At 40.1% G+C, this 144,179-nt stretch overlaps 4 protein-coding genes and 1 pseudogene across 7 annotated transcripts in view; 2 read left to right on the forward strand and 3 right to left on the reverse strand.

Moving 5' to 3' along the window:
- Positions 1–7,296: 7,296 nt before the first annotated feature.
- Positions 7,297–77,227, reverse strand: NPEPPS (aminopeptidase puromycin sensitive). 2 transcript variants are annotated; one of them, XM_019740636.3, is made up of 23 exons: positions 76,689–77,227; positions 68,150–68,234; positions 44,521–44,598; positions 36,183–36,304; positions 34,547–34,654; positions 33,088–33,288; positions 32,534–32,630; positions 32,389–32,422; positions 31,438–31,552; positions 28,931–29,095; positions 27,998–28,102; positions 27,507–27,567; positions 25,081–25,190; positions 23,257–23,320; positions 21,328–21,467; positions 19,728–19,862; positions 18,202–18,421; positions 16,121–16,263; positions 15,619–15,675; positions 12,602–12,709; positions 11,809–11,964; positions 11,487–11,534; positions 7,297–8,885 (listed from the first exon to the last, which is right to left on the reverse strand). In XM_019740636.3, exons 1-23 carry the CDS (start codon positions 76,938–76,940, stop codon positions 8,733–8,735), a joined length of 2,757 nt encoding a protein of 918 aa, XP_019596195.1. In that variant the 5' UTR covers positions 76,941–77,227; the 3' UTR covers positions 7,297–8,732. The 2 variants fall into 2 exon arrangements, with proteins under 2 accessions (XP_019596195.1, XP_088658351.1); XM_088802225.1 differs by having other exon boundaries at positions 8,460–8,885; positions 32,389–32,630; positions 76,689–77,100.
- LOC109451986 (large ribosomal subunit protein eL34 pseudogene) lies at positions 49,422–49,767 on the reverse strand (annotated as a pseudogene).
- A 23,682-nt stretch (positions 77,228–100,909) lies between the features above and the next one.
- MRPL45 (mitochondrial ribosomal protein L45) lies at positions 100,910–115,660 on the forward strand. The gene is made up of 8 exons (XM_019740691.3): positions 100,910–101,099; positions 102,032–102,209; positions 102,625–102,742; positions 105,231–105,329; positions 113,346–113,394; positions 114,237–114,386; positions 114,794–114,967; positions 115,174–115,660. The coding sequence occupies exons 1-8, from the start codon at positions 100,965–100,967 to the stop codon at positions 115,258–115,260; spliced, it is 990 nt and encodes a 329-aa protein (XP_019596250.3). The 5' UTR covers positions 100,910–100,964; the 3' UTR covers positions 115,261–115,660.
- Positions 115,661–115,763: 103 nt separating this feature from the next.
- On the reverse strand, positions 115,764–138,445 carry GPR179 (G protein-coupled receptor 179). Its single transcript, XM_074319373.2, has 12 exons — positions 138,251–138,445; positions 132,719–133,692; positions 131,322–131,430; positions 129,679–129,766; positions 129,059–129,294; positions 128,188–128,256; positions 127,704–127,813; positions 127,177–127,415; positions 126,841–126,979; positions 126,156–126,261; positions 125,464–125,610; positions 115,764–124,079 (listed from the first exon to the last, which is right to left on the reverse strand). Exons 1-12 carry the CDS (start codon positions 138,443–138,445, stop codon positions 119,022–119,024), a joined length of 7,470 nt encoding a protein of 2,489 aa, XP_074175474.2. The 3' UTR covers positions 115,764–119,021.
- Positions 138,420–144,179, forward strand: part of SOCS7 (suppressor of cytokine signaling 7) — a 27,672-nt gene continuing 21,912 nt past the window's right edge. Inside the window, exon 1 of one of the 3 annotated variants that reach the window (XM_074320530.2) lies at positions 138,420–139,624. In XM_074320530.2, the coding sequence (XP_074176631.1) occupies positions 138,654–139,624 (971 nt within the window). In that variant the 5' untranslated portion in view covers positions 138,420–138,653. The remainder of the gene's footprint in view (positions 139,625–144,179) is intronic. The other 2 variants (XM_074320529.2, XM_074320528.2) reach the window with 2 other exon arrangements.

The raw sequence follows: 144,179 nt of genomic DNA on the forward strand, positions 1-144,179 counted from the left end.
ACAAAGGGGCCAGAATGGAATGGAGGAGACAATAGAAAGGAGTGACCTAACAGACGTCTTTGATGGAGTAAGCTTTTCACCTTTACCCTCGAGAAGTAGCTGCAAAGAAACTTAAGATACATCAGAGATAGACGAGTGGCCAACCCTTGTTTTCTTATCTACACACAGATCTCTAAAACATTCCCAAAGTTTCATTCAAACAGTGTATAAGCCCTCTACATATGAAAGGGTCACAAAGGAGGGATACAGTATTCCTATGATTTGGTCTATACATGGGGGCAGGGGTACAAGTTCAGATATTCTGGGCCTGTCACAGGACCTCCATAAAGGATCTAGGAAGAGTGGGGACTGTGGCATAATATGCTGATCATAAGACAATACTCACCTCCAGACATTTATGCCAGATCTGATTTTCCAAGAAAAGTTGGATATCTGGATTTTTTTATGTGAAATGTCTTGATTTTTAAAAGTTGGCATTTCAATTTTCAAAAAGATTAACAAAGCATTATGTAGGTCAAAGAGAAAATGCAAGTTTGTATCCTTGGGTGTGTACCGTTGATGGTATAGTCAGTGACCTCTGGAGAATTTTGTCTGGTTTCCTTCACCAGAGCTGGAAAGATGGCTGTGGCGATGGGGCTGTGAGCCAATGCCTACACTTGCCAAAGCTCTGCCCTTCTGTATTTAGGTAATGTCTCATGCGTTGCAGGCAGAGAGGAAATGGCCCCAAATGAACCATCAGATTCTCCATGGTCAGACTGGGGGAGGTAGACCCCAGGTTTCTCATCCATTCTGTGCGATTGGGTTGTGCCTCCGTCACAGAATCATTGCAAGATCAAAATGTCACAGATTTGGAAAGCTGATGAATTTTTCCTAAAATGTAATGCAGGTGCTAACTGCGGTAATTATTTTGCCATGAACAATTCAGATTGTTTTTGGAATGATGACAGTTTCTACAAAAGCTGACGTAGGAGAGATGCTGGGCCCAAGCTCTGGCTGGAAGAAATCAGGAGGAAAGAATAACTTCGTGGTTCTGCTCTGGTGGGTTTGAGGAGGCAGAACACTGATTTCTTTGGAAGTGGCGTTGGGAGTCGGTGTGGCATTGCCCACACTTGGTGTGATGCTTCTCCAAACATCTGAGTTTACCTCTCGGCTTCATGAACCTCACATGGGAAGTTTCGACTAAAATAAACTTCTGACCATTCCATCTGCTACCTTGAGTAAGTCAGGGTTTAATATACTATTTCATATTCCCACTTACAAGATTTGAACTATTATTCCTATTACTTAAGAAGGCAACATAGCTTCCTATATTCCTATAATGTTTTATGACTCGCAAAGACCTTTCACTTGTAGTCTCATTTTTTTCTGGTAACTTTAAGAGATAGCCATTATTCTTCTTACTTTACAGATGAGGAAACTGATGGTTTCCCATTGTCCTTTAGCTAAAGTTTAGACTCTTAACGTGGCCCAAGTCCCTCCCTAGTCCGGCCCTTGCCTATCTCTCTGGATCCCTCTTTCACCACTTTCCCAAGCCCTCTCTATGTTCCAGCTGTCCTGGATTTCTTCTGGTTCCTTAAACAGGTCAGGTTCCTTCCAGCCACAGGCCCATTGCACACGCTGTTTCTTCTGCCTAGACCACTTTTCCATCTCTTCTGTGTCTGGCTAGCAACTACTCATCTTGCAGGTCTGTTTAATATCATTTCTTCATGGGAGCCTTTCCTGCACATTCAGCCTTTCCTGGACTCATTTGTAAGATCCTCTTCTACCACTGTGCTCTCCCCATTCTAAAGTCAACATAGCGAAAATTATTCAGTATTTCTTGTTCCTGCTAGACTGTACTCGTAAGGCCAAAATCTGCCTAATTTGACACTGTAGCCTCAGTTCCTAGTACAATAGCCTTTTGCCCTGAAAGCTTTCATAACCACTACCTGCTGTCCGGATTCCACAGCCATGGAACTAACGTGTCAGAACCTTGCCCTCAAGTCCAGTGCTGAGGGGCTTTACCGACAAGCTTCTTCCGATAATTCAATAACCAAGTCCTTTGACTAGTGACCAAAATACAAGCCTCCCACATCATGTAGCAGGTTGTGAGGTTAGAGCACAGTGCCACTGTATTATTTGATAACCGACTAGAAAAGCCTGGTGTTCTCACCCTGCCTGTGGTCTCTGCGAGGCTCACATACCAGTGAGAACCTTTGCCCACCATCCAATTTGGTTGAGCGTAGATCACAGATGAGGAGCATTTAAAGCTGTTCAGACTATTCCTGTCTCAGGTCTTTCCTTGGTTTGGTGCACACTTGGGTCATTTACAGATGGATGGCACATAGATTTGTTGGAAGCGGTGACGTCTAGTCACCAAATTATTGGTGCATGTATAGGAGTGAAAGTAACACAGTTGCTCACTCAGGCTCACGCAGCAGGTGTTCAGCAGGTAAGCAGGGCCCAGGGGAAGGCACTCGTGGCCTCATTTCAACCACTGCAGCAAACTGAAGTGCCTACAGTTTGCAATCTGTGAAAAGGGTACTTTTTTTGTTTTTCCCAAGCCAGCTACATCTCTCCTCACCAAAGTCTTCGTGAAATCCATAACCATATGAACTTCCTAAATCCAATTAATGGTGATAATAACCAAAATTTGTAGCTAAACACCCAGGCAGCACTGGATAGGCTTGCAAATGTTCCTAATACAGGGCAGTTCACATCTCCAGTGAGGAAAGAACATTGAGCGAATTAATTAATTACACAAACCACTTCAACTGAGCCAGGAGCTTAAAGCCACATTCCTCAAATGTGTGCACTCCACAAAACGGGTATTTAACATCAAACAGTCAGGCTGGAAAACATTCACGAACCAATGAATCTAAACAAGGAAGAAATGCTCCTCCAGGTATGCAATTGCCAACTGTTACTTTGTTCTCCAGTCCTCTTTGGTGATTTAGTTTCATGACAGAGCATGACTTCAGGGTCATAGGTCTGAGCCTGGCACACTTAGCTTCATAAGGCAATGACTGAAAATGTGTGGTGCTGGTTACAAAGAGGAACAAGCCAAGAGGGCACAGCCTGTCTTCGTTACTAGAAATAACTGAATGCATAGAGTATAAAAACCTAACTGGAAGAATATGCCCCAAACTTATCCGTTAATTGTGATTATCTCTGGGAGGTGGGTTTATAAGGAATAATCATTGTCTATGTTTTTGTTTTCCTTCAAAATTTGGAAAATGAGTGTATATTACATTTCTGAACAGAAAGAAATTTTAAAGTGGATTGGGGGGCCGGCCCAGTGGCTCAGGTGGTTAGAGCTCCATGCTCCTAACTCCGAAGGCTGCCGGTTCGATTCCCACATGGGCCAGTGGACTCTCAACCACAAGGTTGCCTGTTCAATTCCTCGAGTCCCGCAAGGGATGGTGGGCTGCGCCCCCTGCAACTAGCAACAGCAACTGGACCTGGGCCTGAGCTGCGCCCTCCACAACTAAGACTGAAAAGACAACAAATTGAAGCTGAACGGCACCCTCCACAACTAAGATTGAAAGGACAACTTAACTTGGAAAAAAGTCCTGGAAATACACACTGTTCCCCAATAAAGTCCTGTTCCCCTTCCCCAATAAAAAAAAAAGTGGATTGGGGTTAGTGATACAATGTTCTTAGATGAAGAGCAAATTGTTACAATGAGGTTGGTAAAGAAAACATGATGTAACAATTTTCTACAACACACAGAAAAATACACTTGCATATACTAGATGTAGAACAGGGTGGTCCAATAGAACTTTCTTCAGGGATGGATATGATCTGTTTCTGTGCTACCCAACACAGTAGCCACTAGCCATATAGAGCTACTGAGCCCTTGAAATGTGGCTAGTGAACCGAGAAACTTCATTTTTATTTAAACTTAAATAGCTGCACATGGCTGTTATATAATACAGACACACTGTATTTGGATACACAGGTCTAAAACCTTCCATTTGCTGGGAATAAGAAAAAAGTGGCAGCAAGGCCAGGGAGAGAAGACCAGATTTTGAAGCCAACAGATTTACGTAAGTCAGTAACTGTTTTGTTGTCTTTCCAGTAGAGACAGTCTCTGTACTCTATTGCTGTTTTAAGAATGAAGTGAGAGGAGGCACTCCTTTATGCTTGAAAAGGCGACATTAACTTAATCTTACAACACCCCTTTACAGTTTCCTGACTTTCAAGTGCTCTACTGATAGAAGAGGGAACTGACCTATTAGAAAAGCAATAATGTCATCCATCCTCATTCATCTAAAATACTTTAAATGTTTTGTACTCCTTATAAATTGTTTCTCTCCATCTCCCCTCCATTATCTTGTGTTCTACGTTCTCGGCTTGAGACTTCTCCCATTAAACCATCAGCCATTCAGTATACTGTTTTCTTCTACACCCTTAACTTCTTTAAGGGGAGTAGAAGTCCAAGTTTAACAAGCATTAAGAGAATAGCTGTAAAATTAGATTATATAATACAAGGTAGATAATCAGTCCCCCAATAAATTAAGAGTGGATTGAAATTGTAGTGTAATATACCTGCACAATTTGTCAAATGGATGATAAAGGTTAAGGGGGTTGTGGAGTTGGGGGGAAGGTAGATGTCTCAAGAGGACCACACTGGTACGGTCAGCTAAACCATAGCAAGATTTAATTATATTTTTCTTCCCAGTTGTCATCTTAATTAGTGTATAGCATGTCTGATGTCAGCTGCTTGGCAACTTTCCCCGAGAAAGCACAGATTATGATAGTAAGCTATGTTCCTTCTCTGTGGCTAATTCTACCCCAATGTTGAAACCAGAAGTTCAATAGTGAAAGCTACAGCTGCCAGATGCCAGCAATAGCATCACAGGAGCAAGCATAGATCTTTACAAACGGCAGTTAACAACCTAATCAACTTTCCATCCTCTGACACTGCCATCTATCACGTTTGCCATCAAATGTACTGGTACAACCACCAATTCTCTGATTTGATTTCCCAGGGAAAGCAGTTGTTTGGCCCACTGTTTTATTAATAGTATCAGGTTCTCCAGTCTCTCACACTTGCATTTGAAATCAAACACCTTGACCACTTTGCATACATACACCAGGGTTGGTACAAGAAGGCATGGCCCATCTTGGGTGGGTATTTTGCATTGCCTAAGACAAAAGATAGTCCTATAAAAAAACCCAACTCTAAGATCCTAAAACTAGTATCTAAGTAACAGGAGATTCAATTCTCATCATGGAAGTTATTATTCAGTCAAAAATGATGCTGACTGTGAGTACAGATTTAGCATGTTATCATCAAAAGCATCTTTTTGTTTTCTGACTTGCTGAGAAAAAATAATCACTAACCCTACAGATGTGGTTCCAAGTCTTTCTGATAAAATTCTAGGACCTGTTGGGTAATAGACAGAACTCCTCTCATACCTTCAAACTGCACACTACAGAGAAATACTTGTACATCCTTTACAAATGATTTCAAAGGGTTCCTTGCTCCCTGAAACCCACCCTTAGAAATTTCAAGTTAAGAATTCATCCAATACCACCCACTGTTCTCAAAAGGGTTTACTGCTCCACATTAATAAAAAATAATACAAAATTCTTTATAGGAAGTATCAACACATTCACCTTTCTTCCCAACCTTCTGATATCCACTACAAATTTAAACCAAGAAATATTAGGGAAAAGGAAAATCACTGAATCTCTTTAAAGCTATTGCCTGGGTCCAGTCTGATTGTATGATCTAATTGTGGAGACATGACATTTACCTGGAAGAACACAGGTTTCGGAGATTGTCAAGCTCGGGTCAACCACTGGTTCTGACTGTCATTTGTATATGGCTACCTAATTTTTCTGAGCCTGCTTTCTCATCTATAAAATGAGTATATTACCTACAATAGGAAGCTATTTGGAAGACAGTAAGTTAAAATGTCTGATACAAAAAAACCTTGATTAAGAGCTTTAGGGGCCAGCCCGGTGGCTCAGGTGGTTGGAGCTCCGTGCTCCTAACTCTGAAGGCTGCCGGTTCGAGTCCCACATGGGCCAGTGGGCTCTCAACCACAAGGTTGCCTGTTCGATTCCTCGAGTCCCGCAAGGGATGGTGGGCTGCGCCCCCTGCAACTAACAACGGCAACTAACAACGGCAACTGGACCTGGAGCTGAGCTGCGCCCTCCACAACTAAGACTGAAAGGACAACAACTTGAAGCTGAATGACACCCTCCACAACTAAGATTGAAAGGACAACAACTTGATTGGAAAAAAGGTCCTGGAAGTACACACTGTTCCCCAATAAAGTCCTGTTCCCCTTCCCCAATAAAATTTAAAAAAAAAAAAAAAAAAGATCTTTAAAGATCAGGACAATGGTACTCAAATCAGTCAAGATATTAGTAGAAAACAGAGAACACACTCAAACTGGGTAACTCGAGAAAGGTTTAATAAAGGGACTATTTACAAAGACATGGGCAGAGTTCAGGGAAACCAACAAGGAATGATGAAGTAATCCAGAGCTAGTAAAGGAGTCATGCTTTCTATTCCTCGATTTGAAGGGGCAAAGAGAAGGACCCAGAAGCCAGAGAACGCTGCTCAACAGGAGTCACAGTTTTTGGTAGAGGGACATAGACAACCCACGTGACCTGGCAATGAGGAAGCCAGGAGAAAAAAATTCCCTGACTATCCCTTCCTTTTGCCTTTCGATCTTCTGAGGGTGTTACTAATTGGAACAACACAACCTGAAGTGAGAGGGCAAAGGAGACTATTAATTTCAGCCATGTGGGTCAATACCTCCTGGGGCATAGAACAGGATGGAGTAGTTATGAAGGGAAAATGGAAGATATTCAGCACAACCTCTGCCCCAACATAATTTAAACTACTCAACTGTTATACACAAAACTTGCATATATGCTGAAACTAAAATAATGTCTTTCCAGAGATTCTGATTGTAAAGTTCTGTGAGCGCTTTAATTAAAGCAGAATTCTGCTCGGTCTTTTTGCGGCCCTGCTTTTCGCTGGTGCCTTTAGCACATGCCTAGACAGCCTACAGGACAGCCCATGGCACCTGTACAAGGAAGCCTCAATAAATGGGAACTGGTCTCAACGCCTGAATGCTGATTCTAAGGAGCGCTAAGAGATTTTTGAGAATCCAGACTAATTTAGAAGGCATCTTAGGATTTTTCTGTTTAGGTACTATTCATTAGGAATTCAGGAACGGGATTTTCTTAGACTCAAAAAATCCTATGTTAGTAAAACTTCTTATAATCCCACTGAACGATAGGAAAATTTTCAGTTTCTTATCAAAGAGATAAAAGAAATCAGGACATCAATTTCACATTGACATTTTTATTAACGCCAACTGTTTTTTAATTATTATTTTTTAAAACAATAGCACAAAAATGTTTCAAGGAAGCAGTCTCACAATCTGATGACCTTCTGAAATACAGTTAAGCCACACCAAATATGAATTCCTGTTAATAACACAAAAAATATTTTTAAAAGAAAAATGAAAAGGAAAAAGAAAGAAAAGAAAAACCATAGGGACAGAGAAAGGAATGATACTTAGAGTTAAAACTCACTGGATTAGATAGGTGAGGCTTGTTAGTAGGATACACTGTTGAAGCAAAGAGTGGCACGCCACAGGCTTATAGTCTTTGTTGTTGTTGTTGTTTTTTAACCAGTTACCACTAATATATAGGCCCTGTGGCGGTTACCACTGACTTCTTACATGCCCAAAACGAACCAGGAGAAGCCAGTGTTGATACTGTCATAAAGAGGTTCGATAGTTAGCCTATCAGACAACTGAGACCGTTTTCAGTAGAATAACGCCTTTAGGAAGGCCGGGCTGAAAACCTTTTCATTTCTATTGTCTCACCTATATGCATTTCAGGGTTCTTAAAAGTCATCTTAAAAAAGAAAGAAAAAGTAATGCATATCAGTTTCTCTTATTTAATGTGGCTACAAAAGATGTTTCCTTATTATTTCTTTATCTCTAAGAAGGACACCGGGGGGTGGGTGCCGGGGGTGGAACTAGGGGGAGGAAAAAACCCAGACCAGGATAGGTTGTTTTTTTTTCATCTTTTTTTTTCTTTTTTTTTTTTTTTTTGGCCAAGGGGTCACACAGAAGGGAAGGCAAGGAGGGAAACTACAATCCTTGTTTCAGATTGAGTTATGCAGGAAAATATGTCTTCCTAATCAGTCCCCATGCCAAAAAAAAAAAAAAAAAAAAAAAAAAAGCCCAAAACAAAACCAAAAGAAAAACCTCACTTGGAATTATGCACAGACTCTATGTTATACCAGCTATCAGCCTTTCATGTTTAACCATCCCAGCAATGGACACTACCCTTGGCTTGTAGGCTGCTTGCAGAATCCACTTCACAAAAATCCTCTTCACCCAGAAGCCTCTAGTTTCCTTTTGGTAGGTTATAAAAACAGAACATCTGTCATTAACAGGAGAGTGTTAAATACTTTTAACCACTGACAAGGCTTCAGGAAGTTTCACAGTTTCGTTATGCTCTATTTTATTACTATCATATTTACATTTTTATTTTTTATTTTTATTTTTTTTTGCTGAATTGCTGATTTTCTTTCTTCAATACAATTTAATTCTGGAGTGTGAGCAGGAACCAGTTAACTACATTCATTGTCCAACCCCCACTGGTTTGAAAGAAGACTCCAAATTCTTGGCATACGAATCAGCTGTTCGGTCGCTCCACCTTGTCCCCGCAGCCAAGCAGCAGAACCGCAGTGGCGGCACGCTCAGGGTTCACGCTGTGGGTGGTGACGACTTTCGCTGAAGGAGGTACTGGTGGATGCTCTCAGCATCTCGCTTTAGCCAAGCAGCATTCAGCAGGATATTTTCACAGCACTGCTGGATGGTTCGCTCAGCTGAAGGAGCTGGGTGACTCTCGAAGAAAGCCTGGTATAAAACAACCCAGAATGTAGGCTCATTACTAGCAAATAGGAAGTAGTATCACAGGCCATGAAAAACACCCACTGGTCTGTAAACGATTCATAAGCTTCACTCATGAAAATTTACCACTGCCACTCCCAGGCTAAAAGAAAACAAGCAGCTCCTTGGACCGGCTTATAGGAATTCTCCCCTAAGCATTATATGCTTTAAAAAAATCTAATCAAAAATTAATAGTAAGTACAGAGACAGAACCTACGGCCTTTCTTTTAGACTCATTCTCTAGTGGTTAATCTAGGCTTTGGGATCAGGCTTCAGACTTGAATCTAGGCTGGGTCATGTACTAACTTGTGACTGAGTAAATTAACTGCTTTAAATCTGTTTTCTTGTCTATTCGTATGAAAAAGAACAGAGGGTGCCAAAAAAAATGTATACACGTTTTAAGAAAGGAAAAAACTGTATTAAAATTATGCTCATGGTAACCACTTTGAGCACCTCTTGTAATTGCAGAAGTCCAATGTGACTTGTTAAGAGTATACCTTTTGTTATCAGTATATATTGAGTATTACAATTTTAATACAGTTTTCCTTGCTTAAAATGTGTATACATTTTTTTGGCACCCTCTGTATTTACTCCAGAAGATTAAAGAGACAAGCCATATAAACAGTCAGCATAATACTTAGCACAGGGTATTTAAGGACTCAACACGTTTTTTTTTAAATATAATTTTATTAGTTTCAGGTGCACAAGACAAAGCAAACAACACGTTTTGGTTGCTTCAAATAAAGATTAATTTGTAAGGGATGATAAAACCAAGAAGCTTAAATTGCTGCTGTACCCTAATAATTAACACTCCATCAACCCACATTTTTCATACAAAACTATTTCTGATTTTATTATAATTTATGATAATGCTTATTGATTCAAGATTGAATTCATTTTCTAATGAAGTACACCAGGTTTCAAAGAAAACAAAGCAACTCTTAAATACCAACCAACAAAAGGATGGGGTCTTTCCTTTGAACTAGTCAAATAACTAACTCGAATAACTAACTAGAATAACTAACTTGTCAGATTAAGTATAGACCTTTTAAAAATCAATTAGCCTTATTTACATAGATGACAATGTTGCCTGCTCCAAGGTTCCTCACCAAGGTTGGATTCTTAGGGCCTGAGTAAGATACAAGACTTCCTTTCCTTCCATCTCAACAAACAGTACCAACATTTACAGACAAAAAAACTTGGGAATTATCCTTGACTCTTCCTTCTCCCCCACCCCCACATGTTCATAACACAGAGAAACCACTCAGCAAATATTTGTTGAATTAAAGATTAACAAAATCAAGGCCCTGAATATCTTTCACTAGTCCATCTCCTCCAAGCTACTACCGTGTTTTCCCGAAAATAAGACCTAGCCGGACAATCAGCTCTAATGCGTCTTTTGGAGCAAAAATTAATATAAGACCCCGTCTTACATAATATTCTGTAAGACCCAGTATTCTATTCTATTCTATTCTATTATACCCTTCTTATAGTAAAATAAGACAGGGTCTTATAGTAAAATAAGACAGGGTCTTATATTAATTTTTGCTCCAAAAGACGCATTAGAGCTGATTGTCTGGCTAGGTCTTATTTTCGGGGAAACACGGTATATCATTCTTGCTTGGAGGATTAGCTTCCCAAAATCTTTTCTTCCCCATTTCAATCTATTCTCCATACTACAGCCAGGCTGAAATTTTTATAACACCAATTAGATCAAGTCATTCCTTTGTTTATAAGCCATCCGAGGGCTTTCCATTCTTAGGAAAATTTTCATAGAGCCTACAAGGCCCCCCAGCCTGGACAGCCTTAGCTTGGCCACTGCCCTCCCCTCCAAACCCATTATGTGTAGATTTCTCCTTCAGAGTGTTTATTACCTTCACAATAAGTTTACACAATATACAATGTAAACTAAATGAAGGCAGAGATCAAATCTTTCATTGTTTTCTCAAGATCTGAAATCTTAAAATCTTATTCCTAACAACAGCTCATATTGTAAATCAACATTACAGCTCAAATGCAATGAAGGTTTAAAGTTAAGATTTTCCTAATCAGTGTAGATTTGTCCCCAAATGCTGAACTTTACCACTAAACTGATTGTTAACTTTTTAAGGGCTAAGAGGAAAGTTCCTACATAGCCATCTTGTCTCACCCTACATACAACAGACCTATGAAAGTTATTCGACAGGAAAAAAAATTAACATCAAGGACCTACTCTGCTCCAGCTCCACTATGTTAGTCTAAATAACAATCCTATCACCCCATTTTACAGATCAGGAGACAGGCTCACAGGGGTTAAAAAACTTGTTTGAAGTCTAACAGCTAACACGGGGTGGGGCACAGCTTTACACCCAGGTCGCCTGATTCCAAGTTCCACATTCTTTCAACCTTATTTCAACACTCTCAAAGATGATTCCAACTCTCAATTCTTCAGGCATTAAAGATACAACCTAAGCTGTCTTTCTCCAAGCAAAAACAAGAGACACTAAAGTACATTACAGCAACACTATGATTATAGTTTGGTTAGTGTTTTTACTTACTAGATTGAAAAGTAAAAAGGACATTCCTTACCTTAACCTCTCCAGCCATTTTATCAACTGCAAATCCCTCAACTGATAGCTGAAAAAACAATGGTTTAAATAGTAAGTGCAACCAACAGAGGCTAGGAACAAACTTCATTTAACCTAAAAATAAATCATTCTATCCGCTCCCAACTTCAGTTTATTCTAGTACAGGGTGCAGGGCAGGTGACAAAGATGCCCTTTAATAAAGCTAATACCTGTTTAAGAAAACTCTTAAAGAACAAAGACTATAATGTATGGGTCTAGTGAATCATGGATGTTTCTCAATATCCATGAAAAGCAAGCTACTCAAAATAAAAATCTTCACATACCTTTATTAGTCTGGATATTAAGAACCCTCCTTGGTATCGATTGTAAAGTTCTTCCCAGTTGTCCTTTATAAACTTCCATGCAGCCTTCCTTCCTTGCTTGCTGCCTCCAGCCACTCCACCAATTACTGAAACAGTGTCCTGCGGACGTACCTCTTCCTAAAAATAGAAAGAGAATTAAAAGTCTACTGTATACAAAACATCTTCTGGTGCCAGAAAGGGCAAATGTTGTTGAGGTATCCAAGTTATTGCATTCAAGATACTCATTCTGTTTTAGGAATAACTGGCATCAGAAGCTTCCAGCAAAGAGAGGATGTTTAACCTAAAGATCAGCCAACTTGAGAATGAGGCACTGAGACAAGCACAAACAAGGTGCTGTGCAAATACTTGCTCGGGCTCCTATAGGGTAAAGAAAGGAAGAGACAGAAAGTAGGCACAGGGATAAGTTGGCTTTCCAGTTTATTTCCTCTCCCAATTTCGGGGGTGCCAAAAAAATGTACACACGTGACTTGTATTCATCTTTTGTTATCGGTATATATCGAGTATTACAACTTTAATAGTTTTTTCCTTTCTTAAAATGTGTATCTTTTTTTTTTTTTTTGGCACCCTCTGTGTTTTGATTCTCACCACTAGAGGGAGATATAGAGGTCAGAAACAAGAGCTCGGTCCAGCTTTCCTAGCCTAAGCAGAAGCCTTACTCTACCGTTAAGGCAGATCAAGAGGATACTGAATCAGACCCTTGCCATAGATCAGTGGGTAACAATTCCTTTTAAGAGCAGTTTTCATTGAAACTTACTGAAAGTGCAAACGTGAGGACTTTTTGAATCAATTCAGGTGAAAGAGTAGCCCCAAGGACTCTTTCAATTCGGTTTTTCTCTTCCTGCATATCTGCTTGTTTGTGAAGCTATAGTGAAAAAATAAAGATAGAGATAGTTAAGTCTTTCCTGGAAGTTACGCATATGCTTATATGACCTTCTCCCCAATAAGGTGAAACTTTGTTCTGTGTGTGTTCTCATTGGCTAAGACTGGAGGGTATGAAATTAACAAAAGAGAGTACTTTTCAAGATGTTCGAGCACTGAACTTCTCGTATGCCATTTTAGTAAGTTACTAGATGTAAGTGCTCACTATATGAATGGTTTGTCATCAGTTCTGAGCAGTTTGAGATCTAAGGGGTAAACCTGTCATGCCCAAATTCTTTGTATCATTGATGTCTGACTAATGTTCTATGTTAAATGAACAAACAAAATTATTACTAATACCACTGAAGGTTATCAATTTGATTTATAATAGTGAAAAATATACAAGATGTATTATTGAAAGTAACATTTTTAAGAGTGTTTGATGACTTAAACATGCTCTTGGGTGGCCAGTTAGCTCAGTTTGTTAAAGTGTGGTGCTGGTAGCACCAAGGTTGGCGGTTCGATCCCCACATGGGCCACTGTGAGCTATGCCCTCCTTAAAAAAACCAACAACGAAAAAAACCTGCTCTTGATATATTAAGTGAAAAAAATTAGAGACAAAGCAAAATTATTCTAGATTTTTAAAAATTTAATATGGAGGAAAAAACCTGAAAATACATCAAGATGCTAATATCAATTAATAATGGTCTCTGATCAGTAGGATTATGCACCATTACATTCTTAAACTGCAAAAAGCTGCACATGCTGAATGCAGAATATTAGAAAAACAGAGATGCACAGAGAAAAAATCAATTATTACTATATGTACATCACCAACTGAAGAATAAATCATATTATATGTACTTTTTGAATTACAGGTAAGTTTTATTTTCTTCTTTATATTTTTCTAGTCTCTAAATCTTCTATATTGGATATACGAAATCCTCCTTTTTCATAATTAAAAATAAAATATATATTTTTAAAAATTAGAACTACAAATGTATACAAGATACCTCTCCAAGACAATTTAATTTAGACTCTTATTGATCTTTTTTCTCCCTGAAGATTTTAACACTGACCCCTGTCTGGAGTCCCCATCACAGCTCCCAGTTTCCTATTCCTTTCCTTTGGACTCTTTCGAGCAGCAGTGTGGTAAAATCGCTAGGAAGTCAGGAGAACTGGGTTCTAGTCCCCGTTTTGCCTCTAACTAGCTGTGTGATCTTAACTAAGTCCTTAACCTCTCTGGCTCTCAGTTTCCCCATCTGTAAAATGAGCAGCGTGAACAGATGATTTCTAAGGTCCTTTTCAGCTTGATTTTCACCTTTATTTCTCAAGATCTGAACTCTGGCTTTCAGGAAGCATTTTTTTTCCCAAGGAGAACCTGTTAAACTAGTCCACTAGATGGCACCATAACACCGCATTTCAAATACACTTTGAATTAAAGTTATATATTTTTATCCTGCCTCATTATTCCTAACTTACCAACAGAAAACAATCCTTCTCATCTCTCATCAATTGTTTTTTTTGAAGAACTCTGATTCTGTCTTCATAAGCACTCTTTCCATAGTAAGGCTGAATTACTGTGCGCTCCCTTGTGTTAAATAGATGCAAATTCTTAATATACATACTAGTATAAATTCTTAAAAATACTCCATGACATGATAATGTCAAGGTATCTGTCATGAGATTTTCAGAATCCCTATTTTGTTCCATATCCTTTATGGCCTAGACAAAACCAACAAAATGTCTCATTTCATATGCAAAGAAATACGTGCATGATTTATAGTACACAGGTTCACAGAATATTAAGGATGAGAAGGAACCTTATATCATTTAGTTGAAAGGTAAACTCAAAGTATAATTTTATATTATTAGAAAGGAAATACCTTAATTACCCTTGTACAAGATGGGTAGTTAAAGGAGTACATTTTGAGATGCAGTTTCTTAAACAAATCAAGTTTATATTTTTCAGAACATTCTAATACTTTAAATAGGATTTCTTCAAAACTGAAATATAGAAATTAGATTTGCAATTCTGATCCACCTAGGATCAGAAAGTGTTCATAATCCATTATAGGTGGTCCCATCCCTATCCTGTTCATGCCCCTATGTGTGGATCTTTCAGTGGACGGGCTTTATAGGTCTCACAGATGATTTGAGTATTTAGGCACATTTTGCACATTTTGTATGATGGTAAGAAGTAGACCTAGCTCCTTCCACTGCCAATGCAACCAATATAGTCAAGTTATCTCCTAGCCTGATAGATGCATGGACTGGAGACAGCACTTGTTCCATAGTCTCAGGACTTGCAAACAGATCACTGCCATTACAAGGACATGGAAAGTTTTGCCTATATTTTTTCTAAGCCAGAGTTTAATTATATGCCAACCACCCTGGGAAAACTACAAAGGTTATGCAGGCAGGTGAATTAATGTCCTGTCCATTCGTAAGAGGCACTGGCATAGCTCAAACCCTTGAGACACCTCATCATCTATCCCTTTTCTAAGCACAGAAACAAACCTTTTATTTAAAATGGGCAGAACCCCAAGTAAGCTTACATCGAAGGGAAAAATTTTAAGAACTTGACTTGTTAATCAAAATGAACATTTCACAGTTCATTCAGATTTAAGATGCATAAACTTGTGAGTAAAAAGAGAAGTGAAAAATATTAGATGACTTTTTACATCATATTGACAGTATACATGAACAGACATTATATAATTCTCCCATAATGTCTTTTTTTTTTTTTAATTTTCAGGTGTAACTCCCATAATGTCTTAATGGTTGATGCCTCAATATGTATATCTGCGTATATTTCTTTTCTTAGGACTTTTTTTAACCACTTAAAGCTCACACTATGTGTCAATCCAAGTTCAAAAGCAGAAAATGAGAGCCCTTTCCAAATTTACTTACCTTTAGCATAATGTCTAAGGTAGTGCCATCACCATGCTTCAAAACAGTCAGATAGACCTACCAGAGAATATAGAAACAAAAAAGGCATCTGATTAAATGCATCTTGTTCCAAATATTCTAATGCTAAGAAAAGACAGAAAACAAGTCAAAAAATTTGTAAATAGCTACATGTGGATGTTACATACAAGTTGTGGCAAGGAGCTAAGAGCCCGTACGAACAACCAGAAAGGTAGATGGCATGTAGTAAGGAGCAGCAGAGCGCACCAGCTTTCTCAGGGGAATGTGTGCTGATAATCACTTTTCAGCACCACGGTATAGGCTGAGAAACTTTAAACAAATGAGAAGCCGGCTACAAACCACCTAAATGGCATATATTAAAATAGGGTCAGATGTGATTTGTGGGTGGGTACTTAGGTCTTTTTGGTTACTATTAAATACGTTCCACACTACACAGAATGATGAAGTCACCTAGAAATCAAGGTAATTCATTATGAAAACCTACAGGACTCCTCAGATCAGCGGAGAGAGTCTGTTTTCCTTCCACATGGTCCTTAAACCGACGACGGGCTTCTTCTAACGTTGCCTTATGTCCTGCTTTTCCTAGTTTGCCCAGAACCAAGCCTCTCAGGAGTGCATCTAGATGACCTGATTGAGAAGTAAGAGAGACACAGAACTACTTAAAAAGCCTATTTTTACACATATGCCACCTGGATATCTTGTGTTATACCACGTCTATAATCTTGAACAAAAAGAATCAATTACCTTAGTACTTGAAAGCACACTTGATTTAAATTTATCATATCACAAGAGTGAAATGAAGTGCTAAACAGACTAGAAAAGCAAATCAATTTGCTGACTTTGTCTATACTCACAAATGCCAACTATCTGAATTTACTAAATGGTCACTCCATCTAGGTAATTATACTGCTAAGGATTATGTGTGAAAGGAACAGGCTTAGATCATGCAATTTTCACCCATGATTCAGAGAAAGGCCACGTACAGAACTAATATACTGTGTATAAGAAATTGAAATCTTAGATTTTTAAAATCAAAATCTGATGGATCTATTACTCCAAATATATGCAAATAGCTAATAAGCACATTAAAAAATGTTCACCATCATTGGTCATTAGGGAAACGCAAATCAAAACCTCAGTGAGGTACATCACACCCATTAGGATGGCTAGAATAAAAAAGATAGACAATAACAAGTGTTGACAAGGACCTGGAGAAATGAGAACCCTCAATACATCGCTGGTGGGAATGCAAAATGGTGCAGCCACTTTGAAAAATAGTCTGGCAACTCTTCAAAAGGTTAGAGTTACCACATGACCCAGCAATTCCACTCTTAGGTCTACACCTAAGAGAAATGAAAGCGTATGTCCAAACAAAAACTTGTATACAAGTTCATAGCAGGATTGTAAGTCAAAAAGTAGAAATAATCTAATCATCCATCAACTGATAAACAAAATGTATTGTATATCCATACAATGGAATATTATTTGGCTATAAAAAGGAGTAAGTACTGATACATGATGAAGCATGGATGAACCTTGAAAACATGCTAAGTGAAAGGAGCAAGACACAAAATGCCATATAAGGCATGATTCCATTTATATGAAATGTCCAGAATAGGCAAATGCATGAGACAGAAAACATATCAGTGGTTGCCCGGGACTGGGATTGCTGGGCAATGGGGAGTGACAGCCAATGAGTATGGAGTTTCTTGTGAGGGTAAACAAATTGTTCTGGAATTAAATGGTGGTTAAAAAGAAAAAGAAAAATAAAAGGAAAAGAAAAATTAACACCCACACACAGATCTGATGGATTGCAATAGTACAGTAGCCAAATAAGTTGTGGAATAGTCATACAATGAAATACTACTCAGCAATAAAAATGAATGAACAAACTGGATGTATCTCAAGAATATCATACTGAAAAAAATCTGACAGAAGCCAGATATAGGAACAGAATATATCATGTTCTAAAAGAGACAATATTAATCTAGAATTAAAGAAGTCAGAATAGTGTTTGCCTCCCAGAACAAGACTGGTCAGGAGGAAATACCACCTTTAGTTATTAGCAGATGGTAGAAAATTACATTTAAAGTCCTGAAATCACCATTCTCAACATTCTCACAGAGGAAAGAACCCATGTAGAAGGCCAAATAACTTCCTTAGTTCAGAAAACTGGCCCCTGTGTCTCTTAGCACCTTTACAAGTTGTACATAAGGTAGGTACCCGGTAATTATGGTAATAATAAATAAAATAATCTAAGATTCTCTGTAGCTTTTCTTGACTATAAATGGGCCTTTGGAACATATAAATGACTTATTTCCACCATCTTCTTTGTGCACAAACCATATTTAGCAATGAATACACATAACCATCACTCTTTTTAAGTTGGTGACCCATGTAACTTCAGCAGTAGGCTTAAAAGACCTAAATCTTAGTTTCTGGCTAGCTGAATACATAGTAACATCTAGAATATACAAAGATGATGCTACTGACGTTGTTAACCATAGATGAGTGAAAAAGGACCAATTTCTGATCAATTCTTTCCCCATTCAGTACATCCATTACCTTCTCCAGGTTTGGGGTCCCAGCCCAGTCTCTCCCCTATAGGTGAAAAGACATCTTTCACAAACTCCTGGATTTCCTCATAGAAGTCTGTGTGGGACAAGAGAGTTGAAAGAATCCCCAGGTTACAGCTCAGGTCGCTCCATACAGTATAATTGGGCTCATTCACAAAAGCCTCCATGACTTTTAGAACCTCTACAGTGCTAATGATTCCAGCTCGAGCCTGGGATAGGAAAAAACATAAATTAACCTAGTCTTCAAACAAAAACAAAACAAAAAAATACAAGCATGAATTTTTGGCATTATCTACTGATAGTTAGTCATCTCTTTGCTTTTTTAAAGGAAATAAGACTATGTAAGCTTAGACACCACAGACTTTTATAGAATAAAAATCCTATCATGATAACATTCCTTTTTTATTTTTTTGCTATTTATAAAAGAGCCACTTAAAAAACATGCTACAATTCCACAAATTTGGGGGGCGAAAAATAAAGAAAATAGTTAACTTTCTATTTCTGCCCAGTTCCAGGGGCCTTGGCTTTGTTTTTCTTTTCAAAATTTTCATACTTTCAGAAAAGTTGCAAAAGTAGCTAGGGCTTTGGTTTTTGACAGAGGCTCTTTCAAAACTGGACCTACAAACTGTGTCAACTTTAGCCTGTCCCTTACTCATTTCTAAAAGAACGCGTACTGGAAGGCACTACAAACTCAGAGTCCTTTCAGAATTAGCTAAAAGAGTTAGGAAAAAGAACTTCTGTTACAGCAGCCAACTGCACAAACACACCACTCTCCTGGGACAGGTCTCTCTCAGCAATGAGATCAGCAGATGTGAGGTTTTGTGCATCAATGCTAATCTGTGTTTATACAAAGCAGGAATCCAAAACCAGTTACTGCAGAGGGGAGGGAAAACTTCAAGCGCAATATAAAGGAACACTAGGAGGAGTCTGACAATTTTATCACAGTCAAGGACATCTAGAAATTATCTAACCTATGTTGGAGTCATAAAGATAATTCTATTAATTGCTGCTTTAAATCTTTTCTGGAACAAAGCCAAATATAAACATAATTCTAAAGCTAATGGGCTATTATAATTGAGTAGGAATGAAATGTTAAAAAATTCTAGACTTTCCCAGCAAAGTACAACCACTATTTTAGAAAAATATAAATCACTCTGAATCAAGTAAATATTTTTTAAAAAAATACACATTAGTAGGGAAATTTCTTCAAGGATCATATCTATTTCTATTGAAAAGAATTTTTGCCTTACAAAGGATAGTTTAAGTACACTTGTAAAAAGCTAGTTTAGGATTAGAGAAATGGGATTTGTTTCTGGTAAATTATATAGGTTCAATCTTGTCATGTTTATTAATAATTAGTCATTTGCTCTAATCCCAAAGGCAATTCAACCTTCAGGAAGAACTATATTCTTCTAATTATGTTTCAGTTAGATAAGATACTCGGGGTGGGGGGGGGGGACGACGACAAAATCCTTTAATCAACAAAATCCATCATACTACTTTAGAGAGGCTCACCAAGGAGAAGAGGTCATTCTGTAATCCAAGTCGATCCACAGGGGGCAGAGAAAGGTCACGAATGCCTGGTAATAAACTTTCCAGCATGGCGGAGCTGTACTGGGTCCGATAAAACCCAACTGTTCCTAGGTTTAACTGAAAAGATATCCAATAGGTATTTTTAAACAGTTGTATTTATTACAATTGTATGTATTACAATTTTTGTAGGTGTGAAAGGGGTTTTGGTTTTAGTATATCTGGATGGAAAACAACAAAGATCATATATGCCAACAGACAGGGATTAAAATGAAACAACACATAAAGATAGAAATCAGTTGTCAAAGCAAATACAGAGGCAAAAGAAAACAAAAACTTGGTGGGGGCCAACGTGAAATAGTAGGAAGAACATGGCAGGAAGGGAAGAAATAATGTGGATAAGTTTCTATTTCTAATCTCAGTGGAGGTTTTTAAATACAGAAAACATTGACTATATATAAAAACATTTGGACAGGGGAATCTCTGGGGAAGATTTAGCCTTTACAAACATTGATCTATTGAGTCCAGAGCCTCAAGAGAATAACAACTGTCAAGTCCTGGATTTTCAAGAATTACATGGACTTAAATTTAAAAAAAGTTCATATGATTTTTGGAGTGAGGTAATCAATTCTCTATAGTCAAAAATATTTTTGATAATATTTACATACAAAAATATTTTCATGGTAAAACAATAATCTAAGATACAAATAGTTTACTATTCACATATAAATAGTAAAAAATTACCTCACAATTCTAATAGAACTATTATTTTATTGATTCCCTTTATCTTTTACTGTGGGAATAATACCTTTATTTTCCTAATTACAATGATAGTATACATAACTTTCTTCTCATTTATAAAAAAAAGTTCATATTGCTATTTAATCTTCCAGATTATATTTTCAAATATAGTATTTGAATATGGTATTCCACTGAGTATATTTAAAAAATTAAAAAAGAGAAATGGTTGTTTTCAGAAAAACACAGAAGTCCAGCCAATGTATAATTTCTATTAGGAAGCTACTATAATTGGTAGAAAAGTTTGTAGTAGGTACTTTCATTATGAAAGATGCAGAGAATAGTGTAATGAAAAATAATATTTACCAACTGTTATTTTTGTGAAATGGTTTTAAAACACCAGGTAAAGGAATTTCACATTTCAGTGACACAAAATGATTGCTATATGTCTGATCTCTCTTCATTATACTTGTACGCATTTGATGACAACACATCGTTGAAGTTAATATGTCATTACAACAGGACACTTTAAAGTTGCAAGACTACACAAATATTTTAGTTAATGTGACTTTACAGAGTCTACTATTTTTTTTCTCTTTAATCCTATCCCTTTGTATGTGCTTATCTACCAGTTGCTTACCTGATATAAGGGCAAATACCTAGACAATACTATTGAAAATTGGCCTTAAATTTCACACAGGAAAGTTTAGAAATTTTTTTTTTTTTGCAAGTCCTATTCTAAACTGAAGCAGTAGAATTTCTAACCAGCCATAAAGTGCATAAAGGAAGTGAGAGAAATAAATCAATTTAGGTAAGATAAAAATGGCCATGCCATTTCGGGACTCACCTTTACCCATTGGTCTGGTTTAACGTTTTTCAAAACCACATTCATCTCTGGTTTATCCATTAGAATTTTCAGTTTGGCATGGTTAGGATCTTCGCCAGTCGAGATTGTGATAGGAACCATCCACTGGGGACACTCTTCTCCTTAAGCAAGAGAAGAACAAGTAGAAAACTTTAAAAATAATTTCTCACTGGAAAAAATGGAAGGTAAGGTGGAGACAGAGGGCTGGTATCCTATGTACCGGCTCAAGTCTAACTGTTAAGCCAATAGCTCATTTTTAATGGTACATAAACTCTCTCAGGTAACCTGAATAGTATTAGTTAAAAGGAAGAGAGAATTTATTAACAAAATCACAAGTCTGAAAAAAAAAAGAACAGTTTACTCACTTATAGAATCACAAATAAAGTGATTTTAATTCAACTGTTGTTTTCCCTTTACAGAGCAATAGACACAGCAATGATTTTATTGTTTTAAAAAAAATTCAAATAGGTAAAAGCCCTCACATAGCATTTAAAAACAAATTCTAAGGTGTAGTTCTTAACAGGTATATATACTGCTGGAACACTGAAGGGTTGGTTTTAATTTTTCTGATAGACAGCACACACCCTGGGAGCTGCTGGATTCCATCAGTGAGGAGTCATATCTAAAAGCCAAAGCTTTTGTAAGGCAGATATAATACACTCTCCTAGGTATCAGACAGCAAAACTGACTTTTCATTAAGATGCCAAACAAAAGAGAGTTATTGCTTAGTACATTAATGGAACTATTTCAACAAATTATATAACTTTATGCTATCAGGCTAAACCACAAGTTAAAAGTTCCTCCTGATACGGGATATTTCAGGTTTTAACACTACCTGTATTGGTCAGAGTATTAGAGACACCTGTAAAACCTGTCAGTCCTACAATTCAGATTGCAGTTATGAGGCAGAAGATAGCACCTCTGACACTTAGGGATTTATCTGGATAATAAAAACCTGTCATCTGACTTGTAAGACATATTTATTAAAAGAGCAATTCTAAATGCTAAGGAAGGTTAAGGGTGGAAGGCTGTATCTCTTAACTCTAGTAGAGTGCATCATATTTTGGTGGGTAGAACATGAAAATCAACCCATTTACTAAGATAAAAATCACCAACATTGATGATTCTGATACACGCCTCCTCTGTTGAGACCTGCTATTTTAATGGAAGTCAAAAAGGTGCAGAAAAACACTTAAAAAAAATTTATTTTTTCAATTAATCTTTAATTTCCTGGGTAAGAGAGTCTAATGACATGTAGAAATATTTGAAAAAGCAGTTGAGTGGTGGTTAAGGGTATGAACTCACGGAATCCACTTATTTTGTTTGAATTCCTACTCTAACTCATTAGAGAGTTAACTCAAGGTGACCTTGGACAATTTAACTAACCTAGTTGTACTTTTGCTCCCTCATTTGCAAAATGGAAATAATATTACCTACCTAATAGGGTTGTTGAGAGTGTAAAATAAGGGCCAGTTATAGTGCTTAGCATAGTGACTGGTACATAACACATCTAAGTAATCATTAGGCTTTATTTATTTGTTTACTTATTTTATTACACCCAAGAATTAAAAAGAAAAAAATTAGTCACCCACACAAACGTGTTTCAGTCTTCTTTTAGGGATTAAGGCTAGAGACATCATTTCTTGGGTGATCCTACCCTTCATTTGTTATAGCCTCCAATACAAACACGGAATTTCAAAAATTTAAGAATATGACAATACTACAAATACCTCGTAAGTCTCCCCTTTTTCTGATTTTCTGGATTTCATTTTTATTTTATTACTATTTCCTTGTTTTTATTTAATTCTATTAAAATATTTTAAAATGAATAATTATTTTCTGTTAATTGGAACAGTACTGGTCTGGTATCCAAACTCATTGATCAGCTCCCACTTATAGCCATGTGCTTACCAACATATGGTCCACTGGCACAGAACTTCCTTTGGGACAACTTTAACAATCTGTCGTCTTCTACCTAGAGAAGCAAAACAAAAGCTTTGGTAGTATCAACACTTTTTTCCTTTTTTCAAGGGGGCAACATTTCTGTGACAAAGTAGGTGAAACCAATACAATCCAATGAGTACACAAAATGCAACTGTGATGAAGATAAAGATACTACAGATTGGGAGAAAAGTCACTATTTCTCATTTAGGCTTCAAAATAACAATACTCTAAATAAAAGACCAGGTTCTGTGCAATATGGGCACTCAGAAAAAATACGTACCCAGATGAGAACTTTAAAGGAATAAAGTTTTCAAAGGGATACATAACTATTTATAGTACTACAGCAAATTATTTTAATCTTTATAGAGGAAGGTTATGTCTTTAGTGTTTTTCACTTCCAAAAAGTGGCAACGTTAGATTAGCATGTGGACTCAATATTCACAATTCAAATTTTTAGAATGATTGATAAACATGAAAGAAGCATACACTTTGCTTTCAAAGGATGAGCTTTGCAATGAAACACAAAAAAAGTGTGTGTGTGTGGGGGCGGGGGGGGAACTGAAAAGCCAGAAGCAACAAAGGCAAGTACTTAGTTTTTAAAATACTCCAACAAAATGCAGTCATTTGTTTCATTTATCATTTGTTACTACACCTCAGAACATTTGAAATAACGTAAGATATTACAAATTTAAGATCACCTAAATCAAAATTAAAATTGGGCCAATGACTTTTATGGATAAACTGACTACGAGAGACAGAATTGAAAAACCAAAAAATTTGAGTGAGAAAGCAATGGCCACGTTGATGCCATAGAGAAGCTACTAATGAACACTACATCACTAATCGGTTATGTAGCACACAGATTTCCTTGAAAAAGCTGAAAGGTGACTTTTAAATTGATTCATAAATAAAACAAAAATATTTAAATTTAGGACTACACAGTGAGAAATAGATCATAATCAAGATATTCGGTGTTATAGACTCTCTTATTTTTAAAAGAATTGAGTCACAGACAGGCTTTTCATTGTAACAAAAATGGAGGATGAGTTTCCTGTGCTTATAGATTAAAAAAAAAACAAAGCAAAGAAAATAAAACCTTGAAAGTAGTTTGATGGAAAAGTTAACTGAATTTCAACAACATTGGGAAGAAGTGGACTATTAGTGTCCTCTATTCTAACTTAAAAGTGTGCTGTGCTTGAAGAAAAAATTATGGCCTAATAGCTTTTTGTGTAATCATTAAATAGTTTAATAGTTTTGAGGTGTTGATAGTTTTTGAGGGAATGAAATCCCCAGAGGGGAGAGGAACAATCATCTTTGTATATTATTATCCTTAAAACAGTCAGATAAAATGAAAACTACTTGACAGTCTATACAGTGTCAATGTAAAATTTGATCAGACATCTCCTATAACAGCCTAGTCCAAAATGGAGACAGAAGACTAGAAAGAAACAGAATGGTCACAAACTTACAGATAACCTTTTCCATCAAATATGATTGATTGCATTCCATAAATTGCCTTTTTAAATGCTTGTAGTCAATCTAATTGAGAGGTCCTCCAATGTGTGTACTTTATTATAAAATATGGTCATATTTAAGGTTAAGATGTGGCTGTGGAAGGTTAACTTGCAAGCACTGTAATGTACCATGTAAATTTGGGTGCATTTTGAGAGTACAAAGGCTAGTTTAAAGATTACCTAGAATTCTTAAAGTACAGAAAGGCAAATTTGAAACACTGACTGAATTTCATTTAATATAGTATCAGACAAATGGAGGGACTTTTTATAAGTTTACCTGTTCTGCTTCCACATAAACGAGGGGGAATCCCATTTGTTTGGTCCAGGTATTCATCATGGCTGCTATAGGCTTACCACTAGCACTCTCCAAACTTTCCCAGAGATCCTCTAGGAGATAAACACAAACAATGAAAATCTAAATGTTTACATTTTTATTTTCCTAAAAAACCCAGAAATTTCATGTAACTCTTGACACTGCATTGCTGACCAACTCTGGTCCTTTCAGGTTCAGGTAACAAACAGTGGGCCAAATTACTATCCCCCTTGCATGCCCAATAACCTACCTCTATTACAAAAACTCGTCTTATATACTAAGATATTCTTAATTGTTTCAATTATAACAAACAAAAGACAAACAAGTGAGTTTGAACATGAAGAAATAGAAACAAACAAATGGAAACGTATTCAAGATCACTACTAGTCATTCACAAACATAAAACCATTATACGCATTCAATTAACAGAAGTTAAAAAATACTCAATGCTGATGAGGTTGAAGTAAAACTCATTGGTTCAAATAGCAGTAGTGGTAGAGTGAGCAAAACAGTGCTACAATGTGATGCAGACTATAATGCAGGCAGGGACACAGGAAAAGCACTTAGAAGAAAAATCCAAAGAAAATAAAGCCTTCACAAGAGTTGACTTTTGGTCTGCATCTTGAAGAGGAGTTGTTCATTAGGGGAACAAAGCTCATTCCAGGTAGACAGAATAAATGGTCTATGTACAAAGGGGAAAGTATAAGAAAAGACAGAAAATATTTAAAAAAGCAGTATGTTCAATAAGCTGAAGAGAGAGGGCACATGTATGGGGGTAACGGGCAATGAGTGAGCAGGGCTGAATTGGTGAAAGCTGTATGGCTTACAAAGAAGTACAGACTTTATTGGGAAGGGAATGTGGCATCCCAAGTATTTCTAACCAGTAGGGTGATGCAATCAGATATTCACTTCAGAAAGATACCCCTAGCTAGCCTCAGTGTGAGAAACGAACAGATGAAGCAAGGCAAGTAGTGAGTTGATGGGCAACTGCAGAATTCAGTGGAGAGATCACCAAGGCAGGAATTAAGAGAAATGCAGTGAAGATAGAAAGAGGGCACTAGACCCGTGCTGCAAGAGGATAAAAACCATGGATGGTAACTGAAATGTATTTGAACTGCCAACCGTTTTTCATAAATCACAAAAACAAACCAAAAAAGGTACATGGTAGGCTGTGCTATTCAAAGTGTGGCCTATGAACAAGTAGCACTGGCTTCATCTGAGAGCTTGTTAGAAATGCAGACTCTCAGGCCTCACCCCCGCCTACTCAATTAGAAACATTTTAACAAACCTCAGGTGATTTAAGAAGCACAATATGAGGGTCTTTCCTCATATATTATATACAGGCATACCTCAGAGATATTGCGGGTTTGTTCCAGAATACCGCAATAAAGCGAGTATCGCAATAAAGAGAGTCACGTGAATTTTTTGGTTTCCCAGTGCATATAGAGGTTATGTTTATACTATAATCTAAGTGTAAAATAGCATTATGCCTAAAAAAATGTACATACCTTAGTTTAAAAATACTTTATTGCTAAAAAATACTAACCATCATCTGAGCCTGTTTGAAAAATGGCGGTGATAGGCTTGCTCGATGCAGGGTTGCCATAAACCTTCAATTTGTAAAAAAAAAAAATGCAATATCTGCAAAGCGCAATAGAACAAGGTATGCCTGTATATGCATGCCAAATATTCATTAAACTTGCAAGAGTACACTTTTTTGTAGCCATTCTTTAAGGAACAGAATGCCTCTCTATTTTATAGACTAAAATGGAAATTTACAGGGGTGGGGGGTGGTGTGTGTCAAGGTTACATCATGTCTTGAACAGAGAAGATACTGTATTTTTAAATCACAGGTCATAAACCTTAGGAACAGCCCATGGCCAGGACTCTCTGAACTTGTCATTCTATTAGACACTAATGACAGTACATAAATCTTCTTGTTTTTTAAACTATTTTTATTCATTAAAGAACTCGAAACTATGACTCTGGCTTTTTTTCATGTCCAATCAATTCTTTAAGGATGGCTTTATTCATCCTTTTGACTCTGATATCCAGTAAATTATAGACCATCATACACTAAAAATCTTAAGACTTTACTTCATTGAAATTCACATCTAAAAATGGTTATTTTGCAGCTATTTTAATGGCCAATGATTAATTTAGGGCAATAAAACCATCACCAAATAAACAACCTCTGGTAAGGTAAACAGATCTCTTTAGACTCTTTTAAGTGGCAAAACACTGAGCTATGGAAAGCAGACTACTGGAGGATGACCAAAAGGATAATGGACCCCGACTTAACAATGGCATTAAATAAGTCAACTTTCTTTCCTACCCATCACATGGAGTGCCAACATTGTCCATTTCTATCTCAGGCTATTAAAGATTACCTGTGGCAGCATTCTTTTGCTGGAACTTGGTTAAATACATGTTCATTCCTTTCTTAAAGTCCTGAGAAAACACAATTTTTAAAATCCAGGAGAGTCAGACCTCGGAATTTACAGTATATTTGCATATTAATACTTAAAAGCTAATTTACTCAAACCACTTGAGTGTCAGATGTACTGAAAAACATGTATCCCCCTAATGTCTACTGCTTTTTATTTAAGAAAGCATACTCTTTGCCTTTTACTTTTGCTTTTAAGTTTTATAACAGCGTCCCATCCACTCCCCAAACATCTGTACATCATTCATCAAGGGATCACAACAGTCAATATAAAAAGAAATAAAGGTAAGCCAGAGCAGGGTAATATCCTTTCTAGATTCTAGAAAAAAATTACTTAGGAACTTAATCTAAATAAAATCTGACATTTTTCCACGGAAAGCTATACGATTTCACTATAAAACAAGACTTAAAACTGTTTTTTGTTTTTTTTTTTACCTTATCCCCAATGTAGTCATGTAGCATTCGGATGACAGATGCACCTTTGCTATACGAAATAGCGTCAAATATCTCGTCAACTTCAGAAGGATGGCCCACACTGACCTGGCAGACAGTGTGATTCAGGGTTATGACAGGAAGCAGACAGCCTGTAATACTGAATTACATAAAAAGCTTTCTAGGAAAACCCTTCTAACTAAAAAGATACTTTTCTGCCTTTAGCTCACTCATAATGTATAATGATGATCCTTCAAGAGTGTAGGAACTAACACTGATACAGTGGAATATATAACCTGATCTCCATCATCTCTTAGGGTCCAATCTTGGCTCTGTTTTGCGGGGGGGACAAGTCATTATAGATCTTTTTTTGGTGGTGATGGTGAGTGGGGGCAGGAAAGGGAGAAATGAAAAACATTTGCTTTCTTGTACTAGTTAGTATGGCTTACAATTATAAAGGACTCTGGTTAAATACATCAAAGTAGATTATAAATCTAGTTCTTTGGGGACGAACTTTATACCTTTAAATGAACTAGAACAAGAATAAGCTAAGTCAAGAGAATTAAAATGTATATAAAAACAGACAACAATAAAAAATATGTTCAGAATTTTCTTTGAAACAAACAATGGAATCATAATGCTCCCCTATGCATATTACCCAACAATTATGACTCTCCCATATATTCAGTAAAAATGAATTTAGTGAATGCTTATGGGTACACAGCACTTGCCTCTCCAAAGATCAAATTTTTATACTGCCTACCTTAAGAAGAAACATAATTAGAACAGCCTTGTTATATTTTCAAGACTGGAAATAAAAACTATAAAAACAAATGAAATTACCCAAGCAATTTTCTTTTCAGTGTCCCAAGTATCTCTATAACAAATTACTTATTTCATTAAAAATGAGAGCAAATGGTTGAAATTATGGCTCACTTCAATAGGATGGCTGTTATCTAAGGCGTCAAGCTCCTGGGCACGGGTGTAATCAGCAGAAACAAACTGAGTCCAGATATCATACTCTGGGAAGCAGTGGTCTACACACAGATATTCAATCCAGGACGCAAAGCCTTCATTTAACCAAAGATGAGTCCACCATTCCTAAAAACAAAAGACAGAATACATAAAGAAAACAAAATGCTTGGCATTCCACTAATTTGAAAAACTCACATGTCCCTTCCACTATACTCTAAAACTTACAACTTAATGAACTAAAATTCAGTTAAAAACAATTAGTAAATAAGTCACATCTCTGAATAAAAGAGATTCCAAGGAAGACCAACTGGTGATATTAGCATGATGCCTGAGGGACATTTCAAAATATTGCTAAGTAACTTTTACTACCAAAGGTATAAAAGGAGGCAGGACAGTCTGGGGCAAAAAGGGGAGAGAGTGGATAAATATAGACTTTTTTCCCTATATTTCCTATATTGTCATTTAGTTTAATAAAGATTTCTCTTTAAAAAAACCAGAAAGCTACCAGGACCAAACAAGAACTGGGAACTATTTCCATAATGACTGAGAAAAATCATTTATAGATGAGTTTATAGATGAGTTCAACTTTCTAGATAAATAGAAAAGCAGTACTGCTTATATAAGGATTAGGTGAAATTAACAGAAATGTCATGGTAATAAGTAATTCAGTAATGAATGGTGATAAAGCATTTATGGAATATAAAATTCTCACCTGTCTAATAAGAATTAATAGTGGAGTGGACAAAGTATAATGGGTCACAGAGAAAAACCAACATTTTTTAAAAAACAACTTTTTAGAAAGAGATTTCAATTTAATTTTCACTGAAGTTGATTAAATCTCATATAAAAAGGCAACACATGAATACAAGATAGATGCTAAAGGACAAATGCAATGGTAAAAAACATGACGGCATTTTAAAATCCTGAAAAGATCAAATATTTCCAATTAAGTGATAAATGGCTATTTGTCGAAGTGTTTTGTGCATTTCTTTAACTAGTAGCCTCCACTACGATAAGCTGGTACAAAGCTAGTTATTCTCTAACCTATCTCTAAGCCCTTAAACTTCAGTTAATGAAACAATTGGCATCTAATAACTAGGATAGCTACTGAAATCCAATAAAAAGTTGTTTAAAAGCTACATAGTAATGCATACATTTCCCCTCTAAAGTTTATTACTGGTAGTTTCAAAATAAAATCATTAAAAAATAAAGTCTGCTGAAAGCTGAGCAAAAAAATTGTTTAGCAGCAACAAACTTGCTGCATTAAGTAGAAAAGAACATTACTATACAGATTTGAATATAGGTAATAGCATACTTAATTTCACATTAAATTATGTTTAAAAAAATATTTTTTTCACCCCTAAGTAAAGTTTTAAACATCCAAAGCAAAAGGAAAGGGTTTACTTTCAAGGGCTGACTTTCTTCAGAAATTCTCTCAGACATGTTATAGTTGCTAAATATCTTACTTTCTTATTTCTGTGACATATAGACTCAACTAACATCCAAGTCAGGTTCTGCTCTGTGACAGCCTAAAATGCCATCTGGGAATTTGGCTGGCTCCAGAATCTCTAGTTCTTTCTTTGCAGCAGTACTTCTAGTTCACCTATGAAACCCTGTGCTCCCAAGCTCTAACATAATTGGCTGCCATGGATATAGTGTTTATTTAGAGCAGGGGTGTCCAAACTGTGGCCCGCGTTGTTAATTGGCCCATAGCAAATTCCAAAAATATATTTAGTTTACTTAAATAAACCAGGTGAGGCAATATGTACTTCACCTCGAGTGAGTGGCCCGGCTGTTTGGGTATTTTACTGCATATGGCCCTTGGTAAAAAACATTGAAAAATGTTTGGACACCCCTGATTTAGAGTAAGAGGGAAAGGTCAAGACTAGAGGACAATGATCATTCACTGCAAACATTGTGATAAAAAAGGATGTCAATGGGGCAGTTGGAAATTTTAATATACTTTAGTTATTCTGCAGTTCCTTTGCTTTCACTTCTATCAGATTTAAACTTAACATTTTAGAAAATGGAACAACTGGCCCCTAAAAATACTTCAACCTAATCGAAGATCAGTGTATTACTTAGCAGGTTACTTTCAAGCTAATGAACTACATAATAAATATGACTCAGGAAACTAGTTAGCCTGGAATCTCACTGCATGGAATCTCTCTACCTAAGAGGAATCTTCTTCCCTCTCCCAAATTAGTATCGTGACTTCCCCTATTAGCAGGCAAATTCTAGAACAATTAGGAAGTATTTTCTGTTGAATAAAGATTGTCCACATGCTCTTGATCAACACAGAGATTCTGATAAACACTTTTCAATGTGGATCTTTTAAAATAAAGTTTTCTTATCATTCAATTATTTTTTGGCATAATGCTCTAGGCAAACCTGAAATACTATGTAGCCAAAATAATGTGCAGCAGGATGAAGATAAATATATTTGAGCACTTAAAAATATTAAATACCATAGTAACAAGATTTCCAAACCATTGATGGGCGAGTTCATGTCCCACAACCAGAGCAACCCACTGGCGTGATGAAGAACAGGAGTTTTTTGGATCAATAAGCAATGCAGTCTCCCTGTGTTAAAAAAAGAAATAAAATTAAACAATAAAAGTATTGCAATAAAAGCATGCATGCACAAGTAGGGGAGGTAGATTCAAACAGTAAATAAGATGGTCAAGTTAGGGATGTCAAGAAAACATTTCCTTAGAGTATACAGGATAGAAAAAGTTCCAGGAAGATTAAAGACTATGTCAACAGAATTCATACAACAGAAGATAAAGCTGTGACACAAGTTTAATTATCAGTTTGTTGATAGGACAGCTGCCTGAAAATTTAGAAACACTTTGTCTAAGGTATTAGGGATTATTGTGCTAGAGATAGAGAGAAGACAGTTCTTCCACTAAAAGAAGGAGAGTGGCAAGTGCATTCCAGTCTCAAAAAGAACACTGAGCAGGTTGTCCAAAACTTAGCTCATCGAAGAAGGCAATTGAAAGTAGAAGGCAAAAACTTGTTTACAGACCCTGCTTCAAAAATTATACAACCCAGATGTTTATACTGTGGTGACAGATATGTAAAAATTTGGCTGGAAAATATTAAATCGGGACAGTTCTTCAAGCTGGATAAATAATTATGAAACTACTGGGAGGAAGAGAAGGCACCGAAATGAGAAACTGAGCCAAAATGTATCTAAAAATGTTACTAGTGCCAGATGCTCACTTTAAAATCCTACACTCTCAGATAGTAGCACCAGAGGGTGTTCATCTGCTCCTGAAATGTGTACGGAAGTGAGGGGAGGTTGGAAAATTCATGGCAGATCATAAAGCAGAAGATACTCAACTGTGATTAGGAGTAAAGCTTTTACGAAACCAGTGATTGAAAAGATAAGGCAGGGTAATGCATCATTAACATACCTATAAGTAACAAGGCCCCAGTTCTCCATGGCACCTTCATAAAATAAATATAAACATTTATTGATATATATACATACTTCTTCCTCAAAATCACAAAATTCAAAAAAGTTATTACAATTCAGCAATAAAATGAAATTTACTTTACCAGCTGCAAAGTCTGCAATAGCAATGAGATCAATTTTAGGTAGAGGATAAGGAACATTGAAGTAGTCCTTATAAAAAGGCAGGGTTTTAGCAGCAACCTATAAAAGTATAAACAAAAGAACCATCTGATAAATATTTTATTGTAACTCATATAGAAATTCACAAAGGAATCCGGTTGCAAGCCAAAGTATCAAATTACTAGAAACCAACCCAGGGGAGCCCTACCTCCAAAGACTGCCTTAGCCCCAAGTTTTGTATATGCTGGACAAATGTTAATCCAGTTATAACTTGGTATGAAAAAATATAATTACATATTTTCCCACCCACTCTCTGGATGAATAAATTCCACTCTAATATTCTCTTAATCATTATCTTGTAAAATGTTAATGCAACACCAAGGTTGGTAGTTCCAAAATTCTATTAAAAGTAAAATCAAAGGAGCACAACAAATTTCAGATTAAATTACAAATAATTGTACTAATAATTGATCAGAAATGTAAATTCCCCAACCTGGAGTTATGGACTGTTGGAACAATCCTCTTCAAGTACATTTACCTCTAACGCAAATTTTCCTTGCTCTGCTTTGCCAACAGGGGTGTAAACACGGACACACACACCATCTTTTGACCTTGTTTCTACAAAGTCATATTCACCCACAACAAATGCCACCAGATATGTAGACATGACAGGTGTGCGGGCAAACTTCACTTCCACTACATTTTCATCATCAGGGTATGGTTTCCGATCAATTACATTCTTTTAAAAAAAAAAAAAGGAAAAATTTAAATAGATTTACATTAAATACCTTACAGCAAACACTAGCCAAAACCTATAGGCATTGTTGCCTCTCCCTCCCCCTTTCCGGCACTGCTTACTTCTCTATCCCAGTTCATTCAGTGCTTTTATTCTGTCAAGATCTTTCCTATCAAGAAGGAAAGTGATCTGATAAAACACGTTCACACTAAGAAGTTCAGGGCTACCATGTTAAAACTACCAAGGATTTGTGAGCGAAAAGAAAACTTTTCCTGAGTACCTATTATATGCCAGGTATTGGGATGTTTTAAGACAGATCTCAATACTTTCCAAGTGAAATAAGGATAGGAGACAACAATAAAAATAAAATGCAACTGTGGAATCTACATTTCAAAGGGCACAGATTTCTAGATTTAGAGTATTTTCTGTACCAAGGCTGGCTCTAAGCATATTTGTGAAGAAAACTCCACTTTGCCTTTGGAGTCCGTAAATTTCCCTTTGGTGTTTTCCCTCTTTTTCTTATTCAGGCTCTCAGTTTCCTCAAGATCTCTGTTCTTTCTTCCAAGGAAGACTTATTCAAGAACAGATCTGATAAATTCATACTAAATTGTAAATGCATATTTCAGTTTAACATATTAGTCTCCTCTCTAAGAATATTTGAGAAGAGAATGGCATTCTATCAATGGAATTCTCTCCACCAATAAAGGAGGCAAAAGCCAGTTATTTTCAGGTGCAGTAGGCTCTTCCAAGTTCCCCAGATTCATATTCTAGGCTTTAGGTTACTCTATGTCTTAAAGTAGTCCTAGACAATACACTTCAAGTAGTGAATGCTTACTCTATTTATGAATGAGATCAATGACATCTGCGAAGAGAGCGTATTACCAAAATACAATCAGCCAAAAACCTAAATATACGTCATTATGTGGTTATATCTTTTGGCATTTAATAAGAAAGTCAGATTTTTTTTCTTTCAGGTAGTATTTATTAAACTCATAACTTATTTAGGTTTCCGTATTAAAAGAAGTCGATAATCTTGCTAATACAGTTTACAAGGACTACCTTCCATGAACTGAGAAACTCTACAAATAAGGCAATTAAGATATAATAGAGGGCTTACTGGAAATAAAGAAAATTAACATTTGTGTTCCTATTATGTATCAAGCACAGTGTTAGGTGGTTTCATGCTATCCCATTTAATCAGCAGACTAAATATGCCAAATGCTTATTCAAAATGTAAATATACTTACAAACACATACATACCATGTTTGATAAAGCTACTCTGTCTTTAGGAACAACCAATGAGATATCAAAAGTTGCTTTGATGGCAGGCTCATCCCAGCAAGGAAAAGCCCTCCGAGCATCAGTAGCCTTAAAAAAAGAATATGAAATATAAATATCACTGAATTAACCTAACAGACTATTTCATGAAGTAACTGCCCTTCGTTTTTTTGGTTTATTTATTTATATAATTCATTCACTTGTTCAATTATTTACTTTCTACAGTGCCAGGCAACAAGTGAGGCACTGACTAAAGAAAACACAAGGTTTACTTACTATCATTGCCACATCAACAATTATCCAGGAACTAGGTCTGCTACAGTTCTTAACAATTTATAGTATAATTTATAATTGTATTTTTGTTTTTAATAAATCTCAAAAGTTTAATGGCTCTATCAATGTTAACACAACACAGTACACTGTAAAGACTCAGAGCTGAAATTGTATGATAGGTTGCCTCTCTGGCTTTCATTTCAAAAGTAAAAATAAAAATATTTTCAGAATCTATGATGTATTTTGTTCTTTATCTGGAATGGCAGCAAAGGGAATAAAGACAGATGCTCTAACACATCTAAGCAGGTCATTCATTTAATGGCATTTCCATATACTACACATAAAATTGTCACAACTTGACCTACTTAAAGAGACCTCATTCTTTCTTTAAAAAAAATAAAAGATCAGCAAACTTGTTAAAGCAAAATAAAATTTTGTGGTTCAGTGGAATATTAGTTACAAAAGAAAGAAATGAAGTAAAACAGAACAAAATTTAAAAAATAGAACCAATGACAAGATTCTGTTATGAAAAGAAGTAACAAAATAGCAGAAGTAGAGGAAGCACACATTTCTGAAAAAGAATTTCTCCGAGAAAAAATGTTAGATGGCTGATTGCACTCTCAAAAAATTAAATTATAAATTCTATCAAAGAATAAATAAGACCTTTGAAAAGTAATTAGAATGTAAGAACAGAAATAGTAGCATAGAAAAACTTAAATTAGGAGCAGTAGCAGTAAGAAATGAATTTATACCAGAGGAAATTAAATGAATGACCTGAATAACAAGATTTAAAAGTTTCTAAAATATACAAAGAACAAAGTGATGAAAGCAAAGATATATTTGAGGGCTAGACACTAGAGCTAAACCTGCTATTAACTGATGTTTCTGAGTAGAGACCAGAACACACACACACACACACACACACACACACACACACACACAGACCCATAATAAAATTTCAATATCTGAATTACTTTTATACTATGTACGTTTCTTAATTAAAATTATCCTCTTAGTATTTGACACCTGTGGCTTTTCCTACTAAATTAATAGTAATGCTGTTTTATACACACACACAGACATATATACATATATAGAGATCTATATCTAATATATCTATATATCTATCTAGATATATGGAAATATGCTCTTTCCTAACCCACACTCCTAATTCACTCCCTTCTATAATGAAGGTAATTGGGTGAATATAAAATAAAAATCTAAAATCATGAATATAATTATGGCCAAAGGCACCTAGCCTCAAATAATCACACAAATGAGAGAATACACCTTTGTCAGAATATCTAATTTAAGATCATTAATACTTCAGAGAAGAATACCATACCTCAAACTGTGTGACAGCAGCATAGCGTACCTCTCCAGAAGGGGTAGTATATTTACTTCTGTAGAAACCTTTCATTTTGTCATTCAGCTCTCCAACAAAATCTATCTTTAAGGTTCCTGTACCTATGATCGAAGATAAATGAAAACCACTTTTATGGAAATGTTAAGTACAAGTTATCAAAAATATGTCATTAAGATACTAATTCAGTTGGCTATTTACAATGTTTAAATCATTCTTTCCTTTCTCAAATACTCCTCCTGGCAATGAAGATAATATAATATTTACTAAAGTACATGGCAGACTAATCCTGAAGTAAAACTTAAAGTAATGTTTAGGGTGGGTAACTGATTAGAAAGTTCTTTAACTTTATTAACTTTATCTCAAATTACCAATACATGAAGATAAAAACAGGAAAGGAAAGGAACATTTATTATTAAATGTATAACATGCTATTGTGCATGGTGCTTTAAGAATATTTATAAACTTGGAAATAGATATTGTCTCCATTTTTCAGATGAGAAAACTGAGGCTGAAAAATTCAATAACTTGCCCAAGGTCACACAGTTAGTTAACTAAAATGCAATAAAAACTTAGGCCTGTTTAATCTAAAGTTCATGCTCTCTGCCAATTATACCATGTAAATTGGTCCTTTTAGATGACTTCATGCCAATAACTCTATCATTCAGACAAGACACTATCTGTTCAATCCAAATGAAACACTAATTCCCTGTTGTAGTAAGGAACTATAGGGAATACAGATAATTTGATCAGCAAAAGGGCAAAAACAAACTCCCACAGCCATTTCAGTCATTGAAATCTGATTATTAAAAAATACATTTAATCAATAATGATTCAATACAAATAAAAATGAGTATTTATTCAACCTGAATGTATATTCTGTTGTTGTACAAGAGCAAAACCTGAACAAAATGGGAGTTTTTGTGAGTATATACACTTTCTTTCATAACAGAAAAAAAAGATAATTATTATCTAATAGTCATCTAAATTCAGATGCATGACAAAGCAATAATCCTATCCTACATTTTATAAATCAAGACAAAAAAAAACACCCAGAAAATTGTTGACTTTGCAATTGATCCTTTTAAAGTGCCTATTTATAACAGGATCTAGAGAATGGGAATCTAATGCATTAAAGATATAGTATGACTATAATTAGCCAATCATACCAAAACTTTTATATCCTAATTTTTTTTTGTTGGTGGTGGTTTTTTTGGGGGGAGGAAGTGGCCAATTCCCTTGTGGGGAATGTGTCCGGGTCTCGGGGCTCAGGGGGGTGGGGGTTTTTCTCTAAGAACCATCACTGATTATTCATTCACCAAGTGCCAAGCTCAGGCATGGAGACAGCTTCTGGTCCCTGTCCATAGGAGAAGCTGGTACTGGATTTTTGCCCCCCCCCCATCCTAATGTTTTAAACCATCATTGTGGAATGCTGTAGAGCAGTGATACTGCCATTGTTCAAAATGTTCTTGACTCTTTCTCTGACATATCCTCTTGGATGGTCACAAAGTCAAATCTTCACCTTCCAAAATTAAATTTGCTTCTTGGAAAGGTCCAAAAGTAATAAAGAGTCAGTCTACAAAATAAGTGAATAACAAGCTGCAAACTCTATTTCTAGACAAAACACTAAGTGTGTCTATGAAGTAATTACACTGATTTGCTTATGTGCCTCAAACTGGTTTTGAAAGTAATTTCAAGTAAAAATTTCAGACCTTTGCAACAAAATCATCATTACAGAAAGTGGCACATTCTTAAAGTAATCATGCTGGGTAAACAAAACAAAACAAAACAAAATAACTGAAGCTCAATTGAATAGACATTTGTGATTATTTTTTAAAAATCAGACATTCTGTCTGAAGGGGACAATAAACATTTTGTTCTTTTAAAGAGAATGATAGATTACTGGGACAGTAAATATGAATACAGTAAAAGAATCTGAAAGAATTCTAAATGATTGATATTTAACAATTTAACTATATAAACAATACAAAATTTCTCTCTCCTTTCTTTAGGAATTTACTGATTTTTTTAAAAAAGTAGATATATTCACATTAATAAAGTTTACAAGGAATATCTAATAGATTATAAAAATCTACTACCTTTAAAGAGAACTGCTTGATGGAATTTTATGTCACAATTCCATAAATGGAATTGGCAAGTCTGTTTTTACTTGGTTAACTATTAAGGTGTCTTTTATATAACTCATTCCATGGTAAATCTACTTTCCACTTTTCCTATTTGGAATAAAACTCATAACTAAGTAAGAAAGGCTGCTTACACTTTTACTTGGTTTTAAATCTCCAAGGCCATCAAACCATAACAAGATATTGACAGTGACCACTTCCAAAAGTGGTATACTAAACAAAATACAAAGTATTGGAAAGGGTTATTACCTGAAATTCAAACAAAACACAAGTTAAAGTTTTAAAAAGAAATCATTAATAAATTTAGTTAGTGTCACATTGTACAATACTAATTACAAAATATTTACTATTAATATAGAATTTTAGGGCAAGAACAGGAAGAAAAAAGGACTTCTTGATTAATTTCACTTACCAAATTTATGCTATATTAAGAACTGATTGCCAGATTGTCTAATTTTATACTTATTTGCACACATAACTTAAAATACAATGCTTCCTCAAATTCCATACAATATTTCAATATCCAATGTATGCAACATTTACCTGCTTGGGGTGGTGACCCTTTTAATACATACATACAAGAAGCTCATTTATAAATTAAACAATTGAAAAATTGGGGCTTCCGTCAAAAACCTATTTATTTAACATTTAGAAGAGTATAATAATTGTTGTAAAAGCTGAAGTAGATCTTTAATTAAATACTTTAATAAAATTTAATGAGCCTACTAAATGCTATAAAAATGAAAGGCAGATTACACAAAAAGGGAGTAAAAAGGTCTTTGCTTTTGTGTCACCATTTCTTATGATACTGTTTTTCACTCTTCAAAATATTAGTTTCTTCTAGTGTTTCTCCAAATAAATGCCACTCTACAGGATCCTTAACCAAAGATTCTGAGGTTATGTTAGGTCTTAAAATGATTATGGTAACCTAACCACTCACTAAACTGGAGATAATAGAATGGTGCCAATTTCAGAAAAGATGTTTTACTTAGCTACGTAATAGTTGACATGACTGTTAAGTTTCACGAGACTAAACACAAAGGTTACTAATGTCCTCTTAATATATGTTCAATATTTACTCCATTACCAGAAGATAGCCCACATGTACAACTTATTAAAATTTTTTGAAAATAAGGACTTCATTCTTAAAGCAAAGAATGAATGAATGGGTAACTCTGACCCAGAGAATCTTGGGAAAATGTGGAAGCCAATGATTTTCAAACAGTTATTTATAGTTATCCAATAATTCAATGTAGTCACATCTATAAATAAGATTTTTAAATTCTAATTTACTCATTACTTATTTATATTGTTATATTAGCTAAAAAATCTCCAAAACTCTGTCAAATTATAGTATATTAAAGGTCATAACTTTCCCTGACTTGTTCCTGCTTTTATTAGAAATTACTTCAATTTACCATGTCTGCTGTTAATGGTCCTTGCCAGGAATGATGCAGCTCTTACATATTGATGATAAATGACATCTTATATACATATAAATAAGGGGAAAAGAAGAAGGGTGCAGAATATTATGTGTGGCATGTTAACTTCTGTTTTTAAACAGCATATAAACAAATGCTTATAAAAGCATGGTACAGTTTTGAAAGGATATGTAAGAAACAGGTTGCTTCTGAGGACTGGATCTGAGAGATGAAGACAGGAATATAATGACAAACAAACTTTCACTATATATCATTTGAATTTCAAACTATGTCCATATATTATATACTGCTTGCGTTCAAATCCAGGCTCTGACGTTTACTAGCTGCTGACCACGGGCAAGTTATTTAAGTTAATTAAACCATCTTTGTGCCTTAGTTTCTTTATCTATAAAGTGGAGATAATAGAATCTATCTCAAAAAGGATTGAAATAAGTTAGTATTTGTGATACACATATGACAGTACATGGCACAGATTAAACATTCAATAGATACATGTGTATATTATACATAATACACGTATATATCACACACACACACACACACACACACCCCTAGGAGTTTCTTTCTACTCTTACCTGGTGAATTCTAACAAATACATTAAGGTTTCTTTTGATAATTACAGTATCTTTAATTTTTTTCATTTAAAATGGTGGTGTCATATTTCCTAATGCTGAACAAAAACTGAGTCTATGCTATCTTTTATTTCTATACATGTTAGGTTTTGGTATCAGACTATTTTTTTATATAAAGTTTTTAAAATTTTTTGCTCCTCTCTTCTCCATTTTTATTTCACTAATTTCTGCTCTTAAATCTTTTTTTTTTTTTTTTAAGATTTTATTGGGGCAGGGGAACAGGACTTTATTGGGGAACAGTGTGTGCTTCCAGGACTTTTTTTCCCAAGTCAAGTTGTTGTCCTTTCAGTCTTAGTTGTGGAGGACGCAGCTCAGCTCCAGGTCCAGTTGCCATTGCTAGTTGCCAGGGTGGCAGCTCACCATCCCTTGCGGGAGTCGAACCGGCAACTTTGTGGTTGAGAGGACGCGCTCCAACCAACTGAGCCATCCGGGAGCTCAGCGGCAGCTCAGCTCAAGGTACCATGTTCAATCTTAGTTGCAGGGGGCGCTGCCCACCAACCCTTACGGGACTCAAGGAATTCAACTGGCAACCTTGTGGTTGAGAGACTACTGGCCCATGTGAGAATCGAACCAGCAGCCTTTGGAGTTAGGATCCTGGAGCTCTAACTGCCTGAGCCACCCGGCCGGCCCTGCCCTTAAATCTTTATTTCGGTCTTCCACTTTCTTCAAGTTACCTGTTCCTTTTGTCTAACTTTGATCTTGATGCTTAACTAATTAATTTTCAGTCTTTCTTCTTAGCTAACTATCCTCTCTGAGTAATGTTTTACTTGTAACCCACATGTGTTGATATGTAGTAATTTCATTATTCAGTTCTAAGAATTTTCTAATTTCCATAACAAGTCATTTTTGGCTCATTAATTTTCAGAGATATAATTTTCCCAAATATACGAAAAGGGATTTTTTTTTTGTTTCTCTTTTGTTATTGACATTAATCTTTTCACAGCGTGAACACAGAATGTAGTCTGTAATGATACAGATTTAAAAAATTTTAAAGATTTTATTTCATCAAAGTAGTAGTTCATAGCTTGAAACTCATATAATACTATACAGGTCTACATATATAAGTTGCAGGTCCCTGCCCAATGTTACTCTACTCCCCACACTGCCCCGAGTAGCAACTCTGATTTCTAAATACCTTGCTTATATAGCAATTTCTTCAGTCTTCAATTTTACACATTATTTTCTACTTACTATTGAATGTGAAGTTTTAGCTAAATTACATCTCCCACTATTATATCTTTATTAAATTCTCTCTGCACTTGCAAATCTGAAAATATCTTTATTTTACCCTCTTTAAATGACTAAGCATGGAATTCTAGGTTGAAACTCAGATTCACTCATAATTTTGAAGGAATGGCTTCATTAGAGTATAGTTTCTGTGGTTCCTGATGGTAAGTCTACTGCAATTCTGATCCCTGAACTTTGGAGATAATCTGTCAGCCTTCCCTCCTTCCTCCCAACCCTCTCACCTTGGGGAGACTGTTTGAGAGCCTCACTTCATTCCTAAAATTTGCTTTGGTGTGGGACTTTTTACATTTATTGAGTTAGTCCCTCTCAATGTTGTACCTTTTCAAACTCAAGGCTCCTGACCCATCAGTTCAAGGAAATTTTCTTGTTTTGTGTCTTTAATAATTTCCTCTTCCTATTTTCTCTGTCCTCTCCTTTACTAGATGGATGTTGGGTCTGCCAGATTGGTCCTCAAATCATCCTACTGTTTGGAAAATTCCTCTATTTCATATTCTAAAGCTTCCACTGGGTTTTTTTTATCCCTATTGTATTATAATTTCCAAAAGTTTTCTTGCTCTGATTCTTTCTTTTTGATGATATTCTGCCCTGTCCTTGTTTAATGAAGAGCTATTAACTATATCTCTAAGGATATTAATTGATTTGGGGTTTTTTTGAGACCCACCTTTCCTCCTTCCTTCCTCTATTTTTCCCTCCCTCCCTCCCTCCCTCCCTCCCTCCCTCCCTCCCTCCCTTCCTTCCTTCATAAACACAGACATTTATTCCTCATAGTTCTGGATACTGGAAGTCCAAGATCAAAGTGCCATCATGGTTGGGTGAGGACCCTCTTTCAGGTCACAGACTTCTTGCCGTGTCCTCACATGGTGGAAGGGTTCTTTTCATTTGTTCTTGCTTCTTCCAAGTTCCTATACTTTTATTATACTTATTGCTTTGCTTTTTGCTCTATCTTTCATATTAGAAGTTTTATCAAATGTCTGGTAACTGTTGCCCCAGTAACTTCGGGTTTGGCCATGCTATTTGCTTTGGCAAATGAAATGTGAAAGGACATCAAGTACACCACCATCCATACAGTGTCTTTGTGGTTTGGCTCTGTCCCTGTCCCTGAGCTTCTGCTCTCTGCCATGTGAGAACAGCATGCTGTAGACAGTGGCACTCACTGCAGGTCCTAGAAGGAGAGGACGTGTGAGCTAAGTGGGGCTCAGTCAAGTTGGTGACATGGCTGCAGATGATCACCAGTCCTCACAGGGCCATGTTTCAGCACAACTATTTGTTGTAAGCCACTGAGATTTGTGACCCCATTTTTGAGTTTAAATGTACACATAGTCTTATGTATGTGTGTGTATGTATATGTATATATACATATACATACACACACACACACACACACACACACACACACTCACACACACACACACACACAGAGAATATTTCTGAAAGGATTCACCAGACAGTGGAAGTGGAAGGAGTCAGAGAGAGAGAATCTCAGTTTTTTTGTGTTATATTCTTAGGTATCTTTTAATACATGTTTATGGCAAAACATTTATTTTTATAATAGTTTCACACACAAAAATCCTAGTTAGCAAAAGACAAAATGAAAGGTCATTACAAGCCCTGAAATAAAAGACAAAATTTCTCCAACTTAAAATTTTTCTAAAAATACTTTTATATTAAGGCAAAATATTCTCAGTATAAAAATTATGGAAACCAGAAACAGGTATAAATAAGATTAAAAATCATCAATTATGTCAACAACCAGACATATCATTTTATTTGCACCATGTAAGAGGTATGATTCATCACCCTGTATATGTAATTTTGTATCCTGCTTTTTAATTTTATTTTATAATAAGCACTTTACAGTGTTAAGAATTCACAAACCTCACTTTTAATTGCTATATATATATATTCCACCATACAGATATGACATAATTAACTTAATTATTTCCTTAGTGTTGGACAAACATACTAATTCCAATTTTTTACTACCTTAAGTAATGTCTCAATAAAGATTTCTAGACATAAAGCACTTCCTGTATTTATGATTTTTCTTTAGAATATACTCCTATTACCAGAATTGCTGGGTCAAAAGACATGAACATGTTGCGTCTCTTGAACATACTGCCCGACTACTTCTAAATAAATTACACGAATTTACACTCCCACCAATAATATCAAGGCAGTCACATCAGCAAGAATCATGTAAATTTTTTTTTAATTTCAACTTACATGAAAGGCAAAAACTGGTATTAACAGTAACTGGTGTTTTGATATTACTCATCACTAGGAAGCTGAATATCTTTTCACATGTTTATTAATTATTTGCATTTTCTTTCATATGAATTATCTGTTGCTTTTCATTTGCTCATTAATCAAAGTCATAGTGCTTTACCAATTGATTCATATATAATTTCTTCCACTATCTTAAGCTTGGAAAGTCTTCTATTTTCTTTGTGCTTTTATACCTAATGATAGTTAACATATCAACAAACCTTTCCTTCCATGCCCTCACTAGCACAATATCTATCTAGTCTCCAGATGTACATCAAAATCATCTGAGGGACATTCACCTCAGAGATCTGGATTCAACTAGTAAAAGACTGAGCTAGGTAAATGTATTTTTAAAAACTTGAAACCGAAAAGGTGAAAAACAATGCATTACATTCTAGGGTAGAATGAGCATTAGTTTTTGGTCTGTTCTTTTTTCATTTTTTTTTTCCTGGTGTCCCAAAAGTTGCAATGAACCTGACTTTAATCTACTGAAAAAAATGAGGGTGAAAAATGACAAACAACAAATTTCTCTGGAAGAAGAAAGATGTCACTATTAATCACGGGATTTTAGAAAAGTCACATCTCTTACCCGGCTGGAGAGTACTAGGAAAAGACAAGGTGACTTTTTCGTCTTCATTCTGATAGTTAAATCCTGTAGCATGTATTTCTGGAATGGAAAAAAAAAAACACATTGAAATAAATCTGACTTTACTGATAAGACTAAATCCAGACTGCAGCAATTAACATTTTCATGAGCAAAACATCTACTAAATATTCCTTTTTTTTTTTTTTTAATAACTACTCCACCATCTTAACCGGAACCAGAAACTAAATATTCTTAATTTAATAAATTAAGTTCCTACTAACAAGAGTGTCATTACAAACTAACCTACTTAAGGCCACATTACCTAAGTCCAATATGCTCTCTAAAAACAATCCTTAAACATCCTACATTAATTCACAATACTTTATGATATAAGGGAAATAGGACTACTATAAATGTGAAAAGGTTTTCTACCAGATTCTCAGACATGCTTCATTCTCACCTTTGTGTGACTATATTGCTTTCTATGTTTCAGTCTCATTCATGAAAATTTGAAGACTGAGCAAACAGCTGAGATTTCAGTGTTAAAAATAGTATCAGTGAAGTTCTCTCTGCCACCCAAAGATAGGTAACAATTCCAACTAAGACATAAATCATATTCACTCTCAGTAAAATTCTTTGCTGTCACATTTTACAGAAATGAAGGTGAAAACAGATGTGTGGATTAAATTAAGGATTCAAGTTACTCTCCACCAGGAGTGAGAAGAGACTGCTTTCTTGACTGGTACTTCAGAAAACTTAATTGCCACTTCAGAAAGAGCTAAGCAGATCAATTTCTAACCACATCACATCCCCATCCCAAATGAAAAGTCAGTCGGCCAAAGAGGTAGCCTTAATAAGCACATGAAAAGATGCTCAACATCATTGCCCATCAGGAAATGCAAACCTCAATGAGATACCACTTCACGCCCACTAGGATGACTATAATCAAAAAGACAGATAATAGTAAGTGTAAAGGAGGATGTAGAGAAATTGGTTGATAACATTGCTTGATAGTAAGAAATGTAAAATGGTGCAGCTGCTTTAGAAAACAGCCTGGCAGTTCCTCAAAAGATTAAATACAAGAGTTATCAATATGACCACTCCTACGTATACATCTAAGAGAAATGAAAAACTATGTCCACAAAAACTTATACACAAATGTTCACAGTAGCATTATTCATAATAGCCAAAAAGTGGAAACAACCCAAATGTTCATCAATTGATGAACAGATCAAATGTGATATACAACAAAACATTTCACAACAAAAGAAATGAAGTGCTGACATATGCAACAATATGGATACACTTTGAAAACATTATGTTAAGTGAAAGAAAATAGAAACAAAAAAGGCCACATATTGATGAGAAATGTCTAAAATAGGCAAATCTAAAGAGACGAAAAGTAGATTAGCGGTTGCTGGACCGGTGAGGGAAAGCGGGAAGCGACTAGTCACAGGCACTTGCATTTTGGGGTGACGAAGATGTTCTAAAATTGATTCTGGTGATGGCTGTACAACTCTGAATATACTACAAACCAATGACTGAACTGTGTATTTTAAATAAATGAATTGCAGGGTATGTGACTTATACCTCAATAAAAGTGTTATGAAAAGAGGTAGCGTTACCAGTCACAGGCTTACGTTAGATATGGGTAACAGTGATTCAGATTAAACAACATTCTATAAGTCAGGTAACAAGATGCCCCCAATTTATTCTTTTTTTAATGGATCACCCAAAGATTGAATTTCCAATGTTTCTAATATCATTATGGCTCAAATATATCTTTATAAAGTCAAAATCTTTACAAAACCAGTAAGAAACTATAATTTCAGATTTTAAAAGAACTTGAACCAATTTTACAGACGAAGAAAATGAGGTATATAAAGTTAATGATTTGCCTAAGGTCACACACGTAGTAGCCAGATTAGAGCCAGTTCCCCTCCTACTCCTCTTGCCAAAATTATTTCTACTATTATAAGCTAGCTCCTAAATTTGAACAGAAACTCAAGACTTAGCATATACACAATACTGATGAACTCTCTACTGAAACAATGACTTTTGCTGGCAAAAAACTAGATTTTTGCTCTGATTCCCAATAATAAAATGATACTTAGGCTATAGGAAAGCCAAGAATCACCTCAATGCTTAAGAATGTACCTTTCTGACAAAAATATTAAACAGCATTATGGTAACTCTGAGGTACTGTGATCAAAGACCATCTCTATAAAGGTTTACTAAAGCTAACTTTTTTTTAATAAATGCACAAAAAAGCTTTGAACTGGTAAGAAATGAAAATATATTTTTAAAAAAAGAATAACAGTTTTAAAATTGAAACAATCAAGTACTGTATTAATAGATTCCATTCTACGGCATATGCTTCTAAATGTATATTAACTATATTACATGTGTACAAAAAGAGCAAAATTTCCTCCAAAAGTCTCTTACAAAAGAGGGAGTAGTCATATATTTGAATTCTTAAAGTCTCTTGTATTATGGGATACTCTTCCAAGTACTTTACATCAGACAACATACTACTTTGCAAACATACGTTAGAGTTTGAAATAACCTTGGTCAATCACAGTCTTGGATATTCTGTAAATGGCACCACCATTTATCCAGTGGCTCAAGCCAAAAATATGGAATCATCCTGCCTTCCTCTATGTCTGTCTGTCTCTCATACCACAATCCAGTAAGTAAATTCAATAGCCTATATCTTTAATCCCAGACTTTTCAATGCCGCCAGCACTGCAACCCCAGTCCAATGTACCATTATTTGTTTCCTAGACCACTATACGAGCCTCTTAACTGTTTTCACTCTTGCTGCCATATAGTCTGTTCTTCTTCACACAGCAGCCGGAGTAATGAAAGATCAAAGCTGCTAATGAAGTCCCAAAATAGTATTCAGAATTGAAAGCTAAGTCCGCTTGAGATTGGCAAATATTTGTTAGAAAAAAACAAAAAAGCACTAACCATAAAAGAAAAAATCTGATAGATCAGATTTCATTAATATTTAAAACTTGTGATTATCAAAAGATATTGTTAAGAAAATGAATAGGCAAACCACAGACCAGGAGTAAATATTTTACACACACACACACACACACAACCAAAGAACTTGTATCCAGAATATACATAAAAACTTCTACAACTCAATGATAAAGACAGACAACTCAATTAAAACATGGGCAAAAACTTGAGCAATTTCATAAAGGAAAATATGTGAATTTTACCAAATTTCATTTGCCAAAAAGCAAATGAAAAAGTACTCAACATCAATAGTAGGGGTATGCAAATTAAAACCACAATAACATACCCTCTGGAATGGCTGAGTCTAAAAAGACTCAGAACAAAATTGTTGTCAAGGAGTAGAACAATAACTAGAACTCCTATTTTGCTGCTGGTGCCTCTTCGTTATTCTTCAAAGACTGCAAGCATTCTTTCTCCAACCTCAGGGTTTCTGCAACTGCTCGGAAAGTTCTTTCTCCAGATATCTACATATTTTATGTCATTCAGGTCTCTGCTCAAATTACTTCTTTAGAGATCTGTCCTATCACCTTAAAGAATATCCCTCATCGTACATCCTCTTTCTGAGCATTTATCACTACTTTACATTACATATTTATTATTGTCTATCTTTCCTAAATGAATAGATGTATCTGGAATGCTGATTCTTGGTTTTGTCCAGGGCTCTATCTCCAATGCTAGAACAGTTTCTGGTATATAGTATGTTCAATAAATATTAACAAAATGAATAAATCACTTCAAAAAGCAATAGACTAAGTGATTATGCTGTGGAGATCAATACTACTCATACAAGATACATTAATGAGAAACCACCTTTACTACTGTGTTTCCCCGAAAATAAGACCTAGCTGGACAATCAGCTCTAATGCATCTTTAGGAGCAAAACTTAATATAAGACCCGGTCTTATTTTACTATTAAGACAGGGTATAACATAACATAACATAACATAACATAACATAACATAACATAACATAACAAATACCGGGTCTTATATTAATTTCTGCTCCAAAAGACGCATTAGAGCTGATTGTCCAGCTAGGTCTTATTTTTGGGGAAACATGGTACCACTACATATCACCCAGATTAACTGTGTATTTAAATAGCAGAACACCAAAGACAAAAAGCAGCTGGGATAGGGAGGTTGGGAGAAAGACTATTTTTAAAGAAACAACAGCTTAACAGCTGACTTCTTAAGAGTAACAGTGGAAGGAAGATGACAATGGAATAAAACAATCAATGTACTTAAAATTAACTGCCAATCTAGGATTTTATAGCTAACAAAAATAATCTTCAAAAATGAAGATGGCATACACATCTGTCAAAACTCACTGAATTGCAAAATAGACATAAAATCAATACATCTTATTGTATGCAAATTATACTTCAACAAAGTGGGAATTTAAAATGAAGGTTAAAAAAAAAATAAAGTAAAACAAAAATATGCTCAAAGACACAAAACCAGAGCACCATCAACAGACCCATACTAAACACTACAAAGGGTATTCTTCAAAGAAAAAGAGAATGATTTTAGAAGAATTGCTAGAATGAAGACCAACAAAAATGGTAAATATTTGGGTAAAGCTAAATGGACATTATACCATATAACACAATAACAATGCCTTATGATTTTAAAATAAATAAAACTACATATGTAAAAAATTAAACTATCACAACAATAGCACATAAGTCGGAGGGAGATAGAGAATAAGTGCTCTAAGATCCTTGTATTATCCAGGAGAAGAGTAAAATGATCGATGAACCCTGGTTTTGAAAGTCAGGGATGGCTACTGTAATTCCTGGGGTACTGATACATATTCAAATAACAAGATTTTTTTTTTTAGCCTTTTGTTTTTATTACTTAAATAAAGCTTCATTTTTTTTATTTAGCTTTCTGACTCTGTGATTGTGCCTTTACACTTTCACAACGATTTTCTGCTCCTCGATAAGGAAAGCACGCTTGATCCTGCCATGAACACATTTAACACACATGGATCTACCATATAGACATGCTTTTCCGTTTTAGACAACCTCATCAGAACTTTAGGTCTCACTGCACGAACTCCATGAAGTCGGTCTGGGCACACACCACATGCAGATTTTGGTGCTTTCCCAACCTTCTTGGTACAAAGGTAAACAATTATATTACCAGGGGTTCGGGACAGCCTAGTTTTGTTAGAAGCTGTATTGTAGGACAGCCTCCGATGGTATGTCAAACACTGGCCCATCCTGAATGCCTGTAGACACCATCTCCCCAACAACAAAACAATTTTTAAAAACCTTTCTAATTAAGAGAATACGAGAAAGTACATAAGAAAAAAATTGTAGATTTATAGTCAAATCACAGTAATTACATTAAATACAAGTGGATTAAATGCTTTACTTAGAAGGCAAAGATTTTCAGGTTGGTACTGAAAAGAAAGAAAAAAGTACTATGAGCTATTTACATGAGTTAAACCTAAAACATAACGATTTAGAAAGGGTAAAGGGAAAGAATTAGAAAAAATATGGTATGTAAACATTAGCCAATAATTTACAAAACAAGCAGGGGGGAAAATCAGTAAAAATGAAGATTTAAACAAAATTAACAAATTTGACTTAGTAATACATACACAAAACATTATATCCAACAAATACAGAATCACCCTCTTTTAAAGCATTCACAAACCAATTTAGAAACTGACCATATCTTGGGCCATAAAGCAAGTCTTGAGGTCCAAAGAAATGAAATCATATAGTATGTTCGCTGAGGCCACATAGGGCCTGAGCAATGAGAGATCTCTGACACCCTCCTCGTGTGAGCCTCTTCTTTCCAGTATACCAGAAAACATTATCATTTCCTATTAATTCTTGGAGGGGGGGGCATTAAGAAGCACTGATTTGAAGAACAACTAATTCTTCCAGCTCAGAATTTAAGAACATCACATGTATTGTCATAAAGATAAAAGATAAATAAGTGATAGTGAGGACGTGTGGAAAAGGAAACCCTTGTATACTGTTGGTGGGAATGTAAATTGGTACAGCCATTATGGAAAACATTACGAAGGTTCTTCAAAAAATTAAAAATAGAACTACCTTGTGATCTAGCTATCCCACTTCTGGGTACATAGATAAAGGAAATGAAATCATTATCGCCCATGCTCACTGCAGCATTATTCTAAATAGCCAAGATATGGAAACAATCTAAATGTCTATTGACGAATGAATGAAGAAAATGTGGGGTATGTGTGTATACACAAGATGAATTATTATACAGTCTTAAACAAGAAGATCCTACATTTGTGACAACATGGATGAAACCGGAGGACATTATGCTAAGTGACATAGACCAGACAGAGAAAAATAAATACTGCATGATATCACTTATATGTGATCTAAAATAATCAAACTCATAGAAGCAGAGACTAGAATGGTAGTTGCCAGGAGCTAGGGGGAGGGGGAAATGGGGAGATATCGACCAAAGCGTACAAAGTTTCAGTTATGCCAGATGAATAAACTCTGGAGATCTAATGAAGAGCAATGTGACTACAGTTAACAATGCTGTATTATATACTTGAGATTTGCTAAGAGGGTAGATCTTGAAACAAAGAGAGACAGAAGAGAGGGGGAGAGAGGGAGAGAGGGTAAGAGGGAGGGAGGGAGGGAGGGAGAGAGAGAGAGAGAGAGAGAGAGAGAGAGAGAGAGAAAATGGTTAACTGTGAGATGACAGATATGTTAGCTTATGATGATTATTTCATAACATATATGTATACAAATATATCAAGTTGAATACCTTAAATATATATGTTTTTTATTTGTTAATCATACCTCAGTAAAACTGGAAAAAACAATAACATGTAATACAGTATCATATATTACAGAATCAGTTTTTCTTCTCTATTTAATCTAAAAATTACATAATTTGCAATTTTTATACTCTCCATTTCCTTATTATTTAAAACACTGTCTGACTGTGTAGGATACAGCTGCCAGGCCCATGCTGGTATGAGCCTTGCGCTCCCCCCAGCTGAGGCTGTTGGTCGCCAGTTGGCTGCTCACAGCAGCTCATGGCAGCCCAGCTCCAGGGAGAGCCGGTGTTCACAACCTTAGCTGTAGAGGGCGCAGCTCACTGGCCAACCGGTGACCTCGGCGTTAGGAGCACGACACTCCAACCACCTGAGCCACTGGGAGGGCCCCCAATTAGTTAGTATCTTGATTGTATTCCTCAAAGGGAAGTAAATACAAATTAAAGCTGATAAAATAATCCCACATACAATATTTACTGAATACCTACTATATATCAGATACCATGGAAGACCATATGTGAAAAAGAATGAATCATGGCTGGTGTTCCTTAAGGAACTCAGATTCTAATAAGGAGTAGTATAGACACAAACAGATCTTTATAATACGGTGTGATTAAATTAATGACAGGCAATAGACTGTAGTGATTAAGGCCATGGACCCTAGAAGCCAAACTGCCTGAGTTTGAACGAGTTACCAGTTTTATGACCTACAGTAAGTTACATAACCTCTCTATACCTAGGGTTGTTGTCTATATGAATATGCAATACACTTAGTGCCTGGCATACAGTATGCAATGAGTTCCTCATTATTTTTATTAGTAGGACTATTAAACACTATCATTATTATGAAAAATAATACACTTGGTGGGGCACCTAACCTGGTCTGGAGATTAGAGAACTTAATTTAGGAAGACAAATGTACTTTCTATAATCAAATGATAAGTCATCTAAATTCTTAAAACAACAGTCACTAAAGCAATCCAAATCACCTTAAAGGTTTTTAAATAATGATTTGAAAACTTAACAAATACAAATAAGATAAATTTAAAAACTATTATTTACTCATATAATCTTTATATTTGAATATAACATATGGAAACTTGACTACTCCTTATCAGAGTCTTTTGCTATCATTCAAAACCACTTAAAGTGAAAGTGAAAGAATCCAAGTATGTACAATTGCAAACTTCATGTGCTTTATCTTTGACTTATACCAAAAAGGAATAAATGGGTTGGCTACAGTATCATTTGTTCCTTCTAATTCAGGGATTTATTCCATCTGACTCTAGTTTGAGCTAACAGTACTTATACATTACTTTTTAAAAATGGATCCATCCTGCATAGAAAGAAGAACACAGTTCATGGATAAACTTAGAAATCCCAACAAGCTTGGAAATTAGAAATTTAAAGTTTTCTTTTAATGTTAACGTTATATAAACTCTTCCTTGTTGAAAAATGTGTCTTCTGTTTGTCTCCATTATCTTTGCAATTGGTTTTAAGTTTCTTGTAGATAAATAATATTTCAGACATGTTTTTACACTTACCAATCTATCCCTTAAACATAAGTATTTAATAAAATTCCTTGAATGACTACACAAATGACCACTTAGGAAAAAAAAAAAAAAAAAGGTTGGAGGGGTAGGTTTACATAAATAATAAACTTCCATTAATATATATAAGGTGAGCTAATTTATCTGAAAAGTGAGTTGAGAGGCAGAATCTGGGAGACAGAGGTGACTTTTTCCACAATCGTACTTGAAGGTCCATAACAAAGATACTTGCTTCTAGTATAATTATGATGTTTACATAAATAATTACTTACGTATACATCAACAAGACTTAAATAAACCAAAATGTTAAATGTTTATAAAGCAGCCACATAGTGTTGGTCTGCAACCAGTACTTAGATGGAAGAGTATATATACCTTCAAAGTAAAGTTCCATTAAATTGGGAAATAGGAAAGTATGGAGAGAAAAAAAAAAAACACCTCTTCTCCAAAAAACTGTCGCTGAATTGTTAACTGTTGTCAAAGCATCTCAAGACAGGATTTATAACAAAAGGTACAATTCTAACAAGAAACTGATAATGACTTCTACAATAAAGTAAAACAGTCTCTTCATGTGTAGTTGACACTATTCCAGAAATCTAAACTACTGGCAAGTTTGCTTATAACTAGTATAGATCAACTATTAATATATCTGAACTAAAAAGATGAGAAAATTTTAGTTTCTGTTTGAAATGGTCTCACTTTCATCATTCCCAGGGAGAGAAGGCAGAGAAGTAGATGGCTCATACTCAATATTAAGTTAGTATAAATCCTATTAAGGATTATTTTAAGGCAAGTTCTAATATTTCTGGAATAAGTCCCAAGATTATTCAGTGACCAAATGGTCACAGAATGTTAATTAGGAATTCTAATCTGTAGACCTGTAATACCACATACTAAATCAAGTGCAGAAATACTAAATAGAATATAAAATCTAGCCAGACACCACAAAAGAGAATTCAAACTCAAAATGCAAAATCAAAATATCTTTTCAGTAAGCTGAGGTAGAAAGCTAACTTTTAAAATTCACTCAATTGACAGATTTGACTAATATGGCAAAAGATATCATAACAAAGTTAAAAAACAAAAGACAGACCTGATAAAACATTTGCAATATATAAAACAAAGGGTTTATCTACAATATATAAAAGGTATGTTCAAAGCAATTCAAAAATGGGCAAAAAAATTACAGATGTATAATTGTTATAAAAATTAACAGGGGGGCCAGCCCGGTGGCTCAGGCGGTTGGAGCTCCATGCTCCTAACTCCGAAGGCTGCCGGTTCGATTCCCACATGGGCCAGTGGGCTCTCAACCACAAGGTTGCCAGTTTGATTCCTCGAGTCCTGCAAGGGATGGTGGGCAGCGCCCCCTGCAACTACAGATTGAACGTGACATCTTGAGCTGAGCTGCCACTGAGCTCCCAGATGGCTCAGTTGGTTGGAGCGCGTCCTCTCAACCACAAGGTTGCCAGTTCAACTCCTAGAGTCCCGCAAGGGATGGTGGGCTGTGGCCCCTGCAACTAGCAACGGCAACTGGACCTGGAGCTGAGCTGTGCCCTCCACAACTAATACTGAAAGGACAACAACTTGACTTGGAAAAAAGTCCTGGAAGTACACACTGTTCCCCAATAAAGTCCTGTTCCCCTTCCACGCACCCCCCAAAAAAATAATTAAAAGGCCACTAAGTATATGAAAAGTACATTCATCCCTCTTAATAAAAGGCTCAAATAAAAACAATGTTTTTCACTTCTCAGATTAGAAAATAGAAACATTGATAATATCTAATGTAATGGCAGTATAGATTAATAACAACACCCAGTGTAATGGCAGGATAAAGAAATGAACATTCTCACACTCTTGATGGGAATGTAAAATGATGTAACTTTTTAGGAGGGATATTTGATAATCTATATCTATAACAGATAATTTGACATCTGTTTAAAATATAACATACTCTTACTTTTGATGCAATTTATAGGTATACCAATCTCACTGGTGCACAAAGGATGTCCTTTGTACTGCTGTTTATAATAGCCAAAAAAGGGAGGGATAACCAAAATGTGCAACATTAAGAAATGGATTTGTAAAATGATACATCTACACAAACACTAGGCCTTTACGAGACAGATTTACATAGATTGCCTTAAAAGATGTACACCACATTAAGTTAACAAAGCAAGTTATAAAATTATGTATATTATAATCTCACTTCTGTAATTAAAGAGAAAATAGCATGTATAAAGGAATTCATATATCAGAGTATTAACATGGTTACTTCTGGGAATGGAGGGATAAGTAATACGATGAAGGGAAGAGAAAGGAGGACTTTCACATCTTATATTTTATAGTTTTATTTTATTACAACCAGCATATATTTCTTCTATAATTTTAAAATATGAGCAAAACAATATATTAAATACCATGTGATGAAAATAACCATAGTTGTTTTATAGTTGTTTATATTTTAAAAATTATTCTTGTGCAATGTTTACAAAAGTGTTTTAAACTTTAATAACAATCTTCAGATCATTACACTATTATCTTAATACTTGCTAATGATAATCTGTATCTGGATTAAGGCCAGTAATCTTTGTCCTACAAATAGTTGGATGAAATATCTTCTGCTACAGATCTCACAATGAATTACATTTCACATGTTAAAATGACGCCTCTAGCCTTCTGCTTCTGGCTATGACAGCTTAGCTGGTATCAGAACAACTATAAAAACTGGATTAAAAAAATGTTAAGTGTTTGGGAATCACACAAAGATCAGCTCTATATTCAGAGGTTCTTTATTCTCTTGTTGCATTTACTGACTTCTAAGCAGAACATAGAGGTTAATGAAGAAAGCAGACTCATAAAGTTTGCAGCAGTCTCACTGGGCTAGGGAGACAAAACAATGGAATTCAGGACTACCAAAGTAGCCAGGATTTAAAGGCCAAGATCCCAGAAAAACGAAATAACAGATAAAGTCTGACATTTTTCATTCAATTTTCCCTCAAGACATTTGCTGACTCCTAGATTTAAGCAGTTTTATAATGGTAGAGAACTAAAAACTGGATTTCAGGGCCCAAAAGGAAGGAAAAACCTTAGTAAAGATCCCTGACAGGACTACAAACCAGTAAAAAGAGCAAACTGAAGGGGGGAAAAAAACACAGATTCAACTGGATCAAGATGGTCTCACTTTGTGAAACACTGAAAGTTTTTACCTTAAAACCTAGAACAAGACAGGATGCTTGCTTTTGCCACTTCTATTCAACAGAGTACTAGAGGTTCTAGCCAGAGTAATTATGCAAGAAAAAGAAATAAAAGGCAACCAAACTGGAAATGAAGAAGTAATTATCTTTGTTCACAGACAAAATGATCTTATATGTAGAAAATCCTAACGTTTACACACACACACACACACAAACACACACACAAAAAAACACACACACCCAAAACCCTGTTAGAACTAATAAACAAATTCAGCAGAGTTGTAGGATACAAAATCAACACACAAAAATCAGTTGCATTACTAAGACTGAACACAGCACCTTGAGCTGAGCTGCTGTTGAGCTCCCGAATGGCTCAGTTGGTTGGAGCGCGTCCTCTCAACTACAAGGTTGCCGGTTCGACTCCCGCAAGGAATGGTGGGCTGTGCCCCTGCACCTAGCAACGGCAACTGGACCTGGAGCTGAGCTGCACCCTCCACAACTAAGACTAAAAGGACAACAACTTGAAGCTGAACGGCACCCTCCATAACTAACATTGAAAGGACAACAACTTGACTTGGAAAAAAGGCCTGGAAGTACACACTGTTCCCCAATAAAGTCCTGTGCCCGTTCCCCAATAAAATCTTTTTTTAAAAAAATCAGTTGCATTTCTATACACTAACGAACAATCTCAAAAGGAAATTAACAAAGCCATTCCATTTATAATAACATATATATATATACACACACACATACATAATATATATAATATTTAGGAACAAATTTAACCAAGGCGGTGAAAGACCTATACACTGAAAACTGTAAAACATTGCTGAGAGAAGTTAAAGAAGATATAAATGGAAAGACATTCTTTGTTCATGGATTACAACATTTAATATTGTTAAGATGTCCATAATATCCAAAGCAACCTATAGATTCTATCCCTCTTAAAAAACCAATAGTGTTTTGTGCAGAAATTTTAAAAGCCATCCAAAAATTCATATGGAATCTCAAAGGACCCCAAAGAGCCAAAACAATCTTGAAAAAAAGAATGAAATTCAGTTTTCACATTTCCTGATTACACAGCTGCAGTAATCAAAAAATGTGTGGTACTGGCGTAAAGACAGAGACATACAGATCAATGGAATAGAACGGAGAGCTCCAAAATAAACTCTTGCATATGTGGTCAGATGGTTTTCAACAAGGGTGCTAAGACCATTCAATGAAGAAAACAGTGCTAAGAGAACTGGATATACATGTGCAAAAGAATGAAGATGGACTCTTTATACCATATATAAAATTTAACTCAAAATGGATAGAAGACCTAAACGTAAAAGTTAAAATTATAACACTCTAGAAGAAAACACGTAAGATAATATTAATGTCCTTGAATTTTGCAACGACTTCTTAAATAGGTCACAAAACAAACATGAACTATAAAAGAAAATTCAATAAACTGGAATTCATTAAAATTAAAAACTTCTGCTCTTCAAAAACCACTGTAACAAAAATGAAAAGGCAAGCCAAAGACTGGGAGAGAGTATCTGAAAAACATGTCCAAAGGCTTGTATCTGGAATTTATAAAGAACTCTTAAAATTCAGTAAGAAGATGATAATCCCCCACCTCCAAATGGCGAAGGTCTGAATAGATATTTCACCTTGGGAGATAAATGGACAGCAAATAAGGACATGAAAAGATGTCCAACATCGTTAGCATTTAGGACACCTTTTCCTAAAAGTAAACTAAAACCGTAACAATATACCACTACACAACCACTTGAACAGTTAAACTTTAAAAGATAGAATATAACAAGTGTTAGCAAGGATATGGAGCAACTGGAACCATCACACACAGTTGATGGGAATATAAAATGGTACAACCACTTTGGAAAATTGGCAGTTTCTTTAAAAATTCTCCACTTCCTACATGATGCGGGCATTGTACTCCCAGGTATTTACTCAAAAGAAATGAAAGCATATGTCCACAAAAAGGTACAGATGCTTTTATATATTAAAAAATGTAACCTTTTATATTGGAAATAAAAATAAAATCATTGGGAGGATTTCTGGTATTTAGTCTTCCGTGTAAGGAGCTTAGAAGTTGCCACTCTATCCTAACAACAAGTAAAAAGCTAAAAAAACTGAAAAATCAACAACTCTCCTTAGATCATCAGAGAAGTGAAGTCACAGAGGCAAACTGCTGTGAAAAAAATTGGAGACTGTCAGACACAAAGCATCACAACTCACCAGACCAGAAACCACCTCTGGCAACCAGTGCTGGGGTAGAAACACCTGAACTGTAATTGACAAACTGCTGGAAGCTCAGTGTGGACAAGCCTGAGAGTTAAAAATTCCAGGAGGACCCAGTCACAGAGGGACTTGTATGCTTTTCTTTTACCTCCAAGAGTTCTACCAGGCCCTAACGGTGACTATGAGAGAAAACTCCCCTCATGCTTTTCAGACAAACAAAAATTGAGAGAATTTCTTGCCAGTAAACATGCTCTGCTAGAAATATTAAAAGTTCTTTAGAGAGAAGAAAAATGATACAAGTCAGACACTCAGGTTTACATAAAGAAAGGAAGAGCAGCAGAGAATGAAAAAAATGAAGGTAAAATACAAAAGTTTATTTTTCCTATTCTTAATTGAGCTAATAGATAATAGTTTGTTCAAAACATTAATAGCAACACTGTATTTGATTAAGCTGGCTTGTGTGTGTTTGTGTGTGTGTGCGCGTGCAGGTGCCTTTATGTAAGTGAAATGAATGACAACAATGATACAAGGGATAGGAGGGTGGAATTAGGAATATTCTGCTGTAATAAGGTACTCACACTACCTATGAAACAGTATAGTATCTGAAAGTGGACTTGGATTAATTGTAAATGTATATTGCAAACTCTAGGGCAACCACTAAAAAAAACTTTAAAAAAGAAGTATAATTGACATGCTAAGAAAAGAGAGAAAAATGGCATCATATAAAATTAAATCCAAAAGGCAGAAAAAGTGTGGAAGACAAAAACAGGAACAAAAAACAAGGGCAGCACGTAGAAAACAACAACAAATATGGTAGATATGAATAATCCAGCAATATCAATAATCACATGAAACATCAATGGTCTAAATTCACCAATGAAAAGGCAGAGGTTATCAAAATAGTTCAGAAAACAAAACCCAACTACATGTTGTGTTTAAAAAATCCACTTTAAATATAAATATCAAGACACATATATATTAAAAGGGATGGAAAAAGATATACTATGCTAACAGTAATCAAAAGAAAGTGGGAATAGCTATATTAATATCATATGGAGCAGACTTCAAAGCAAGGAAAATTAAGAAGGGCATTACATAATGATCAAGGAGTCAATACTCCAAGAAGACATAACAATCCTTAATGTGTATGTGTTTAACAGCAGAGTGTCAAAATAACATGAGGCAAAATCTACAAAATAATGAGAAAGATGAATCTACTATTACAGTTGGAGACTTGAACACCCTTCTAGCAGAAATGGACAGATCCAGCTGCAGAAAATCAGTGAGGATACAGCTGAACTCAAAAGTATCATCAATCAACTGAATAAAATTTACATCTATACACTATTTCATCAAACAACAACTGATTACAAGTTCTACTCAAGCTCACATGGAACATTCACCAAGACAAACCCTATTCTGGGTCATAAAACACACCTTAATTAATTTAAAAGAATATAAATCATAATATGCCAGCTCTCAGACCACAGTAGAATTAAACTAGAAATCATAACAGAAAAATAGCTAGAAAAATCCCCAAATACTTGGAGATTAAACAACACACTTCTATATAACACATGGGTCAAAGAAGAAACCTCAAGGTGAATTTTAAAATATTTTGAACTAAACAAAAATGAAAATACAACTTATCAAAATGTGTAGGATGCAGTGAAAGCAGTGCTTGGATGGAAATTTATAATACTGAAACCATATGTTAGAAAAGAAGAAAGATCTGGGCCGGGCTGGTGGCTCAGGCGGTTAGAGCTCCGTGCTCCTAACTCCGAAGGCTGCTGGTTCGATTCCCACATGGGCCAGCGGGCTCTCAACCACACGGTTGCCAGTTCAATTCCTCGAGTCCCACAAGGGATGGTGGGCTCTGCCCCATGCAACTAAGATTGAACACGGCACCTTGAGCTGAGCTGCCTCCCGGATGGCTCAGTTGTTGGTTGGAGTGTGTCCTCTCAACCACAAGGTTGCTGGTTCAACTCCCGCAAGGGATGGTGGGCTGTGCCCCTGCAACTAGCAACGGCAACTGGACCTGGAGCTGAGCTGCGCCCTCTACAACTAAGACTGAAAGAACAACAACTTGAAGCTGAACAGAACCCTCCACAACTAAGATTGAAAGGACAACAACTTGACTTGGAGAAAAGTCCTGGAAGTACACACTGTTCCCCAATAAAGTCCTGTTCCCCTTCCCCAATAAAATCTTTAAAAAAAAAAAAAAAGAAAGATCTAAAGTCAATCACCTAAGCTTCATCTTAGGAAATTAGAGAAAGAAGAGCAAATTAAATCCAAAGTAAGCAGAAGGGAAGAAATAATAAAAATCAGAGCAGAAATCAATGAAATTGAAAACAGGAAATCAGCAGAGAAAAATCAACAAAACCAAAAGCTGGTTCTTTGAAAAGACCAACAAAATCAGTAAGCCTCTAGCCTAAGAAAAAAAGAAATGAAACAAATTACTAAAATCAGAATTGAAAGAAGAGATATTGCTACAGATCCATGGACATTAAAAGCATAATAAAGGAATAGATATTATGACCAACTCTATGCCCACAAATTTGATAACCTAGATGAAACGGACCAATTCCTTGAAACACACAATCGGCCAAAACTTACACAAGAAAATCTGAATAGGCCTATAACCATTAAAGAAATTGAATCAACAATTAATAATTTTCCAAAACAGAAAGCACCAGGCCCAGGTGGGTTAAATCGTGAATTCTACCAAACATTTAAGGAAGAAATTACACACATTCTCTGTAATCTCTTCCAGAGGATAGAAGTAGAAGGAATATCTCCTAACTTATTCTATGAGGTCAGCATTATCCTAATATCAAAATCAAAGATATTATAAGGAAACTAAAGGCCAATATCTCATGAATATAGATACAAAAATCCTCAAAAATTTATTAGCAAATTGAATCCAACAATGTATAGAAAGAACTATATACTATGACCAAGTAGGATTTATCCCAGTACACAAGGCTGTTTAAACTTTCAAAAATCAATTAATGTACTCCATCACATCAACAGGCTATCAAAGAAAAATCACACAATCTTATCAACAGATGCAGAAAAAACACCTGATGAAATCCAACACCCATTCATGATAAAAACTCTCAGCAAACTAGGAATAAAGATAAACTTCAACTTGATAAAGAACATCTATAAAAACTCTACAGCTAACATCATGCTTAATGGTGAGAAACTCTGAGCTTTCCAGCTAAGATGAGGAACAAGGCAAAGATGTCCCCTCTCATCACTGCCTTTCAACGTCATACTGGAAGTCCTAGGTAATGCAATAAGACAAGAAAAGGAAATAAGTTATACTTATTGGGAAGGCAGAAATAAAACGGTCTTTGTTCACAAACAACATGGTCACATAGAAATTCAAAAGAATTGACAAAAAAGTCCTGGAACTAATAAGCAATTACAGCAAGGTTGCAGGATACAACGTTAATATACAAAAGTAAATCACTTTCCTATATACTAGCAATGAGTAAGTGGTATTTAAAATTAAACACACATTATTATTTACATTATCACCTCCAAAATGAAATACTTAGGTGTAAATCTAACAAAATATATATGAGATCCAAATGAGAAAAACTACAAAACTCTGATGAAAGACACCAAAGAACCAAATAAATTGAGAGATAATCCATGTTCATGGATAAGAAGACAATGCCAATCTCAATCAAAATCCCAGAAAGTTATTTTGTGGATGAAAAACTGATTCTCAAGTTTATATGGAGAGGCAAACATTCCAGAATACCCAACTCAATATTTAAGAACAAAGTCAGAGGACTGACACTACCCAACTTCAAAACTTACTATGATGATACAGTAAACAAGACGATGTGGTATTGGAGAAATTACAGATAAATAGATCAAAGGAACAGAATAGAGAGCTTAGAAATAGACCCACACAAATACAGTCAACTGATCTTTCGCAAAGGAGCAAAAGCAATACAATGGAACTAGCTATTCAACACATGGTGCTGAAAGAACTGGATATAAACATGCAAAGAAAATTAATCTAGATACAGACCTTACACCTTTTACAAAAATTAACTCAAAATGGATTAGACCTAAATGCAAAATGCAAAACTATAAAACTCCTAGAAGATAACACAGGAAAAAAACTAGTTGACCTTGGGAACTGTAATGACTTTTTTTTTTTAACCAGAATTTTTAAATCTTTTTTTAAGGGGGAGTAATATTCTAAATATTTTGGCACTAACATTTTCTAAAATATAAATAAAGGATTTGCTCTATAATGCAAACTATTACAAAGGCAGATTAAGAATTGTCATCATGTGGTGACTTTTTAGCTATAACACCATAGGCATGATCCACACACAAAAAAAAAGATAATCTGGACTTCATTAAAATTAAAAACTTCTGCTCTAAGAAAGACGATGTCAAGAGAATGAGAAGATGGGCCGGCCCGGTGGCTCAGGTGGTTAGAGCTCCATGTTCCTAACTCCGAAGGCTACTGATTCGATTCCCACATGGGCCAGTGGGCTCTCAACCACAAGGTTGCCAGTTCAATTCCTTAAGTCCCGCAAGGGATGATGGGCTCCACCCCCTGCAACTAAGATTGAACACAGCACCTTGAGCTGAGCTGCCTCCAGGATGGCTCAGTTGGTTGGAGCATGGGCTCTCAACCACAAGGTTGCCGGTTCCACTCCCGCAAGGGATGGTGGGCGGTGCCCGTTGCAACTAGCAATGGCAACTGGACCTGGAGCTGAGCTGCGCCCTTCACAACTAAGACTGAAAGGACAACTTGAAGCTGAACGGCACCCTCCACAACTAAGATTGAAAAGACAACAACTTGACTTGGAAAAAAAAAAGTCCTGCAAGTATACACTGTTCCACAATAAAGTCCTGTTCCCCCCCACCACCACCAAAAGAAAGACACATCTGATGAAGGACTATAATCCAAAATGTACAAAGAATTCTTAAAACTCAACAATAAGAAAAATAATAACCCAATTAATATTGTGCAAAAGGCCTGAACAGACACCTCACCAAAGAAGATATGCAGATGGCAAGCACACATATGAAAAGATTTGTCAACATCATGTCACTAGGAGTCTGCAAATTAAAACAATAATGACACCACTACACACCGGTTAGAATGGCCAAAATCTAAAACACAGACAACAAGAAATGCTGGAAAGCATGTGGAGCAACAGAAACTCTCATTCATTGCTGGTGGGAATGCAAAATGGCACAACCACTTTGGAAGATTGTTTAGCAGTTTCTTACAAAACAAGAAACACTCTTACCATAAGATCCATGAACCACACTCCTTGGTATTTACCCAAAAGAGCTGAAAACATATCCTCACAAAAACCTGGACATGGATATTTATATCACTTTTATTCATAACTGCCAAAATTTGGAAGCAACAGAGAAGTCCCTCAGTAGGCAAATGGATAAATAAACTGGTACATACAGACAACAGAATATTATTCAGAGCTAAAAAGAAATAGCTATCAAGCAAAGACAGAGAAGAAACTTAAATGCGTATTACTAAGTGAAAGAAGTCAATCTGAAAAGGCAACATACTGTATGACTCCAACTATATGACATTCTGGAAAAGACAAAACTATGATGATAGTAAAAGGATTAGTGGTTGCCAGGGGTTGGGGAGGAGCACAGAGGATTTTTAGGGTAGTAAAACAATTCTACATGATACTATAATGGAGGATACATGTCATTATACATTTGTCAAAACCCATAGGATGTATAATACCAAGAGCGAGCCCTATTGTAAACTATGGACTTCGGATGATAATGAGGTGTCAATGGAGGTTCACCGACCGTTAACAAATGTACCACTATGCTTTGGAATGACCACAGAGGAGGCAGTGCATGGGTGGGGACGGAGGAGATATAGGAAACCTCTCCACTTTCTATTGAATTTTGCTGTGAACTTAAAACTGCTCTAAAAAGAACTGGGAAGATATTTGGTTCCTCAACGTAGCCTGGAATAGTGGTTAGCTTGTGCACTAATTTACCCATTCTTCAGAATGGTAATAGCACATAACAGACTTTATGTTCAAAATTCCCAAAACTCAATATACTTGGGAACAGTCAATAAACCAGAAATAAAAACATGATCTCAGACATAAGTCCATTTTAGTGCTTGAAAAACTCTTAGAGCTACCTTAAAAATAGGTATTGTTTATATTCTGAATCTTTTAAATGTACACACAACAAACTAAAACAATTTGCTTAATATATTTAACATGTCATTTTATACATTATATCAGCTTCAATATAGAACCTAGAAGAATCTCATAGGCTTTTTCCTCTTTTTAATGAGACAGCTATGCTCAAGTCTTATCTTCATGCCTAAGGGATAAAGAATACATATAACACATCACAGTTCTCTGGAATCCCTCTTCAGAGGTTGTAAACTCAACAGAACTCAATACATCCCTCAAATATGTTCTGTTTGGCCAGAAAAGGTGTTGTTTTTTTTTTAATTTTAATATATTTATGTGAGACTTGCACTCTCTGGTTCAGCCTCTGTCCCAACATTTCTATTTTCCTATATTCAGCCCAATTCATTCATGTTTGTTATTTGCTTAACCCTAACAGTAACTTTGATTTGAGGCCCCTATTATATTTTTATAACTAAAGTTATACTCAGTATAAATAAACTCAGTATAACTAAAGTTATACTCAGGTTCAAAATTTCCTTATGAAATTCTATATCACATTTCAATACATTTGTATTAGAAATGGATGATTTTCCCTTCTGTTTCAATCTTCCTGATTTGAGGGCTAGAATTTAATTAGTTGTGTATGTATTTCCAAAATGAGGACATAAGCAATTCTCTTACAAAGAGATGGTGGTTTATTAATGCTATTACTAATCCACACATAATTGTATGACAGACTATATACTATTAATAATTGGATAAAGGCTTATGTTCAAGTATAAGAAACTATTCCTTTTTATTATTTTTAATTAAAAAACTATTCTGAAAAACGGAGGAAGGGGATGGTAAAAAAAAGAAAAAAACTGTTCCTTTTTTCAAGTTAATAGTTTTGCTTGAAATTATTAACGTTTGGCAGTATTTCTGACTAAGCTGTTTTATTCTTTCATTAAACACACGCATACATATGCACACACTGAAAAATACAATCTTACTTCAAGAATAAATATGTTAAAATTCACATGCCTTATTTGGATAAACCAAAGTGATGCTGGTGGATCTGAAACTATACATTAGAACTTTGTATGAAACATGATGTCACTGAGGGGAAAACTTTTTCTTACACAGCTAATTCTACATTACCTGACAGAGTATACTAAGGGAAAAGTTGGTACAAAACTTACAAGTGATCATTTTCTATGTGGTTATGCCCAAGCCATCTACTAACGATAAATTAAAAGACTCTTTACCTGCCAGGACCTGAGTTCAGGCACTTTACCTGCCAGGACCTGAGTTCAGGCATTCAAAAGTGTCGTATTTCTCTCGCAGAAGCTGATGACAATACTAATGCCTGCACTGTGTAGGGAGGTGCACGCCTTGCACTGGCTTAAGTGCTAGTGATTTCACCAACCCTTGAAGTGCAGAACAGTAACAAAAACAGTTTTCAGTCGTTTTTCTTACTGATTTCTCATTTTAAAAACATTACAAAGATCTCAAATAGGTTTTAAAATAAATTATTTCTGTTTAACAGACAGCGCCTTAGTTTGAAGAGACACATGCCAATAGGTCTTTTTGGGTTACTGCACATTATCACAAGATGGCCTTTTTCATCAATTAAAAACTTATATAGAGAAGCAACAATTTCACGCCTTCAAATAATTTTCTGATTTTACCTAAAACCACCAAGATTTGGTGGCTACAGATATATAAATAGGTACTGCAGAAGGTAATCATCAGTATTAATAGGTACTACATGAGATTAGCTGGGTTAATAACACGTATCTCTCCTACTGACTCATTTGTTCCCCTGCCATCAGCATACAGCCTTGGAAGGAGCTGGCAGTCAGATTCACAACCACTAGTTTCTAAAGAAACAACGTTATACTCTTCCATAAGGTAAAAAAATCAAGAAATGCTACTGTGTCCAAGGGCAAAATTAAGATATACATATACATCTGGAAAGCCAAATCTATCTTTGTTTCTGACTGAGACCGTAAAATATCATATTAATAGCGCCCATTCTCTTGGACGCTAAAAGTAAATGGGCTTACATACGACTCCAGGTTTTTCCTGTTGCTGTAGGAGAAATGAGTTGAGAAATGTACCTTAGCTGGTTCTAAGGAAAATATTTTATGTCTCTAAAAATATTTAATGCTTTATCTGAATTCTCTCCCAATTCTCTTCATTTCCCCTAAGTTTTCATTTCTCTTCTGACCCTCTTAGTGAGAACACGAACGCTGCTTCCTTGAGATTCGGGTCATTACGAGCTTGGCATCAGCCGGTTATGCTGATTCAAAACATTTAAGTTTTCTGAATTCTTCTTTCTTGACAGTTTAGTAGAGAAAGATAAAAAAGAAACCTGAGCTGAAACCATGCCAGCTGGAGGGTGCACATTTCTTTTACTATCTCTACCTATCTATACTGGACACCATTTTAAAAGCCTACAATGAATTTAAATGTGCTCTACCTACAATAAAGAGAGCTTGCTTGGCTAAGGTGCTTCCATTTTTCTTCAGTAAAAAAAAAATTAGGTATCTCTCTTTCATTCACCCAACAATTTTTTAAAAGTTGGCATGCATTCAAAGTCCATTTGAGGGATCTGGTCCTTTAATTTAAAATTGTACCAGTTTGATCTCATTTACAATCAATTGAACATAAGTACTTCTTGGCAATAATATGCTCAACTGCTACTTACTTTGCTTTTTGTCTTTCTATGGACAAGATAATTTAAGAAAAAAATCATAGAATAAATATTGCCAGGACTTAAAATGTTACTTGTATGCTTCTTTTCAGTATAATGCAAAGGAGAGGGAAACAGCAATACAAAACATAAATTAAAAGGTCAAATTTCTAACTTATTTTATATCAAATGAGAAGACTTTCTAAGAGGAAGTATCGTAATAGTAGAGACTAATCAATAGACCATGCTGACAAGGAATGTCAAGGTAAAGTCAAAAGCAAAAAGCAAGTCAGTTCCAGCATTATATATGTGAATATATGCCAAACTTGATAACTTTTGAAAATGCAGCTTATGTGGGAATAACAATTCAGGCCAAAACTGGTTACTTAATTGCATCCTTATTGTAAGTACAAGGTCTAAAATAGTTCTCATTTTAAAGATGTTCTGTTGAGTTCCTACACATTCTATACCGTTTCTTTTTAATACAGTATATTCATTCTTCCCCTGTAACTAACTACATCATCTAGCTTCTAACCTTCATATTCGATCTCATAAAGCAAATATTGTTCTCCCAATTATGAGCAATTTATCATCTCAATTTTAATCTATAGTTCAAGAGGAAAGAAAATCTTTAAGACAACCACATGTGAACTAAACCCCCTTGATGAACCTTTTGTGTTCAAAGTCCTTACTTTTTAAAATAACTCTTCAGCTTTATATACATGGTATTATATTCATTTTACACTTAGGAAGATGTGATCTGTCTAGTGTCACAAAGTAATTTAATGTTTAAAGTAGATTTCCTTTATCTCAGATTACACTACTCAAATATTTCCCATGAATATCTAAAGAATTTTCCTATTTCTAAAGTAATAAACATGGACATCTTAACCTAAAAATGTATATATTACACACACACACAAATACATATCATACACAAAACAGAGACAGCAAGTTAAAACGGAAAACAGCTCCTACCTTCATCTCCCTCTGGTACATATGACGCTGTAATAATGTCAATATCAGCACAGTTCATCACAATCTGATTGGTTGCCTGCCTCACCTAAGGGGAAAGAAAAGCCGGCAGTCAGAAAACAGCCTAGATTAATGATATGTACATCTTCATCTCGGCCTAATGTATGTTGCAGGCAATTTTTAAAAACCCAGACATCACTAAAACCTAAACTGAGTATTTATACATCAATGGTAGAAATAAATGAGTTTTAAGTAATCCAAAGCAATTCACATTTTCAAGTTATATTAAAATAATAAATATTTAAGTATTTCACAGAACTTAAACATTCGACCCGTGAACTAAAATAAAAGCAATTTTTTCTACTCAAATCTTGATTTATAATCACTTTTTTTCTCATTTAGCAAAGTGTTTTACTCAAAAACCTCTCAGCACCATCTATTTTCAATTTATAACCACTTCATAATTATTTTTTATTTTCAAAAAAAAAAATTTAATTAGGAAACATTTCTTATATGTTGCAATTAATTACGTATTGTAACCCATACATCATACCCAGCATGAGACCCTTTATAAGGATAGAGGAAGAAAGCTGATATTATAAACTATGTCAAAACTTCATAAAACACTTTAAATATTTTTTCCCCCAAAGAAACATTTTGGATGTAACAGATACTAATAACTAACCACCAAGATTAAATAAAGTTTTAGGACTTTGTCTTTCTTGCTTCAAGTCCAAAAAAATAAAATATAGAAATAAAAACAGCACTTTCCTTTCTTCCTCATTCCCTAGAGCTAACCACTATCCTAAGGCTAAAGTATATCTTTCCTATGTAAGCTTAGTACTTTCGCTACATGTATAAAGATCAACAAACAATGTTTTTAATTTTATACAAATGGTATCAAATTGCATACAATCTTTTTCAGTCTGCTGTTTTCATTTAACACTGTTTCTGAGATGGGTAGATGCTGATAGATGTATACCTAATTCATTCATTTTAACTCCTGCATACTAGTATTCCATTCTATAAATAAACCAGTTATTTATCCATTTCCTTCCTGAAGGAAGACAGGTTATTTTCACTTTCTTGTTATTAATATTTAAGATAGTACTATAATACATATTTTGGTCCTTGGTTTCTTGTGCACTCGTTTTCTTTACCAAGAATTGTCAAATTATACTCCAGAGTTGTCTCAACTGACACTCTCATGAGCAAAGAATAAAGAAATCCCACTTTCAGCATTCTCCAAAAAAATTAAAAATTGTTGACAATCTGATGGGTATTAAATGGTATTCCATTGTTTAGATTAGCATTTCCCTCATCAGTAGTAACACTGGTTACTAAGCATTATTATTTTTTTTTTTTGGCACTAAGTTTTTCCTCGGCAAATTGCTTGTTCATAACTCTTGCCCATTTTTCAGTTTCATTGTAATCTTATTTTTATATACTGCCTACATTAAACAAAACCTCAAATTCAAAAAAAAAAAAAACAACCCAAAAAAACCTCAAATTCATTTTTAGACACTTGAATGGTCTGAATCTAAAATAACAAAAATACAGATGCCCTAACTCACAAACAAATACCTGTAGAGGCCAACTGAGGTGAGTGCAGTAGGCCAGGTGAAAGGTATGCATAATGGAAGGGGAGAGTAGCCACTTCGTGGAGCCAACCAATTATTGCTATACTGAAAAGCAGATTTAGTGTTTGTTGACAGATCTTCCAATTAAAAAAAAAAAAAAAGCCACAAATTCAGATTTCATTTGCAACCGCCCACTTTTTAATGGATGGTAACTAATTCAAAATTTTCAAAAACACTGTGTAGACTAAAAAAACCCTCACGTGTAGATCAATAATGCCTTGAGATCATTGAACAGACCACAAAACTAGGTAAGGATACAGGAATAATGTAATATCTGTATGAGAAAGCTATACCTAAGAGTAATCATTTTATTACAATCAATACATACACATGATTAATTATAAACTATAATTGTCAGACTGTCAAAATCTCTAACATATAAAGTGAAACTATTTTGTCTCATCAGAAAAATATCCTTCTCATAAATCAAATCTTCCTGTTTCTAAACAAAAATGTCATTTAATGTGCACATTTTTTAAATTTAGTAAGTGGTAATATTCCTTTACAGTGTTTATTTCACCAGAACATACCTAAACAGTACTTAAAACTTTTATGTCCCAACTGTCCATTTACAGCACGGCATTTGAACAAAAAGAAAAAATCTTTGCCTGTTCAAAAAATGACTTCAAAAAATCCGGAAACAGAGAAATGAAGCACATACTGGGTGTGCTCCAAAGTAAAATGAATAAAACCTTCCAGAGTTTGAAATTTATGCCAACAGAATAATAACAGTGGTTTAGTTATGCATCTTAATCTTTATCTAGGCAACCATATTTTCATCCATCAACATCTACAGTGAATTTCATGGTAGCCAAGCAGTTAATCTACCAATGTCAAGATACCTGTACAACACTACATACTCGTATGCCAAATTACATTTATCTCACCACTACTGTAACACTCTAAAAGAAAGTGTGTACTTTGGAAAGGCACAGTGCGCTACATCCAATTACAAGTATATTTCAGTTCCTCCTGTGAGGAAAACCCACCTGTTTATACTAATGAATTAAGCTACTTGTTGAACAGCTACTATTTTTTTTTTTTTTCAGGAATACTGCCATTTCTGAAAGGGTGGGAGGAAAGAACCAAAGAAACAAAAATACTTATCTTAGTAATAAACTCCACTCAATTTTTACAAATTGGACAGTATATTCTGTCTTATATTAGAGACGCATTTTAAACAACAGGATAATCCATAGAAAGTGCTTGTTGTAGCATTTAGCGCCTGATACATAGTAATTAATAGATGTTATTATTAAGGCACACAGAGATCAAGATTAAATGTGCTCTAATCATAAAGATGTTACTCTAAATGTCATCTAACAGCATTCACCTAACAGTTTATAAAGTGCCTGATCAGAATGATATAAAATTTAAGAACTATGTGCTATAATATATGGCACTTTGGATATCAGCATATATGCACCGCCCAAGGAAGGTAATTTCAAATAGCCATATAGACTTAAGCAGATGCTTCAGGGTTTGACAGTACACTGTGTAACACTGCTCTTTTTGATGCTTTCCCAACAATAGTACTAGCCTGATGATTCAGTATGTGACTTCTCACTTATTAACATCATCATGTTAGTGAATATTACCTGTGTGTTCCACTATCAAAAATACAGGTAATAATTTAAAGGAATTTCAGCTTAAGATTTTCAGTTTCCAAGCTTAAAAGAGAAGCAAAATGTTAAAGTTGGCATATAAATTGGGTTAATAACAAGCTCATTTTCAACTTTTCCATTTGATGCTATTAAAGAATGGAAAGTTAGTGTGTCCTTGTTTGATTCAAACCCAGGGTTAAGTCTTCTTGGAGTCCCACACAGACTATACTTCAGCTGAACCAATGCCAAGTAATGGCTCCTCCAAAGAGGCAGCTTGACCATTGGTAACAATTTTACAATGGAAGTTTCCTATGAGCTAGGAAGGCAGTAATCTGAGACAATTTTTTTTTTCCTGAATGAATCTTTACTACAATCACTTAGGAATGCACCTTACATGTACTATGGTAAGACTCAAAAGGTTTTTTTATGATTGCCAAAATCCTGAGATTTTAGTAAAAGGAAATCTCCAGCGTGACGATTACAAATACCAGTCAGTCTGAATGAAGTCTGAGTCACTCTGCCTAACAAGTGATTTCATCATTAAAATTTTGTAATAATTGTTGTCTTTGTGGAATAGGGCTATAATTTCTAAAGACAATAAGGAGCAAATAATTAGTAAACAAAGTTGAGCCAAGTTTTCTAACAAAAGAGACACTGAAAAGAGACACTGGAAAAGTTACAGAAAGTCATAATAAGTACCATTAATGTAAAAATGTTAAACATACAGAATATTGGTATTTATTGTCTGTGGCTACTTATATATGTAATGAAACTTTAAGACTATTCTTAGGAATACTACTCACCTACCCAAAGAGAGAAGTTATCTCTGGGGGTAGGGGTGGGAAGAGATGGAAATGGGCTTTAGTGATATCCGTGATATTTTACTTCCCAAAAAACATCATGCATCGTCTGAAGCAAATGGGGCAAAACATTAATATCTGGTAAATTTGGGTAATGGGTTACTTTTCTGTATTTCTAAAATATTTCCTAGTTTAAAATAAAATTTTATAGAGAATACAAGTAAACTAAGAACTACATACTGGTATAGTGTTCAAAAGGAAATGTCCAAGATGTGGAAAACTAATCTCCGTCAACAACAAAACAGCTATCAGAAGATTCAGTCCTTTGCCACTAACTCACATACCGATTAGAATAAGACTTACTTTACAGTAAGAGCAGGTTCATTTATGTAGCAAAGTTCAGAGAAGTTTCATAGATAATTTACTACTTAAGACCACATTTATTCAGGTTGTATTGGACCATATCAATTATACAGAACCAGGAAGTTAAAAAAAAAAAAAAAAAAAGCCTGTATGGAAAGCCAGAATAGATGATACAAAGTTCATACAATAAAGCTCATACCCTTCACTCAGAAGAGAAATCCATCAAACCCTCACTTAGAAATTTATTTTTAAGCTCAAACAAGCTTGTTTATCTGGTTACTTAGACCTCTTCAAATCAAGTTCAGTAAAATAGAAGAGGGAAGAAATTGCACAACAGGCAGCAAGGCACAGTAAGCAGCAAGAATAACCTGAGAGTAAGGAAAACAAACAAGAAAACTTTAAAGAACAGATAATGAAATTAATAAATCATAGTACACAGTTTTAGGTAATCTATGGTATATAAGTATCAATGACAGATGTTCAGAATAATGTCCAGTATTTTGAAAAAGAAGAAAACAAATAACCTAGATCACGAGGAATTACAGAGTTTAAGAAAATACATTTTACGGGGCGGCTGGTTAGCTCAGTTGGTTAGAACGTGAGCTCTTAACAACAAGGTTGCCAGTTCAATTCCCACATGGGCCAGTGAACTGCGCCCTCTGCTAGATTGAAAACAACGGGCACAACAGCTTGAGCTTGGAGCTGAGCCCCTGATGGGCAGCCGGTTCGCTCAGTGGTTAGAACTGAGCACCATGTTCATAACACCAAGGTCACTGGTTCAAGTCCCAACATATGGGCCAGTGAGTTGCACCCTCCACAACTAGATTGAAAACAACCATTTGACTTGGAGCTGATGGGTCCTGGAAAAACACACTGTTCCCCAATATTCCCCAATTAAAAAAAACACATTTTAGGAATATTTCCATCCTAATTAGTAAATGTTTTTGTGTGTTTTTTTAATTCTAAGTGCCTCAAAGGGTAAGCTTCATTTATCTGGGAAATTCACCACAGAATTCATTGACAGATGACATTAGATAAAGTTTAACATATAAAAATTTCTTAGGTGTTTCCTCATAGATACATTTCAAGAAACAGAATAGAAAATCTGAACAAATTCAATTCCTTATCTATCTTTCAAATTTAATCTCTTAAAACCATTTAGTGATCTAGCTCAATGCTGGACAAATTATTAATTTTATCATTTTCTAAAGTAACAAGAAACAAACAAAATAACTGCATAGAAAATAAGCAAAATTCAGGCAGAAAATTCCGTAACACAGGGTTGACAATAACATCCATTTAGATGCCAAGTTTTAGCCTGCCAAACAAACTACTGTATCTGTAACTCTCCTCTAAATGCCAATTTAGTCATCACCAACATAATATTTTGCTGGCGGAGGCCAGGGATTGTCTAGTATATCCTGACTTCTGGCCTTGAAGGATGAAGTTAATTTCCCTGGCACAGGTATAACATTTCCATAAGAAAAAGCCCAACTGCTGTATAAACCACTACACAATCATAACAAGGAATTGTAGCCACTCACTTAAACTTGTAATTTATTTTTAAATTAATTATCCACAAAGCAAGAGAGTTAGAATTTAAAATAGTTAACAAAAATCCGTTGCTCTCAAATATCAAATATAATATAAAGGGAGAGAAAAAGGAATGTCCCATTTCTCTAGGCCCATGATAACACCTTTTCAAAACCTGCTGAAATAGACCAAACTACTTTTGAAATTAGCACACACTAATTTCTTCACCTTCCCCAGGAGTACACACCCAGGCCAGGTTAAAAATCCACTAAATTTCTAATATGTAACCTGTATAAATACTTTGGGCTTATCATAAAATTCTGCAACTAAAGCAACCAAACAACTTGCATACTTTGTGTAATGTAATTTCAACTATTAGAAAACTGACCCAATACCAGTTATAAATCTGGGTTTCCAGAGATATAATTTTGTCCACATTTTTAGATTTCAACGGTAAGATACCATCTAATGCCACAATTCAAACTTACTGCTCCAATCCATGAATTTCAAAAACATTAACATGTGTGTTTTTTTGCTGTTAACTTTTTCCTAATGTTAATTCCTCTTTATACTTACAAAGGTGGCAATGCATACAATTAAAAAGTCCAATCATCCTTTAATAACACCTGTTAGAATTCACCATAATGCCATCTTTCATTTGTGTTGCCACCTAGCCTGAAAAGAATGTCTGAAAAGAAATGCTTTGAAAAGCTCATGTTACTAAAAAAGATTCATTTATTTCCTTGTATAAAATTGGTAAGTCCCTGCTAATATTTAATCCCTAATATTACCACGTGGTTACTCAATGGTCTAAGCCAGTCTTCTAAATATTTCTCATTTCTTTGAAAAAGTAAGTAGAAAAGGGGTAAGCAGAAGCACATTACTGCTTGCTGTTCTATCCTAACACTTAAATAAAACTGTCACTAATACAATAATCATTTAAAAATCTTTACTGACAATTTTTCCCTCAAATTTTTCTCTAAATATGTAGTCTCAGAATTATGAACCCATTATGCCACCTAATGGGATAAAGAAACAAATGACTTTTTTTAAATGTTAGTCTTTTCACATAATGCGAACTCATTCATCGCTAGGTCCTTCTTCCTTTGCCAAGTCACAAGACACACTACTGTTTACAATCCCTCCCATCTGCCCCCTGCCAATATATATCAAACACTCTAGTCACTTGGCTTAAACAAATATAGTCTCTCAAATAACCCTCTCAAATCTGAATTTAGACCCAAGATGCACTCATTCTGGTTCATACTCTTAATGGAAAAATTCTAAATCACCTTACTTTCACTGGGTTAAGTTTTGCCTTTTTGAGGCAACCAGACCCTAAAGCCCTTTCACACAAGTGCCCTAAATCTGACAGTATACTTTTTAATTCTATACTTTTAGATATATTTTTAATCTGAGTACTCGGCTTTCAAAGACAACTGCCAACTTGCAATTCATTCAAACACTAGACTACATTTCTTTCATTTCACTGGTACATACACACCCTGTTCTTGAAGGTTGAGGCCTACTGATTTTTCCCCGACTGCAGTAGGAAAAGAAATGAAACAAAATATATTTACCATCATTCTTTTTAAAGATAACTACTAAAGAGTTCCCATTTTTCATTACAAACTTCACATAATACATCATATAACATGGTTATTACAAATGTCTACTGTTCCGGACCTTTGTAGGACATCAATATTAATGGTCTCCAAAATCAAACAATACTTCAGATAATGCTGCGAGGGGGTGGGGGGAGGTGGGGACAGCATGAATCACCAAAAACTGCAATGAAGAGTAATGGAATATTTTAACCAGTGGTATGCTAAAACTATCGCTTCTTTCAGAGGAGGGTACTGCTAAGCAACCATCGCTGTAGCAATAAATCCACCTGCTTCAAAGGCTGCAAAGCTAGGAAGATGGGAAAACAGCGGAGATGGGGTCCTCCTTCAGCTTCTCTAGGGGTTAGGAGAGAATAAAGTCACTGCTGCACTGTCACTTGAGGAGAAGGGGAGGGGGAGGGGCGGATCATCTTGGAAACCCAGCCCCTGGGCCAGAGCAGGCGAAGAGAACTCAGCAAGGCTGCCTGGGATTAACATTCTCCTCGCCCTCTACCCGCTTCTAGAATCTCCCCTCCTCGCTAACGCGCGGCGGCCTGAGTCCCAGATGACCGCCCCTTCCAATGTGCCCTCGGTGGGGCGTAGGGAGAACCACAGAAAAGAACTGAGTCAGGAGGTTGAGACTCCGTGACCCCTCTGGCTTCTCCCAACACAATCCAGCCTCTCCCAGGACACTATCAAGCCGGGAAGGGCCGGGGGTCGGAGGGATGCCCCACACAGGTGTGCTCGCCCCGGAGGGGCCCGCCGGGTCCCGCGGCACTTCCCGCAGCGTGGCCCGGGGCCCCAGCCCAGCAGGGCAGAGCACGCCCGCCCGGGCGCCCCGCGGCCGTCCCGGAGGGGCGCGCCCGTCCCAGAGCCGGCCTCCCCAGCCCCAGGCCCGCAACGCTCAGGCCCTCCCGGCCAGGCCCCCAGCCCAGCCCGCAGGCGCGGCCTAACTGCTTGCCCAGCAGCTCGCCCCCGGCGCCGGAGGGTCGCTGTACCTGGGCGGCGGCCTCCAGCTTGCCCTCGAAGGTGAAGTCCAGCAAGTCAGGCTTGAGGCAAAGGCTGTAGTTGATAGGGGAGACATCGGCAGGCAGCCGCTCGAAGGGCCTCTTCTCCGGCATCGCTGTGAGGCCCAGGCTGTGGAGGCGGCGGCGGCGAGAGGAGCGGCTGAGGAGAAGGAGGGGAGGAGGCGGAGGGCCGAGGAAGAGCAGGCGGCGAGCGAGGGAGGGGGCGGCGGCTGCCAGCCACATCCACCGAGCGCGGGCGATCGCCAGAGGAGAGCGACCGGGTAAGCGTGGGGGGCGGGGGTGAGACCCAGCCCAAGCGCCCCGGGCCGGGAGGGAGTTAGTGCGGGCGGGCTGGCTGCCTACCGGGAAGGGGGCGGAGGGGAGGGCAGGGGAGGAGGGCCTGGAGGGAGGGAGGGAGGGAGGGAGGGAGGGAGGATAGAAGGAGGGCGGGCGGCAGCTGCGTGCGCGGCCCCGCCGGGCGGGCGCGCAGCCGCCGGTGTGTGTGCGCGCGCGCGCGGCACGGCAGGGGGCGGAGCGGTGAGGGCGCGGCTGGCTGGGCGGAGGGCGCGGGTTCGCGGGCGCGAGCTGGGGGCGGGAGGAGGCTTGCTGCTGCGCTGCACCTGTTGGCGCTGCTGGGGAGAGAGGATAGACAGCTAGAAGGAACCAGCGGAAGGGTTTGAGAAGCGGAGGGAAAGGTGTAAGTCCCGATCCCCCCAGCTGTCTTTAGAGATTGAAGCCTAGGCAGTTAGTCAGTGCAGTCAGTGTTAAATGTTAAAATATAAATTCAGAGCAAAAGCCCAAACTGGATTTTTACCTCCAGATCAGTGGAAAGCCCTGACCCGAGGCTCTTTAGCCATAATTATTCGTTATTTTAAGTAGCAACTTCAAGGGATATGAAAATTTTTGTCCGAAAACCTTTAATAATCCTCGTTACTTAAACCAATGCGATTTGGATCTTTGAGGGAGAGATTTCAAGTTCAGATTTTTGTTTCCATGATTCAATGTTCAAAATAAGATATATTTTATCTTTTTCCCGTTTTCATCTGTTTCTGATTTAAAAAAAAAAATAGAAGACCCTTTACCAATTGTGGCCTCTTGAAAAGGTAAACTAACTGTGGCTCCCTCAGTTCTTTTGATATTTCGCAAATTGAGATATATATTTAACATAAGTATATATTAATTATATGTAAATGTGTATTACTTTAAAGTGTTAAGGGCAAGGAGATTTATCCATAATCCCCATATGTCTTTATACAACCTTCTCATGTTGAAACCCTTAATTTCAGAGCTCAATAATGAATGTTGCACTGGACCGGCACTGTGCAATAGAATATAATGCGAGCCAACTAAGTAACTTTAAATTTTCTAGTAGCCACATCAAAAATTTAAAAAAGGAAACAGGTGAAATTGATATTATCTTATTTAATCCAACAAATCCAAAATGTTAATCATTTTAACATGTAATCAATAGAAAAAATGTTAATGAAAATTTTTTCTGTACTAAGGCTTTGAAATCCAGTATGTATTTTACATTTACAACACATCTCAATTCTGACTAGGCACATTTCCGGTGCCCAATAGCCCCATGTGACTAGTGGCTATTGGACACTGGGCCTGCCTTATTAGCGGAATCCTACATACCTTTTAGGACAGACAGAAAACCTGCAATCCTTTCAAACTAGCAGGTGAGATGGGGCTTTTTTTTTTTTTACATGGATGCGTTTCTATGACCACTTCTTGGTCATAGAAATATCTATGACCACTTCTTGGTCATAGAAATAATAACAATTTTAATAACAGAGTAATAATATAATTTAATAACTAAATAAGAAGGTACTGAGTGCTTACTAAACACTTTTCATGTGTTAATTCATTTAATCCTTTCAACAACTCTGTTAAGCGGACACCATTGTCCCTATTTTACAAATGAAAAAACAGGCACACAGAGATTCAGTGAGTTGCCCAAGGTCATACAGCTAATAAGCGGCTAAGCTGGCATTAGAACCCAGCCTTTTTTTCTCTCTCCTGGAAAATTTTACAGAAGCTTCCCTATTTTTCTAACTCTCCTATTTTGTTTTATTGTAATACATCTGTATCTTGGCTTCTTAAAAGGTATTTTCAGTATGCAAGAGCCCATAAAGCTCTCCATGAACTGATCTTCCCATTTTCTCAGACTTGTTTCTCCTTATCCTTTAACACAGATTCTCCAGTCTTAGCAACCCAACTTGTTTGCCTTTTGGACCTCACAGCTTGCTCATTCTCTCTTCTCTACCATTGCTTATGCATTATTGCTGGAAAGATCTCATCCTTTTCAGTAAACCCATGCCCCTCCCTTCCTTTAAAACTCACCTTTACCAGAAAGTCTTCATTGACTAACTCCGCCCAACTCTAACCCTTTTCCCATCAGTTCCCAAGTACTGGTTTTTGCTGATTTATTAGTACTTGTTCTATTATTCCGTAGTTGTATTTTTTAATGTTTTTATATGGATGTTTTTTCAAGATGTACTACTAGCAAGAGCTTGACTTCTAATTATTTTATGACTGTCAGTACTGAGTGCTGCTCAAAGTACACCTCAGTTGTTATTGACCCAAATGACCAAGAGAGAATATTTTACCCAGTCTGTAGCCTTTCCTTTATGTACAGTTGTGTGCCCCACAGAAACCCACAGTGCCCTGCTATGTGAACATAAGACTAGATTCAACCTTCTTTTATAAAATCAAAGAAAATTATTTTTTGAAAATACTAGGGCCGGCTCGGTGGCTCAGGCGGTTAGAGCTCCGTGCTCCTAACTCCGAAGGCTGCCGGTTCGATTCCCACATGGGCCAGTGGGCTCTCAACCACAAGATCGCCAGTTCAACTCCTTGAATGCCGCAAGGAATGGTGGGCAGCGTCCTCTGCAACTAAGATTGAACACAGCACCTTGAGCTGAGCTGCCACTGAGTTCCCAGTTGGCTCAGTTGGTTGGAGCGCGTCCTCTCAACCACAAGGTTGCTGGTTCGACTCCCGCAAGGGTTGGTGGGCTGTGCCCCCTGCAACTAGCAACGGCAACTGGACCTGGAGCTGAGCTGTGCCCTCCACAACTAAGACTAAAAGGACAACAACTTGAAGCTGAACGGCGCCCTCCACAACTAAGATAGAAAGGACAACAACTTGACTAGGAAAAAAATCCTGGAAGCACACACTATTCCCCAATACAGTCCTGTTCCCCTTCCCCAATAAAATCTTTAAAAAAAAAAAAAAAAAAGAAAAAAAAAAAGAAAATACTAGAGGCACAGACTTCAGGGCAGCAGTAATTGTGACCCTACTGAGGAAAAATGGGGGAAATTTATTTGGCCCCATTCCTAGTCCCATGACCCAGGAGGTTCCAATCTAACAAGTCGAGAGTGAACCAGATCTACGACTTGACATAGGGAAATGAAAGGTTGTGTATAGTTCCCATAAAAAACACCAGTGAACAATCCGACATGTGCTCCAGACAGGCTCCTCTGGAATAACTGAAATGAAGAACACAAGTACTCTTGGAAATTCATTTCCCTCCATGGTGCTTCAGAAGGAGTGGGGAAGTCAGTAATGTCTCAAAATCATTAGCCCTACTTTTAATAGATTTCCAGGCTTCTCTGTTTAGAAACCCTTGAAAATCTGCAAAAGAAATACCTATGCAAGTTGTGTACTTCAATAAAAACTTAAGGAAGAAAAAATTAATTCAAGTCATTCTAATCTTAGGCACTTTTATCTTTAGTTTTCAAACACTAGTCTGAGAATCACAGGACATAGTCCCAATCTTATCACTGACTTTGTGACCTAGAGCAAATCTTCTTAGTTTCTCTGCTTCAGTTTTCCCGTTTGTAAAGTAGGTAAGTGCATAATGTATGCTTTTCTCAAAGAAAAATATTATTTTACCTGTGGCTTGGGAATTTCTAAAAAAAAAAAGTCTATCATGTTCTTAATGTCAGAATGCTATTCATAGCAAAAGTGGTAAATAAAGAATTAGTATAAAGTACATATAAAGTAAATGTAAGTCATTGAAAGAGATGTTTCAATGCAAAGAGAATATAAAGGAGTTGGGTTAGGGAGCCAAAATATTCAGGCAGGAGGGAAAGACATACTGGCTGTTAAACTTTGAAAGTAGAAAAGAAAGATATGAAAGAGTTTGGAAGACCATTATAAAATCCACCACACTGGATCAAAACAAAGCTTTACTGTTATTATTTAGCCTCCCTGACTTAGAAATTATGGCCTTCAGTGACAAAATCAAGCATGGAAATTATAACTCTGATTCCACTAATATGAGTCTTACCTGCAGAAGATGGTAAAAGGGTTCCAAAAACCAGGGACACAGAAAATTGGAGAGCAATCCATAGGAAGTTGATGCTATGAGACCCCAGCCTCGATTCTTTTCTGTAACATAAAATGGCTGTTGGAATGACTGTTGGAAATGTAGGGAGTAGATGGAATGTTGCCTACCCATCCTGTGTTCTTCATGAAAGGGAAGTAGATTAATTCCATGTGCTTTAAAATACATATATACTGATGGATAAAACCTATATAATAGGGGCCGGCCCAGTAGCTCAGGTGGTTGGAGCTCCGTGCTCCTAACACCGAAGGGTGCCCGTAAACTATATCTAATAGGGGCCAGCCCGGTAGCTCTGGCGGTTGGAGCTCCATGCTCATAACGCCGAAGGCTGCCAGTTCGATTCCCACATGGACCAATGGGCTCTCAACCACAAGGTTGCCGGTTCGACTCCCACAAGGGACCTGGAGCTCAACTGCGCCCTCCACAACTACGATTGAAAGGACAGCAAGTTGACTTGGAAAAAATTCCTGGAAGTACACACTGTTCCTCAATAAAGTCCTGTTCCCCTTCCCCAATAAAATCTTTAAAAAAAAAACCAAACTATAGCAGGGGATACAATATGTTCAAATATATATATATTTGAAGGTGGTAATGTGACATTATGTATATCCAAATGTGGTCAAAGATAGTTCCTCAGAGTCAGAAAGAGTTTTATTTCTCTTGGTATCTTTCCATCAGGAAGTTGAAAAAGTCATACGTTTCCACCTGTCTTACTTCCTTTCTGTCTTCCCCTCCCCTTTTTTTAGTGCTTCTGCTTCCTTTTTCACAACCACTACCCCAGGATTATTTACCAGTCCCAAGTGACTGACAGTCACTTGACTAAACCCAGTGACTAAACCCAGGCTCTTTGTTGATGGTCTTCAAATTGAGATGAGCCTGTTTGGCTGTGCCCTCTTGTAAAGGATTAGCCATCAGAGTCTTGCAGAACGTGAGTTAGGGACTAAAGCCAACACCCCCTGCTGCAGGCAAGAATGCATATGTCTGTGTCTGATGCGTGGGTCTCTGGAATGCTGCTACAACATTTCTTGTGGAATCCCATGTCTTTAAAGGTTACAGTGTTCTGGAACTGGCATGCTGGAGTTGACTTAGCAATGATGTTGCCTTGACTTCAAATTCAAAAAAATAGATGAGGGCTCAAACTAAACCAGACCCGCGGAAGTCTCAGAAGCTTGGCAACAGTCAGATAGCCTCAGTTTCTCCACCCTTGGCTCTGTTTCTGTTTGCTTTTCAAGTCAGTGACAAGAAGGATTTACATCTGAATTAGTTCTCACTCGATACCTGATCCCATGCCTAGCAAAGAGAATGGTTTCAATCTCTGTCCAACCCTGGGTTAAGGGTGGGGTGAAGGAAAGATACCTAAAACATTAAGGCCTGCAGGCCTGGTGGATCACATCTTATGGGCTGTGGTTTTATGAGAGCAATTTGCCTTGGAGTTTTAGCCACGTATCTTAAATAACAGAGGATGAAAATCTGCTGCTGCCAGCCTCCCTAATTTGCTTGGGAGTCAAGATTAATAAACACTTAAAAAGTGTAGGGGAAGCTAAAAATTGGCTTGTTGGCCTGCTTGTACACATAAATAACTGAAAGTCATTTTGTCCCCAATAAATTAATAATGCCAGAGCTGAAGAGAGACTGCAAGGTAGGACCCTTTCATTTTCAGATATTCTGCATTTTCTAGGGAAATAGTCTCAGTATGGAGGCTAATCTTTGGGATCTGGTATCTTTTTTTTTTTCTTTGTAAACAAAATCTTGACGGTAATAAATCTGTTTTATGAATTGACTCAAGAAGAAGCAAAAGGGACAAAAAGCAATTCAAACTGTTCATATTCTTTAGCCCTGGGAAGCTGTACCAGCAGGTTTCTAGATATGGTCTATTTTAGTTCAAAGTGCGATCACACTGTATAAAATATACATTCACTGAGAATAAGGCATAGCACAGTTACCCTAGGGACCTGACATCAGGAATTAAGGCAGGCCAAAAAAGTTAAAACTCTTTAGGCAAAAAGGCACAATTCAGACATTCAAGAGAGATTTATATTTTTCTTGCCCTAAACCTGTATAACTATGAAGAGGAAGCCCCAGTTTTAGGAACTTTGCATCGGGGAACCCTGATCTTACTGGGCTCTATCCTGATGTGTCTCAGTGCCAAGAGATGCCAAAGTATGACATCTTTGTTTAGCCCTATGTCCTTTTGCTAAAGTGATTCATGACTGTTCATCTCAATGTAAGAGGATATCAGCAGGTGAAGGGGTGGGGGACAGGATCAAAGGAATTGAAGAGGGGAAAAAAGGAGTCACTATTTTACATAAAATGTTATTCTTACTGTCTGACGAGGTAAATCACTTTCTTTGGTTTTTATTTTTTCCAGGAACTATAGTTCTATCCAGGTTGGGTTCAGACTTGAATTTTTACAAATTAGAGTCCTGAAAGCAGGCATACGTTTCATCCTCTTAATCAAGGAATTAAAATGGCAATTTCTTTAAGGCCTTTGTTTTCCCTAACTTTTCCCCTCTCCCTGGTAAAGGGACAGAGAAGCCCAGTATGCCACGTTATAAACACCAGGATTCAACCTTACATTTTTAAGGATAGGCAGAGTAGGTTGGAAATGGGTTCCTTTTGCTTTGTTCTTTTTAAATTATTATTAGAGGGGGCTTCAAATCAAAGAGAATCAGAAACTGACACAAGACAGAGATAGAAGTGGTAATTTGCCCAAGGTTAACTGCAAAGCAGTGACTAAAGCCATGATGAGAATTTCTGACTTCTAGTCCTGTCTCTTTTCCACATATCCTTATAGTTGTGGGTAACTGTCAGAGGACAAGTATTGAAATATTAGGGGGACTATATGCCCTAGATTTTACTGAACAGTCCTGATTTCACATATTCCCCACTGTTGTCATAGCCATGTACCTGTCCTAGAAATTCCAATATTCCAGCACTTGAGTTTAAAGAAAATGAAAGAAAAATGGTGTGTCTGGGAGTCAAGGCAAAGAGGGCACGTGATAGCTGGTGTCAAGACAAGGTAACAGGAAGGAGACAGAAAGATCTGATTGCTAGAATAACCAGGCAGCTCAAATGAGGGTAATAGAATCCCATGCCGCAGAACATCAGCTGATGCTGAAAAGAATGCTCTCTGCATGAGTGCTTAAAACAGACCCAGAGCAGTATTGCTTTTTCCAACCCACCACTGGAGCACTAGTACTCCAGCCTCCATCGGAAACAGGCTTCCACCTTGGAGATCCAGATCCCACGTAATAGGACAAGTCCTGTAAAGCAGAACCATGGGAGTAATCTTTTAGTGAAAGGGGTGGAGGAAGACCTTCATTAGAAAAAAATACATTTTCCTGTAGCAATTTTAAAGTCCTCAAACTGCTTTACAAAATCAGGTCTGTTCCTTCCTCACTAAGAATAGCAAACCTAGCAAGAGAAACAAGTTCTCTAGGCTCACATGGTTAGTATGGTTGATCCTGGGCTCTTAGCCACTACACAAACAAACCCTAGAGATCCAATTGAAGTATCCTCTTTATTTAGTACTTACCCATTACTACTCTAACTAACTGGAAATACATTTAAATGCTTTTCAACGTACTTTTCAGTGTGAAAGAAAGAGGAAAATCCAAGGAGCAGAAGAAAAGTTCAATTCTTCTTTTACCAAGATCATTGCTAACCTTGTAATTCCATGTAGTAACTCTGAAGACACGTTGTCATCAGCCAGGAGAGGCCTCTGGTTCTGCAGAGTAGGCCAAGTAACTCTTCCCTAGGGTTGCCATATAAAGTACAGTGTGCCTAGTTAAATTTGATTTTCAGATAAATAATAAATAGTTTATTAGTATAAATATGTCTCATATTTCACATGACATGCTCATACTAAAAATATGCAACACTGGGGAGGCGGGAATACTTATACTAAAAGCTATTCATTGTTTATCTGAAGTTCAAATTTAATCGAACACCCTGTATTTTTATTTGCTAAACCTAGCAACCCCACCAGTAGTCTGTTTTCAGATTTTGAAGATGGCAGCCAGTGGCTTTTGAACTGTTTGATTATACAAAAGGGAATTTTAAAATAGCTTCGTGTGTTTGCAAAAAGTCTTTTTCTTGAGAGTCAATTGGCATTCTGTCATGTTTAGTTTTTTAGACTATGAAACTCCTAAAGGATTCTCTCTCTTCTAAATTTCATATACCCCAGGGTATTAACCTTAGTGGAAAACAGCACAGTTTAACATCAACTGGCTCCATAAAAATCAACTTGTTTCTTCAGATATTTCAAATGCTTTAAATACTTTTTCTGAGATTAAATACCCGTGTTCAAAATAGGGTGGTGATTGTGCCATATTTTATAAGAGAAATTGCTGTGCGAGTGATGTTGGCAAGATTATGTGGAGTAGCAGCCAACTGCTGATCTACCACCCCAGGAAACCAATGTGATGGTTTTCCAGTTCTTTCTCTCACCACTGTTACTCTCTTAATATACTTTCAGTGTTTCCATTCACCTGTAAATGATGCAAGCAGGTGTTATAGACCTGATTTTGCCACTCCTGTAGATACCAAAGCTTAACCATTTTAATGGGGGAGGAAAAAAACCAAAACACTGTGAAGAATAAATCGTCACAGAATTTTATTCAAGGAGTATCCCAAGAGAATCTCACATTTTAACATAATCCAAGAAAAGGAAATCTTTTCCATAATTATTAATAATTTGGTCCTTTAGAAAAATCATCTCCTCTTACCTGTTTCTTAAACATTTATTGAGTTTATTGTGAGGGGGTTTCAGATTATAAAAATGTTACTCGATCAACGTAGGGAATTCAGAAAATTTAGATGAGCATTAAGAAAACAAAGGTGCACAATGTGATAGATGATATATTATAGAATTGTACCCTTGAAACGTATGTAATTTTACTAACCATTGTCACCCCAATAAATTTGATTAAAAATAATAATAATTAGTAATTCCAGAAACATAACTGTTAACATTTAGTATACTGCCTTCCTGTCTTGTTTCTACGTAATTATACACAACACACACACACACACACACACACACACACACACACGCACCCTTACCATGTTGGGCTCATTGTCTATTTCACATATTATTCAAGTATTTATATTATTAAATATTCTTCAGTACAACTTAATGGCTATAGATACGTGTTAACTTATTTAATTTGTTAATTTACAAATTAGTTAACTTTTTAAACTAATTTCCTATTTTTGGATATTTAGTGTTTCTAATTATTTTTGCTGTTTTAAATGTAACCCATATAAAACCAGGCTGATAAGTAGCTTAAGCTAAGATTTTAAAGAAATATCATTCCAGAACTTAAAATGAAAAATAAGAATCAAAGAAAAAGAGGATGAGGATGAGAAGGAAACAGAGAAAGAAGGGGGGAGAGAGATTGAGAGGAAAAGAAAAAGTAAATCTTTTCTCTCTCAAGATGAAAACAAAGGGTTTGTATTAATGAGACATAGCAAAACTTCTCAGAATCCTCTTTTTTCCCTCTTAATACCTCTTACTAGAACAATTATTTGAAGCTTCTCTCCCAACTAACCCCTTTTCTCCTGTTTCCTCCCTTCCCTTCCTTTTCCCATCATCTCTTCCTCCTCCACCCCAAACGTTCTGATAAAATCCTTCTCCCTTTCCTGTAAATATCTGCCTTTTTCAATGTAAATTAATTTAAAGCTGTATTTCATTTTCTCCAGGATCCAATTCCTTCACTTCACTGATTTAGAAGCAAAACATTTTTTTTGCCCTGTGGAGGAGAGAGGAAGGTTGTAAAAACTCATACTTACTATATTTTTTCCTATCATATCAAGAAACTGTATGAACAAATCTATAGATAGATAGATAGATAGATAGATAGATAGATAGATAGATAGATCAATCGATCGATCTTTTGTCCCCTACATGTGATTGTTTTCTTAGGCTAAATATCTAGAAGTAAAGCCCTGGATCAAAGAGTGTGAACAATTCTAAGGCTTTTAATATACATTGCCAAACTGACCTCTAGAAATGAATGTACCAATTCATACTCCTTTCAGCAATAAATGAAGATATCTGCTTCCATACCCTCCAGCATTATTAGCTTCATTTTCTTTTAATCTTTGTTAATTTGGTAGGTGAAAGTGGTATCTCATGGATTTTTTTTTTAAATTATTTCTTTCATTCCTGGTAAGGAAAAATTTTCTTCATATTGGCCATTTTTATCACTTTGGTGACTTGCTGTACACTTTATACTATGTATCCTTTCACTTATTCCCCCAAGTCCTACATGAAGTATATGTTATTATTCTCATTTTGGAAAACTGAGAAATATATGGATTAAATGACTTTCGTGGGATCTCAGTGGCTAGTAACTGGCAGAGCCAGTGCCAGAACCCAAGTCAGTCTGGCTCAGAACAGGCACTCTTTCCTTCTCAACACTTGATCTTCCCGTGATCTCTTTCTAAACTTCAGGGCTAAAGTAATTGAACCCAGAGAATGGAACAAGACAAGGAGGAACAGCGCTTGAGTTTCTTTTTAGCTCTTCCCTAATGTGAAGATGTGGCCCACTCAAGAGCAGATGAGTTCCCATCATGCTTTTCATTTATATATTAAGAACAATTAAAAGACCTTATTTTCTCTTGATAGTCATCAGACCTCCTGGCTTTCCAATAGTGCCACCCAAATCCTTCATCTCTCTCTAGGACCTCTTAGTGCCTTAGTTTCTTCATCTACAAAATTAGGTCTTGGAGTAAGGTATACAAATGTCCAATCACTATGCTGTATACCTGAAATTAATATAATATTGTATGTCAACTATAATTGAAAAACACATTTTTAAAAAAGAAAGAAAAAATTAGATGTTGGACTAGATAATCTTTGAAGTTCTTTCTAGGTCTTAACTTATTATTTTCTATTAATTTTCTGTAGAAAAATTTACTATGCTCACATCCATCAGCTTTGGCTAATAAGGGCTGCATTCAACAGTTTGTGAAGTTTAGGAAATTCTTCTTAAGAATGCCTTTTCCTCCCTGACCTACCTTTCTGTCTTTCTCATTGTCTTTTCCCCTTGATATGTTGTATCATTTTCCTGAGGACTCTCTCTCTCTCTTCCCTGGATTTGGATATTTCCTCCCCAATTTTGTTCCCATGTCATAATCTTTGTGTCTTTTGTGTTTCTACTTTCCCCCCCTCTATGTTTCTCTGGATTCTTTTTTTTTTTAAGATTTTATTGGGGAAGGGGAACAGGACTTTATTAGGGAACAGTGTGTACTTCCAGGCCTTTTTTTTTTTTTTCCAAGTCAAGTTGTTGTCCTTTCAATCTTAGTTGTGGAGGCGCAGCTCAGCTCCAGGTCCAGTTGCTGTTGCTAGTTGCAGGGGGCCACAGCCCACCATCCCTTGCGAGAGTTGAACAGGCAACCTTGTGGTTGAGAGCCCACCCACTGGCCCATGTGGGAATCGAACCAGCAGCCTTCGGGGTTAGGAACATGGAGCTCTAACTGCCTGAGCCACCGGGCCAGCCCTTTTCTGTGGATTCTTTAGTGTTTTCTTTGCAGCTATTCTTTGTAGACAAACTACAAGATAGCCATAAAGCCTGGAAACATAGATAATAGATTATTTTTTACAGATTGAACCCTTCTGGGCTTCAATCTGGGCTTCAGGTTTATTCAGTGAAAATGAAAATCAAAGATAAATTATATGAGACAAAGCATCATAGACTCATTTGCAGGGATTAATAGAAACTCTGTTAGCACTGCATGCCCTGTGGGATGGTACATTGCGTTGAACTAAACATTCCTAATGAGGGACATTATGTTGACCATATCATGTAACATTATTGAACATAACATGTATTGTGTTGTAACATCCATACACCCCCCCTTTGTTGTGGATATTCACTTATGTTTCCAGATTTTATGGCCACTTGTAGTTCATCAGTTGATTTCTATCCTTGCGTTTTCTTTCTCTTTGTGTTATCCATATTTCTTCATAAGTATGCTCTTCATTAGAACTGGCCCATGTTTTAATGATATAGATAGAACCAAATGCGTATGTGGAGTCTATTGAGAACCAGAAGTTGTAGAACGCTTAGGTTCTATTTTGGCCCTTCTATGTTTGTAAATGGCCAGAATGTCTGTCCCAATTAAGAGAAGGAAGTTACTCAAGAGAAGCCCTTTAGTAACACTCAGCATCCACTTAAAAAAAATAGCATATCAGCCATCGTCTTTTTACTTTTCTGGAACAGTCTGAGAAGTTATTGGATAATAAAATACATATCTGCAAAATATTATTTCCTGCGCCTTTGAATGTTTATCTACTATTTCTTTCTTTCCTTTTTCACAATATTGAGAGACAAGAATTTATGGTTCCCACAGCACAAATGAGAAACTGGACGGATGTACAGATAGGTTGTGAATTTCCAAAGCTCACAGTAAATTGAACCAGATCTGAAACCAGAAGCTGAGTCTCTCTGCTGGCTGAGTCTCTTGTTCATAGCTTTTTATCCTGCAAGAAGATGTCTGATTAAAGTAGAGGCTGTGGCTTGCTTATTCATTGCTCTTGGAAAACGAACCTCTCTTCATTCCTCCCTACCTCCTACCTTCAAAAAACAAAACAAAGCGAAACGGAAAAACAAATAAACAAACAAAAAAACAATAATAGCCTCACTATTTTAAACGAGCAAGAGGAAAAAAAATCCCTAACAGCCTGTCATCTGGAATGGCTCAGGTGATAGCCAGCCACCTAGAAGCAGAGAAATGGTTGTGGTCACTGGTGATTTCAGTGATTTTTCCCACCACCAGCTGTCATCACAATTTCCAGAAAAACTGCCAAGAAAAAGGAGTAATTAACATTGCCCCCCACTGCTATGGATCTTGGAACTGTTCCTGACTGCTCTTTGCCTACATACCCTCCTTCCCCTCACCATTCTAGATAAAGAGGCAAAGTATTCACCTGTAGTTGAAGAACTAGTACTCTTGAAGGTTCCTCCCTTCTGCCGGGAACCCTTTCTAAGAGTGAGTTATTATTTCTTTCTCTAATCTGGATTGTTTCCTTCAAATCCTACCCTTACAGATAAACACCTTATTCTTACTTTCCTTTTCCCCTTTCTCCTCTTGTGCTCTCTCACTGCAAACAATATGCTCAGGCCTCTAGCTCTTGAGGCATTTATCACCCTGTAGGTAATTGGCAACTGAAGTGCTTATCTTCAGTTCTAAGGAACGTGACTTATTCATGTTGTACCCTAACCTAGCAGTAATGCCTGGCCCATTGTTAGGACCCAGTCGATCTTTATTGAATAGAACTTGCCTAAATTGGCCTCAGCCACCTCCTGAACTTCACAGCATGCTGAGTTCCAGGGAAAATTAGACTGACTAAGCCAACTGCTCCCTTCCTGTCTGGGGAGACCCACCCTAAGATCAGAATATGGAGGCCACACCTCTGCAGAGGGGGAGGGTTTGACTGATGTCCCCTCTGCCTGTGATCCCACCCCACACTTTCTCCTCTGCCTCAGGCTAAGTAAGGCAGTCCTCAAACTTGTTTTTTTCCAAACACTTTTGTGGGGGCCAAACCGCTAATAGAACAGGCTTAGGTAAGGATCAGGATAGATGTTAAAGCCTGAACCATATCACAGAAATCACTAAGAAAGTTAGGTTAGACTCTGAGAGGGACCTAAGTACTAGACTAGAGGTGTCTGTCTATATGGGTGGGTTAAGAAGGCGTTCTCTAGAGACCTGCTGTCAAGGTTCAAATAGTTTATGTGCAATTTTTTAAAAAAATATTTTACTGGGGAAGGGGAACAGGACTTCACTGGGGAACAGTGTGCACTTCCAGGCCTTTTTTTCCAAGTCAAGTTGTCGTCCCTTCAATCCCAGCTGTGGAGGGTGCCGTCCAGCCTCAAGCCGTTGTCCCCTCAGTCCCGGTTGTGGAGGGCGCAGCTCAGCTCCAGGTCCAGTCACCGTTTCTAGTTGCAGGGGGCACAGCCCACCATCCCCCGCAGGAGCCCAACCAGCAACCTTGTGGATGAGAGGACAACTTCCAACCAACTGAGCCATCCGAGAGCTCAGTGGCAGCTCAGCTCAAGGTGCCGTGTCCAATTTTAGTTGCAGGGGGCGCTGCCCACCATCCCTTGCGGGACTCGAGGAATTGAACTGGCAACCTTGTGGTTGAGAGCCCACGGGCCCATGTGGGAACCGAACCGGCAGCCCTCGGAGCTAGGAGCATGGAGCGCCAACCGCCTGAGCCACTGGGCCAGACCAATGTGCAATTTTTAAATAGTATAACTGTGGACAAGCTACTTAATCTCTCTATACCTCAGTTTCCTCACCCACACACACCCACCACAGTGGGGATAATAATGGTACCTGTGTCATTAGGTTGCTGAGGGATTAACTAGGTTAATACACATTAGTGCTCAGTATTGTTATTACTAAGGAGATTGGCTTTGGATGGCAGCAAGTTTACCATATTGAGGTTTGTATGTGCAAACGCAGGGCTGAGGTAGAGTTAAATAGTAGGGTCCAGAGATAGCAGAATTACTTTATATAAATGGGTGCAAAGAATTTGGAGTTCAGGGTGGAGCAATCAGAGAAGAAAATAAGAGGGAGAAGTAGGGAGAAAAGAAAAATTAAAAGCAATTTCAAATTTCCTATAGTATAATAGCAAGATATCTTTTTAAGAACAGGTATATTTAATTCAAAATTGCTTATGTTGCTGAAATCTAAACCACCACCAAAGTAAAATGGTACAAACCTTTGGAGAGCAATTTAGCATTATCTGTCAAGATAAAAATGTACATATTTTTGACCCTTCAATTTTATTTCCAGGAATTTATCCTACCTTGGTACTTGCAGACAGACTCACGGCCTCTTTGTTTATAAAACCAGAAATTTGGAAACCACCTTCAGCCATGTCCATCAGCATTGTATGTCTATGCAGTGGAATACTATGTGGCCATTAAAAAGATTGAGACAAGGTTATACATATTATGTATGGATTAATAGCCAAGCTCAAAAGGAGATTTCTAACCTAGGCAGAGGGGAAACACCAAGAGCCAATGGGAGGAGCCAATGCCAAAGTCCAAGCCAGAGTTTAAACACCTAAAAGAATGCAGAGACAGTCATGTTTGGAGTGGCTGGTGGAGGTAATGAGGCTTGGGAATTACAAAGCCTCCCACAGAGTTGCATGGAGGGAAGAGCAGCATGACAGCAGGTGGGGAATTAGCAAAGGGAAAGGTCCTTGATAATTTCTTCAAGAACACCTGGTATTTGTAGGTCCTATACAGAAATCTGCAGTTGTGTGGTAACTGGGTGGGTCTGGTTTGCTTAGTTAGGCCAGGGACAGATCAGAAAAAGGCAATAAAAGAGCAGGAATATGGGGCTAGGAAAATGAGTCTGGGGAGCTGTGGGTGAATAATCACAGTTATGTTGATTTTAAACTAGCTTTTCAACTGCACTCAAAGGATATTGATTAAAAGATTGATATCAACAAAGAGAGAGGCTTCTCTGTCCTAGGAAACATTTTTTAAAAATCAATAACTTAGATGATGATCTAGCTCGGAAAGATAATTAGTAGAATGGATGATAGAGGCAAGATTTAAAATCCTCTTGACAGATTAGAACAAAGTACCAAATGTCAACAAGAAATTTGACAGGGATAAAGTGAAGACTTACATTTAGTTGTACAGGAAGGAGTGGGACTGGCTTGACAGCATTTTATATGAAAAAGGTTTGAGTCTCACTAAGCCCAGTGCAGTCGTAGTTTCATGAAAAGACACAAGCTCAGATCAACAGAGAGGCAATAGTCTCACTGTGTTGTGAACTGACCAGTTCTGGGTGCCCCATATTTAAAAAGATACTGATGAACAAGTGTATGCCCAGTGAGCGATCAAGTTGGAAAAAGATCCAATAACTTTACCAGGTCAGGAAGAATGGGTGGAGTTTAGAGATATTAAGTATGGGGAAGAGAAGATTAAGGTGGATAAATATGAGCTGTCCTCAAATAGCTGATTTTGTCAGGCGTAAGGCTAACACTATGAAATTGCCAATATTCAACCATTTTGATCTCTAACGTGGCAATTTCATTTGGTTCAACCCAGGAGAGGAGGATGCAGACTCGTTCTGTAACGCTGCAGAAGACAAATGAGAATCACTGGGTGAAAGAGGGAAGCAAAGACTACATCAATATAGGAAGAAATTTGTCATAATCAGACGCTTAAGAACAGAATGAGCTGCCTTACGAAGTTCTAGGTTCCCTGTCACTGGGAGAGCCCAGGCAGAGCTGGGAGATAGTCTTTTAAGGGTATTTAGAATTTTCTGCATTTAGTGGGAGACTGTCCATGATCCAGCCTGAGTCTCCAACTTCTCCAGCTAGACCCCACTGTACAGAGGCAACACACTTGGCTATGGCGAGTGCCCTGGCCTTTCTGTGTTGTCTTAATGCTGTGTCTTCATGCACAACAAAATCCTCTCGTCTAGAATTTCACATCTCCGTACTATGCACCCTGTTAATTCCTATTCATCTCTCCAGACTCAACTCAAGTGTGGGCCCATCTGGGCTCCCCAAATGGTCTGTCATACTTTCTCCTTTGCACCTTGTACCTTGTGCTTACTTCTGCAGTGGCATTTATCATTCTTTTGCAATTTTGTGTGGACTTGTCTCTTTCCTACTAAATGTGAGCTGCTTGTGGGCCAGAAACATGTCTCTCCCATCTTTATATCCCCAGTGATTAGAGCAATATCTGTAGCTTCATTGCATATTCATTCATTTAATGTTTATTAAATGAATGGTGCTGGATGTTTTGATTACATACGTAGCATTTAAAAATTATATGTACATTTTAATCAAATATCAATTAATTAATCAAACCTACTGTCCTTACTATGTGTGATATGCATTGATATTTTCTGTTCTGTTTTGTTCATTTTTAAAAATGGAAGTCACAATCTGGGTTCCAAAATTAACATAGGTTTCCAGCCTTATTCTGGAAAACACTGAACTGCATGGTCAAGAGAAAGGATCTGGATGGAAGGGATGAGAATCTGATAGAAGCTATGGGCCTTCTTGCCAGAAAGACATATATATACACTAAATTGACATTCGATTTCAGAGGCTCCCTGGACCCACCAGCATCCTTCCGTACATCATAGGTTATGAGAAAGCTCCTCCTAATTTTGCAATGCTATTTTTCTGAGAAGCATTAAGAAGTTGTCTAGGAGCATCTAAGAGTCATCTGGAGAGAAAGCACAAAATTGGAAGAGCGGTACATAAAGAATAAAGACTAGAGGGAAAATTCTGAGGTGGGACAGGCAGGACAGAGAAGTACATGTGAAAGATAAAGGAATGGGTGGGGGGGGGCAAAGTAAATCCGGGCTCAGAGTTAGGAGGAAGGGAAAGGTGCAGCGCTGCTGGGCCAGGATTTCAGGCCTGCTGATCTGATATTCTTTTCAGACTGTGGAGCTTGAGTCTGAAAACCTTGAGTCTGAGGTTCCAGTCCTGTACCTTTCTTCTTCCCTCCTTATGGCTCACTCTCCCTTCCTCCCCGTTAGGCAGCCTTTATGGAAACTATGAAACTCTTTTTCTCTTTTCTTCCAGATGGGGAGCTCTGGCAGAAAGAATGCTCTGGCCTGTGTGCAATGACACCCTTCTCCCTGCCAAGGGATAAAGCTAAAATCTGCTTTCCTGGAAACCAGGAAAGCATGACCCCAGTTAGATCTTTAGGAAGTATGACCCCAGTTAGGGAAAGATTGGGACCTTTGAATAAAGGAGGACTAGGTACAGTGACTCACAAGGATAGGATGTGAATACCAACAAATGACTTAAAAATGGAATCTTCTCTCTCTGAGCTCTAACCTCAGGATCACAGACTACTACACTGCATTGGTTTTCCTTGAATCTTTAGGTAACTCTACAGTGTTTTCAACCACCTGTCAAGGAGGCAACAAACATGGGTCTCAGATTTCCAGAGGACATATAGTGAAAGGGACACATATGAAGCCTATAAGCATAATGCAATTGGTTCCTTATCGAACCCTCAGGAACTTGGGGGTTATAAGAACTTTCATAAAATCCGGAAAGCCCAGAACATTATTGTAGTCCATAAGTAACATGGCTGAGGGAAGGAGAATGGAATTTGGGGTGGAGTTGGGAACCTGAGTTATATGCCTAGATAGGCACTGACTCACTGTGATAATGGCCAGTCACTTCCTGGCTCAGTGTTCAGTCCCAGTCCCCCTGTCCCCAGCCCCTTCCTCTGCCCAAGTGAAATAAAATAACAATTTTATTCCTTCTTGAGAAAGTTAAATTTGATTGTTTCTATAAAGCAATCTGGAAAATAGCCAATCTGTGAGTGTAGCAACGTGAGATGATTTTGTTCATTGTATAACCAATGTCCTGACGGGTCCACAGAACCATGAGGCCTATAAACCCCTTATTTGTTGTTGGACTCCTTGGATGGGGAAGAAATAAATAGGTGGTCTGCTTTCCTCTTCTCTTCTGTCTCTTCTGTCTTCTGGGATGACACTGGTGTGTTGCTCACAGAGGCCCCCCGCCCGTGGAGAGATATTTGGGAGATAACTGGGTAACACCCAACTAGGTCAGAGAATGAGTCAGGGCTCAAGGACTCAATACCAACCTCTCCCACTCCTGCCAGGAAACCTCTGGGGTGAGACACAGATGAGAAAGGAGCCGAGGGGCGGGCCTCACAGCTGCCTGCCCTGGGGCCTCTGGCTTGCGGTTTCACCCTGGTTTGCCCTGCAGCTGTAATGCAAGCCCTGACATGTTCTCCCTCCCTCTCTCCCAAACTTCTGCTCAGTCTCAGAAACAGATGGCACATTCCACTCCAAAAGTGACCATAGGAAAGATGAGAGGAAAAGGGAAGAACAGAACCAGGTGGAAATGTGTCACATCAGAAAACACAGGGCAAAGTACAAGAGACATTTTGTCTAGCAGGTGAGTAGGAAATAGAAACTAAACGCACCTCCAAGGAAACCAGGAGAAATACAGGGCAGAAGAGTCCCATGGCTGGGCTGACACGGATGATAGAAGAGGACTGAAGGCTAAGGCTGAGGAGGACCAAGACTCAAGAGCAAAATGGCAAAAAGTCACATTTCTTGTTTGGAGGTCCTCACCTCTTGCAAATCCATCTCTCTTTCCTGAACACCATTCCCAGTTTGTGGCAATTCTTAGAACTCTCCTCTGGTGCAAAAACAGTTTTAAGCACCTAATGTCGACCAGTTATATGTTTCCACATGTGATAGTACTGACAATAGCCCTACGAAGTAAGTTTTATTATCCCTGTTTCACAGAGGGGTACACTGAGACTTAGAGGATTTAAGTAATTTGTTCATAGAGTTTGGAAGAAGTGGAGTCTGTATCAGTTGCCAGAGTCCCCATAGATTCCACTATACCAAACTGCCTTTGATTTGAAGTCAAATAAAATCAAAATGAGGTCAAATAGTAGAGACTTCTTAAGCCTTCCAAAGAGCAGTAAGGAGCAGAGCAGGTAAAGAGCAATGAACAGATACCTCTAAATCTCTGAATGAGGTATTAAAAATCCTGGAATTGTTGGATTTGCATAGGCCTTCCTGCAGTCTGAGATTCCCAGTGCAGCCTTGGTACCCTCTAGTGGAAATTTCCTGCATTCACACAGCTTCCCTTCAACCCCAGAGTTGGGAAGGAAGCCCAAACACAGGAGAGGATCCCAAAAGAATGATCTGCTGGAAGGTACATGTTTGTATGCCCGGGTCCACGTCAGGTAGAGGAAGGAATACAGACCAGAGGGAAGGTGTGCTGAGTACTTGGTTCACAAGGGGCCCCAAAGAGAGTCCTTGTCAGTATATAAATGAGCTCAGGACTTTCTGCATTATTAATAAGAGCTCAATACACATCACATGGGACGGTAGGCTTTTAGGGCTCTAGAGAATGACTTTTATTTTTTAATGGGGAAAATTAGTGGTCAGAGATGGGAAGTGACTTGCCTAAAACCACAGGGTAAATCAATGTCATCAATGGTGGGACTAGAACCCACGTCTCCTGCCTCCCGACTCAGAGACCTTTCCACTATATCACACTTCCCTATTTGTTGGTTGATTGATTTTAGCCATAAATCGGTGTGCATGTAAGGACATGAAGTTGTAGGTATAATCGGGAAATTATTTTTGCCTCCATCTGCCCACAATCTATACAATTTTCATTCTTTCATTCGACTCATTTACTGAGTTCCTATTCTTGCCAAACACTTTTCTAGGCATCGCTTTTCAAGTTTGTGGACCCTTTTACAGGGCACCCCAGCATATGAGAACAGGCTCCCAGGCTCCAGACCCCATGCTTACAGACTTCTTAGCACTCCTGCAGCTTCCCCAAGTTCCCAGCACTAAGGTGTCAGATTTCTTTCTGTCTCCCTCTTCCTGCGGAGGTAATCCCTAGGAATGGAAGTGGGTTAGAAACAGATTACTCTGATCCAGGGGCTTTGCTCTCTCCTCTCTAAATGTGGTGTGGGTTGGGGCGGGAGGGGTGGGGGAGAGTCACAAATAGCCTGAAATTCCCTTTTAGGGTTATTGCTTGATTTAGCCAGCTGGGAGAAAGTGGAGCGAGAAGAGGCTAGGGATTAATTCTAGACCTAGCTTGAACAGCAGGCTGCATGGGCTTTTTTTCTTATTGAGCCAGGATAGCAATATCTCTTCCTGAACATACCTGTAGAGATAAAGAGCCTGAGGCAGGCAGAAAACAGTAAAGGGAAAGAAGCTGGAAGAGAGTTGTGCAGCACAGAAAAATAAAATCACTTTTGGGCTCCAAAACAAACCTGCGTTTTGGTGGTCTTAGCTTCAGCAGAGGTGAGAACGGCTCCCTAGGGGAAGAGAACTAACACACAGGGCTTCCTGAGGATTTCCAAGTTAGGAGCTCTCTTACTTTACGGACACTGCACTGGGATGGACTCTGGGGACAAGGATGTTATCTGTGTCTAGCACAAAGAACAGTTACACTTACCAGGCTCTGCTAAGCTCTGTATAGCCTTCCCAAGGTTATCATGGGGCTTGATAACTAACCAGAGTGGGAATCTGTAGTAACTCTGAGTTAATAACAATTCTATGAGTTAGATACTTAATTACCCCCTTTCTATATGTGAGGGAAAGAGTTGGAGTTAAGATGTAAACTTAGGCACTATAGCATTCTTAACCACTCTGTGCGAGTCATAGGTCAACTCTTGGAGTGACAAAGAAACTCTGTCTTAACATTGCTAGCTAAAAATCACTTGAGAACATTTCTCAGAAAATCAGAATTCTTGGTTTCTTCTATGTCACCTTATTTTGGACACTTTACTTCTTTTTAAAAAAATTTTTAAAAAATATTATTGGGAAATATCGGGGAACAGTGTGTTTCTCCAGGGCCCATCAGCTCTACGTAGTTGTCCAATCTAGTTGTGGAGGGCACAGCTCAGCTGCAAGTCCTATCACTGTTTTCAATGATTAGTTGCAGGGGCCACAGCCCACTATCTCATGCGGGAATTGAACCGGCAACCTTGTTGAGAGCTCTCGCTCTAATCAACTGATCCATCCAGCCACCCGACAATTTACTTCTTTTGCTTTTCATGCAAGGGAGGGAAGTACAACATAAACACATGGCAAGACAATTACTTGCTTCAATCCAAGTATATTGTTTATTGTAATCAGATTCTTCCAATTGTCCAGAAGGATTTTCCTTCTTCAAATAAACTCTGTTTCTCCTAGAATGTAGGTTACCAAGCAGAATTTCGGCAATTCCAATCTTAGATGCCATCTGTCACTGGGAGGAAAAAAAGTGCAAGTACACGCCACCACTGTTCATGGGATATCCCATTCTCTTTGGCTCTATTTAGAAATTTCAATAGGACAACAGGGGATTCAAGGAACCCCTGTATTTGGAGAAACAGGAAATCAACTTTGCTCTCTTCCTTGTCATGTTTCATCTGGGATTTTACTCATCCATATAGTCAATAAATACTTGAGTATCTACTATGCGCAAGACTGTCCTTTGTGAGGTTGAGACCCTAACCACCTTATTCCTTCTTCTAATTGCACAATGAGTTCCGTTCTCTTATCTTGCTTCTTCTGAAATGTGAATTACTAGGGTTGTAGGATTATGAAATATTCTTTTGGTGTTACTTTCCCAGCAGACAGCTCTCAATTTTCCATGGAGTTCATGAGGTAGGAGATAATATGAATTTTCCAAAAGAACAGCTAATAAAAAAAGCCCACTTATAATTCATCCCAGAATGAATTAAATGATATTGACTCCCCTTATTTTTCATCCAGCCTGATATGAAACAAATTTGCATCCCCTGAGAAACTGATCAGAAGGTAGGCAGAGGATGATCTGGGATGTGAGACCCACATAAAACTCAACAGTGGGGCAGATAATTCCTGGTAGACTATATCAATGTGCTGTGTTAATCAATAACTACTTATCATGGAGTGTGGTTTTCTGACTTCGGTGGGGAGACCAGTAAAAAAAAAAATTGTGTTTTATTTTCTGGGGCATAGAGTAGTTAAACAGGAGTCCGTTATCTCATTTACATGCTTAATAATATATATTCTTTAATTAACACATACATATAGCACTGATTTCATATCACTATTGATGTGTCATGCTATAGGTTCAGTGTGTGGCCAGGACTTGTGGGAATTTACAGCATAGTTGAGAAGTCAAGATTTAAGACAATACATGTGATCCCCAAATCCAAAAGTAATCTCTTTCCTTTGATAGTCCCTGGTATTTTACCGGGAACTTTGTAGCAATTCTATTCCAGCCTTTAAGCTCTTGTATGTACACATACTACAGCTCCTAACTCATTGCAAAATACTGTAGGTAAGTGCTCAGTAAATACTAATTGACAGAATAAGAACCTAGTGTGGAAAGTGTTTCTCACTCAGCAATGATTACAGCACTGAATTTTCCAGGATGATCCCAACATCATGAATCCCTTAACAACTGAATGTGAAGCAGTACATCATAACATTTTCCCCCGAAAGTAAGACCGGGTCTTATACTAATTTTTGCTCCAAAAGACGCATTAGGGCTTATGTTCAGGGGATCCTGAAAAATCATGCTAGGACTTATTTTCCGGTTAGGTCTTATTTTCAGGGAAACATGGTAGTAGTTAGTGCATGGGTTCTGGAGTTAGACTGCTTGGCTTTGAATTCCAGTTCTGCCAGTTATTAGCCATATGATCTTAAATAAAATTTGTACTTAATTTCTCTGCAACCCAACCTCATTTGTAAAAGGAGAATATTACTCGTTTGTTTGATATATGTAAATGCTTAGAAAATTGCCTGGCACCTGATAAACATTTCTAAGTGTAAACTATTATTTGTTAATACTAATCATGTACCTCTTTCCCCAAAGGACAAATAAATGTTTTTGTCAGTCCACGTGTCTTTTGCTTCAATGAACACAATGGTCATAATATTTATTCATCAATAAACATAATAGTCATCAATTTCCTTAATTTGACATTAAGAAATAATTTTCTTCACACGGTACAGATTAGGACACCTAGGGGTCAAGTTTAAGGTTATAAAGCATATTGAGGTCAGATACAAACCCAGAAACTCTTCGTTATTGTTTTTTCTGGGATCAAATAAGGCACTGAAGGAAAACACTCTCAGAAGAGCCACACCTTTTCATTATTCCCCGAACAGAAACAAGGTGCAGCAACTTCCGAACCTTATAGGAATGCAGCAATTGCTGGCCGCCTAAAAGCTTCAGGCGCAGGCGCAGCTCGCTTCAGGCCCCTCCGGTTGGCGCGTGACAGCCGTGCTTTCCACCCTACCCCCAACGCCGTCTTAATGCGCACGCGCAATCCGTATTCCACGCGCACGTGCGCGTTCGCGCCGCTCACACCTCGGCGGAGGGCGCGCGCCCTGGAAAATTCCACACCCGAATTAACTCCACCCTATGCGCCTTCTCTCCTGCCCCAGGCTCTTCGCTCGTAGTCCCCATCCCAGCGGCCTTTGCGTGGACAAAATGGCAGCCCCCATGCCGCGGGGATTGTCTTGCTTATCCAAGGCTTTAGGATGGTGGTCTCGGCAGGTGGGTAGAGTCGGGGCTCGTAGGACTCTAGGGGCTGAAGGAAGAGTTCAGAGTAGAGGGAAATACTCCCTTCGCAGTTGTCCTTAGTGAGCTTGGACGGTACGAGTCATACCAAGGTTAGGGAAGAGTTTGAGGTAGACGGGAACCAGTCACAGAGTTAAGTGGCCGAGTAGGGAGAGCCTGGGTAGGGCCATGAGGGCAAGCAAGTTCTCGGGGATTAAGCTTCTCCAGTTTGGTTTGGGTCTCTGGCGGGAAGAAGTTAAAGGGGAAAAAAGTAATCGTTTGGAAGGTGGGCTTGCTTCCCCTTGATGCTTACAAATGTTCTAAATGGAGTAGTAGCTGGAAAGGGGGGAGTCCTTTATTGTCACTGTACCTACTTAAGCAAACCTCATGGTCAGAGAGAAAAGAGACTCGGCCTTTAAAGAGCTTATTGATCACTTGGGAGCTAGAACGACAGAATGGCATTTATAGTGAGGATCCCAATAGAACGAGCAGAATGTAATCTCAGTAAGTATAGAGGAAATAAGAATAGGATTTTCTTATGCGTTAATAATAGCATTCCACTCATTTCAGCATTGGGTTGGTGTTGAAGTTCCCCATCAGACTGAAGTTTCTTTGAAAACAGAAGCCTTGCTTTAATCAACTCTATCCCTAGGAGTTGGCATAGTCCTGTCCAATGGAGAGTACTAAAAGAAGTCCTTTAGTAAATATTGAATGGCGTTAGTATTAGTAAAGGTTGCTTACTAGCTTCTAGTAAGAAACACTCGTGTTAAGGTAGTAATGTGTTTTCCTCCCTGATACGTAATAATTATATTTTATACTTATGCCTAAGTAATTCTCTGGATGTGCCTTTTCTATCTTTGCTTAGAGTTTGTTCAAGATAGTAGATTTTTTTCCAGGTTACCTATATCTTAACTTGTCATGCCTTCCAGCCAGTCCTGGTGACTCAGTCAATAGCTGTATTTCCAGTGAGAACTAAAAAACGTTTCACACCACCTGCTTATGAACCCAAATACAAATCAGAAAAGGAGTTTATGGAACATGCCCGGAAAGCAGGACTGGTCATTCCTCCAGAACGTTTGGAGCGTCCCATACATCTGGCCTGTACAGGTGAGTCATGGTATGTCTGAGCCCTTGACCCAATCTCCTGTCAGAGATAATCTGGAAAGTGGAATGATTTGGACTATGATTGACAGTATTTAATTAAACACAAAATCAATTGAGTTTCAATAGTGATTTACTTTGTATACACTATGTTTCATGAGGCCCTCTTTGATTTTGTTTTCACACCATTCCTAGAAGGCAAGGGTGAAATTTCCCCATTTTGTACAAGAAACAGAGGTTCTCAGAGAAGACTTAAATTATCTGATTCTATTTTTTCTAATGCAACATGGTTCCCTCTACATGGAAATCTAGTTTGTTAGTCTGCTTTATATCCATGATCCCTCCCAATTTTATGTGACTTTAAGATGACTTTTTCTCAGTTTTTCAATGCTTTCTTAGTTTTCTCCTTCTCTCATTACAGCTGGTATCTTTGATGCCTATGTTCCTCCAGAGGGTGATGCTCGGGTGTCATCTCTTTCAAGGGAAGGACTGTCACAGAAAACTGAGCGATTGAAGAAGAATGTGGAATCACAGTTGTCGTAGGTGTCCAAGACAACTGGGAGTCAATGTTAGAATAAAAATTTCCTGTTACTGCTGTATTCCAGAGAATTGCATATAACTAATTGAATTGAATTGGATATAACTCCCTTAACAACTTGACAGTATTTTCTTGCTCTGTAATAGAGTCTGTTGTTAATATAGAATAATATGGACATTCTGATTCTTAGCATCTCAGCCTTTATTGGTCGTTTTTGTCACATCAGTTAGAGAGTTGACTTTGAAGTTTGTAGGACACTTTTTATTACATATTTTAAAATTTAAAGTAATAATAAAAGAGAGCATATATGAGAAGCGTATATTAGAATTTAAGCTTCAGAGAGTAAGAAAAGCCAAAAAGTGTCAAGAAGACAGACCTGTTCTAGGGAGCTAGCTGGACCTTAGTTAAGGACCTGAAGCCAAAATCTTCTTCTGAGTCTCTCTTTTAGTTGAAAGGACAAAAACATTTAGTATTTGTCACTGTAAGGTTCTTTAGGGTCATGTATAGATTTCTATGTACAAGTATATTGAGTGGGTGTTAATTCTTCATGTGGCCATAACTTATTTCTCTAACAAATCTTACACATCACCTTTCCCACTTAAAACTTTTATGGCTCTCTATTTATCACCTGAAGAATAAAATCCAGATTTCTTCAGTGGTATTCAAGGCATTTTATAGTCTGGCTCTTGCCTTTCTCTCTCTCCATCATCATCTCCTTATTCCATTTTTCTTATCCTAAACTTCAGCATGTCTAAACTAATTGCCAGTTCCTCGACGGTATTGTGCTATGCCTCTGTGCCTTTATGCATCCTTTCCTTTGCTTGAAAATATCTTTTTCCCCCTTCTTTACCTGGTAACTCTAACTCATTCCTCAAAAACCAGTTGGGCATCATGCCTACTTTTAAGCCTTCCCTGACTCTATAGCAAAGCTGCCATTGCTATAATTGTAACTGTACCCTTATATATACTACTTCTAATAACTCTACACTGAGATGATTTCCTTTCATGTATTTGTCTCCTGGACTGTGAGCTCTTTGGTGGGTAGGTCCATGATGGTAATGAACAAAACACGTGGTTTTATCGTGGAGTTATCTAGAATAGGAAAACAGCCATTAAATACTGATTGCACACAATTAAATAATTAGAGGTATGGTGAAGTGTGAGTGCTCTGGGAACATATGACAGGAAGGCTTCCCTGAGGAAATAACATTTAAAGCTGGAAACTTGTGAGGAGTGAAATGTCTGTTACATTGTTTTGTACACCTGAAACTAATTTAAAAAAAAAAGCTAGGAACTAAAGAATTGCGTAGAGTTAAGCAATTTGAGGGGTGTCAAGAGGAAGAGCATTTTAGGAGACATAACAGTATAGGCAAGGCTCTGAGGTGAAAAGTGTGTGAAGTGATGTGTTGCATTTTGTCAGATACTTTTTCTGTGTCTATTAAGATGATCATGTGATACTTGTTCCTTATTCTATTGATATGTTGTATAACATTAATTGATTTTCAAATGTTAAGCCAAGCTTGCATTCCTGGGATAAATTCTACTTGGTTATGGTGTCCCTCATCTTCTTAATATACTTATATTACACTTACTAGCTCAGAACTCGGTGTTTACACTATTATAACTAGGAAAATGCTGTTGACATTGAGTCGTGCAGTACCTTATGATTTTTTTTTTCTTACATAATATATTTTTTTGGAGTTAAGTGCCTTTTTTTTTCCCCCCTCATTTTCTTACAGAACCCGTGGTTGTGTAAATTTCCTCTCAGTACACTGAAAATATTAAGTATTTTATCAATTTCATCTTTAAGAAGAAATCCCTTCTAGAGCCTTCTTACCTCTTTTAGTCTGTACTTGTTGCTGTTAGGCCCACTTGTACATCTTGGGATCTACTTTTATCATCATCCTAATATTCCATTCCTTTGCCTTGCTTTTGTGTTTTATTCCCTGTTTCCTAGATTTTATGTCTTTTTCATGGTTTATTCTGTTATTTTGGTGGAACACATTCCCCAACAGTTTCCTGAGAAAGGGTGTATGGTAGGTGAAATGAGATCTTGCAAGTCTAAGTCTTTCTTTACTCTCCCACTTCATTTATAGTTTGCCCAGGTATAAAATTCTGGGCTGGAAATCCTTTTTCCCCTCAATTAAAAGCACTGCTGCATTGTCTTTCCAATTTCTAATGTTGATATTTAGAATCACGATGTCATTCTGACTCTTGAGCCTTTGCATGAAACCTGTGTTTTTTTTCTTTGTGCTTATAGTATGTTTTCTTTGATGCCAGAATTCTGAAATTTTAGTATGTAAAACCTTGGCCTTTTTTTAGAATGATTAATTTAAGTGTGAATTAGAAGATTGAGTTTACAGTTCTTGGCACATTCAAAAAACAATTGCTATTGAATAAGTGGATAGACATTAATGGAGGTTAATGTAAGATGTGAGTTATGGAAATTGTACAGTCTTTAGAAATGATTCTCATGCCTAATTTTACAGAATACGGAAGATAAAACAATATGACGCTAATTTTAAAATAAAGGACTTCCCTGAAAAGGCTAAGGATATCTTCATTGAAGCTCACCTTTGTCTAAACAAGTAAGTGAACTCCGTATCTTATACCCATTACATTCTCAGCAGCTATTATTCTAGGCATGGATTTTTATTCCCTTCAGGTAAGAGTTCGAGAATGGAAAAACTTCCTGTAGGAAATAATTGGAGCTTTGAGCTGTCCTTGACCCTTCTCCCTGCTGCTGGGAGTTTTTATCATTTGGTCTGGCTCAGCTCCACCTATAAGTATTGGGAGACTGCCAGATGGCTGCTGTTTTCATCCCACCTGATCCCTAATTCTTCCTGACACTTTTGAGTGTTTGTCTTATATATGTATACTTCCCTTTCCTTAGTTATTTTGAATAGTTTCTTTTGAAAATTTTCAACATTTTCTTGATTCAACCAAGGGAAAAGTCAGGGCTGCTAGGGAGATGAAAAATCAGTGAGGGGCCTGGAATAATTTTAAGTACCAGTCCTTGGACTGTTGCTGACATTCTTGAGCTGTGGCTGCTATGGTGAGGCTTCAGGTAGGACCCCCAAATCTGTGCTGTAAAATGTATTATTATTTTTACTTCTGTTTAATTTTTTTTAAATTATGAAATATTTCAAACATAAAAAAGTACCATTCAGGTTAATAGATGTTTATATTTTGTTGTATATGTTTCAGAACCCCTAATTGGAGGAGGAGGCAGGGATAAAACATAGATAGAGCAAAAGCCTCATCACCCCATTCTTTTCCTTCCTTCAGATAACTACTATGTATCCTCCCCATGCATATTTTTATACTTTCTCTACATGTATATGTATATAAATAATGTACAGTATTTCCTTATGTATTATAAAAATTTACAATGATAATTGTAATATATCTTTCTGAAATGATATAATTCAAGTTCTTTGCCAGAATGATATTGTGTATATTTATTTATTTATTTATTTATTTAAATTGGGGAAGGGGAACAGGACTTTATTGGGGAACAGTGTGTACTTCCAGGCTTTTTTTTTTTCCAAGTCAAGTTGTTGTCCTTTCAATCTTAGTTGTGGAGGGTGCCGTTCAGCTTCAAGTTGTCCTTTCAGTCTTAGTTGTGGAGGGTGCCGTTCAGCTTCAAGTTGTCTTTTCAGTCTTAGTTGTGGAGGGCGCAGCTCAGCTCCAGGTCCAGTTGCCGTTGCTAGTTGCTAGTTGCAGGGGGCGCAGCCCACCATCTCTTGTGGGAGTCGAGGAGTTGAACCAGCAACCTTGTGGTTGAGAGCCCACTGGCCCATGTGGGAATCGAACCGGCAGCCTTCGGAGTTAGGAGCATGGAGCCCTAACTGCCTGAGCCACCGGGCTGGCCATATATATGTATGTATGTATGTATGTATGTATGTATGTATGTATGTATATATATATCTTTTTAAAACCTATTTTTATTGTTCAACATTGTTTTTGTATATTTGATTTTTTTCTATCACATTATTTTGTGCATTCTATTTACCATGATTTTTCTTTGCTTTTTTTTCTCCTTTCGTTCATTGGATTGATACAATTTTCTTCTTCTATTTTTATTCCTTCCACTTGTTTGGAAATATGAGATTCTACTTGTTCTTTGAGAAGTTATTGTTAAAATGTTTAACATTATTCTTGAGTTAATGTTATAAGAACCTTAAAATATTTTAATTCCAATCACCACCTCATCCATCTTCCCTATTATTGTCATCTAGTTTTTTTAGTTCTGCCTTTTAAAAATTTCACTTTCATTTTTATTTATGGGTTTTTTGTTTTGTTTTGTTCTGTTTTTCCACTTCAGTTTTAAAGGATGCTTTCTTTAGGTAGAGAATTCCAGGTTGGTCATTACTTTCTATCAGCATTTTGAAAAATGTCGTCTTTTGGTTTCTGTTGTTTCTGTTGAGAAGTTAGCTATTTTTTCTTGTTCCTTTGAAGTTAAAGTTTCTTTTTTCTCTCTCTGCTTTTAAGATTTTTTTCTCTGCCTTTCGTATTCAGCAGTTTGTGTGTGTGTGTGTGTGTGTGTGTGTGTGTGTGTGTGTGTGTTCATATGCATATCTTCATCCTGCTCTGGGTTCCTATTGCTTTTTAAATCTTTGAGTGCTTTTTTGTTAGTTTTGGAAAATTCTTACAGCATCTTTTCAAATGTTGCTTCTGCTCCACTTTCTTGTCTTCTTTTGTGGCTCTGAATACACATACAAGTATGTTTGATCTTTTCACTGTGTGCCAAATGTCTCAGGCTATTTTCTGTTTTTTCCAATCTTTTTATTTCCCTCCTCCAGCTTTAGTCTGGATATTTTCTGATCTATCTTCCTGTCCTCTTTTCAGTTGTATCTAATCTGCTGTTAAACCTATTGAGTTCTTAATGTTATACTTGTTTTCTGTTTTTTACTTTTAGAATTTTCATTTGATTTTTTGTGTGTGTCAAGTTCTTTGCTAAAATTCTCCATTCTGTCATCCAATTTCTTGAACATACTAATTACATTTAAAATCTGTGTCTGATAAAAACTGTGTCTTCTATAGGTCTGTTTTCTTTTCTTTTGTTTTTGGTTCTTTTTTTTTGTATGCCTGTATTTTTTTTACAAATAGGTATTTTTTACAAATCAAAGATGTAACCATTTATTTAAAAAATTATCAGTTTAATAGGGCTTTTATTTATTGTGGTAAAATACACATAAAATTAAAATTTACCATTTGAACCATTTTAAGGTGTATAGTTCAATGGCTTTAAGTACATTCATGATGTTGTACAACCATCACTGCTGTCTATTTCCAGAACTTGTTCATTATCCCAGACAGAAACTCTGTACCCATTAAGCAATAGTTTTCCATTGTTCCCTCCTCCCAGCACCTGGTAATCCATATTCTACTTTGTCTCTATGAATTTGCCTATTTTAAGTACCTCATATAAATGGAATCTTACAGTTTTTGTCCTTTTGTGACTGGCTTATTTCAGTTGGCATAATATGTTCAGAGTTCATCCATGTTGTAGCATATATCAGAATTTCCTTTTTTTTTTAAGGCTGAATAATATTCCATTGTGTGTATACACCAACTTTTGTTTATCCATTCATCTGTTGGGGTATATTTGGGTTATTTTTCCACCTTTTGGCTATTGTGAATAATACTTTTATGAACATCAGTGTACAAGTATCTGCTGAGTTCCTGCTTTCAGTTCTTTTGGGTATATCTGGGTGGGTATACCTGGGTATATACCCAGGAGTGGAATTGCTGGATCATATGATAATTCTATGTTTAATTTTTTTGAGGAACCACCATATTGTTTTCCACAGCAGCTTCACAATTTTCATTCCCACTAGCAGTGCACTGGGGTTCCACTTTCTCAACATCCTTACCAACACTTGTTATATTCCATTTTTTAAATTACAGCCATCTTAATGGGTGTGAAGTGGTGTCTCATTTTGGTTTTGCTTTGCATTTCCCTGATGGGTAGTAATGTTGAGCATCTTTTCATATGCTTGTTGGTCATTTGTATACTTTTTTTTAAGAAAAGTCTATTCAAGTACTTTGCCCATTTTTGAATTGGGTTCTTATTTTGTTGTTGAGTTTTAGTAGGTCTCCACATGTTCTGGACATGAATCCCTTACCAGATAGGTGTGTGCTTTGCAAATACTTTCTCCCATTCTGTGAGTTGTCTTTTTACTCTCTTGATAGTACCCTTTGGTACACAAAAGTTTTTAATTTTGGTGAAGTCCAACTTACATTTTTTTCTTTTGTAGCCTGTGCTTTTGATGTCTGTCATATCCTAGAAATCATTGCCAAATCCTATGTCATGAAGTTTTTCCCCTATGTTTTTCCTGAGAGTTTTATAGTTTTAGCTCTCATATTTATGTCTTTGATCCATTTTAAGTTAATTTTTGTGTATGTTGCAAAGTAAGGATCCAACTTCATTCTTTTGCATGTGGATATCCAGTTTTTCCAGCACCATTTGTTGATGAGACTGTTCTTTCCTATTGAATGGTCTTGGCAGTCTTGTTGAAAATCAGTTGACCATATACGTAAGGGTTTATTTCTGGGCTCTCCATTCTAGTCCATTGGTCTATATGTTTGTCCGTATGCCAGTACCACATTGTAAATAAATTGTTTTCTTAATTTTCTTTTTTGGTTGTTCATTGCTGGTATATAGAAATACAACTGATTTTTGTATGTTGATTTTGTATCCTGCATCTTTGCTGAATTTGTTTATTAGTGCTAATACCTTTTTGTGGAAATTTAGGATTTTCTACACATAAAATCATGTCATCTGTGAACAGAGATAATTTTTACTTCTTTTCTGATTTGGATGCCTTTTATTAATATTTCTTTTTTTTTTTTTGCCTAATTACTCTGGCTAAAACTTCATAGCATTATGTTTACTAAAAGTGGTAAAAGCAGAAATCCTTCTCTTGTTTCTGATCTTAGGGGAAAAGTTTTCAGCTTTTGACCATTGAGTGTATTAGATGTGGGTTTTTCTTATAAAGTCTTTATAATGTTGAGGGAGTTTCCTTCAAATATTCCTAGTTTGCTGAGTGTTTTTATCGTGAAAGGATGTTGGGTTTTGTCAAATGCTTTTTCTGTATCAGTTGAGATGATCGTATTCATTTTTTTCCCTTCATTTTATTAATGTGGTATATTACATTGATTTTCTTACGTTAAACCATCCTTGCATTCTAGGGATAAATCTCACTTAGTTGTGGTTTGTAATTCTTTTAGTATGATCCTAAATTTGGTTTGCTAGTATCCCATTGAAGATTTTTGCATTTTATTGCTCCTTAGACTGGATAATTTCAATTGCTTTATTATCAAGCTTGCTGATCCTTTTTTTTTGCCTGTTTAACCCCTATAGTGAATTTTTTTATTATAGTTATCGTACTTTTCAACTCCAGAGTTTGGTTCCTTTTCATAATTTCTCTTTATTGATGTTCTTATTTTGTTCATACATTGTTTCCTGATTTCCTTTAGTTCTTTGTCCATTGTTTTTTCTATCTCATTGAGCATATTTGGGACAGTTGATTTATCATCATCTTTCACTAATAATTCCAGTATCTGGGCTTCCTCAGGGTTGGTTTCTGTCAATTTATTTTCCTGTGAATGGACCATACTTTTCATGTTTCTTTGTATACTTATAAATTTTTTGTTGAGAACTGGACATTCTGACTATTATAATGTGGTAACTCTGGAAATCAGATTCCTCTACTCCTCAGGAATTGCTGACTTTGCTTATCAGTGCTGTTAGCATCCATTTGTGACTTCTTCAAACTAATATTGCTAAGTGTGTATTCTTTGTTGTGTGTAGTCATTGACATCTCTGCTCTGTTATCTCTGCCAGATAAAGATTTCTTAAATGTCTGGCTGAATAAAAACAAAACAGGTGTTTTTGTCCCTTTGTCCCTTTAAATCTTCTGATTGATATCAGTGGAAGAAGCTGCTGCAGCCAGCAGGACTAAAACCATGGCATCATTTGTTCTGGTTTCTGCGATTCACCAGACCAATATGTGCAACCCCAAATTTTTGGAGGGAAAAGTCCCCACTGCCTGCCCTTGCACTAGCCATCTACTCCAGGAACACAGGCCACTATCCCCACAGTCATGGCAGGTCTGAGGGAAGGGGCATAGTTTGTACACATTATTTTTCTACCCACGATCATTAGCCTCTCCATCAGGCACTCCTCTGGTTGTTACAAGTGTCCAGTCAGAATCCAGAGTTCTGAAATAGTGATTCTGATCATTTTTTATAATTTACCAGTTGTTTTGATGGCGGGACCCACCCCTTGAGCTTCCTACTCCATTATTTTGCTTAATGTCTGTGTCTGTTGATTTTTTTATTTATTTTTTATTTTTTATTGGGGAATATTGGGGAAGAGTGTGTTTTTCCAGGGCCCATCAGCTCCAAGTTGTTGTCCTTTAATCTAGTTGTGGAGGGTGCAGCTCAGCTCCAAGTCCAGTCGACATTTCAATCTTAGTTGTAGGGGGCGCAGCTCACCATCGCATGCGGGAATTGAACAGGCAACCTTGTTAAGAGCTCATGCTCTAACCACCTGAGCCATCCGGCTGCCCCTGTGTCTGTTGATTTCGCTGAATAGATTCCAGGTATGTTTTGTAATGTTTAGTTGTAGGCTCATCGTCAGTTGAGAGTGTTTCTTCTGAGGGAATTCTAAACAACCTAAGTTATAAACAAACTTTTAAAGAGATTTTGTTGGTGTTTCTGCCCGGTACCCCACTGTACCACTGGCCAGGTATTAGTATTTATGTTAATTTCTAGCTTAGGAATTCTTAAACCTTACAGGTACCATAAATTCTGTGTCCACATTGAGTACAATGTGGGCATAGGGCTTTAATTTTTCAGGTTTTTTTCCCCCCACTCAGAGCTCTGGACAAAGAGAAGCTTTATATCTAGGTTGGTGGGCAATTTTTCTAGTTTCCCTTTCCTGCAGGTGCAGGACTCTTGACAGTCATAGGCCATCAGGTACTATTTCTGGATCCGTTTGTCATCCCTTATGCTGTTGTGGTAGCAGGTTGTATTCTTTCCATTTTGGTTTTAGTTCTCGCTCCCTTTCTGGCATCTAGGGATTTACCTTTCTTTCTTGTGAACTAGACTAGAATATTTTAAAACGTGTGTGTGTGTGTGTGTGTGTCTATGTGTATTATACTTTTTCCAACACTTCTAGATGTATATAGTGGGAGTAGTTTCACATTAGCTCAGTCCATTATGTTGCCTGAAGCATATGTCTTCTTTTTATTTTTCAGTGTCAGTGCTATTGCAAAATACCTTGTTTCCCTGAAAATAAGACCTAGCCGGACAGTCAGCTCTAATGTGTCTTTTGGAGCAAAAATTAATATAAGACCCAGTCTTATATTACTATAAAACCAGGTCTTACATAATGTAAGACCGGGTCTAATAATATAATATAAGACTGGGTTTAATAATATAATATAAGACTGGGTCTAATAATATAATATAAAATATAATATAATATAATATAATATAATATAATATACATAATTAATATAATTTATAATATAATACGTAAGACTGGGTCTTATATTAATTTTTGCTCCAAAAGACGCATTAGAGCTGATTGTCCAGCTAGGTTTTATTTTCGAGGAAACACGGTAGTAAGTGAACTCACAGAAAAGGGAATTTATTTCTACTGCAGATTTCTAAGCCAGGATAGTGATGATGAAGAGTTCATTCAGAGGTGCCAGGGGCATGGTGGTTGTGGTAGTTCTTCACCACAACTCATTCTAGTCTAGGACTACAATGGGAGAAGTGAGTTGGAATCTTTCTATTAGGAATAGAGGTGGAAGGGAAGCAGATAGAACTAATCCCTTACACACTCTGGGATTAGAGACAAGATTTTTCAAATGCACAGACTTAAACTGCCCAGGAAGTATTAAACTATGGGGAAAAGTCATGAATATGTATCTGAAATAAACTAATCTGTGCTGTTAGGTTTATTTGAAACCCCTCAGTTAGAAATCCTCCTAAAATCGTACATGTATAGGAGCGGGAGGTTGCTGTCTGTTTTCTTATTCTTACTGCATAGAATCAGCACGACTAGGTCACTATGGCAGTAACAAAGATGGGCATGGGGTGGGGGCGACTGACCAGAAAAGATAGATGATTGTCTTTTGGCTAGGTTCAAAGATGACAGTGTAAGATACAAGGCCAAGCCAGCTGGTACTAGTGGTGTGTCTGAGGTAAGAGGAGAGATGAGCTTTTGATTGTTATTTGTGTTGGATTTTGTTCCCCGTTGCAGCTTAGAGCAAAAACCAGTCTCCATGTCCCAGTGAGGGTCTCTTGCCGAACTGAAGGATGTAGAGTAATTTCAGAGAAATTTCTTTCTGCTCCTGAGATTCAAACTTAACTTGCTACGGAGCTCAGGATTCTCTGGTAAATCATGTTATTGTTCATTTTCATGTCCTCTGAACTTAGCATATTACCTGGCTTATAGTAAGAGTACAGAAAATGTTTGTAAAAATGAATTTAATTGTTTTCCATTTTCAGGGCCATTTTCAATTCCATTACAGGGTATCCTATCATAAAAGCAGGAGTCAATGATACATATCTTTCTTTTTTAGCTCAGACCATGACCGACTTCATACCTTGGCAACTGAAAACTGTTTTCCGGTAGGTTCTCATCCTTAGAAACATGGGTTGCTGTATAGGTATATTCTAGGTATCTCCTCTGGTTTTCTTAAGAAGGGTCTGTTTTGCAAGTTTAAGGAAGTTTAAGGAAAAAGCTGAAGTTCCATTATTTTTGGCTGAATGATAATGAGTTGGACTCTGGTAAGGGTCACGCAAATGAGGAAAGAGGAAGTCCCTCAGCAAGCAGTACTGAAACCTCAGGGTATGGGCCACATTAGGCCAGCCTCCCCATGCCTACGCTGTAATAAAGGCTATAACAAGCATTCATGAGGCTTACACTGTATGGTAATGGGTGCTAGGTACTTTGGGAGACCCCCAAGAACGGGAACTTGGTGGTCCAAGAACAACTTCGGTTTCTATTAGTTTGGCCCTAGGGACATATATGGCTAATTTAGTCTTAGCAATTTAACTTTTATATCCCTGTAAAATCCCACCCTTCTCTGCTAAAAGGTGGGGATGGGCATCATCTATGCAGTCAGCAGAAATACATGCAATAATTAGCAGATTATGGAAGTATATGGGAGAGAGAATGGTGTATTAGGTAAGCTGGCAGTTTGGAGTGTGGTTTTCATTGATTTGGAGAAGGGTCCTCAAGGAGGTAGGTTGGTCTTGAGTTATGATTTAGATGAAAAGAGAGTTGTGGTGGGCTTGAGCAATAGCTTAATCAAAACTTGGGAAGGTGAGAAAGAAGGCACAAGTATTTGGTGGGAAATGTTGCACGTTGGCTACAGTATTGCAAGGAGTGAGAGCAGGTGTGGAAGGAAGTACCAGCTTCCCTAAAGGAAGGGAGAAACTCAGTAGAACTTGTTCTCTTCTGCCCTCAGGACATGGTCTGGGACCTCAAATATAAGACCGTCCGCTGGAGTTTCGTAGAATCTTTAGAGCCAGCCCACGTGGTTCAGGTTCGCTGTTCAAGTATGCTGAACCAGAGCAACGTATATGGCCAGGTCACCGTCCGCATGCATACCCGGCAGGTAGAGGCACCAGCTTTTCTTCACTCTCAGGTTGGGCAACTGCCTATGGAGTCCTGGCTATAGCTGCCCAGGACTCTGGGTCCTAAGGAGAAGTTCACCGTGGTCGTCCTTTCTCTGACACTGCACCCTTCCCACTGCTAGACGTTAGCTCTAGTAAGACAGGTGCAAGGATAGTCTCTCCCACCCTTCCTGGTCTTGACTTCCCCCCTCCTACCCTCCCCAGTCAAAAAAAACCCTCTAAGAGTAAAGTGTCAATAGTTGATCAGTTAGTCTAGATTCAGAATTCTGAAATAATATTTTTACCCATTAAAATGTTTTGGTTGTTTCAATAATGGTTGTGTGGCAAAAATCAAAAACAAAACAAACCACTGAGGACTAACAGGCCAGCTTTGCTCTCATTCTTGCAGACTTTGGCCATCTATGACCGGTTTGGCAGATTAATGTATGGACAGGAAGATGTGCCCAAGGATGTCCTGGAGTATGTTGTGTTTGAAAAGCACCTGACAAACCCCTATGGCAGCTGGAGAATGCATGGCAAGATCATCCCCCCATGGGCGCCCCCTAAGCAGCCCATCCTTAAGGTAAGGCAGCTTGTGTGGTTTAAGAGATCTGAGGCAGTACTAGTGACAACCTAAGCCTGTCCTGTTGGGCTCCACCTAGTGGAAAGAGGGGGTCATGCAACACCAGGGAAGGGGAACCCTGTTAGGGGTGGGCAAGGAGGCGAGGGTGACTCTCCTGGGTGAGCCATGGCTTGGATGGTAGATAACTCAGCTTCCTGCTCTTTTAGACGGTGATGATCCCTGGCCCCCAGCTGAAGCCCTGGGAAGACTATGAAGAGCCACAAGGAGCGGCCCATAAGCCTCAGCTAACCTGATAGCAAAAGTGATTTCTGGGGTGAAGCATGGTGATGAGGTATCTGGGAGCTGTGAAGTCTCGGAGTCGGGAGCTGTGAAGTCTTCCATCTCCATCATGCAGTAGAACGAACTACCTTTGTTCTCTCATGTCCTGCTTGGGTCTTTTTAGCAGTTTCATCCTCAACAACCACAGCTGATGGCTAGGCCCAGGTGAGTGGCTGCTATGCACAGCCATGGACCCACTTCTTTTTAAGATTTTATATCTAGCTTCTGGGTCTAGATGGAAGACAGTATGTTTCGGAGAACATCTGATAACAAATTTTCCCATAGCAGTTACTGTCAGGAGCAAACTAGCAGAATTTTCTTTCTTATCACAGGGGATAAAGAGTTTGAAATAAAATTCTCAGGGTGTTGGATAAATTGTGATGGGTTCTGTCTGTTTCCCCTGATTCATGCTAGAGGTAGACCAGCCTTCAAATGGCAGAAATGGAAGACAGGCTTAATTGTGAGTGGTATGACTTCCACGAAATCCAGACTTGGGAAAAATAATTAGTGTTTATAAAAGATGGTATCATTTAAGAGGGTTTTTTCTCATACACTGACTCATTGAATCAGCATTTGTATTTCATAGAAGAATGTAAATCCAAAGAAATCATTTATCCCTCGGCCTTTGGATTGGGTTCTTAATTATCAGATGCATCCTGGTGTGATTCCCAGGAAGTGTGGGGGGGAGACGGGCCATGGAGGAGTTGATACATTTGGGAAATCCACCTGTAAGACTTGGTCCCCCATTTTGGAGACGGTGCCTGTTCTTTTCAGCCCCTCACTGGGAAGGCAAAGGCACTGGAATATGGACCTGTGTCGAGTGAAACAGCCCAGCCCCTCCTTGTTCCCTAGCTCCAGCTGGGCTGTCAGGAGGAGGAAATGGGACTTCACATGCCCATGTGTCCTGGTCATCGGAGGTATGATAAGGGAAATCACTCTGTACCAGCAGCAAACTTGGCTTATAGTATGGATTGCTTTTGTCAGCCCAATGTGGGCTCCCCGGCAAAAACAGGACCTTAATTCTTATAGTTTCTATTTTTCAAGCCTAGAATTTTCTTGTAAGGAGTCTGTCTCTTAGAGGAAGGATTAATCTATTCTGACCTTGTCCTGAGAGTAGAGTCCAAAGAAACTGGAATCAGGTTGAGGATAACCTAACTCCCCTGTCTCTAAAGCTATCATCTCAGCAGAGCAGCAAACAGAGGAGGCCTCACTAGGGGAGACAGATATCTGTATAACAGCTGCTGAGTGCTGACTGTGGAAACGATGTGTATGCTTAGGGAGGAGGCGGCACTGGTAGGTTAATCCAAAGCAGCCACTCTCATCATGTTACTTAGTTTCAACCTTTTTGGCTTAAAATGTACATCAGTTTGAAGCCCAAGTAGGTTTGGTCATATCCTATTTGTGTGAGCCCCGGATTAAGGCAAAATGAGATGGGAAGTGCTTTGAGCAGGAGCCATAAGGAGTAAAGGGAGTTGATCCAGGCTGGGCAGCGAAGCAGAGAAACAAAAAAAGCACATGAGCTGGGCAAAGGATACATTGATTTCTCTGAATATGTAAAAACAGTGCTTCAAATAAGCTATTTTACCCCACTCTAGATCTGTTTCCGGAGCCTCTAGAAAATCCTAAATAGCAGCTAAGCAATGGCTGCCACCAGGGAGCCAGAGGATAAGTGCAATTTTCATTTCCCCTTGGGATCAAATCTAGCTGAGCAAATGGCCCAGATGTAAAGGATTGGCTAGAAGGACCAGGCAGAAATCATCTGCAGTGCCAGCCACTGGCCGAGAATCAGCCAAAGTCCTAAAGCCTGCAGTGTAGTTATCTTGGGCTTTAGACCTGGTACTGTTTTTCTTTCCTGTTCCTGTTTAAAAACGTTGGGGGGAAAAAAGCCACTATAATAAATAAGCTAGAACGAACTGCCACAATCAAGAAAAAGCATTCTTTATTTTTTTCCCAATGGGATTGTTATGAGGTGCACAGTTAGCAAAATTCACATTGGCGGAGAAGCTGTGGGGTTAACTAGCCAGAGCCCAGAGCAACAACATGCTTCATCGACTTCTCTGAAAGGCCAGGGCAAGGGACCTAAATAAGTGAGAGGGCCCAGATACGGGAACCAGGGTATCGGTCCCTGAAACAGTGGGTTACCCCATTCTTTCTCCTTTTTGGAAATGGAGCACTTGCTACTCTTTCTCTGACACCCTGTGGCTGCCTCGCGTATTCACATGCGGACTTACTTCTTCCCCATTGGGTATTTGGTCTTTTTATTTTGTTCCCGTGAATGGCATCAATATCTGTCCAGTTCGCAGGTGGGCTTACTGCCATCTGTGCTGTGCCTGCCCAGGTCTGCCACTTTTAGCCTGTTTCCACCCGCTCTCACCCCTGCTGATCCTGGGACTTCTTTGATCCATGTTTTTCTCCTTCCTCATTTCCCTCCAGTAGTGTCATCTAACTCCAGCACTCTGTTACAATCTAGGATTGCTTAAAAGTAAGGGGAGCTTGAACTGACGAGAGAATAAAGCCGAGCTAAGAGAGAGCGCGCCCTAAGAAAGAAGGCTTTGTGTTTCCATGATGCCCTTTCCCCAACCCTCAGGCCCTTAATCTGCTCCGTGGCACTACCCTTTCTGGGGGCAGTTAATAGTGCTGGCTGTAAACAGCACCTCCTTTCTTTCTCAGGCTTCTTGGGAAGGAGACTGATGTGGGCCTCTTGTTACTGAGCAAGTGATTTGGAGTGGTTCTCACTTCGGAACCAGAGATTCCCCCTGGCTCCAGTTGTATTGACAACAGGGTCCCTTTGATGACAGCACAGAAAGGCTAGGAGGAGGAGAATGAGCCAGTGAGATGAACTCTAGAGACTGGCAAAAGATGGAGCAGGAAGAAGGGGAGGCATTCTGAAAAAGCTAGCAAGAGACAGACTCCTTAAATTAGGAGACAGGGTGTCTGGAAGGGAGAACTTGACCTTGGCCAGCGGGGGTGGGAGGTGGGGGGAGGACCTAGAGCAATTGATTGATTGCCTTTCTTTCTCTGCTCTGTGTCTGATGTTGCTTTGGATGCCAGATGATGTGGATGGAAGAGTGCTGGATTGGCTCTGCTTCAGTAGTGACGCAGGGCGGGTGTGAGGATCCATAAAGCAGAAACTAGAGATCCAAAGTCAAATGATAAGGCATTTAAAGGCATTTCAGGCACCTCTTAGAGCCATTTAAGTTTTTCCTCTGATTTATCTTTGAACTTGAATTAAGTGGCTTCATAAGATTCCTGTGGTGACCTGTATGGCCCTCTATGACCTTCAGTCCCTATGTTGCCAATGCCTTGCGTGGTTTAGTTTCTTCTTGAAAAATGGTCCTTTGTAGACTTCAGAGAATAGGGTCTCCCTATGAGAAAATGTGGGTGTGGCACTGCTGACTTCCTTTCATCCTTAACACTGGCTTTTCAGGTGACTGTCCAGACACAGATGGCTTGTGTTGAGTACTCTAGCTGGATGGGAGGGTACATTAGAAGCAGAGGGTCTGGCCTTTGTTCCCTGCAGCAGGAAGAATTGGAAGTAAAGAGAAGGTAGGACTTCTAGTTGGGGTCTGAACTGCTCCCTTGTACAATTCGTCTTAAGTGAATTGACTTCCTGGCCTTGGGGAGAGGAAGCGGCCAAGTGTCTTTGACTCAGCTCTTTGGGAACACCTAGGACTTGGGAAGGACCTTGGCTTCTGAAAGCCAGCGACCTGATGTTTGACCTTCAAACTCGGAGCTGTTACTCCCAGTCCCAAGGATAGACAGGTGGAGGGGCGAATTCTTCATGTGGAGCTTTGGAAGCCACTTCTCCTTGGTCTTCAGTTAAGGAAGAAGACTTCTGAGCCTCAGCTTGTTGGAGACTTGGCCCAAGTCCTGAAGGTCCTTGTAATTCTCTGACATCTTCCAGAGTAAAAGTACTGGGTGGCTTGCTCACCTTGGGGCAGGGGCTTTTGCTTTGTGGAAGGAAACCACCTGGAGGTCTCTGGACTGAAAGGTATGGTGGGTTCTCAGGGGCTGTGCAGAAGAATATTTCTGACCGAGTTGCTGTTAAAGCCAGGAGGCCAGATTCCTCAGCTGGGGCTCCAGTTCCCTCCCCAGGACAGATGCCTGCCACGGTGCCCATTATTTTATTTCCTTCTGGATCTGTGACTTCCCATTGACACAGCTCTGCCATCCTGCTCCCCACACTGCTTGCTTCATGGGGACTGACTTTGGATTGGTCAGTGTCCGGAGCATCAAGCTGGGGGAAGAGCCCCCCAGAACCCGTGCCTTCCCTGGGGCAGACTGTCGCCTGCTCTCTGCTGCCATTGGCTGCTGCTTTTGAAAAGTGTGCTTCAGTCCCTCTAGATGCTGCCTTTTGGAGGAACAGCTCTCCTTGCCCTTGGGGTTCTCTGTCCACATCCTGTTCTGGGCCACCTTCCTCTGTTGCTGCTCTGCTCTCCTCCCAAGGGCAGAGTTCTGCTCTGTTGGTAGAGGGAGCCTCTTCCGCTTCCCACGGACACACTTCTGCTACCCTGGCCCCCACACTACCTGCTGCCTCAGAACTGCCTTTGCTTCTGTCAGAAGCTTGTGGAGCTGTTTGTGGAAACAGATGTCCACTACCATCTTGACTCTCCCAGGGACACACAGCCTTCTGCTTCCCTTCTGCCCTCTCTGGCTTTTCCTGAACTGCTACAACTTTGGGCTCCGGTTTTTCTGGGACTTTGCTCTTCTCCTCTTGAGGTTCCCCTTTTCCACCCTGTCTTGACTCCCCTTTCTCAGGGATACTTGCAGTCACCTCCCAGGGACAGATCTCCGTTTTGGTGCTGCTGACAGGCTGAGGAACATCCGGGGCAGGAGCGTCCCATGGGCACACACTGACCAGTCTCTGGGAGCCAGCCTTTGGTTGGTCGGAGTACTGACTGTCAGATTGGGCGGAAGAGCTTGCCAGGGCCATGCTCTCCCATGGACAGATAGATTGTAGCTCATTGCTTGCTTTTTCTTCATCTTCAGTAATGATGTCTGCTTTTGAAGATGGAACTTTTTCTCGGGTTACATGTTCTTGGAGGGAGCCCATTTTGGGGTCTTGTGTCAGGTCTCCTTTCTCTGCTGCCTTGTCACTGACTTCCAAGGAATGCCACTCTGCCCCTTTGCTATTCATGCTGCTGGATGAGTCTGAGACCTCAGGGGCCTGAACAGATGGTTCCTTCAAGTCCTTTTGCCAAGGACAAATAGCTTCCTGCTCTTGACTCAGTTTTGTCTCTTTTTTTGATAGGTCTCCTTCCAGGGAGGTGAGTCTCCCCCTTTCTAGAGTTCTCTCTCTCTGTCCTACTGAATCACTCACCATCTCTTGTTCCAATCCCTTTCCAGTAGCTCCTTCATTCACTTCCCAGGGACAGATCTTGGCTTTTTCGCTGGTAGACACTTCCTCCACTTCCCAGGGACACACCTCAGCTGGCCTGTACCCCACACGGTCCAGTTCCGGGAATCTGGCTGTTGGCCTGTCACTGTCCACAATGTCTGAATGCTGAGAGGAGCCCCCTAGATCCACGCCCTCACCTGGACAGGCCCCCTTCCGCTCCTGGGATGGCCTCTCCAGCTTCTTTGGAGCAGTAACAGCTATCTCGCGGGGTCCGGAATCTGCAGAAGCCTCTCCTGTAACATTTGGCAATTTCCTAATGGTCTCAACTCCCAAGGCCCGTTCCTCCCCTACTCCAGCACTGACCTCCGAGGGACAGATCTCTGCCGTCTCAGCAGGCAAGGTGTTCTTCAAGTCCCACGGACAGATGGCCGCAGTTTTGCTACCCACACCACCTGACGCCTGGAAACTGGCTTTGGGTCTACCTGTGTCTTGAGGACCTGGTTGTGGGGGGAAGCTGCCAGGGTGCACACCCTCCCAAGGACGGACTGCTTCCTGCTTTTGGATGTGCCCCTCAGGCTGTTCCCAAGCTGTGACATCTTTGATTGCTGATGTTCCAGGCTTTTTCTCCTTTTCCTTTTGAGGTTCTCCTTTGGGTGCCTGTCCCGATGTCCAGTCCAACGCTCTTGTTTTTTCATTCACCTCCCAAGGACAGAGTTCTGCCTTGGCAGGTGTCACTGTCTTTATCTCTGGCCTGAGGTCTTCCTGTGGACCTTCCTGTGTGGCTCTGCTTCCACCATTGCTGGAGAGTTGGCTGCCAGCTCTGGATGAGGAATTGTCTAGACATGGGCTGGAGTGCCCAGAGGCTGTGCTCTCCCAGGGACACACCAACTCCTGCTGTGGGCTAGATGTCTGCATTGCTCTCTCAGTTTGTTCCCCCATCTCTCTAAAGAGCCCTTTTCTGGAGGCTTGCCCTTCTTCCTGGAGAGGTTGTCCACTTGTCCCCTGACGCAGTGTTTCCTTCCCCACTACCTCATCACTCAACTCCCAGGGACAGATCTCTGCTTTCCTGATAGCAGGAGCCTCTCCTGCCTCCCATGGACACACCTCCGCGAGGCTACTGCCCCAACTCCCTGAGCACTCGGGGCTTCCTGGGGCCTCCGTGGAGACTGCTAAGGGGCCACGGAAATCAGTCCTCTCCCATGAACAAAGAGACTCCAAGTCGCCGCCCAGTTTCTGTTCTTTCCAGAAGGTCGCTTTCTTGGGGGTTTTCTGCTTTTCCTGGGTGAGCTTCTTCACTCCCTCCTGGGACGGTTTCTCATTCTCTCCTCCACTTTCCTCCCAGGGACAGAGTTCTGCCTTGGTGATGTCAGGTGTACAAGCTTCTGGGCCTGTGACTTCTTGCCCATGTTTCTCCACCTGTCTAGCCTCCACTCTGCCCCCTGCCTCAGACATGCACTTGATTCTTTCAGAGTCCTGAGGGGCAGACTGAGTGGACAGACCCCCTGGGTCAGCATTCTCCCAGGGACACACCACCTCCTGCCCCCTGACCAGCCTCTCTGGCTTTTTCCGAGTAACAGCAACCTCATCTTTGGACTCTGATTCTTCTGGGGCTTTCGCCCTCTCTTCTCTGGAGTAGTCTAGATCTTGTCTTGATGCCTCCCTCTTGGTGGCTCCTTCACTCACCTCCCAGGGGCAGATTTCAGCCTTGTTGCTTTCTGACTCAGTGACTTCCCAGGGGCATATCTCTGCCACCCTGCAGTCAGCACTGCCCAGAAGCTGGAGGCCAGTTTTGAGCAGTTCCCGCCTCCCTACAGGGGCTTCTTTTGCTCGCTCAGCATTTTTGTGCCCATCTGTGCCCTGCCTGACTTGCCTCAGTGTGGCAGGCCCTGTTTTACCTGCTCTCTCAACTTTCCCCTCCCCCTGACCCTGGGATATCCTCCTGCCTGGGTCTTCTTGTTGCCTGCTGCCCTCCTGGTGACAGACATGTAGCATTCTGCTGGTGTGGGCATTCTGCTGGTTCTGGAGGGACTCTTCATTTTCGCAGGGAGCAAGGGCAGCCTGCTTACTCATCACCTTGCGCCCGCCTAGCCTGGGGGATCTGGGGCATGCCCCCACACCCTCTCCTGAAGCTCCGCCCTTCTCCCTCTCAGGACTCCCTTCCCCAGCCTCCTTCTCTCTGTGTGTGCTCCGAGAACGGGTCAAAGCTTTGATAGCCAGTCCCAGGCTGCGCACGGAACCCTGCTGAACAGGGGTCTTGAGGCTGTGGGATTTGGAGAAGAGCTTGGGCCTGTCCTCATCCACATCATCAGCTTCCCCCTGGAGACGCCTGTCCTCTGTGTCCATCCCATTCTCCCCAGCACCCCTTTTCTCTATTGCAACAGAGAGGGCCCTCCAGAGCCTGGCCCGAGCTGGGGCAGGGGAGTGGTTGCCTCGCTCTGGCCCTGAGGGACCTTCTTGAGCCAATTTTTCTTTCTTGCCTGGCAGGTCTGCGTTCTCCCATGGGCAGATGTAGGTGAGTAAGCTGGGATTTTGAGGGGGTACTGGGACTGGTGCTAGGCCAGGGGCTGGGGCCGGGGCTGGAGTTGGCATCAGAGCTGGAGCCAAGGCCGAGGTGGGAGACAGCATCTTTGGCTCTCCCAGGTAGGCCCCACACAGGACCATGACTGGTGTGGAGACCTGGTGCTGGATGGGTAGGTGAGGCAGCTTTCTCGCAGCCTCCTCCCGAAGCTTCCCAGAGGCATACCTGGTGTCCACAGTGCTGCTCTTGGCAGGGGAAGGTGGAGCTGACAGAGGGGCCCCGCATGCTCGCTCCGGCCTCCTGGCCGATGGCCTCCGAACTGGGCTCACCGAGGCCGCCTCTGCCTTCTTTCTCTCCTCTCGCTCCTTTGCCTGCCGATAGGTCTCCTCCAGATAGGCCTGGCTGGCCACAAGCAGGGCCTTTTCCCTGGAGCCGGCCATGACACTGAGCGATTTCTGCAGGGAGGCAGGCCGGGCTCTGGGGAGCCTCTCGCCTACTGTCAGGTTGTGGGCACTGGCTGACCGGAAGCCAAGGGCAGGGGGCCCCTCCACTGACTCCTGGCTCTCTGTCTGTGGGGCCTTCTTGGCCAGCTTCCTCCTCAGCAGTGAGTCGAGGAGAGGCGGGTCCTGCTCCCTGTGGTGGTCATTGTCACAGGTGCTGCGGGACTTGCACAGGGCTGGTGGCCCCTCAGGTTCCCGGAGGCTGGAGCTGAGGAGCCTACGGCGGGAGGAGCCAGGCAGGCTGCTGCGGCCCGGGGAGCCCGAGTCCCGGGAGTGCTGCCGGGCCAGGGCCTCCGGGAACTCAGCCAGGTACCTCATGAAGGAGCGGCCCAGCCCCTGGCGCCAGCTGCCCTGCTTCTTGGGCAGGTGGGGGTTGTTAGCAGCCATTTCCTTGGTCTTGTGGACCTCTAGCTGGGCATAGAGCTTTTTCAGCTCGTCCTAGGCAGGGGGAGGAGCAAGGAGAGCAAAGCTGACACTGAGATGGGTGGGCTAAATCTCTCCACCCCCTGGCTGCACTATTCTCCCCCTCAGCCCTTATTTAGACCACTTTCTCTGGGGGGTCTCTTTCCCACCAACCTGTGTCCCTTCCGTGCTTTTAAATCTCTCAAAATTCACCTCTCCATTCCTACAAGACCAGCGCCAGCCTGGGTCCCAGCCGGACCCACTCAGCTCTGAGGATGCAGTGTGTACTCCCATCTCTGGGGCACTGTGGTTTTGTGGGAAATCACCAGCTTGGGGGACAGGAAACCTGGGTTTGAGGCTGCTGACCCATCATGTGCCTTGAGGTTATTTTCTTGACCTCTCTGAGCCTCTGCTTCTATAAAATAATGATACCTGGTTGCCTAGTGTTAGCGTCTTTGAAAGGATTATATGAGATTGATGGGACTAATGGGCACGAAAAGTGCCATATTCAGGTGTAAATGATGGAATGGGTCTTTTATACTTTGGAATTCTCCCCAGAGCCAGCATAGGGAGAGTAGATTGGCCACTGCTCTGCATAGTGAAGGGCCGGGGGTGGTGTAGCTGTGGCAGTGGCCTCCCTGCTGGATTGGGGTCTCAGTTCAGCCTATATCCAGGGGCCAGGGGGCAGGAAAGGCAGAGCTCAGAGGGTGAGGAGGACTTAGAGGGTGAAAGAGGCAGAGGCATTTGGGACAAGGACGGAATTGGGAGGTGTAAACAAGTCAGGTGTGGTGGGCCCAGTGGAAGTGGAGGGAATGACTAAACAGCTACCTGGGATTGTTCCTACGCTGCAGGTTTTATAAAACAATGAGCTAGACTGCCAGGTCGCCTTATTTCCTACCCACTGAGCCTCTCATTAGTGTTTCCGTGACTATAATGATATCCCTAAGATGAAAAATAGTGAGGATGCTCTCCCGATGTAAGACTCAGGAAGAACTTCCTTTCTCTAGGATGGCCAGGTCCAGGGAAAGGGGATTCTGGTGTAGAAACCCTGGTAGCTACTCAAAGTCTGAACTGCCCAGCCCCAACTGACCCTAGAGTCACCAACTGTCTCGGTATGCTGGGGACTGGGGCTGCTTAATCTGCCCCTCATGAGGCCCCTGCTGCGTGTGAGTGGGGGACATGGGCAATTAGAGCTCCACTCATGGCTCTGCCTCTAAATTGCCAAGTGCCCTGGGTCTCAGGGCTCTGGGTTCTGGAACTTTTTGGGGCCTTCTCACTTGGGTGGCAGGGGAGGCACTTAGAGCAATGATGGAGAAGGGAGGGAGGCAAGTCTGAGGGAAAGCTAGGGGCAGCGCAGGAGTGCTCCCTGCCCACTCCCTGAAAGCTAGCGCCAAAAGGAGGCGGGAAGGGTGGCACATACCCGAATATCTCCGGGGTCCAGGCTGCGCTCGCTCCAGGCGGACGCAGTGCTGCTGTCGAAGTAGGAGCCTGAGCATTGCAGGGCGAGCTCGTCCTCGTACAGCTCATCCACCATCTCCTCTCGGGGAGGAGCCCCTGGCTTCCGGAACTGGCCAGGGTAATGGGCATGATGGGAAAAAGACGCACTTTGGCTCCCTGTTCACACCTCCACCTGCCCCACGGAATACACTTCACGACTCTTCACACACACACACCCCATTCGAAATTCAGGGGTCAGAGAGTTTTGTTTCCGCTCATCCTCCCTGATCTTCTCTCGTAGCTCAAAGACCGGGGGTCTCCACCTCCTGCCCCGGCAGTTTCTAGCCACAGCCTTCAATTCCCCCACATCTCTGTAATGGCTTCTGAGTTGATTTTCAGAATCTGCCAACCTTCAAACTGTGTTGTAAGGACCCCTCCAACCCTACTTTTACTTCCCTTGCCCAGGGATTGGAGGCACAGAGACAGTAGCGTCCTGCCCCTACCCTCCCGGAAGTGGGATCTTTGCTTAGGGTCCCTGTTGATCAGAGCCAGACTCACCCGCAGGGTGTCATCCTCGCCCTGACCCAGAGAGGGCGCTGCAGCGGCAGCAGATCTACAGTGCCCCTTACAAAGGGGCTGGGGGTCTGCCTTACATCCAGGAGGGGAAGACCTCACCTTAGGGATGAAGGTCAGAGCCAGGGTGACGGTGACTGTGCCGTGGGTGTGGAAGAAGAAGAGGAGGAGGGTCCAGTCCGGGTGCAGAGAGGGAACCAGCATAAACCTGAGGGTGCAGTGGGAGGGGGATTCATGGCTGTGGGTGGCAACGGCCTCTTCCCCCTCATCTATCTCACTAGCTCTCTTCTCCAGCCCCAGCCCTGACCTCTGTGGAGGTGCTGTGTGGGGTGAAGAGGGCACTCTTCCTTCTTCGTGCCCTCTCTAGGATGTAGGTCCTACCTCAAGGCTCACGTTAACCCCACCTCCGAGTAGCCCTCCCAGCCTACTCCAGCTCACCTTCTCTGGCTGCCTATAGCACAGACTCGTGCTGCACAACTCTGTCGTGGACCGTCCTCCACCACAGGACCAGATCCTTCTCGACACATAGCAGTTGTGCTGCTGGGACAGCTGAGGTGTCAGGGAGAGCTGAGCATGTGTGGGAAGGAGCTTGCTCTTGTGTGCCAGGTGAGACATGAGGTGCAGGAAGGGCACCTGGGGTAGGGAGGGCACTACAGGTAGGGGGCCTTCCTTACCTTGCTGAGGCACAGCAGTGTTGTAAGGATGGCCATGAGCTGGGGGTACCCTCATCTGGGAGAGGTGAGAAGTGTTGGGGGGAGGAGGAGTGGGTAGGTGTGCCTGTCCTCACCTGGCCGCGTGGAAAGTGGCAGAGAGCAGCAGCTCGTTGTGCAGGGCGATGCCCATGTAGCGCAGCTCGTGGAAAGCTGAGGGCACAGCCCGGGCGGCGTAGCAGAGGAAGCTGCCGCAGCCCAGGAGCAGCATCTCAGCTGCAGGGAAGCAGGGAGGGAAAGAGCCGGCACCACCTCAGCAGCCAGGCCGCCCCTTTCTCTGCAGGGCTGGCTGTGGGGAGGCCTGGGCCAGGGCTCTGGGTACAAGGCAGGAGGAGCAGGACCAGAGGACCGCTGGGGGGGGAGGGGCAGAGCCCAGGGTCAGAGTGGGACTGGACTCAGCGGAAGCAACTCACCCCCAACCATGATATAGTCCCAGCGGTCGTGGTGGCAGAGGTAGAAGTGGCGACCCGTGGGAGTGTGGCCTCGGGTCACCAGGGGCACGTGCAGGAGGCCTCGCTCCAGGACCCACACCGTCCACACAGCCAGGAAGCCCAGCACTAGCAGCAGGAGCAGAGCCAGACGCCGCAGCAGCCACCTACTGCTCAGGTGGGGGCCCGGCTGGGCCTTTCGCGACAGAAACAGCTGGAGCACTCTATAGGGGTGAGGGTGGTGGTGGAGGGAGAGGGGCCAGGGCTCTGTCTCGGTCCATTGCTCCCCTCCCCTCCATACATACCTGTCCTCCCGTCCCTTCCATGGCTTGCTGCCTCCTCACCCTTAGAAAAGTTACATTTGGAGGGGAAGACTATAGTGATGCGGGCAGGCCTTGGGGACACAGGGGAGTGGAGCTGTAAGGGCCTGACTGTGAAGAACTCCATTCCATCAATAAGCTGGGCTGCCCAGGAATAAGCAGCGTGAGAGCAAGGTCTGCCGCAGCCCCTACCTATAAAGCTTGAGTATAATGGTGCCATAGACAATGGCAAAACCCATCAGCCGGACCCAGCGGAGAGCGATGCAGCGGAATACGCTGGGCTTGAAGTACAGGATGAAGACCTGGAGAAGAGGGGGCAAAAATAACTGTTCTCCACTGCACTTCCACTATGCACCAGGCCTATGCTCATCACATTGTTGATTCTCCTAAGAGCCTTGCCACCTCCATTCTGCAGAGAAGCAGCTTAACTATCAGAGAGGTTAGGTAATTTATCCTAAGTCACACAGTGGGTCATAGAGCTCTTTTGAGCTTGGGCTGTTTGGCTCCAGAGCTCACTAATCCAGCCTGCCATCTGTGAATCTGAATAGGGGGATTTGGAAGTCTCTAAATCTCCCCAAGATGGCAGAGAGAAGGAAGCATTCTGGGGATTGGAGGGTGCCAGGTTGGGACTGTGGGGATCCTGGGAGGTGGGGGTCAGCTCTGGCCACAAACTCACAGGGAAGTAGAGCAGAAGGAACCCAAAAAGGATGGTTTCCAGCAGGACAATTCCAGACGCCCGGATCCTCTGTGAACCCAGGAATGAGAGAGGTGTGTAAGTAGGGCAGTGAGAGGACAAAACCTGGATGATGGCACGGGTAGGTCTCGGGCCTGTTTTAGGGGTCACTCAGTGGCCCTGGGCTGAGGCTTCACCCTGTAACCTTAGCTCTGCCTTTCATCCACAGCCACGCCCCCACTCACACCACAGGCTCTTAGCTTCACTAGCACTAAGCTTGGCTAAGGCCCAGGTTTCCCACAGCTTCCACCACCCGAGCCCTATTCCCCTCCCACCCCAGCCTGGGCCTTTCTGCAGACCTGGGCTCAGATCAGAGGCTGCTGGAGCTAGAGGGGACCTCATGCGTTCCTCCAAGCTTTGGGTCAGACTGCTCCCTTGTGTAGATACCCCCTTCCCTGCCTGATGACCATCTAGGTGGCATTCAAGCCTGGGTCAAGTGTCACAGAAAGTTTCCCATGCCAACTCAGGCAGGACAACTGGGTCCTTTCTTTGAGCAGCCACAGAAACTGACACACATACTTCCATCCTCGCCCCTGTCTTACCGTGTTTTATTTACATGTCTCCTTCCTCCACCTGGGAGCTCCATAAGGGTCAAGATCACTTCCCCTAGTACCTACTCACTGTTTTGAATCAAGTCCAGTGCCTTCATTTTACAGGCAAGGAAACAGGCCTAAGGGGTGAGACCACTGCCTAATCAAGACCACTTCTCCTAAATTCTGGTCTTAGGTAGTAGCCTCTGGTCTCTCCCGTTGATGCTAGGGACTCAAGATGGGTAGGACGTAAGTGCAGGAGAGAGATGTGGGGCCTTCCTTGCCTTGCTCTGTCGGCAGCGGTAGGAGGCCAGCATGCTCAGGAAGATGACCAACATGCAGCAGGCCTGGCAGGCCAGCACTGCTGCCCGGAGTGCCAGGGCCTCCTCCACCAGGCAAGGTGTGGCATCCATGCAGCTGGTGCAGCCATCAGCACATGGCTGGCACCGCAGCAGCCTCCCAGCGCTGCCTTGTGGGGACCCAAATTGCCCAGTAGGCTGGGCAGCACTCTCCTCTAACCCTATAAAGAACAGGATGGGTGAGGGAAGAGGGGCAAGGCTGAGGCATACTGAGATCTCAGTCTTCTCTCCCAGTGTTCACCACAGCCTTCTCCCTGCGTTCCTATGGTGGCCTCTGGGATAGGATCAGAGGGGAGAAATGAGGAAGTGGGTAGTCCCAGTGGAGGGTAGGGTTAACAGGAAGAGGTGATGTCAACCCAGGGCTCATTGCAAGGTCAACTTGCAGCAGATTGGTGTGTTCTGAGCTCATTCTCCAAAGGCACAGTCACCCCCAAACTGGATCCTGCCTGCCTCTTCCGCTTCTCTCGACCTTCTGCCTTTGCCCCACAAGCTTCCTCCCAGTGTCTCACCCCATTGCCTGCCTAGCCCTCCCCACAGTTACATACCCCTGGAGCGGCTTGCCCCATAGAAGCCAGGTCTGCAGCGACAGAGGTAGCGGCCAAGGACAAAGCCCTGACTCTCCAAAGGAACGCACTGTGGGAATGACGAACACAGTAAGTATCTGTGTGGGGCTTTCCGTCCTGGGAAGAGATGGAGGGTCCACCTACCTTCCTATCCAGAGCACCTGGGTCCGCACTAGGGAACTCACCAGAAGCCCTCCCTAGTCCTAGGGAAGGCTTCTGTCTATGGAAACCATACTCTATCCCACCCTCAACGCCTCTCTTCTCAAGAGACCCCCAATCAAAGAGTATGGAGATAGAGCACCCTTTTATTCAAACCAGTAGTGCCAGGAGCCTCACAGGTCCCATTTCCCAACTAGAGTGAGATGCTTGGGGGAGGTGGAAGTGGGGAGAACTCTGAGCCCAGCCACACCTGTGTGCCTACATCCTGCTTCAAAGAGTCCCCATCAGCGTCCCTCTTTGGCACATAGGTGGGTTGAAAAGGCTCCTACAGAGGAGCTGCTTCCTCCGTCAGGGGCCATCTGGCACAGGACTGCTTTCCCCAGCCCTAATGCCAGGCTAATGCCAAGCTGGTGGGATGCCAAGGCCAACTCTTTATTCCACCTCCGCCCATTAATGTGTACCTAGCAGGGGACAGCGCAGACCTCAGAGCCAGGAGGGGAAGATGAGCACGTGGATGAGCTGTAGGGAGTGGTGAGGAACAGACAGCATAGGGCAGAGGAAGGTGAACCCCAGGAAATTCCATATCTATCTCAACGGTCACCTAGAAGGCTTAGAGGGCGGCGCCTCTGAAATCGTGGCCCAGCTACCCCTCTTGCCAGGACCACTGAAATATGCTCTGCTCCTGCCACAGTCTGCACAGTCAGACAAATACCTTCCCAGAGATGTGAGTGTGGCTGGGTTTTAAAGCGCACTGGACACTGCGAGCCCTTCCCCATCCCCGGACTTTTAGCTCCAAACACATGTGCTCTGAAGAGCAGGCTGCAGGGCTCAGCTTGGCTTTGGTTCAGCTCAGGAACAAGCACGCAGCCAGTGTAACTGTGGAGCAGATTAGTGCACTGGCCTCCCAGTTCCCCACTATTGGACTTATAGGATAACCATCCATTGTTTTCCATTATCCAGATTCTTCTGCATCTATGGCTTTGATTCCACCAGCATCTGGCCTGGGTTCCATCACCTATACCAGTCCCAGAGCTCTTCAAGCTCCTTCCTTGGTTAGAGTCCTCCCACACCCTAATCAGCAATTCCACTTTTTTCAACGAACACCAAATGAGCATCCTCTGTGGGCCAGAAGGAGCCTGGAGCTCTGTTGACATATATGACAGTGCGGTCCAGGAGAAGGGAAAAGGATGATTAATAGGGGCTCAGGAGATTGTCCTGGGGAGGGATCCTGGAGCACCCAGTACCAGAAAGGAGAGCAGACAGGGAGGCACACAGATTTCAAGGCAATGAGAGTGGCTGTCTTGGGTAGAGGGTGGGGGTTGGCTGTAAGTGTCCTCACTTTTAAAAAGTCTGGTAGCTCATCTTTATCTCATCACTAGGTTCTCCCCTGGAGCCCTGAGAGGCTGGTGTGCCTCCTGGGAGCTGGGTGGTGGCAGTGGTGGGTAAGGGCCCCCCACCATCCTTACCTGGGTGCTGTTGAGATCACACAGGTGCGTGTTAGAGTACCAGCCTGGGCCACTGGCACACTGATTGATGTCCACACTCTGAAGATCTACGTCCAGCCGCACCTGCCCCCTAGGGCAGTGAATTTGCAGTTAAGGGCACAGCAGAGGATGCCAAGGTGGACATGTGTCCTTGTGCCCCAGACTATGGACAACACAAGCTCTACAGACTTCAGCACAGTGGCTGCAGTGTGTGGAGAGAGGGCCACATGCATTCCATTTCTCCAGTGTTACTAATCTTCACGGTCTCTGGGCAACAATTCCTCCCTCTCCCCATAGGTTGTTCCCCCCACCCCTCAGCTTTTCAGCATCCTAGCATTTCCTGGTTTCTGTCAATGGGTAGAGGGAGGGGGCAGGTCAAGACATGTGGGAACTGGGGCTCTGAGGATCTGTCTGAAGGGGATTTTCACACTTCCCCACTGCATACACACACACACACACACACACACACACACACACACACACATGGGGAGCTCAACTATTTATCACCCCTCATTCTGCCCAAACCAGGTCTGACCTGATCACAGCAAAGGAGCTATGGAATGGAGGAGCCGGAGTTAGAGGGGCCTGACCCAAGGGCTCCCAAACCTGCACTGGCTGAGTAGGGAAAGAGCTGATCCTGCCATGAGCAGGGGAACACTGCTGGGGACAGTGAATGGGGGACACATAGCTAGAAAAACAATCTTGATTGTTGAGTATCTTGAAGTATTGTGCCCATTTGCAGCCTCCTTCCACCAGGACTCCCAGTCTTTACTCTGGATGAGGGGAGTCAGTTATTTGAGGAGTATCACAGGCTCCTGGGTCAGGACAGGCATGACTTGATGTAATATAGACATTGGGAGTGACCCTGGGGACCTGGCCAACTCCTAGACAGAAAGGGCAATGGTTCCAAGGCCCTCCCCCCACGAAGTTTCCTTGCCTTGGAGAAGCCTCCTTTTATAAATCTGGATTGCTAGAGAGCAGCAGGTTTAACTCCTGGAATGCTCACCTGGCTCCTCCAAGACACCCGCCTGGTGCATGGATTGTCACTGTCATCCACACCAAACCCTCTCCAGCTTCTTATACCCACTCCTCAGACCTGGGGGCCAAGACCTATGCTTGGCTATACCCACACATCTGTATACACATATGTGTCTACCTATGTGTAAATGGACTGATTCATACACAGTATATACACTCACACCTGTATATTAACACTTGTAAATACAAGTTCCCAGAGTCGACTGCAAATACTACACTGCTGAATGCAAATACACATATCAGTGCCCCACAGATACACACGTGCATGCTGAGTGGCTGGACTTGGGTTCCCCCACCCCACATACCCACAAATGCACTGAATCCTGCACAAACCCACTTACCTGACCTCCGGGTTGAGGTCTGGCTTGAGTCCATAGAAGGTGGCCGAGAGTGTGATAAGCCAGCCAGGACGGAGCTGGCCCTGCTGGCATTCCAGGAAGGGAGGAGACAGCCTCACATGCTGCATGTCCCCCACATATCCATCCCCCCGTGGCCACTTGGGGCTTCCCAGGCTTCCTAGGTCATTGGTCAGCACCCGTTTTTGCAGGGCAGGGATGTCAAGGGCCCCGGTTAGGCTCTCCTCCTGCACCCTGTTCCCAGACAAGTCCTGGAGAAGGGTCTCTTCCCCCATCCGGGTGGCCTGCAGGGCTAGCTGCAGGTGGCTGGCCCCCGGTGGAGGGTTAAAAGTCAGCAGAACCCGGTATGCTCTTGGGTCCCCCTCAGCCACGCTTCGGACCAGCGCCTGGTACCACTCCACATCCTCCGCCACGCTGGACTCGCGGATGTCGTTGGCTTGTAGAAGCATGTTGAGGAAATTGGCGGCCTGGGCAAGGGTGCCCGCTGCCCTCTGTAGGATTGGTAGGAGCTCTGGTCTGGCTCCTGCCCCCTGGGCTTCATAGCGCTCACTGCAATTAGCCCCCAACAGCTGTTGGGAATCTCCAGAGTAGAGAAAAGCCAGGGCTGCTTCGGCACCCTCTGGGGGCACCCACATGGGTATAGATCCCGCCTTTACTTGGGAGGACCGCGGGGGCAGAGAGCGGAGGGGCCGCGGATCCCCCAGAGCCCAGCCACAGAGGAGACAGCAGCCCAGCAATCCCAACACAGGAGGCGGCATGACCACCTCCCTGGTGCCCACCCGCGGTGCAGGCCTCAGGGCCACGGGAGTCCAGGCTGCACGGGGGATTCGGTGGCGCAGGAGAGCCCAGGCAGAGGCTGGCCGCAGGCTGGGGCTGCCTGCCTCCCTGCCTCCTATCCTCACTTTCTCTTCCTCTCTCCCTCTATGTCTCGTCTTCTGCTGTCTTGCCTGGTTTTTATTCTAACGTCATCAGCTGGCTTCTGGACGTAAGCATGAGGGCTCTGCCCCCTCCTCTCTCAGTGTGGTCACCCATTGCAAACCCTCTTAATCCTGGCATACCACTCTTCCCTCCCCCTCTTATTCAGTATCTAGGCTCCCTCCCCCATTCTCCACCCCACATATGCTCCAGAGAGAGATAGATGGGAGGGCAGAGGAAGGGACCAGTCATTCTCCCTCCCTCCCGCCTTCCCTCCCTCCTTTCCTCTGCCCTTTGCTCCATTAGGAGAAATGGGCAAATCCAGGATGGGGCACCATAGCAACCGCAGATGAGCCCGTGCCCCTCTCTCCACCCCTCTGCTCCACTTAGCCTCCTGGCAGCAATTGCGATGGGCATGATAAAGGACAAAGCTGCATCTCTTGGCAATCTGCTCTGGCTGCCTGCACCCCTCTGACACCAGGCTGCCAAAATGGAATTTGAGATTGGGGATGGCGAGGGTGGGAAAGAGCCTAATGTAACCATAATCAATCTTTGTACAGACTGTGGCAGTTCATAAAGTGTTTTTCATGTGCATTATCTCAATGAATCTTCCCCACAACTACATATGATGAATATTCCTATCCCCATTTCACAGATGCAGGCACTGAGGCTCAGAGACTCTCCCAAGATCACCTAGCTGCTCACTTTGAGTTGAGACTCAAACCCTGAGCTCTGACTCCCCTACCATGCTCCATCAAACCACCACCACCACTGTGTTATTCAACCTCAGAGACCTTAAGGATTAAGGAGGAATAGATCAAGCCCAGCAAGGCAAAGGGACTTCCCTGGGACCACACTGCTTTTTGTGAAGAAATGGAGTCTCCACTAGGGGATCCCTCCTCCTGCACCACAGAGTAGCAACCACAGCCAAAGGGGTAGGGGGAGGACGGGGAAGGAGAAGAGAATGAACAAAGTTTTGCCTCTGCTTCCACCTTCATTTTGTCATCCTAAGCCCTGTCTTCTTTCTTCGTGAAACCTGTGCCTAAGATCTCTGGTTCTTCCCGGTTTTCTTACGGCTCCTGCCCTTCTCTCTGTTGGACAAGATAACTGGAGGCCCAGAGTTAGCACCATCTCAGGCAGCCTCCCTGGATCAGAAGGGTGTGGATTCTTGCAGGTAGCCACAGAACAAAGCCCCTGCCTTCTTCCCCTTCCCTCGTCCATCACCTTTCCATAGCAGATGCGCTCCCCACTCACCCCTCGATCTGGCCCCATATACATGCTGTCTTTTGGCTCCTTCCCTTCTATTCCCCTCCCCCACAACCTTTGATGTCCCAGATCACTGAGTGTATGTAGCACGGGACGGGTGATGGTTGCTAAAAACTTCCCTTGCGTTACAGGTGGCCTCTGCAAACAATCTTGCATTGGAGCCCTAAGTGGGAATGTAAGAGGTGGGAGGAGGAGAAGAGGGCTAGAGGACAAACCTCCAGCAGAATCCCTAGGGTGTCAGAACTAGAAATGCCTATAGCCCATACAGTTCTCTAATGGAGAAGGAAACTAAAACTAAAACTGAATGGCAGCAAAGTGACCTTCTCAAAGCCACAAAGCCAGTGAGTGGTCATGAGGTCAGACCTGTGTCACACATCCACAGCTCTCTCCTTGGCCTGTCTCATTCTGTGTGCTAACAAAGAGGGACAGAGGGGGCAAGTGACCCATTCCACTTTCTTGGTATTATCAGTTATGGTGGGTTAGATGAAGGCCAACAAAACACACTAGGTGAATACATACATAATAGTAAGTTGTTTTTTTCCCCCCAAGAAGCTTTTCATAATAATAACAACTAACACATGGATAGTGTTTAAGCATTCACATGTAAATTTCCATTTAATCCTCGCAACAGCCCTGTGTGGGGGGCGAATTATGATTGACCTAATTTTACAAATGAAACACACATTCAAAGATGTTTAGTTATTTGCTCTTGGTCATTCATCCAGGAAATGGCATGATTAGGACTCAAACTAAATGGCAAGCTCCAGAGGGACAGAAACGAGGCCTATCTCACTCATCACTGCACCCCCAAAGCCTGGTTCACTGCTGAATGACTAAGTGAACCCATCAGGACTGGTTTAGAGTCTCTGAATTGCTCTTCACGAACCTTTTAAACTAGGATCCTCCCACTGCAGGGACCACTTACACAGCCCTCAGGGAAAAAGGTATGTGTGGACACAAAACCTGCTCACAAACACACACCACCCCAACTCACAAAGATATACTTCTTTTGCTTGGAGCTTACTTTTCGATAGTTTTTCTAGGATCTGGGCTACAGGTCTGGACATTTAAGGGCATGGAGAAAGGCAGCATTCCTTAACCTGCCTTAGAAAGAGCATGTGTGCATTCTCTTGTGCCTCTGTGTGCTCTGGGCAGGTGGTGGACATAGTCTCCCTCTGGGGCCAAAAAAGTAGCTGGACAGCAGAGGGCGCTGCAGAGCTACAGACCTTGCATTCACCGGCCAGTTTTACAGACAGCCGGGGATCTTGGGTGGTCGTCTTAGGACTCAAGTGTTTTGTGATCCTATAGCAGTTTCTCTTTTGTCCAGAAACCTGAGTGACTTCTGAGAGGTAGCTGAGGGAGAGAGCGTGGGGAATAAAATCTTTGGAGTCAGAGCTGGTTTTGAATACCACTATACCTTTTTGAACTATGTGATCTTGGGTGAATTACTGAGCTTCAGTTTCTCGAAACATGGGCAAGGAAGCATATTAATGCTGTTGTGCTGAATTAGAGATGAATTTGTTTCAGGAGCCTCTAACACCGTGTGAGGTTGAATAAGCATTCCATGCTTATTATCAAGGGTCTACTCTGTGCCGGGCACAGTCCTTGGCACTGGAAAGTCCCTGATGGGCAAACGTCGCCCCTGCCCTCAGGGAGCTTACAACTTAGTAAGGAAGACAGACTTTAATCAAATAACCCCACAGATCAATGACAAATTACATCTGTGCAATTAAATGAAACAAAGGAGTGTGGTCCTGGGGCTTGGTGAGAAGGAAGTGCCCAGGCAGGGAGATTTCCTTGAGGTAGAGAGCAGTGAGTTCAATCTGAAGAATGCATAGGAGTTTATTAAGCAAAAAGAGAGGGAAACAGCCTTTCAAGAAAAGGGAATAGCTTGTGCAATGGCCACATGTGGCAAACTTGACACAGGGCTAGTGGAACAGCAGAGGAGAGAGGAAAAGGGGGACACCAGAGGGCTCCTTAAAGAGTTTTGTCTTTAACCTAAGAAAAACGGGAAACCATTATAATCACGGACTGTGGACAAATGTCCATTTTAAAAAGGTGTCTCTGGCTACAGGACTCATAGTAGACGCTCCACCCTCTTCCCTTTGATGCACCCTCAGGTACCAAAGTTGCTAAGTTCTGCTGGCTGCTCCTTCACTTTTTACCCCTTGCAGCGCTAAACATTTTCCATGGGATGATTGCAATGGTTTCCTAACTGGTCTCCCTGCCTCCAGTCCAACCTCCTCTACACAACAAACTTCATCTTATTTGATCTTCACAATATGTCTGCAAATAAGCAAAGGAGCAATCCTTATCCCTATTTTGCAGATGAGAAAACTATAGTACTATGGAGCTGGCTCAGACAGGCTTTTGAAAGCCAATTATTAAAGTTTCAGGAATTTTGCAAGCCAGTTGCTAAACACAGCCACTGTTAAAAATTAAATTATACAAACTTATAATTAAATAAGTGATATTAAAGACAAAGGTAATAAATTCTCAAAACTCATCACTTAATAATTTCACTATTTACCTACGCTCTTGGTGTTATTTGTTATTGTATATGATGGAACTACTACATAACGGTATGCTACTGCTCACCTCTAACTTCGTGTTCAGTAGAGTCAGGTTGGTAGATTGAAATGACCATGGAGGCAGTGTTTACACCATGGAAATTGGCAAACCCTACAAATCAGGACCTTGAGATTTATTGTTTTGTTGATTATCTAGATTTAAGAATGTGATGGAGAAAATGTTCATTATTCAGATTTAAATTTAATGTGTGACCTCTGCAGCTATTACATTCTGGATTGCACAAAAATTGAGAACATATTCTTTCAGTATTTGAAAACTGTTTTCTGATTCAGCAAAGAAGTCACTCCCAAAATTGAACTTTCCTCTTTCATTGACATAGAGAAAAATATTAACCAACATTCATGTCATAATTATACTCCTTGGTCAACTGAAACCCATTCAAGAGGCAAAAATCAATGAAAGTATTCTGTGACAATCTCTTGGTTACGTGGAATTTTCAATTGTATATTATTTTTTGTAAGTCATCAGTTAAATTTGATAAACGTATGTACCGGTATATGTGCATACGCCCCTTTTCCCCCAGAGCTGTTCAACATTTATCAGCACACCACTGGGTCTAGAACACATTATTCATGTGTCATTACCTAAATATTCACTAGATGCCAGGGGAATAGTTTGTCAATGAAGAAATGACACGGCCAAGGTCACACATCACAAGCGGCACAGGCGGGACCAGAACCAGAGTTACTCCCAAAGCCAGCAGCTCTCTCCCAGTCCGCGCTTCCCAGGGCCGCTCCATCTCACCCGGAGGGATGGCTCCCGCCTGAGCGCCCGGGAAGTGAAAAGCAAGGGTCGGGGCAGGAGACCAACAACCAGGCGAGAAGCAGCTCGCGGCCAATAGCTGCCCAGGCCGCGCGTAACGTCACGCTCCGTGAAGGCCCGGCACCGGCACACCCGGAGGAAAGGGGCGTGGTCACCGCCTCCCGGAAGTGACGCCATCCGTGGGCAGTCCTCCGCGGCGGCGGCGGCGCGCGGCCTGGGCTCGCGCTGGGCTCCGCGCGCCCCCCGCCCCCTCTATGAGGCAGAGGCCGCGGCGGCCGTTAACGCTGTCGCTCCGGGGCCGGTGGCGGGCGGGGCTCCGGCGGGGCTCGGCCTAGTCCCCCCCCCAGCCCGGCTCCCAGCCGCCCGCCCTCCCTCCCTCTCTCCGATGCAGGGGGCCGAGCTCCGGGATGGCGAGGCGGCGGCGGCGGCGGCCGCTTCGTACCGTGTCCTGAGCCGCCTGCTCGGCTATGGAGAGGCGGCCCCCGAGCCAGGCCCACCGCCGCCGCCCCCGGGCCATGGCCCCCCGCCGCCACCCTTCCTCGCGCGGCCGGGTCCGCGGAGCTCCCGGCCGCCGCAGCTGATGGTGTTCCGCAACGTGGGTCGGCCGCCGGAGGAGGAGGACGCCGAGGCGGCCCCGGAGCCGGGACCCTCGGAACTGCTGTGTCCCCGGCACCGCTGTGCCCTGGACCCCAAGGCCCTGCCCCCGGGGTTGGCGCTCGAGCGGACCTGGGGCCCGGCTGCTGGACTAGAGGCGCAGTTGGCGGCTCTGGGGCTCGGGCAGCCGGCGGGGTCGGCGGTCAAGACGGTCGGTGGGGGTTGCTGCCCGTGCCCGTGCCCCCCGCAGCCGTCCCTTCCGCAGCCCCAACCGCCTGCTGCCGCCCCGCAGGCCGGGGAGGATCCCACGGAAACGAGCGACGCGCTGCTAGTCCTGGAGGGCTTGGAATCGGAGGCCGAGAGCCTGGAGACGAACAGCTGCTCGGAAGAGGAGCTCAGCAGCCCGGGCCGCGGAGGAGGAGGGGGCGGCCGGCTTCTGCTGCAGCCCCCAGGCCCCGAATTACCCCTGGTTCCCTTACCGCTGCAGGACTTGGTGCCACCAGGGCGCCAGAGTAGAGGGGAGCAGCAGCAGCCGCCTCCCCCGCCCCCGCCCCCTCCCGGGCCCCTCCGGCCACTTGCAGGCCCTTCGCGGAAGGGCTCCCTCAAAATCCGTCTCAGTCGCCTCTTTCGCACGAAGAGCTGCAACGGTGGCACTGGTGGTGGGGATGGAGCCAGCAAGAGGCCTTCTGGAGAGCTGGCTGCTTCAGCTGCGAGCCTGACAGACGTGGGAGGCTCCGCCGGCCGGGAGCTGGACGCGGGGAGGTGAGACTGGCTTGGGGGGGAGGGGGTGCGGCTGGCTGACAAACTTCCTTTTCTTGTTTCATTTCCCTTTTATTCTGCTAACAAGATCCTGACAGTTCTTATGATACGGTCTTCATAAGGAGGCAGAGACTTGGGGCTAAAGGTGGTGACATAGCTCATTAGGTCAGAGCTAATTAATTATGGGAGACAGCTTTCACTCTAAGAGTCCACTCCCTGTGACACTTGTCAGCCGGTTATTAGCATCTCTCTAGTTCAGAGATGATTTGAAACCATTCCCCCTCCCCTCCCCTGGCCCAGCTTTTAAAGTTTTTGCAAGATGTCTGTCTACCATTACCCCTGGCAGGGAGGTTGCTGGAAAGGTTTGGCCTGTGGGACAAAAAATTGGTGTTGCATTTTGACCACCTTGCTTACTATTTCTGTTACCAGCACCCCACCTCTTTCACACGGATGCATACAAATGATGTGACGAACTTGTGCAATTGCAGGCCCACAATCAATTGGGCATCTCTATTCAGTTTTCATGTTTTCCTGATTGGTCTCTTAGATGTACTTGGTATCTCAATCCTGTGTGCTGACTGCTGTCAGTGAGCATAGAAAATAGCTTTGCTCTCAAGCCCATGTGAGAAGTGTGAGGCACAGGCATTGGTACATGAGTTCTGGCCAATTGATGAAACTTCCAAACTTAGACGTCGAGTTTTCCTGCATTTCTGAAGGGTACACTGCTCTCTGACCATCCAGTGTTAGATCTGCTTATTGGTTTAGAAAGCTGTCAACTTCTGTGTCCATGAATGGAGACTTCCCTTGTGGTAACTGCCATAGTAGTTTGTGCTGCTGAATGGATTCTTAGAAAGATTGGAATTGGTTTTGGTGCAGCTCATGTGATAGATTCTTGAGACACAGCCCAAGGCTGAAGAACAGGTAGATGAATAAATTGAGAACTTTGTGCTCCAGGATCACGTGGGGAGCTTTGGGGAAAAGATCAGTATGCCTGATGGCCCACCAATTTGAATTTTTAAAAAACTCCCCCATTGATCCTGAAGTGTGACCTGGACTGGGAACCATTCACCCATGGCCTTCTCTTTTCATGGGAGTTTGGATGCTCCAAAAGGAAAGTGTGAGGGCAGGTTGGCTTTGCTACCCTTTCTGAACATCTGTGCCAGGGGCTCATCTTGGGAATTGGATCAAACCCAAACTCCCTAAAGAAACCAGTACGTTGATGCGTGTTGCCCCTTCTGGTGGACCTATGTTTCTGCATTTGCCTCCCAGTGAATTCATGCTCAGATCTTGAAAAGTGTGTGGCTGCTAAAGCAGCTTTTTTGTTGTTGTAGGCTCTGCATTCGATGCTCCACTTAACCAATATAGATGAAATTTTCATCAGATGGGGGAGGGCAGAGTTGAAGCTGTGGGTAATGACATAGGCTAGATTACTAATTTTCTTGTGGTCTGTCTTGCCTTTGTTCCATATTGACCAGGACTTGGTCTAAGATTCTAGAACCGCCAAATATGAGGTGTGGCGTGAAATTAGCTGCTCCATCTAATAGATTAGGAAGAGGAAAAGTCATATAACATTATACGGTTTTTTGCCTTTGGAAGCAGAATTTAATGGTCATTGGCTGCTCTGTCACCAACCCTCCCACTAAGCACAATACAGATTGCTGCTGCTGAGCAAATTGGGCTCTTGCTCTGCAAAGCTTAGTTCAGGGCACTGGAGAATTACATTTTTTGGTCCAGGGGCTTTTCTGATGAATTGGAGAAAAGCTAGATATTTGTGTACGAATGTTTGGTTGACTGCTATTAGGAGGCAACATGTTGGTTGGACAGAGAATGGGAACATCTAGAGTCCATTTAGAACTCCAGCATCAGCTGTGGGATGCGGGCCAATTTTGTCGTCTTCATGCTTCCTCCTTTTTATTCATCAGTAAAATGGGAGTGATTCCTGTCTTCTTCCTGTCCTAATAGGAATAGAGTGAAGACAAGAGAAATTGAGATGGAATATTTTGTGCTTTTGGAGAAGTAGTAAGATTGAACTGATTTTTTTTTTTTTTTTTTTTTTTTTAATGCTCAGGATTTGGTGCTGTTAGATTTGCTTGTTAGCTTTTACACAGCTTACTATGTGCCAGTTTTGCTGGCAGCCTCACAGCTGTGAGAAACTTGGTGTGTCTGGCCAGGGTAGTTGTGATTTCTGTAGATCCGAACCTCCTAAGTAAGTTTGCCCTGTTGGGAGGAAGGATGAGTTTGGATTTTTAGCTTGTTCTGTTGTTTTGATTGGTAGGACCTGGAAGCTGTGAGAAATCTGTCTCTTGCCAGAAGTTATACGCCTTCCTCCTTATTGTTGATTGGAGGTAATTACGAGTCTGCAGTCTTTGCTGTATAATTTGGGGCTTTTACAATAACCTCTGGGCATGATTCTCTTTGCTTTTCTTAACATCTACCTTCCCCACAACTATCACTACAAAATACTTCCTATAATCATTTTATAAGGCTTAACAGTTTCCAAATTTTAACAGTAAGCAAAACTCTAGTTCCTTTCAGGTGCTTTAGAGTCTGCTAAGTGGACCTGCCTGGATATTCTGAGTCTTAAGTCTAGTATGAGTTAGCTTACAGAAGTTTTTTCAAGCGAAGGAAGAAATGGGCCCACCAAGAAATTAGGTTTCTGTTGTGGAGAACTGGGCCAGGCCTTTAACACATATGTTGGAATTCACAGAGCTGGGCTTGATGCCTGTGGGCTTCAGTGTAATATAGACTTGCTATTTCAGGAAAACCAGCGAAGTTCCCTTGTCTGTTTCACATATGTTGAGCTGATTGTCTTCCTTTATATTTGGTGGGAAATGGCATTTGATCTGATCCTTTTTGAATCATTACACAATACACACTTTGTTGGAAATGGGTACTTTTTCCTTTTTCAAGGTTTATTTTCTTAGTTAACAGTTGAGGCTGTTACCAGCTGTCTTCATAATTGTAAGGTGGAAAAATGGAGAACAGTTCTGTAGTGGTTTCTCGTCTATTTGGGGGGGAAATACAGTTCTGGAGAGAGGCAGGCTGCCTTGGCATCGGTTTGGGGCCCTGCTGTTGTGGACAGACCTGGCAGATATGAGAAACCCTTTTCTCTGTTTCCTTGGGTCTTTGGGTCTAGGGGGTCTTTTTGAGAAATAGCATGACCTGCTGAGAGCAAAATGATTTCGATGGTATGGGGAGGGAGTTCTGACTTTATGTTTGGGTTTTGGGTCCATACTCCGTTGTTCTTTTTAACTATTCTTCACGAAGTGGTTGTGGTTGGCAACTCTCTTTTGGAATGAGCAGCCTGGCTTCAGAAATCTCTGTCTGTCCATTTGAGTCTTATGTCTTTCACTCCTTAATATTTTTCCTTCTAATATCATTCCTAAGGTTTTAGAGCTTGGACTACATACGCTCTTGGCTTTTTCCCTGGAAGTTCCCTCCATAGGTTCTTTAGTTGGTTTATGATGGAGTGTTGGATCTGACCTTGCTGCACAGATGTCTGTGTATTGGAACTAAAAATGAACACATGGTTTTTGTGCCTGTAGCACATGAACAGACACTGGCTTATGACGTGTTGGAAATGGCACAGGCTGGCTGACTTGGCACTGTATGCTTTAGCAGGGGCAGAGGTAAATGACGGCTGCAAAACCTGGTATTTGGACACCCTTGTTTGGAAGTTACTTTAGAAAAGGACATGTATAAATCTTAGGACATCAGAAGAGGGGATTTATAAACAAGAGAGGGAGGCCATTACTATTTCATTGTTTATATTTTAGGTTTCAAGGAATTTGAAAAGTAGCCAATGGTTTCTCAGTGTGTGTTGTCGGTCTGTCTAGTCTAATGCTTTTAACACCTTTTGTCCCCCAGATCTGTTGCCACACAATTAGTAATTTACAGAGTGGGAATGGACTGAGCCTGTTCCGTTCTGTTTCTTTGTTACCTGCAGCAGAAGCCATGCATAGCTGACACAAGGACTGCTCACCCTCAAAGAAGACCTTTGCCTAAGGTCTTCTGCCACTCCGGTCCTCTTCTGCCACTTGAGGCATAGCCCACCAAATCCTACCCCTCCCCACCCCACCCCTCAAATTTTCCTGCTGCAAAAAGACAAGTGACCCATTGGCAGAGTTACAGTGGCTTCATTTTGCTCCCTAATGCTTGTCAAGGTGATCTAGGGAGGAATAAAATAACATGGGAATGTGGTATAGAATTGTTACTTACAGATGTTACCTGGAGCTGTATCATTTATGATACTCTCCAAAAAACAGCATATTCACCTTAGAATGGACTTGGACTTTTATCATCTTAACCATTTCATACATACAAAAGGAGGTGTGTAAAGTGTGTGCACTATAATAAGAAGAAAACGCATACCTAGGTACTCATCACTAAGCTTAGCAAATAGAATGTTACCAGTTACCTTCAAGACCCCTGTGTGTTGCTTCCTGATTACATTTCCCTCCGCCCCCTCTTAACCACCATCCTCAGTTTTATGTTAATCATTCCCTTGCTTTGTTTTTTTATAGTCGTCTAGCTTGGTCTTTTCATGAATGACTGCCAT

Source organism: Rhinolophus sinicus, chromosome 12 (genome assembly GCF_057876585.1).
Source record: "Rhinolophus sinicus isolate RSI-liver-muscle chromosome 12, RSI-T2T, whole genome shotgun sequence".
Classification (NCBI taxonomy): domain Eukaryota; kingdom Metazoa; phylum Chordata; class Mammalia; order Chiroptera; family Rhinolophidae; genus Rhinolophus; species Rhinolophus sinicus.

What these genes read in the sequence shown, in the direction of transcription:
- NPEPPS (XM_088802225.1), bottom strand. Translation starts at nt 76,940, where the DNA reads ATGTGGCTGGCAGCCGCCGCCCCCTCCCTCGCTCGCCGCCTGCTCTTC. An exon ending in AGCTGGAGGCCGCCGCCCAG is followed by an intron (nt 68,235 to 76,688) that starts GTACAGCGACCC and finishes CTTTCCCCTTAG; the next exon opens with GTGAGGCAGGCAACCAATCA. An exon ending in ATAACAGCCATCCTATTGAA is followed by an intron (nt 28,103 to 28,930) that starts GTGAGCCATAAT and finishes ACTGTCTGCCAG; the next exon opens with GTCAGTGTGGGCCATCCTTC.
- MRPL45 (XM_019740691.3), top strand. Translation starts at nt 100,965, where the DNA reads ATGCGCCTTCTCTCCTGCCCCAGGCTCTTCGCTCGTAGTCCCCATCCC. An exon ending in CATACATCTGGCCTGTACAG is followed by an intron (nt 102,210 to 102,624) that starts GTGAGTCATGGT and finishes CTCTCATTACAG; the next exon opens with CTGGTATCTTTGATGCCTAT. An exon ending in CAACTGAAAACTGTTTTCCG is followed by an intron (nt 113,395 to 114,236) that starts GTAGGTTCTCAT and finishes TTCTGCCCTCAG; the next exon opens with GACATGGTCTGGGACCTCAA.
- GPR179 (XM_074319373.2), bottom strand. Translation starts at nt 138,445, where the DNA reads ATGGCGTCACTTCCGGGAGGCGGTGACCACGCCCCTTTCCTCCGGGTG. An exon ending in GCCACTTTCCACGCGGCCAG is followed by an intron (nt 126,262 to 126,840) that starts GTGAGGACAGGC and finishes CTGCACCCTCAG; the next exon opens with GTTTATGCTGGTTCCCTCTC. An exon ending in TGGACCCCGGAGATATTCGG is followed by an intron (nt 124,080 to 125,463) that starts GTATGTGCCACC and finishes CCCCCTGCCTAG; the next exon opens with GACGAGCTGAAAAAGCTCTA.